Below are 143,849 nucleotides of genomic sequence, written 5' to 3' on the forward strand. Positions count from 1 at the left end.
TTCAGTATGTTATTTTAGGGCAATGCTCATCTAAAAGAATGAGTTTGGAAGTATTCCCTCCTCTTCAACTTTTTGGAAGAGTTTGAGGAGGATTGGTGTTAATTTTTTAAATGTGTGGTAGAATTCACCAGTGAAGCCATCTGGTCCTGAGATTTCCTTTGTTGGGAAGTTTTTTATTATTGACTCATTCTATTTAGTAGTTACAAGTCTGGTCAGATTTTCTATTTCCTCATGATTCAGTCTTTGTAGGTTGTATATTTCTAGGGTCCATTTCATCTAGATTATCCAATTTGTTGATATACAATTGTTCATACTATTCTCTTATAATCCTCTTTATTTTTATAAATTTGATTATAATGTCCTCTCTTTTATTTCCAGTTTTAGTTATTTGTGTCCCCTTTCTACTTTTTCATAGTCAGTCTAGCTAAAGGTTTGTCAATTTTGTCAATCTTTTCTAAGAACCTATTATTTGTTTTGTTGATTATTATTTTCCTATTCTCTATTTTGTTTATCTCTACCCTAATCTTTATTTATTATTTCCTTTCTTCTGCTAGCTTTATGTTTAGTTTGTTCTTCTTTTTCCAGTTCCTTAAAGTATAAATTTAGTTTGTTGATTTGGGATCTTTGTTCTTTTTAATGTAGCATTTCTAGCCATAAATTTTCCACTTAGCACTGTTTTCACTGCATCCCACAAGTTTGGGGATATGGTGTTTTCATTTTTATATGTCTCAATTATTTTCTAATTTTTCATGTGATTTCTTGTTAGCCCACTGGTGTTCAAGAATGCATTATTTAATTTCCACATATTTGTGGATTTTCAAGTTTTCCTTCTGCTATTGATTTCTTGTTTATTTCATTGTGATCAGAAAAGATATTTTGTATGATTTCAATCTTTCTAAATGTATTAAGATTTGCTTTGTGGCCCAACATATGGTCTACCCTGGAGAGAGCTCCATGTGCACTTGGGAAAAATGTGCTTCAGCTGTTGTTCAATGGAATGTTCTTCATATGTCAAGTAGGTCCAACTGGTGCGTAGTGTTGTTCAAGACCTCTATTTCCTTATTAATCTCCTGTCAGTTGTTTATGTAGATTTTTCTATTTGCTCACATATTTACTTTACCAGTACTCTTCATTTCTCTATGTAGATTTGAGTTACTATAAAGTTTCATTCCCTTCAGACTAAAGAAATCTCTTTAATATTTTTTGTAACACAAGCATGATAGCAATACATTTTTTTAATTGTTATTTATTTAGCAATATCTTTATGTCACCTTTTGTTTAAAGAATAGGTTTGCTGAATATAAAATTCTTGATGGACTGTTGTTGTTTTTATCACTTTCGTGGCATCCATGTCATTTCACCACTTTCTGGCCTTCATTGTTTCTGATGGAAAGTTATTCATTGTATTATTGTTCCCTGTATGTGGTAAGTCATTTTTCTCTTGTTCTTTGTGATCAACAATCTTGGCTTTCATTGTTTCTGATGGAAAGTTATTAGTTGTATTATTGTTCCCTGTATGTGATAAGTCATTTTTCTCTTGTTCTTTGTGATCATCAATCTTGGCTATGCTATGGCTGCCAGTTGTTTGGTCAACGGCTAGTCTAGATGTCACTGTGAAGGTATTCTTGGATGCGATTCACATTTCCAATCAACTGACTTTAGGAAGATTACCCTCCATCATGTGGGTGGCCTTTATCCAATCAGTTAATGGTTTTACAAGAAAAAACTAAGGTTCTCCAAAGAATAATGAATTCTGTCTCAAGAATGCAACATAGAAGTTCTGCCTAGGTTTCCAACTTGATGTCCTGCTCTGCAGATCTGGACTTGCCAGCCCTCATAATCACATGACCTAATTCCCTAAAATAAATATTTTACTCTCTGTATACACATGGGTAAGTTTAAGGTTGCACTTAAGTTCTGTCTTGGACAACCAGGCTCAGTAGGCTTTTCACCTCTATTGGGATAGATAGATAAGTTAACATAGATATAGATGTAGATAAAGATGCCAACATGGATATAGATGATATAGATAACCTATTGTTTCTGTTTCTCCAGAAAAGCCTCCATAATACGGATGTTTGGTGCTAAGAGTGGTTCTTGAAGAACAGAATCTTAAGGGTGAGTTATCAGAGTTGGTTCTGAGGTTTCTGGAATCCGTTTTCCAGTAGTAAAAAGAGCATTGATAGTTCATGACATGAGGCGGCAATAAAGACAGGCACAATATAACCATTGGCTCCTCCTAACCAAATACATATAAGCGGCAAGGTTCTGGTAACCTTGTGCAGGCATGCACTGCATAACGACATTCCGGTCAGTGATGGACTGCACATACAATGATGTTCCCATAAAGTTTTTTTCTTTTTTTGAGACAGGGTCTTGCTCTGTCACCCAGGCTAAAGTGCAGCGACACAATTACAACTCTCTGTAGCTTTGACCTTCTGGGCTCAAGCAATCCTCCCACCTCAGCCTGCTGGGTTGCTGAGACCACAGGCACATGCCACATGCCTGGCTAATTTTTGTTGTTGTTGTTGTTGAGGCGAGGTCTTGTATATTGCCCAGGCTTGTCTCAAACTCCTGGGCTTAAGTAATCCTCCTGCCTTGGCCTCCCAAAGTTCTGGGATTATAGGTGTGAACCACTGTGCTTGGCTCCCATAAGATCAAAATACTGTATTTTTACTGTACTTTGTCTATCAGACATGTTTAGATACACAAATACTTACCATTGTGTTACAGTTGCCCACAGTACTCAGCACAGTCACATGCTGTACAAGTTTGTGGCCTAGGAGCAATAGGCTGTACCATATAGCCTAGGTGTGTAATAGGCTATGCCATCTAGGTGTGTGTAAGCATGTTCTGATAATCACACAACGAAACCATCGAATGATGCATTTCTCAGGACATATCCCCATCTTTAAGCAACACATGACTGTATTTGATACAATAGAACATTTTTGTCAAACTAAGGAGTATAATGACTTTGACCAGTATCTCCTAATCACACTGGACAATGTGGGGAGGAAGAAAAGATATGCTCAAGGACTCAGATTTCCAGCTTAAGCACTGCATAAATGACCTGAAGGTTTCTACATCTGTCCTGAAAGAATCTCATATCTCCTCTAACCACAGAGCTGAGATTGCTGAAAACCAAGCCCAGAGTCTCATCCTGTGAATAACTGAACCACAACACAAGTTGAATTCCCAACTCTGTTCATCTGATTGAGCTGCTATAACAAAATACTTTCTATTGGGAAATTTATAAGCAACAGACATGTATTTCTCACAGTTCTGGAGGCTGGCAAGTCCAAGATTAAGACACTTGTAGATTCGGTATCTAGTGAGGACTCACTCTCTGCACCACAGACCGTGCCTTGTTGCTGCATCCTCACACAATGGAAGGGCAAGTCAGCCCCCTTCAACCTCTTTTATAAGGACATGCATTCCATTCATGAGGACAGAACCCTCTTGAATTAATCGCTCCCCAAAGGCCCCACCTCTTATACTATCATAGTGGGGATTAAGTTCCAACATATGAATTTGGGGAAAGGAGACATCAGCATTTAGACCACAGCACCAACCTAGCAAGATTCTGCTGTTAAAGTGAAGGCCTTGACTGGGAAGTAGTGGGATCTGAAAATTGGAATAAGACATATGGAAAGATCCTCATGAAGGTGGGAATGTTGAAACTCAAATTCTTCTGAGTCTTTCTTGCCAGTAGAAGTTCTTCCATCCTCATTGGAGGAGATTAACCCTGCTCTGCCTGAGGAACTTGTAATGGGCCTTCTGAGTCATCTACTGCCAAGTCTCCTTGGAACCCATCCCCACCACCCCTTTTTGCTTCTAGACCGATAAGTACATTCAAGTCCCAGCATTCCCTAAAAGGTGAAGCACAAAGTGTGACCAACAAGGAGGTGAGCTACATTCCAAAAGAATGACATGTTTTTCAAATTTATACAGACAGAAATGTAGGGAATATGTGTGGAAAGAGATACTAAGGATGAGGGAGAATGGTGGAAGGAACATAAAGTTGGGTCGTGACAATTTTATCGATATGGGCCTATGAAGCCAAGGTTCTAGACATAATGCTGTAGCTCAGAGATCATGAATGGGCTCTAACCATGTGTTTTGTTGGTTGACTGCAACATGGAACAAAGTGTAGAGTACGCTAAATGAAGTTGAAATGCCAGAGCTGCTTTTCTGTACTGTAGAACAGGGGTCTTCAACCCCTGGACTGGTCTATGGCCTGTTAGGAACCGGGTTGCACAGCAGGAGGTGAGCAGGGTGGAGGCAAGAAAGTGAGCTTTACTGCCTGAACCCCACCTCCTGTCAGATCAAGTTACATTAGATTCTCATAGGAGCATGAACCTTATTGTGAACTGTGCATGCGAGGGATCTTGGTCGCTTGCTCCTTATGAGAATCTAGTGTCTGATTATCTGAGATGGGACAGTTTCATCCGGAAACCACCCCCCTAACCCCCATCCATTGAAAAATTGTCTACCATGAAACCAGACCCTGGCGCCAAAAAGGTTGGGGACCACTGCTGTAGAGGAAAGGGTCCAAAGGCTCAAGGATATTAGAATGTTAATATGGGCTCATCAAGTAAGACCTGCTCACCCAGCGCTGGGTCCAGAGGACAAACCTGTCACCACACTGTGAGAAATAAATTTGAAAGAGGAACCCCAGCATCTTTGAAGAGCTCTGTAGTCACTCTTCTCTGTAGGTCAGAAATTGCAGAGAGAACTCCTGCCACTAAATTGGGAAACCTAAAGGAAATGAAGACAATTGGATCCTGGGGATGGCAGGGACCAAGTGGTGACATAATCACCAAAGCAAGGTGAGTGTGGTTAGTGGAACACAGAGCAGGGTCAAAGCAGTGATGAAAACAGTCTGGCTCACAGAGACTGTGACATCGGCTGGTTGTTCATGATGTCTCTAGTCTGCTGAACTCGTATTTGATTTGTATAAGTGGAAGAGTTCTAGGCCAAGTAGACAGAAGTCTAACTTGAATCATAAAAACAGAGAGTCACAACCCCTTTGTCAATTCCCAGACTTGAACCAGTGTACAGATCAAGAGCCCCTTGAATGAAGGACAGGCCAGATTCTCCTGAGGAAGGATCCCACTACATAGCCAAAAATGCATACTGTTAATTTTTCTCCCCTGTCAACTATAGCCCTTTACTGGGGTAACGGTGCATTAGGGGAAAGAAAATAGACCTTTCAGGGATTACTGAACACTGGTGCTGAACTGATACTAATTCTAAGAAACTCAGAAAGTCACTGTGGTACACGAGTTAACATAGGGGTTTACAGAGGTCAGGTGGTTAATGGAGTTTTAGCTCAGGTCTATCTCACAACAGATAAGGTGGGTCCCTGAACCCATTCTATGATTGTTTTTCCAGTTCCACTATGTATAATTGGAAGAGACATACTCAGTAACTGGCAGAGTCCCCATATTGGCTTCCTGACCAGTGGAGTGAGGGCTATTATGGTAGGAAACGTCAAGCAGAAGCCCCTAGAACAGCCTCTACCTAGAAAAATAGTAAGCAAAAATCAACACTATTTAATACATTCCTGGAGGGATTGCAGAGATTAGTGCCACCACCAAGATCTTTGAAGAGGAAGGCAAAGGTGGCAATTCCCACCACATCCTCATTCAACTTGCCGGTTTAGCCTATGCAGAAGGAACGTGGGTTTTGGAGACAGTAGATTCTCATAAGCTTAACCAGGTGGCGACTCCAATTACAGCTGCTGCCCCAGATGTGGTTTCATCACTTGAGCAAATTAACACGTTCCCTTGTATCTGATATGGAGAAATTGATCTGGCAAGTAATTTTTTCCTCAAAACCTGTTAGTAAAAACCATCAGAAGCAGTTCCGCCTCATGGGTCATATGATCGAGCAGATTCAATGGCGCTCGAAGTGTCAGTGGCAGATAGGGATGCTGTTTGGAGCCTTTCACAGGCCTCTATGGGGGAATCACAGTGTGAATCATCAGGATTTGGGAGCAAGATTTGCCATTATCTGTAGACAACTTGTCTCCTTTTGAGAAATAGCTTTTGGCTTACTACTGGACCTTATTAAAGACTGAGTGCTTAACCATGAACCAACAATTCACCATGCAACCTATTCTGCCCATCATGACCTGGGTGTTGTCTGGCTTACCACGCCCTTAAATTGGGTGTGCACAGCAGCACTCCATCATCACTGAAAGTGGTATAGTTGAGATCAGTCTCAAACGGGCCTTGAAGGCACAAAAAAGCACATGAGGAAGTGGTTCAAATGCCCATGTTCTCCACTCCAGCTCCACTGCCTTCCCTCTCCCAGTCCACATGTATTGCCTTATGGGGAGTTCCCTGTGATCAGTTGGCAAAGGAAGAGAAAACTCAGGACTGGTTTACAGATCATTCTGTACAATATGCAGGCCTCGCCCAAAAGTGGATGCTGCGGCACCACAGCTCTTTTGTGGCACATCCCTGAAGGACAATGGTGAAGGGAAATCCTTTGAGTGGGCAGAATTTTGACCTGTGTAGCTGGTTTTCCACTTTGCTTGGGAGGAAAAATGGCCAGACATGTGATTATATACCAATCCATGGGCTGTGGCCAATAGTGTGGTTAGATGGTCAGGGTCTTGGAAGAAATATGATTGAAAAACTGGTGACAAGGAGGTCTAGAGAAGAGGTATATAGATAGACCTCTCTGAGTGGGCAAAAGCCGTGAAGATACTTATGTCTCATGTGAATGCTCACTAAACGATGAGCTGAGCAGAGGAAGATTTTAATAATCAAATGGATAGGATAATCCACTGTATGGATTCCAGTTAGTTTGTTTCCCCAGTCACCTCTATTATCATCAAATGAGCTCACGGACAAGTGGCCAGGGTGGTAGGGATTAAGGTTTTTATGCATGGGATCAGCAAAACGGACTTCCATTCACCAAGACCAACCTGGCTACAGACACAGTTGGTGCCCAATCTGCCAGCAGCCGATTGAGTCCTGATGTGGTGCCAACACTGAGTCCTGATGCGGTGCCATTCTCCTGACCACCCACCTATCTGGCAGGTTGATTACAATGGCCTACTTCCACCATGGAATGGGTAGTGTTTTGTTCTTACTGGACTAGACATTTACTCTGGATACAGATTTGCCTTCCCTGCACTCAATGCTTCTGCCAAAACTACCATTCATGGACTCATAAAATGCCTTATCCACCATCATGGTATTCCACATAGCATTGTTTCTGATCAAGTAACTCACTTCATAACAAAAGAAGTGTGGCCCATTCTCATGGTGTTCACTGATATAAGCATGTTCCCCACCATCCTGACACAGCTGCATTTGATAGAAAAGTGGAATGGACTTTTGAAGACTCAGTTACAGTACCAGCCAGATGGAAATACCTTGCAGGCATAAGGCAGTGTTCCTCAGGAAGCTGTATATATTCTAAATCAGCATCCCAAATATGGTGCTATTTCTTTCATAGTCATGGTTCATAGGTCTAGGAATTGAGGCATGGAAATGGGAGTGGCACCATTCACTATCACCCCTAGTGACCTGGCAGAAAAATTTTGCTTCCTAGCCCTATGACATTGTGCTCTGCTGGCACAGAGGCCTCTTAGTTCTGGAGGGAGGAATGCATCCACCAGGAGTCACAACGATTTCGTTCAACAGAAAGTTCATGGCCACCCAACCACTTTGGGCTTCTCGTGCCTCTGCATCAACAGGCAAAGGAGGGAGTTACTAACTGGCTTCAGAGACTGATCTTGATTACCAAGAAAACACTGGATTCTACTCCACAATGGAGGTAAAGAAGAATATTATGGAATATGGGAGTTCTTTAGGATGTCTCTTAGTAGTCCTATGCCCTATGATTAAAGCCCATGGAAAATTACAACAACCCAGTTCAGGCAGGTCTACTAATGGCCCAGACCTTTAGAAATGATGCCCAACTTATCCATTTTTCCTTTATATTATGTTTTTTCTTATGTTGAAAGAAACTCTACCTCAAAGTCATGAAGACATCCTCGTTTTTTCTATAATATTCATTGTTTTAGAAACCTTTACATTTAGATCAATGATCCATGTCAAATTAACTTTGTGCATTGTGTGGTAAGGCATCCAGATTCATTGCTTGTTTTCTTTCAGATATTCATACTGACCCAGCACCATTTATTGAAAAGATCACCTTTATCCTACTGAATTGGAGAGGTACCTTTATCAAAAACAGATGACAATGTATGTATAGTGCCATTTCTGGACTTTCTTTTCTATTCTACTGGTCTATTTTTTGCATCAATGGCAATTTTTCTTAATTTTTTCCTATTACTTGTCTTGATATTTAATAGTCTCGATTCTCCTGCTTTTTTATTATTTTTCATGATTGTCTTGATTATTCTAGATCTTTTGCATTTATATATATGTTTAAAATCAGGTTGTCACAAAATATTTCTGGAATTTTTATTAGTACTTTACTGAATCTATAGCTCAATAAATTAAAGAGAATTGACTTTTTTTAAAAGTAAATTTTCCATCCTAGAACATACTATGTCTCTCCATTTATGTAAGTCTTCAACTTTATCAACAATATTTTAGTTTTCCATATAGATAGTTTGCATATCCTTTATTAAGTTTGTTCCAAAGTATTTGGTATTTTAGTGCTACTTTTAAGTGTGTGTGTGTGTGTGTGTGTGTGTGTGTGTGTGTGTTTGAGAAAGGATCTTGCTCTGTCATCCAGGTTGGAATGCAGTGGCTAAATCATTGCTCACTGCAGCCTTGACCTCCTAGGCTCAAGCAGTCCTCCCATCTCAGCCTCCTGAGTAGCTGGGACTATAGGCACACACCACCAAATCCGGCATTTTATTGTGTAGAGATGGGTTTTACTATGCTGACCAGGCTGGTTTATAACTCCTGGCCTCCAGCAATCCTCTCTCCTCGGCCTTCCAAAGCGTTGGGATTACAGGCATGAGCCACCATGCCCAGTCATATTTATTTCATTCTGTTCTATCTTAGTTGTTTGTTGGTAGTAAATAGAATTTGCTATATTGTCCCTGTGTTCAGCAACCTTATGAATTTCACTTATAGTAATTTTTTATAGATTATTTGGGGTTTTCTACATATACAATCATGTCATGTGTAAATAATGATAATTTTTCTTTCTATTCAATTATTACAGTGTTTCTTTCTTGTTCTTGCCCTATTGCATTGGCTAGTACCATCAGTAAAATGTTGAATAAATATGATGAAAACAAGTTCTGCCTTATTTCAAATCTTAGAGGAAAAGTGTTCATAATTTCACCATTAAATATGATGCCATTAAATATATTTAATTTCACCATTAAATATAGCATTTTGGTAGATTTCCTTCATCGAATTAAATAGGATTCCTTCTATTCTGAGTTTGCTGAGACTTTTTGTCATTAGTGTTAAGATTTATCCATTTTGGGGGGTGGAGCCAAGATGGCCAAATAGCAACAGCTCCGGTCTACAGCTCCCAGCATGGGCGGCACAGAAGACGGGTGATTTCTGCATTTCCGTTTGAGGTACTGGGTTCATCTCACTAGGGAGTGTCAAAGAGTGGGCGCAGGATAGTCGGTGCAGCGCACTGTGTGCAAGCCGAAGCAGGGCGAGGCATTGCCTCACTCAGGAAGCGCAAGGGGTCAGGGAGTTCCCTTTGCTAGTCAAAGAAAGGGGTAACAGACGGCACCTGGAAAATCAGGTCAGTCCCACCCTAATACTGCACTTTTCCAATGGGCTTGGAAAATGGTACACCAGGAGATTGTGTCCCACACCTGGCTCGGAGGGTCCTATGCCCACAGAATCTCACTGATTGCTAGCACAGCAGTCTGAGATCAAACTGCAAGGCAGCAGCTAGGCTGGGGGAGGGGCGCCCACCATTGCCCAGGCTTGCTTAGGTAAACAAAGCAGCCAGGAAGCTTGAACTGGGTGGAGCACACCACAGCTCAAGGAGGCCTGCCTGCCTCTGTAGGCTCCAGCTCTGGGGGGAGGGCACAGACAAACAAAAATTCAGCAGGAACCTCTGCAGACTTAAATGTCCCTGTCTGACAGCTTTGAAGAGAGTAGTGGTTCTCCCAGCACGCAGCTGGAGATCTGAGAACAGACAGACTGCCTCCTAAAGTGGGTCCCTCACCCCTGAGCAGCCTAACTGGGAGGCACCCCCCAGTAGGGACAGACTGACACCTCACTGGGCCAGGTACTCCTCTGAGACAAAACTTCCAGAGGAACTATCAGACAGCTGAATTTGTGGTCTCACGAAAATCCACTGTTCTGCAGCCACTGCTGCTGACACTTAGCCAAACAGGGTCTGGAGTGGACCTCTAGCAAACTCCAACAGACCTGCAGCTGAGGGTCCTGTCTGGTAGAAGGAAAACTAACAAACAGAAAGGATATCCACACCAAAAACCCATCTGTACATCGCCATCATCAAAGACCAAAAGTAGATAAAACCACAAAGATGGGGAAAAAACAGAGCAGAAAAACTGGAAACTCTAAAAAGCAGAGCACCTCTCCTCCTCCAAAGGAACGCAGTTCCTCACCAGCAATGGAACAAAGCTGGATGGAGAATGACTTTGACGAGTTGAGAGAAGAAGGCTTCAGACGATCAAACTACTCCGAGCTACAGGAGGAAATTCAAAACAATAGCAAAGAAGTTAAAAACTTTGAAAAAAAAATTAGATGAATGGATAACTAGAATAACCAAAGGAGGGAAGGGCTTAAAGGAGATGATAGAGCTGAAAGCCAAGTATCGAGAACTACGCGAAGATTGCAGAAGCCTCAGGAGCCGATGTGATCAACTGGAAGAAAGGATATCAGTGATGGAAGATGAAATGAAGCAAGAAGGGAAGTTTAGAGAAAAAAGAATAAAAAGAAATGAACAAAGCCTCCAAGAAATTTGGGACTATGTGAAAAGACCAAACCTACGTCTGATTGGTGTACCTGAAAATGATGGGGAGAATGGAACCAAGTTGGAAAACACTCTGCAAGATATTATCCAGGAGAACTTCCCCAATCTAGCAAGGCAGGCCAACATTCAGATTCAGGAAATACAGAGAATGCCACAAAGATACTCCTCGAGAAGAGCAACTCCAAGACACATAATTGTCAGATTCACCAAAGTTGAAATGAAGGAAAAAATATTAAGAGCGGCCAGAGAGAAAGGTCGGGTTACCCACAAAGGGAAGCCCATCAGACTAACAGCTGATCTCTTGGCAGAAACTCTACAAGCCAGAAGAGAGTGGGGGCCGATACTCAACATTCTTAAAGAAAAGAATTTTCAACCCAGAATTTCATATCCAGCCAAACTAAGCTTCATAAGTGAAGGAGAAACAAAATACTTTACAGACAAGCAAGTGCTGAGTGATTTTGTCACCTCCAGGCCTGCCCTAAAAGAGCTCCTGAAGGAAGCACTAAACATGGAAAGGAACAACCGGTACCAGGCACTGCAAAAACATGCCAAATTGTAAATACCGTTGAGGCTAGGAAGAAACTGCATCAACTAACGAGCAAAATAACCAACTAACATCATAATGACAGGATCAAATTCACACATAACAATATTAACTTTAAATGTAAATGGGCTAAATGCTCCAATTAAAAGACACAGACTGGCAAGCTGGATAAGGAGTCAGGACCCATCAGTGTGCTGTATTCAGGAAACCCATCTCACGTGCAGAGACACACATAGACTCAAAATAAAGGGATGGAGGAAGATCTATCAAGCAAATGGAAAACAAAAAAGGCAGGGGTTGCAATCCTAGTCTCTGATAAAATAGACTTTAAACCAACAAAGATCAAAAGAGACAAAGAAGGCCATTACATAATGGTAAAGGGATCAATTCAACAAGAAGAGCTAACTATCCTAAATATATATGCAACCAACACAGGAGCAGCCAGATTCATAAAGCAAGTCCTGAGTGACCTACAAAGGGACTTAAACTCTCACACAATAATAATGGGAGATTTTAACACCCCACTGTCAACATTAGACAGATCAATGAGACAGAAAGTTAATAAGGATACCCAGGAATTGAACTCAGCTCTGCACAAAGTGGACCTAATAGACATCTACAGAACTCTCCACCCCAAATCAACAGAATATGCATTTTTTTCAGCATCACATCCACCTATTCCAAAATTGACCACATAGTTGGAAGTAAAGCTCTCCTCAGCAAATGTAAAAGAACAGAAATTATAACAAACTGTCTCTCAGACCATAGTGCAATCAAACTAGAACTCAGGATTAAGAAACTCACTCAAAACCACTCAACTACATGGAAACTGAACAACCTGCTCCTGAATGACTACTGGGTACATAATGAAATGAAGGCAGAAATAAAGATGTTCTTTGAAAACAACAAGAACAAAGACACAACATACCAGAATCTCTGGGACACGTTCAAAGCAGTGTGTAGAGGGAAATTTATAGCACTAAATGCCCACAAGAGAAAGCAGGAAAGATCCAAAATTGACACCCTAACATCACAATTAAAAGAACTAGAAAAGCAAGAGCAAACACATTCAAAAGCTAGCAGAAGGCTAGAAGTAACTAAAATCAGAGCAGAACTGAAGGAAATAGAGACACAAAAAACCCTTCAAAAAATTAATGAATCCAGGAGCTGGTTTTTTGAAAAGATCAACAAAATTGATAGACTGCTAGCAAGACTAATAAAGAAGAAAAGAGAGAAGAATCAAATACATGCAATAAAAAATGAAAAAGGGGATATCACCACCGATCCCACAGAAATACAATCTACCATCAGAGAATAGTACAAACACCTCTACGCAAATAAACTGGAAAATCTAGAAGAAATGGATAAATTCCTCGACAAATACACCCTCCCAAGACTAAACCAGGAAGAAGTTGAATCTCTGAATAGACCAATAACAGGCTCTGAAATTGAGGCAATAATCAATAGCTTACCAACCAAAAGGAGTCCAGGACCTGATGGATTCACAGCCGAATTCTACCAGAGGTACAAGGAGGAACTGGTACCATTCCTTCTGAAACTATTCCAATCGATAGAAAAAGAGGGAATCCTCCCTAACACATTTTATGAGGCCAGCATTGTCCTGATACCAAAGCCTGGCAGAGACATAACCAAAAAAGAGAATTTCAGACCAATATCCTTGATGAACATTGATGCAAAAATCCTCAATAAAATACTGGCAAACCAAATCCAGCAGCACATCAAAAAGCTTATACACCATGATCAAGTGGGCTTCATCCCTGGGATGCAAGGCTGGTTCAACATACGCAAATCAATAAATGTAATCCAGCATATAAACAGAACCAAAGACAAAAACCACATGATTATCTCAATAGATGCAGAAAACGCCTTTGACAAAATTCAACAACCTTCATGCTAAAAACTCTCAATAAATTAGGTATTGATGGGACGTATCTCTTAATAATAAGAGCTATTTATGACAAACCCACAGCCAATATCATACTGAATGGGCAAAAACTGGAAGCATTCCCTTTGAAAACGGGCACAAGGCAGAGATGTCCTCTCTCACCACTCCTATTCAACATAGTGCTGGAAGTTCTGGCCAGGGCGATCAGGCAGGAGAAGGAAATAAAGGGTATTCAATTAGGAAAAGAGGAAGTCAAATTGTCCCTGTTTGCAGATGACATGATTGTATATCTAGAAAACCCCATCGTCTCAGCCCAAAATCTCCTTAAGCTGATTAGCAACTTCAGCAAAGTCTCAGGATACAAAATTAATGTACAAAAATCACAAGCATTCTGGTACACCAATCACAGACAAACAGAGAGCCAAATCGTGAGTGAACTCCCATTCACAATTGCTTCAAAGAGAATAAAATACCTAGGAATCCAACTTACAAGGGATGTGAAGGACCTCTTCAAGGAGAACTACAAACCACTGCTCAATGAAATAAAAGAGGATACAAACAAATGGAAGAACATTCCATGCTCATGGGTTGGAAGAATCAATATCGTGAAAATGGCCATACTGCCCAAGGTAATTTATAGATTCAATGCCATCCCCATCAAGCTACCAATGACTTTCTTCACAGAATTGGAAAAAACTACTTTAAAGTTCATATGGAACCAAAAAAGAGCCCGCATCGCCAAGTCAATCCTAAGCGAAAAGAACAAAGCTGGAGGCATCACGCGACCTGACTTCAAACTATACTACAAGGCTACAGTAACCAAAACAGCATGGTACTGGTACCACAACAAAGACATAGATCAATGGAACAGAACAGAACCCTCAGAAATAATGCCGCATATCTACAACTATCTGATCTTTGACAAACCTGACAAAAACAAGCAATGGGGAAAGGATTCCCTATTTAATAAATGGTGCTGGGGAAACTGGCTAGCCATGTGTAGAAAGCTGAAACTGGATCCCTTCCTTACACCTTATACAAAAATTAATTCAAGATGGATTAAAGACTTACATGTTAGACCTAAAACCATAAAAACCCTAGAAGAAAGCCTAGGCAATACCATTCAGGACATAGGCATGGGCAAGGACTTCATGTCTAAAACACCAAAAGCCATGGCAACTAAAGCCAAAATTGACAAATGGGATCTAATTAAACTAAAGAGCTTCTGCACAGCAAAAGAAACTACCATCAGAGTGAACAGGCAACCTATAGAATGGGAGAAAATTTTTGCAACCTGCTCATCTGACAAAGGGCTAATATCCAGAATCTACAATGAACTCAAACAAATTTACAAGAAAAAAACAAACAATCCCATCAAAAAGTGGGCGAAGGACATGAACAGACACTTCTCAAAAGAAGACATTTATGCAGCCAAAAAACACATGAAAAAATGCTCATCATCACTGGCCATCAGAGAAATGCAAATCAAAACCACAATGGATACCATCTCACACCAGTTAAAATGGCGATCATTAAAAAGTCAGGAAACAACAGGTGCTGGAGAGGATGTGGAGAAATAGGAACACTTTTACACTGTTGGTGGGACTGTAAACTAGTTCAACCATTGTGGAAGTCAGTGTGGCAATTCCTCAGGGATCTAGAACTAGAAATACCATTTGACCCAGCAATCCCATTACTGGGTATATACCCAAAGGACTATAAATCATGCTGCTATAAAGACACATGCACACGTATGTTTATTGCAGCACTATTCACAATAGCAAAGACTTGGAACCAACCCAAATGTCCAACAACGATAGACTGGATTAAGAAAATGTGGCACATATACACCATGGAATACTATGCAGCCATGAAAAATGATGAGTTCATGTCCTTTGTAGGGACATGGATGAAACTGGGAAACATCATTCTCAGTAAACTATCACAAGGACAAAAAACCAAACACCGCATGTTCTCACTCATAGGTGGGAATTGAACAATGAGAACTCATGGACACAGGAAGGGGAACATCACACTCCGGGGGACTGTTGTGGGGTGGGTGGAGGGGGGAGGGACAGCATTAGGAGATATACCTAATGCTAAATGACGAGTTAATGGGTGCAGCAAACCAACATGGCACATGGATACATATGTAACAAACCTGCACATTGTGCACATGTACCCTAAAACCTAAAGTATAATAATAAAAGAAAAAAAAAGATTTATCCATTTTTTCTGCATCTGTTGAGATGATCATACAGTTTTTCTTTTGTTCTATTATTATAGTGCATTATATTGATGGATTTTCAAATGCTAAACCAATGTTACATTTCTGTGACAAATCCCAGTTATTCAGGAGATAAATCCAGTCATCCCTCAGTGGAGGATTGGATTCAGGGATGCCTGTGGATACCAAAATCCACAGAAAGAATTCCCTTATATAAATCGTGTACTACTTGCATATAACCTGTGCACGTCCTCCCATATGTTGTGTCATCTCTAGATTACTTATAATACCTAACAAAATGTGAATGCTGTGTAATCGTTGTTATACTCTATTGTTTAGGGAATAATGACAAGAAAGGTCTGTGCATGTTCAGCACAGACGCAACCATCCATTTTTTTCTGAATATATTTGATCTGCAGTTGGTTGACTTCATGAATGCAGAACCCACAGATACAGAAAGTGTGTGTGTGTGTGTGTGTGTGTACACAAAGCTATGTCATAAATGACATTGCAGCTTCTATCTTGCTTTTTCAGATTTCTTGATCTTAGGAAACTTGATGACTTTAATCCAAGTAGTCCTGTGGTGAGGTGCACATGGAGAGTAACTGAGGCCTCCCACCTAGAAAGTCAGTGGTAGCTTGATGAGAATAGCATTGAATCTATAAATTACTTTGTGCATTATGGCCATTTTAATGATATTGATTCTTCCTACCCATGAGCATGGAATGTTCTTCCATTTGTTTATGTCCTCTCTTAGTTCCTTGAGCAGTGATTTGTAGTTCTCCTTGAAGAGGTCCTTCACATCTCTTGTAAGCTGTATTCCTAGGTATTTTTTTCTCTTTGTAGTAATTGTGAATGGGAGTTCACTCATGATTTGGCTCTCTGTTTGTCTTTTATTGGTGTATAGGAATGCTTGTGATTTTTGCACATTGATTTTGTATCCTGAGACTTTGCTGAAGTTGCTTATCAGCTTAAGGAGTTTTGTTGCTGAGACGATGGGGTTTTCTAAATATACAATCATGTCATCTGCAAACAGAGACAATTTGACTTCCTGACTTCCTATTTGAATACCCTTTACTTCTTTCTCTTGCCTGATTGCCCTGGCCAGAACCTCCAATACTTTGTTGAATAGGAGTGGTGATAGAGGGCATCCTTGTCTTGGGCTGGTTTTCAAAGGGAATGCTTCCAGTTTTGCCCATTCAGTATGATATTGGCTGTGGGTTTGTCATAAATAGCTCTTATTATTTTGATATATGTTCCATCCATACCTAGTTTATTAAGTGTTTTTAGCGTGAAGGGATGTTGAATTTTATTGGAGGCCTTTTCTGCATCTATTGAGATAATCATGTGGTTTTGTCATTGGTTCTGTTTATGTGATGGGTTACGTTTATAGATATGCGTATGTTGAACCAGCCTTGCATCCCAGGGATGAATCCGACTTGATCGTGGTGGATAAGCTTTTTGATGTGTTCCTGGATTCGGTTTACCAGTATTTCATTGAGGATTTTTGCATCAATTTTCATCAGGAATATTGGCCTTAAATTTTCTTTTCTTGTTGCGTCTCTGCCAGGTTTTGGTATCAGGACGATGCTGGCCTTGTAAAATTAGTTAGGGAGGAGTCCCTCTTTTTCTATTGCTTGGAGTAGTTTCAGAAGGAATGGTACCAGCTTGTCTTTATACCTCTGGTAGAATTCGTCTGTGAGTCCATCTGGTCCTGGGCTTTTTTTGGTTGATAGGCTATTAATTACTGCTTTGATTTCAGAACTTGTTATTTGTCTATTCAGGGATTCAACTTCTTCCTGGTTTAGTCTTGGGAGGGTGTATGTATCCAGAAATTTATCCATTTTTTCTAGATTTTCTAACTTACTTGCATAGAGGTGTTTATAGTATTCTCTGATGGTAGCTTGTATTTCTATGGGATCAGTGGTGATATCCCCTTTACCATTTTTCGTTGTGTCTCTTTGATTCTTCTCTCTTTTCTTCTTTATTGGTCTAGCTAGACGTCTATTATGTTCATATTTTCAAATAACCAGCTCCTGGATTCATTGATTTTTTAGGGTTTTTTGTGTCTTTATCTCCTTCAGTTCCGCTCTGATCTTAGTTATTCCTTGTCTTCTGCTAGCTTTTGAATTTGTTTGCTCTTGCTTCTCTAGTTCTTTTAATTGAGCTGTTAGGGTGTCGATTTTAGATCTTTCCCACTTTCTGATGTGGGCATTTAGTACTATAAATTTCCCTCTAAACACTGCTTTAGCTGTGTCCCAGAGATTCTGGTACATTCTATCTTTGTTCTCGTTGGTTTCAAAGAACTTATTTATTTCTGCCTTAATTTTGTTATTTACCCAGTAGACATTCAGAAGCATGTTGTTCAGTTTCCATGTAGTTATACAGTTTTGAGTGAGTTTCTTAATCCTGAGTTCTAATTTGATTGCACTGTGGTCTGAGAGATTGTTTGTTATGATTTCTGTTCTTTTGCATTTGCTGAGGAGTGCTTTATTTCCAATTTTGTGGTCAATTTTAGAATAAGTACAATGTGGTGCTGAGAAGAATGTATATTCTGTTGATTTGGGGTGGAGAGTTCTGTAGATGTCTATTAGGTCCACTTGGTCCAGAGCTGAGTTCAAATCCTGAATATCCTTGTTAATTTTCTGTCTCATTGATCTGTCTAATATTGACAGTGGGGTATTAAAGTCTCCAACTATTATTGTGTGGGAGTCTAAATCTCTTTGTAGGTCTCTAAGAACTTGCTTTATGAATCTGCGTGCTCCTGTATTGGGTGCATATATATTTAGGATAGTTAGCTCTTCTTGTTGTATTGATCCCTTTACCATTATATAATGCCCTTGTCTTTTTTTTTTTATCTCTGTTGGTTTAAAGTCTTTTATCAGAGACTAGGGTTGCAACCCCTGCTTTCTTTGCTTTCCATTTGCTTGGTAAATATTCCTCCATCCCTTTATTTTGAGTCTGTGTGTCTTTGCACATGAGATGGGCCTCCTGAATACCACACACCGATGGGTCTTGACTCTTTATCCAATTTGCCAGTCTGTGTCTTTTAATTGGGGCATTTAGCCCATTTACATTTAAAGTTAATATTGTTATGTGTGAATTTGATCCTATCATCATGATGCTAGCTGGTTATTTTGCACATTAGTTGATGCAGTTTCTTCATAGCATTGGTCTTTATATTTTGGTATGTTTTTGCAGTGGCTGGTACCAGTTTTTCCTTTCCATATTTAGTCTTTCCTTCAGGAGCTCTTGTAAGGCAGGCCTGGTGGTGACAAAATCCCTCAGCATTTGTTTGTCAGTAAAGGATTTTATTTCTCCTTCGTTTATGAAGCTTAGTTTGGCTGGATACAAAATTCTGAGTTGAAAATTCTTTTCTTTAAGAATGTGGAATATTGGCCCCCACTGTCTTCTGGCTTGTAAGGTTTCTGCAGAGAGATCCACTGTTAGTCTGATGGGCTTCCCTTTGTAGGTAACCTGATCTTTCCCTCTGGCTGCCCCTAACATTTTTTCCTTCGTTTCAACCTTGGTGAATCTGACAGTTGTGTGGCTTGGGGTTGTTCTTCTCAAGGAGTATCTTAGTGGTGCTCTCTGTATTTACTGAATTTGAATGTTGGCCTGTCTTGCTAGGTTGAGGAAGTTCTCCTGGAAAATATCCTGAAGTGTGTTTTCCAACTTGATTCCATTCTCCCCCTTACTTTCAGGTATACCAATCAATCGTAGGTTTGGTCTTTTCACATAGTTCCATATTTCTTGGAGGCTTTATTCATTCCTTTTCATTCTTTTTTCTCTAATCTTGTCTTCACACTGTATTTCATTAAGTTGATCTTCAATCTCTGATATCTTTTCTTCCACTTGGTTGATTTGGCTATTGATTCTTGTATATGCTTCACAAAGTTCTTATGCTGTGTTTTTCAGCTCCATCAGGTCATTTATGTTCTTCTCTAAACTGGTTATTCTAGTTAGCAGCTCCTGCAACCTTTTATCAAGGTTCTTAGCTTCCTTACATTGGGTTAGAACGTGCTCCTTTAGCTCAGAGGAGTTTGTTATTACTCACCTTCTGAAGCCTACTTCTGTCAATTCCATCAAACTCATTCTCCATCCAGTTTTGTTCCCTTGCTGGCAAGGAGTTGTGATCCTTTGGAGAAGAAGAGGAATTCTGGTTTTGGGGAATTTTCAGCATTTTTGTGCTGGTTTTTCCACATCTTTGTGGATTTATCTACTTTTGGTTTTTGATGTTGGTGACCTCTCGATGGGGTTTTTGCATGGGTGTCGTTTTAGTTGATGCTGATGTTATTGCTTTCTGTTTGTTAGTTATCCTTCTAACAGGCCTCTCTTCTGCAGGTCTGCTGGAGTTTGCTGGAGGTCCACACTTCAGACCCTATTTGCCTAGATATCACCAGCAGAGGCTACAGAACAGCAAAGATTGCTGCCTGCTCCTTCCTCTGGAAGCTTCATCCAGAGAGGCACCCACCAGATACCAGCTGGAGCTCTCCCATATGAGGCATCTGTCGACCCCTGCTGGGAGGTGTCTCCCAGTCAGGAAGCATGGGGAGGCAGTCTGTCCCTTAGCAGAGCTCGAGTGCTGTGCTGGGAGATCTGCTGGTCTGTTCAGAGCTGGCAGGCAGGAATATTTAAGTGTGCTGAAGCTGCACCCACAGCCTCACCTTCCCACAGGTGCTCTGTTCTAGGGAGATAGGAGTTTTATCTATAAGCCCCTGCTGGAGCTGCTGCATTTCTTTCAGAGATGCCCTGCCCAGAGAGGAGGAATCTAGAGAGGCAGGCTGGCTACAGTGGCTTTGTCGCACTGTGGTGGGTTCTACCCGGTTCAAATTTCCCAGTGGCTTCATTTACACTGTGAGGGGAAAACCGCCTACTCACGCCTCAGTAATGGTGGACACTTCTCCCTCCACCAAGCTGGAGCATCCCAGGTCAACTTCAGACTGCTGTGCTGGCAGTGAGAATTTCAAACCAGTGGATCTTAGCTTTCTGGGCTCCATGGGAGTGGGACCCACTGAGCAAGACCACTTGGCTCCTGGCTTCAGCCCCCTTTCCAGGGGAGTGAATGGTTCTGTATCACTGGGGGTTCCAGGCACCACTGCGGTACAAAAAAAAAAAAAAAAAAAAAAAAAATGCCCCTGCAGCTAGCTCAGTGTCTGCCCAAACGGCCACCCAGTTTTGTGCTTGAAACCCAGGGCCCTGGTGGTGTAGGCACCCGAGGGAATCTCCTGGTCTTCAGGTTGCAAAAACCGTGGGAAAAGCATAGTATCTGGGCCAGATACCACTGCCCCTCACTGCACAGTCCCTCATGGCTTCCCTTGGCTAGAGGAGGGAGTTCCCTAGCCCCTTGTGTTTCCCAGGTGAGGCAATGCCCCACCCTGCTTCTGCTCACCCTCTGTGGGCTACAACCACTGTCTAATCAGTCCTAATGAGATGAACCAGGTACCTCAGTTGGAAATGCAGAAATCACCTGCCTTCTGCATTGGTCTCACTGGGAGCTGCAGACCAGAACTGTTCCTATTTGGCCATCTTGCCCCCTCTCAAATTTTCCTGATTTTATGAAATCAAATTTATTAATTTTTTTTACGTTGCATCTGGATTTTAAGTCATAGTGAAAAAAATTTTTCCCCACACCCCAAATTATGTAAGAATTTATTCATGCTTTCTTCTCGTACTTACTTGGGTACAATTTTTATGCTTAAGTCTTCAATCCTTTGAGAATTTAATAAAAATATCAGTTTACCCTGTGCATCAGTTATTGATTGCTTCAATAATGCTGTATTAAAAATTAACTATAAAATGCCAGTGGCATGTAACAATAAGGGTTTATTACTCATAAAAGCTTGATATCATAAACACTTGGAAACATGGGATTCCACATCAGGCATCAGCTGGCTGTCAGCTAGATGTCTCTCCTGATCTTGACTGGGTTCGCCCACATATCTGAGGATCAGCTGATCAACACTGGCTTCTCATATAGGCTGGTTCCAATTGGAGCAATTAGAGCAATGTGGCTCTGCTCTCCCAGCAGGCTACCATGGGCATGTTCTCATGGCAGTGGCACAAGCACAACAGGGCAAGCTCCAAAGCATGGCCTTATTTCAAGCCTTTGCTTGTATAACATCTGCTGACACCCCACTGATCAAGCCTGATCAAGCCCAGAGTAGAGAGGGGGGACACTAGAAAGCTGTATGGCAAGGACTTTGAATACAGGAAGGGGTAAAGAACTGAGGGCATCTTTGCAATACGCTACATCCTGCAGTCTCCTAGATCTAGCTCATCCTAGATTTCTCCCTATCATCTCAGGCTTCTTGAGAGGGTCTTTGTCATTCACTGTCTTCCTTGTGAGTCAGTCCATTGCAATTTGGCTTCCTCTCCTGAATATTCTACTACACTTGTTTTCAGCAAGGTTGCCAGTGGGCTATAAACTGCCAGTCCAACATGCATTTTTTTGGTTCTTATATTATGTGACAGAACATGTTATTTGAGCATCAACCTGTCATACATTCTGTAAGCAGATCATACTTGTGCCAGGTATCCTGTCTCTCAATATCCACTCTCTAGCCCTCTCTCCTTGTTCTCTTCCACTATCTGGACCACATCAATGCACTCCTGTGCCTTCTGGCTGCTGGTTGGCTTCAGCCTGTGGAAATCCTTGGCAGGAGATTGAAGGGCAAAAGGAAAATAAGATCTAAGTATCTGCTTCCTTGGCTCCACACTGGTGAGGTTATCTGGGGCTGTCTGCAGCCCTGGTCACTGCTCTTCTCAAGGTGACCTGCTCCATGTGACTTCTTCTCTTCCCCAATTGTGGCCGCCCCCCTTCCCTTCTTGTCTCCAGGCCTAAGGGGGTTGACAGCCAGCCACTAACTGTTCTGGGTTCTTGCACCACTCACATGGTCTTCCTACACCCTCCCACACCTACGAACACATCCCTTTATAAACACATCTTCCTCCCATCATGTGTCTCCTACTGAAACCCCAATTGATCCAATGTGGTGTCATTCATTGCTCCCCTCTCCCTCCCAGGAACATCCATTTGCATTTAGCACTTGAATGTTATTCCCTCTACTCAGCTAATCAAATCCAAAAAATTATATGGAGGCAGACGGGAAGAAAATGGAGAGAGCCTCCCTACCCTTGAGATTCTAGGAACTGGGTGTCCTGAAAGGAAACAAAAATAAGCACACAGACAAAGCTAGGACTTTACGTAAGCTGGGTTCTCCCCGTGGCCTACAGAGCACACCACTGGCACTTACATCCTTCCACCTCTGGACACGTGGCCTCTACCCACACAGGCACGAGCAGCAGCAGGAGCAGCAGACATCCTGACAAGGTCCACAACCCCAGACCCCTTTGGGCTGAATACAGGCTCTTGAGTTTCCATTCCTACCAGCAAGCAGTGAAGATATCCAGGATCGATTCTGGAATTCATGTAAACACTCCAAGGAGTCTGAGAAATGTAAGAATAAGGAACCCTGGGAAAATTGGCCTTCTTGTTTATTTGGTAAATGAGACAGAGTCGTTGAAATGTATAGTTCCTATGAAAAGTTAACTCAATTTTCATCCCAGCCTGTGAAGACATTTAGGCGATATTTACATGACCTTTCTCTTATACTTGACCCTACTGACCACTTCCTCCTTCTTGGGCCCCCTTTTCTCTGCCTGCCCCTTAAATATTGGTGAACCCAGGATTCTCTTCTCGGCCACTGCCCATTCCCCTGCTCTGTGTCCTCATAGTAATCTCTACTACTTTTATCATTTAACCTGAGGCTCCATTTTTTTTCTCGCAACACATTGGCTTAGGGACACATGTTGGAAAAGTCCCAGGGCCAGACAAGGAACTTGGTGGCTCCTGGAGAAAGTTTAGTGTGCAGAGATAGGAAAACCCCAGGGGAAGACAATAATAGCCCCCCAGACTGTGCCTGTTCTCTCTGACCTCCAGGGAGCTGAAGAAGAGCTGAGCAAGTCAGCTGAGACTCCTCTCACCTTAATGCCTTGAAAGAGGGTAAAAACCACCTGCTGCTGCCATGCTGCTGACACCAGAAGCCAAAAATGATACTTGTAGAAATGCATGGTCCAGAGATTATAGCACCTATGAACCTATCTAACTTTACTCTCAAAAACAATCCAAACACAAATAAAAGATGATGGAGAAAAGGAAGTGGTGAGCAACAAATATACACAAATCCAAATATGTATGTAACTATATGCATTCAGAGATATTTTATATATGCCTGTAAGTACGTATATACTGAAAATCAGCACCTGAAAATAAGTAATCCAAGAAATAAGGATCTCAAATAAAAGAGACCTACGTACTGAAAGATAAATTCTAATAATAGCTTAGAACAAATGTACCAAACTCTCTCAGCAAAACCTGGGTGTTAAGATGGAGAGACATCAGTAAAAATTTTCAAAGGCATCATTCAAGTTGGGGAAGACAAAAGTCAGGAAGTAAAAATGTCCTAACGTTTCACCATACGCAAGGTGGAGAGAACGGTCAGATAACTGCGTGTCTTGATAGAGGAAAAGTTGGCATTTGCTATCATTTAATAGTGATGAAGAAAATATGGATTTGGGTACTTAGAAATGGAACATTATCATTAATGGAATGGAAAATGACAGTTGAACTCCCAAATTTAATAAAGGGGTTAAAAAGCAGTAAATAACAACTGAAAAATAAACAGCAACCAGCAAAAATAAGGAAAAGGATGATTGGGAAACCACAAAATAAAATGAATAAAAAATACAAAATAAGGTAGAATGCTGTATAAAGTATAACAGTCATTACTCAATGTGAATGAACTGAATAATCCTCTGAAAAACAGATACCATCGGATTGAAAAATATTTTTACAAATATGCAATCTAGAAAAGTAAAACAGCACACTTTGAACAGAGACAAAGAAAGGATGGAGGCGTTCGGTGTTGGTAACAAGGCCAACCAGATAGCCTAAAAGGCCTCTGCCCCTAAAATCTAGAATGCTGGGTAGGATGTAGCAAGCATGTCTCTGAAGGCGTAGCTGAGTTTATAACTTCTTTAGCCAAAAGCGAAGAGAGAATCGGAAACCAGAGTCCTAAGTATGGGCTGATGCTCCAGTTGATCTGACAGAGAGAGAGGTAGGCGAGAGGGGAAGGGTCCAACCTCTAAGAAAAGAGCAGGGACTGGCCCCTGCGGAGAGGTATCAAACACACAGGCCCATGTAAGGCAAACTGTCAGTCCTGACAGAAAGGCAGGCCCTTCAAGGGACCACATCCTCGGGGAAAGGACCGACACATGGCGACGGGGATGCTCATTTGTCTTAATCTGAGATCCACATGATTTTAGCCCTTCTCTCGTCTCTCAATGAAATCTTGCCATTTAACTCATAAAGGTCTTGCCCATTGTTTTCTCTTGTTTTGTTGTTGTCGTCACTATTATAAAGATGCCTTTTAAAACACGTTGTTTTGTTGCTGGTATAAAGAACTCCATCCACCTTGGGTTCAGCAATCTTGCATGGTTCTCTTACTGTTTCCAATGGTTTGTCCATAGATTCTCACAGATTTTATGTATAGATATTCATATCACTTGAAAATAATCAATGTTTTATTTTACTTTCTTTTAACCTTTTATTGATTTACTTTTTAATCACATCGGTTGGATTTTCAGCCCAATATTTCATGGTGGCACTGATGCCATTTCTTTTCTTATTCTGGGCTTCGGGAGGACTGCTGCTCATGCTTCCCCACGAATCATGACAGCTTCTGTAGGCTTCAGTAGACACTCAGTTCTGCATCAGCACATTCAAACTCAGCCCTGGCCTCCCAAGGACAGCTGTGCTGAGCTGCTCATCTATGCTGGAACCCTCTCACCAACCCACCCTTTATCTCCCTGGTGAATGGAGAGTCCTCCAGCCCAATCAAAAAGCACAGGCAGCTGGTGGGTCTTCTGGTATTCTAGAGTAGATCCATTCTAGCACGACCATTTCCCCAAGCCTTTGCATCCATTCAGCCATGATCTGCAAGGGAGTTCTGACACATCTATTTCATTTCATGTGGGCCATCATTCTCAGCAAGCCTCTAGGAACCACTCAGCAGCCATAAGAATTGCCTTATGGGGCCCTGGCAAGATTATTAAAACCCATATCACTGGTGGGTGCCCCCATATTAACAGACTCTCCCCTGAAGAGCTTTCTAGTCTGGCCCCCTTGGCCCAGCACCCTCAGGATTCACCCCCAAGCACACTCCCTGGTCTGTGCCCAACACACACTAACCAGATCCTTCAGCTCCTTGAAAAAATCCCTCTCCTCTCTTAGCAGACCCAATGCTTGCCTAGGGGGTTATGCTGAGCCTTGATTCTCTTATTGGTCTAAGTGATAAGAAGGGACAAATGGGGCATCTGTGGATGGGAAAGCTGCTGAGGAAGTCAAGAACTTCTTGTAGAATACCTGCTTCATTTGAAGCATCTGCCTGTTCTTCAAGCAAGGAGGGGTTTCTGTCTTCCAGAAAGGGGGAAAGGCCATTTTGGCAGGACCAGAGGTTTTGGGGAATCTGGAGGCTCAACGTCTTCCAACACATTTCTCTCTGTGTTCCCATCCCAGATGGTGGGTCTCAGTCTTTCCCTATTAGACCCTGACTTTGGCATATGAGACTCGTCTGGCCTGAGATTCAACCTGCTCCAGGTTCTCTAACAATTAAGTCCTGGGTCTGGTCTTCAGCTTGTTCTGCCCTCCTGCTGCATATGGGAGACTCTTTAAGGCCACCAAGGAGGCATGCTGACTCTCCTTTACTTTAAATTGGAGATTGGCTGCCCTGGTGCTGCCTTTCCTCTCTTCAAAGCCTCAAGGGCATTCGGACACTCCATCCCACAGTTCCTATCAGTAGTCTTTCTTCAGAACCTCTCAAATATAAGATGTTCTACGAACCAGTATATCCCTTTTCCCTGTACCTTCCCTCAGTTCTACATGGGTAGCCATCTTAGCAATTGCACTGCTAACACATACCAGCAACTGCTAATATTGTACCTGCCGCTATGATGGGGTCATTTTGCCAGCCAGTGGTGAGTGACCTAATTCCTGAGTTCCAACCTTAGAGTCCCCCGGCATCCCGTCTTAGAATGGGTTCTCTAGGTGCAAAGCCTAAGCCAGGCAATGGGGTGGGGGGTGTTTTATTGTGGAAACATCCAAGAAAAAAGTTAAAGAAGTAAGGACAGCTTGATAGGATTGGGGAAAGAAGTGATGAAGGATGTCATCTCAGGTGAATTCTAGCTGTGGCCTGATCCTGGAGAGCATCATAGAGATACCCTCTCTTTAAGGCAAGCAGGTGGCCTTTTATATCCCTGTGCCAGCCATTAGCTGGGGGCCACTCCTGGCAGAGGAGCTTGGCATTTCTTGAGCAAGGGGGCTCATGTCAGTCAAGGGCACCTCTCCAGTGATGAGCAGGGTGGGAGGCACCTGTGAGCCATGGGCCACCAACATGCAAAGAAGCCAGGGGATGGGCACAGCCATCTACTAGAGGGGAACTGGATAGGACACTTGGGCACCCACAGTGCTTCTGAGCCCTAGAGCTGTGATGTCCTGGGAAACGTCCACTCCGCAATCAGCTGCGCCATCGGAACTTCCCCTCTGCCTCCTCGCCCAAGATTTGTCAACAGTCACTGTCTCCACTTTCTCGTCAACCTACTCCCATGGGGCTTCTGTCCCCACTGTGCCACTGAGGCCGCCTTGTCAACATCATTAATTACCTACCTCTACGCGACACTCAGCGGCTTGTATGCACCCCTTCTCTTCTCTGTCTACCCTCCCCTTCTAGGCTCCGAGGACAATTCCCTAACCTGTATCTACACTGATAGGGTCCCTCTGGAATCCCAGGCCCACACGTCTAGTGGCATCTGACCCGACACCTCCAATGGGAAGTTTAATGACCATTTCAGACCTTACGACTCTTGATGTCTGTCCCCTTTCATACCTCCTCCTCCCTCAGTCCTCTTTCTCAGTTGGTTAGGTCAAAAGCCAGAGTCATTCTTGATTCCTCTCTTTTCTTCACTCTCACGGCAAGCTTTTCAGCAAGCCTGTTGCCCCTCCCACACGATCCAAACTGGCCGCCTCCTCTCCGCCTCTGCTGTGGCTGTGCTGGTCTAAATGCTTCTCTGCTGGGACTGTGGATGGCATTGTCATCTCTCTGTTCCCTCTGCTCTCACCCTCCTATAGTCCGCTCTCCACCAGCAGTCAGAAGGGTATTTCTAATACATAAATCAGATCAAGGCTTTGCCCAGCTTAAAACTCTCTGATGACTTCCCAGCACCCTAAGAATACAATCTAACCCTCCCTCCCCTTTACAGAGCCCTGGTTTGTCACTCATCCTCTTCTGCTGCTCTCTCCTTCCCTTCCCATTCACAGCTCACTCTATTCCTCAAACAGACCAAATCCACTCCTACCTTCAGGTCTGCAGAAACAGCACCTCTGCCTGGCAGGCTCTTCTCTGCTGAACTGTACCTGACTGGCCCCTTCTCAGCAATGTGACGAGGCTTAAATGTGACTTCGAAGCCATCTTCCCTAGCTACCCAACCGAAAGCAACCCGCCCATCACTCCACACCATCCTACTCAGTTCTACAACCCGCCCGTCACTCCACACCATCCTACTTGGTTCTCCACATAATGCCCATGACACTTTCACAGTGACTATGTTGTTGATTGACTAGTGACTGGCTGGATCCCTACATTAGAACGTAGGCTGTGGGAAAGCTAGGCCTGTCTGCTGGTTCCAGGCCATTTCTCCCTCCTCACACTGCTCCTCCGAGACATGTGCCTTTTGGGTTGGCCACCTCCCCTCTCGTTGCTGACATCCCCCATCCTCAAGATGCTCTCATTTGCTGAAAATGTCAGCGCCTGCCCCAGTCTTCCCCTTTCCAAGTCGAGCCATTATTCCCAGGAATGGACCCTCCCCGCAGGGAATCTGCCACTGCCCCGGGCTCTTCATTCTCTGAGCATGTCTTCAGTGAACTTCTCTACCCTACCTGAGCCAACCACTTTCAGTCACACCATGGGCCTGCTCATTACCAGATGCTGTTCCTTTAAATTATGAGCACCAGATCTGCCTGCAAGCCCCCATTCTTCAAGCACAGAGACCCAACACTGCCTGCAACACAAAAGCCAGTCATCAAGTCTCGGATCCATAGGACCCATCACTTTATTTGTATTTATGCGTCTCATCCTGTCTCTTGTACTCACCAACCTCGGATTCCATGGTTTCTTGTGAGTATTATTTCACCCTCTCTCTCGACTACCTTGCCCCACTCTCTCCATCATACTTTCCTAGAAAATCCACATCTCAGGATAAACTACCGCACATTCATAATCACGATCCCCATACTGACTCCGCACAGCCAGTGATCCTCAGCGCTTCCCCATCAGGCTTGCTTCTCTGCAGGCTTCCTCCGCCACCCCCACAGCCCCTCTACCTTCCAGCTGATACCCTGCTTCTCACTTCCTGAGAAACGCAGACCACGGCAGGAGAGCTCCCTCCTGGCCCCTGGCTGCCCAGCTCCTTCCCCTGCAGGCCAGTCCTGCTCCTCCCTGCTCTTTATCAAGGACCTTGTTCCTTTCCTGAGCGCCTTTCCCTCTGGTATCTTTGGTATCTTCTGTTGGATCATTCCAGAAGCATGGAAGCGTGCTTTAATCCCTTCCAGCTAAAACTCAGGCAATGCCCACCAGTGACCCACACCCTGGCAACTGCCGTCCCCTTTCTCTCCCCTGTTGCTATGTGGTATATGAACTCTGTCTTTATTTTCTGTCTTCTGATGCTTTGACATCTGAGGCCTTGCTGACCCCGGAGGGACTGCCCCTTCCAGGATTAGCCAATTCCTAGAGACAGTAACTCACCCCAGAATGCCCTTTTAAATACAAACCCACCCAATCCAGAGCCCACACCCCACAACCTCCTCCGAGGGTCTTAGAGTCCTGCCCTAATCACCCAGGGCCAGGCACTAGACACCTAGGGTACCAGTGTCCCGAAGCCCGCTACGACTATTGAAACTAGACAATCCTGAGCCCGCTCACCCTGCTTCGCCCATTCCTTCCCACGGAAACCACAGTGAAGCCCCCCGCCCATGGCTCCCGGGTCCCCTGCCTCCCGGCCGACTCCAGTGCTTCCCCAAGTGGCCCTGGGGTGTGGCGTGGTGTGCTGCTTCCTCTCAGGAACTGCAACAAACTCTTTTCAGTGACAACTGTCTTCTGACGTGCAGGCCTTGCTATACCTCAGATACCCTGTTAATACACTGCATTTTAAAGCACTTGGAGTCTGAAGTATTGTCTGCATAACAGTCCCCAGTGGCTCTGCCCACACTCAGGGAGCTCCCCGCCGGCCGCTGCTCCCATCACACCACTGAAGCTGCTCTCCCATGGGTACCAACGACCTCCAAATTAAATAATGCCAAATATCATCGGCATTTTTCTGACCAGTCGTTCATTCTGTCCATAAATATCAAATCTCTCTTTTGTGGTAGGCATTGGGGCTCCAACAGCGAACAGGACTGATGGGGGCTCCACTGCCAAGGGGCTTCTACGCCAGTGAGGCGGACACACAGGAAGCTGGTGAAACGAAGCGCAGTGAAAGGCTGTACTTAGGTCAAGGAGCTGCCGCTCCGAAGGCCCATACCCATGAGAGGATGAAGGGGCCTCAGGTGTGAAGGGACACTTCCTGTTGCCATTTGACGATTAAGGCTCCAAACTGAGGACACAGGAGCCAAGCACCCTGACCCATCACGGAGCGCCAGTTACCCCCGGCACAGCTGAACAAGAGGCGGCACAGCTGGCCCTAGCAGCACACCAGGATGGCAGCAGGAAGGAGATGAAACGGAAGGTTGAAGTCCAGTCACTGGCCTTCTGAGGAGTGCCTGGAAGTGCTAAGAGGCGGTTCCCTCCTCCTCCTCATGTGGGTGGAAAGGGCGTGCTTCTCCCTCAAAACCAAGTGAGATAATGTTCCATAATCATCTGCCATAGAGAGGGGGCTTGCCTGCAAGAAGGAGAAAGTGGATTTCTCCTCGGAGGATGCCACTGAGCTGCAGACCCCTGCACTCAGCCTGTGCTGCCAAGGCAGTCCCCGAAGACCTGGACAGGCGCCCTGTGCGTCTGCGCAGACATGTGTCTCCTGCCAAGAAAGGCTGGCTCCCTCCCTGTGGGAAGCTGCCTCAGAAAGGCCAAGGGATTTCCCCAAGGTCCCCCCGCTTTTTTTTTTTTTGAGACGGAGTCTCGCTCCATCATCCAGGCTGGAGTACAGTGGCGCGATCTCGGCTCACTGCAAGCTCTGCCTCCCGGGTTCACGCCATTCTCCTGCTTCAGCCGCCGGAGTAGCTGGGACTACAGGCGCCTGCCACCACGCCCGGCTAATTTTTTGTATTTTCAGTAGAGACGGGGTTTCACCGTGTTAGCCAGGATGGTCTAGATCTCCTGACCTCGTGATCCACCCGCCTCAGCCTCCCGAAGTGCTGGGATTACAGGCGTGAGCCACCGCGCCCGGCCGGTCACCTCTTTCTTAATGGCACAGGCAGGACAAGGACTTTTTCCAGGGGTGGGGGGAGAAGGCAAGCCACCGTGAATGCAGACGATTTCTCCACCAAGGCTGAGGAGCACAGGCGAAAGCAGCTTGGCAAAAGCAGTGATCAATCTAGGACGGGAATTGCAGGGTGCTGCCCACCTCTCTGGACTGATGAACCAAGGCATCATGCAATTCTTCAACACTAGGTCTGTAGACAGATAGCTCCTAGGCCCCAACCACAGAGGAAAGGGTTCCATGGAAATGGGGAAAACAGCCCAAAAAGGGAGGCTGGGGGCACAGGAGACTCTGGCTAGTTTACCTATAGCACACCATCTGCGTGATGATGCAGATTCCTGAGTACCCCAGGACTAGCCCGGCCTCTCCCCAAAACCTCAAAGCAGAGCCTAGGTCCTGAAATCAGCACAATCTCAAGGTGTAGAAAGCCCAGAAAGTTTGCTGTCACCTGGTGTCCCCTAACCCTTTCTCTGGCACCATAATTAACCCAAACTTCCACTAATAAAAGTCCTGGCATTGCTCAGCAGGGTTCACAAGTGCCATTTCCTAGACTCAAGGAGCTGCATGACCTCACTTGGGGAACACGGGTGTCCTGGGACTGTGTCATGTGGACCTGAAAGGAGGCCTAAGGGAAAAAGTACTGGGCCTCATTTTTATTTTCTAGGCAACTTCCTGCTGCCTTAAAGCCTTTGAGCAGCGGTGAGGGGAGGAAAGGACGAAGGGAGAGAGGGAGGCAGAGAGGGGAAGCGAAGGAGAAGTGAAGGGCTCATTCATTGGTTCTGACCAAAAAAGAGAGAAATCAGATCTATTTTACTTAACCTGTGAGGTTATCGTGAGCATCAAATGAAATAAAAATGAAAGGGTTTCTTAGAGTACGGAGCACCTGAATTTAGGCCCAATCTTAAAAAGAGGCAAAAGTCTCTTAAATTTAACAGACACAGTCCTCCTGACCAAAATTATTTTTTTCTCACTACTTTTTTAAAATTCAGCTTTGCCAGAGAGCCTGCGAATGTTACAGGATTGTGAGGTCAGCCAGCTGCTCCTGTAGAATGCCGACGGCATGCTGGGAATGCAGTACTGCACTGCCCACAGCCTCGGGGATGAGCCGAGAGCTGGCTCTCACAGGGTGGGGTTGGCAACTTGGGCCACGTTCACCTATACATAAGAAAGAGACTGCGAGACACTCCACGCATCTGCTTTTACAAATTAAGACCAAATATAGAAGACACATCAAAAAGATTTTCATCATGGCCTGCTAAGAGCAGGGGAGGGCAGAGGAAAGAGCGAATGGAAACTAGGCAGGAAAGAGAATAGTGGCAGATCACTGAGGCAGAGGAAAGCTGTGTGGACAGGAACGGCCCATCTCACAGCGGTTAGGGAATTTCACATGGCAAAGGTTTTTAATGTATACATGGACCTATTTTTCTGTCCGTTGGCTGTTTTCTCCTCTTGGTAGGCAGAAACAGGAATATCTTATTTTGGCATCTGATCTCCACCTAAATCCCAAGTAAAATGAGAAGATAGCCCAGTAGGTGTTGCTAGGGAAACAGGGGAGCATTGCCTACCTCCAGCATGAGAAGGGGACGACGAGGACAGGCCAGGGCAGGAAGTCAAGTCCCCAAACTCTACCCTGGAGGAGACAGAGTGAGATGCCGAAGCCTGACCATCCCTCCCCTTCGGGGAAAAGAAAGGCCGAGACAGAGGGGCCATCACACCTGACTCTTGCATGAGATTTTGCCGAGGGCCAGCAGGACTTGCTGGCTGGGGACTCATTTAGACAGAGTCCAACCAAAAAATTACTGTCATCGCATAATTGAAGAGCCAGTGCAAAAAGCCTACAAAGCAGAAGAGAAGTGTGTGCATTCACCAGACAAGCTACCCCCTTTCTGCCTTTGCTCCAGTGCTGCCTCCCAAGGCCCTCTCTGAGAACCCTAAAATAGTGTCCTAAACCGCAGCCCCTCCTTCCTTCTGTACGTCAGCTGCCCCTTACCCTGCTCCTTTTTTTTGCCCTACGCCATTCGATGTCATTTTCTTAGTGCAATAATGACTCATTCTCTCTCCCCACCACTAGAATAAAAGCCCTCCAGGAGCAGGAGTCTTGTCTGGCCTGTTCACTTGTGCACCCCAAGTGAACGGAACAGTGACTCACACACAGTATAAACTCAGTACGTGTGTGTTCAATGAACGAAAGGCAACCTCTTCATCTCCCAGCTGCAAATCCTTTCAGAATCATGTTGAGTCGTGAGTTTAAAGTGGGTTGGTTAGGGAGACCTAGGGCCAGAGGCAACATCAGGAAGTACTCCCTAGGTACAAAAATAAATTAGAAAATGAACTTTTTTAGCAAATGTTTATTTATATCAAAATACAAAACATTTCTGAAGCAGAGTAATGTTACATGAGGAGCAATTAACTACTAAACGTCTTTTCATCAGTTTAACTTGCAACACTCCCGGGGTACCTTCACTGGCTGCACATCTCGTCATTTGATGTGTGCCTTCTTTTTTCTCATTTGCTTATGCACGTGTTTGCTCATTTTGATTTGTAATTCAGGATATGAACATGCAGTGTTACTGGGGATGAGTTGGTTAGTACTTAGCAAGCCTGGAAATACCAGCGAGTGGAGCCTGGCGTGGTAGCCTGAGCTGAGGCAGGCTGCAGGTTCTCTTCCTAATTGAGTCTGGGGTGTCACTCCATTTTTAACTGGCAAGTCAAAGGCCAAAGGGATCACCATCATCAGTAGCCAGGGCAGGCGTCTATTGCTTAGGGCCGTAGAGCAGGCGTGGCTTTGGGGTCCTCTCCAGTGGGGTCTTCTCAGTGGTTTGGGAAGAAGGGGCAGGGCAGTCTATAGGCCCAGGCCCACAAGCAGGATGCCCAGGGGCCCTGCAGGAAGAACCCTCTTCCCCAGGAAACCAAGGGAGGGTTGGGGAGGAGAAAGTTCCTCCCACTCTTGGAAGTCTGTGATTTGGTGGCTGGGGGTGCCTGCCCATTGGAAGGGCCCCTTATAAATGCTTTGAGTTTGGAGATTTTGAGGGAAAAAAAGCACCTGATTGAGAGTGTAGCTGTTTCCAATACACCTCCCTTCCCTGACGGAGAAGGGAAGGAGGCAGAAAACGGGGGAGAGAGCATCCCCCCATCATTCCCACACCGCCCCGCTCCCAGAGCCAACCTGGGTCTCCCTTCAAGCTCATACTTAGTACATTCACTATGACATTGTACACCTGTGAGCTCTCTCTCGCTCTCACTCTCTTGCGTGTGCACGCACACACACACACAGGTACGCACACACATATATGCAGGTGCGCACACACACACAGGTACGCACACATATATATGCAGGTGCGCACACACACACAGGTACGCACACATATATATGCAGGTGCACACACACATGCACACACACACAGGTACGCACACATATATATGCAGGTGCGCGCACACACACACACACAGGTACGCACACATATATATGCAGGTGCGCACACACACACACAGGTACGCACACATATATGCAGGTGCGCACACACAGGTACGCACACATATATATGCAGGTGCGCGCACACACACACACAGGTACGCACACATATATGCAGGTGCACACACACGCACACACACAGGTACGCACACATATATATGCAGGTGCGCACACACACACACACAGGTACGCACACATATATATGCAGGTGCACACACACACGCACACACACACAGGTACGCACACATATATATGCAGGTGCGCACACACACACACAGGTACGCACATATATGCAGGTGCACACACACACAGGTACGCACACATATATATGCAGGTGCACACACACGCACACACACACACAGGTACGCACACATATATATACAGGTGCGCACACACACACACAGGTACGCACACATATATATGCAGGTGCGCACACACACAGGTACGCACATATATATATGCAGGTGCGCACACACACACAGGTATGCACACATATATATGCAGGTGCACACACACACGCACACACACACACAGGTACGCACACATATATATGCAGGTGCGCACACACACACAGGTACGCACACATATATGCAGGTGCACACACACATGCACACACACACAGGTACGCACACATATACGCAGGTGCGTGCACACACACGCACACACAGGTACGCACACATATATATGCAGGTGCACACACACACACACCTGGTTTCCTTGCAGTCTGCTCAGGCAGCAGAAGGGTGTCCCATCCTCACTGTCATCTTTTGCTTCCCAGGGTGCCCTTGGCCCCAGGTCCCCAAGACCCAGCCCCAGGCTTGGCACGCGCTGGCATTCCCAGGCTTTTGAGAAGAGGGTGATAGAGCAGGGAGCTCCTCACAGACAGGTTATACAGAGTGTAGAATATGTTCATATAAGGCTTTGGTACAGCACCGATTTCATGTTCTTATAGTTTGATTTCTAAGTCATCTTTTAGAAGAAAAAAAAGCTTACTGAAAAAATAGTGTTTTTATTTACTTTTGAGTTACATACCTGAAGTTCAAAAAGTAAGCCTCTAGTTGTCATTCAAGTTCACACTCGAAGGTGTTCTGTGTGCAGCTGTACAATTTGTTGGTTTGTCTTTAATGTTGAACAAAAGTCAGTCAACCCATACCATAAAATCAGCTGCCCAGACTCACTTTAACCAGTCCATACATACATACAGAAAAGAAAGTGAGAGAGAGGGAGAACACAAAAGCCGCCCCTAAGTCACCCACCCCAAATCCCTAGGGAAAAATCAGAAAGAAGACAAAATACAGCAAGATATTAGGAGCCAGTGGGAGGAAGGAGATTCAGCCCCACTGGCCTCTTCGAGGACAGCACCATGAAGCACCCTAGCGCAGTGATGTTGTAATACTCAACATTCAAGAAATGGAAACGAGGTTGGAACGGTCTTCACAGGAAGACCTGGCATGGAGCGGGGGTCACCCCCAAAGAAAGTGGAAGAAAGAAAGAGTTCGAAATGAGAGCAAGAAATCTCATGACGAAACTGACAGTCGTATCCAGAAAAGAAGAACTACAGCAAGAGGCTGCCGCACACCGGGAGGTACAGAGTTTGTAAGGGGTCTGGGGGAGGCAGCATCAGGAGCCCCTCCCCACCCACACTGCCTGCTCACTCCCACCCTCTGTGTGTCCGCAGACCACCAGGTGAAATGGAGGGAAGAAGCTCAGCTAAAACTTGCCCCCAGGTGTGCGATGGGAGAATTCTATCCTGCATGATCAAAGTCCCTCCTGGGGAAGAGGAAAAAACTGAAGACCAAGGGGCAGGAGTCGCTGACATGAAGCAGGGTGTGGTCCCTTCACGTCAGTGACTGCAGAAAAGCAGCAGCAACTGGTGACAGCGCCCCCTTCTGGGCCCTCTATCCCCAGCCCCACAAATGACAGTTAGGAAATTAAATCTGAATGGGAGGTCAAGACCTTTTGACACTGATACAACTTAGCAAGTGGAGCGTTAAACTGCTGTTCTCCCCTAGCCAACAATTCCCCTTTCTAACACCTCGGTCTAAAGTTCCAGAATCAAGACTATCCCATCAAGTGCCTTCCTCTGAGTCCCTGGACTCTGAGACCCCACCCTCCAATGCCACAGTCAACCCCCTACGGACAGGAAGTGTGCTGTGCAGGCTTGCCTCTTCCCCCACCTCCTACTTTCAGACTGTCCAAACTGGGTCGACATGAACATCTACCGCAAAGAGGAGTGGAAGCGCGCGGCAAAAATCCGAGACAAAGCCTTTTCCCCAAGCTGTTGGTTGGTGACAGTGGGGAAGAGGGACAGGGCCCACACTGATCCATGGGAGAGCGATTCTCACAGATCTCCCTATTCCCGACTCTTGCTCTATACAGCAGACAGAGGTAGCAAGACAGAAACAATTCCTCAGATACCTCCACCTTCTACCAAAAGGGAAAAGCACCAAATTCAATGTCCATTCTGCTGTGGGGACCAAGGAACGTGTCCCAAGCATGGGGAAGAGCTCAGGCTCCTGGCAGTGGCTGTGGGCCGTAAAAGCTCCATCAGAGCACACTCATCCACCTGTCGCCCCAACTGATGCCACAAGCGGTTCCCAGGCCTCCTCTTTACTCCACATAAAGCTGATCTCAATGTCCTTTGCTCCAAGTGCCTTAAGAGCTGGCTCTTCAGAGAAGCTGGAGGTCCCCTCTGACACCCACCCTTACCTCATCTTGCTGAGCAGTGGAGCAGAAAGGTCACAGGTATGCACTAACATCCCCTCCACACTGTACAATTTCAAGGTAGGGGCTATGGCCCCATCTTCCCTTTCCCTCCCCAAAATGCAGAGTCCAGTTGGAGGCTGAGGAATAGAATGGTGACATGTGGGCCAGTGGCGCTCCCAGACCTTGATGCTGCTGAGGACCTAACCCTGGGCTGGCCCTGGGGGAGCGCAAGCCCTAGGCCGTGCCCATGGTGCTGCAGCGGTTTACTCTGCCGGTTGCATGTGGCCCAGAAGTCGGGCAGAGTCCACGGAAAGAGAGGGGATGGTGGGTCTAGGAGCCAACAGGACGGTAATGGAAGCCTCCCTCGTGCAGAGACCGTGGTGGCCTGGGAAGGCTTCAAGGTGGGAAGGGAACAGAATTTGCAGCTCTTCTTCTTGCCCAATCCCCCTGAAAAATCTTACAAGAAACACTCAGCTGCAGGAGCCTGCAAGAAAGATCATTCAAGGCAAGGATGGACACACTGCCAGTGGCGCCGGCACTGGGCCCTTCCAGCTGCGTGGACAGAGCCCACTTCCCTTCAGCGTCCTCGGAAAGCGGGAAGTGTTCTCAGCAGTTAACTTGAGGACCCAAGGACAGTGCCTGACTGAATGGCAGGGCCTCATAGGTCCATGTGAGGATCAAGAGTTAGACTCAAGCTTTACCCCAACCTACTCTCCCCATAAAACCTCCAAACTGTCAACCAAGCCCTTCTCACACTGAAGGCATCTGCCTTCCTCTAAGGACCAAACTCTAGAGAAGAGCTCTTAGGGAGTGCCACATCTTGGTTAGGAAAGGGGTTAGTACTGCCCTTTTCTGAGTGATGAGCAGGAATAAGGAGCCGAAAGGCTGCAGTCCTGAGTCTCTCCTCACTGCCTGCACCATCTGGCCCAGCACCGGCTTCAAATACATCACTCTGAGCTCCAGGCAAGTCAGGAAGGAGCTAGCACCAGGAGACGCTTGCTGAGGCTGCAAGGCAGAGCCCTTGCGTATGTGTGAGGTCTGGAATTTGCTCAGAGAGGTATTCTTCAGGGCGCACTGCTTCCTGCTCAGATACAAGTGAACTCCTGCTCCCCAGAATCTCCCGTTGTGGGTCCAGCTCTGCCAATACACTGTTCAGTTTTGTAAGTCCCCGGCTGGAGGCCAGAAGGAAGGTTCCACTGAGACCCATTCTCCCAGTCCGGCCCAGAGTTAATCTCTCACTCCTGACCCTCCACTCAGTGTCCCGGGATTGGACCATCCTATTTGCAATGGCACTTTACTTTCCAATTAAAAATAACTGAAAAAAAACACAGATGACATATTTATACTACATACCACACTCACACTGGCTCTAAGAATCTGCAGCAACACTAAACAGGCCATGTGTTCTCCAAGACCAAGCCCAACCAGCCAGCCTCACAAACTCGCCCACTGCCACACCCTCTAGCAGCTGTCTGAGCTGTCTGAGCTACAGTGCTACAAACCAAGACAGGTGTCACCGTAGGTCCCTAGGTAGTCTCAACCACCCCCTTTCTAATGCTGTGAAGCCAGGTTTTCTCTGAGGAACTGGGTACCTTCCCACAGCCACATGGGGATGGAGTCACAGTTTTCATCTCCTCAGCCTTGTCCTGTTAAGCACCTCTGCAAAGAAGTTCAAGTCAACGTCCCTCCCAAGTGGCGAGAGACACACAGGTCCTGGTTCTTTAGGGCTATCAGATCCTGCAGCTCCACACAACCTTCAGCTCACCTGTCCTTCCTGCAGGTGGGTTATTTGTTTTGTTATTTTACAAACTTTTCATATATACACATTTCCATCAGAAAGACCCAAGCAACTCTGAATAGAGAGAATATCAAAGGAACAGCAGGGAAGGAGGTGGCATCAAGGCATGAGCTAGTATTGCAGACTGCCTGGGAAGGTAGCACTGCTCAAAACATCTCTAAGCACAGGTACAAAAATAAAGCAAACTATGCCTTCATACAGATATAGAGATATATAGACTTTATCTAGGTTTTCTTTATATTTATATATGTGTGCAGAGGGCACGTGCCCCTGCCCATCTTGCCCGGCACTCATCAACTGCCCTCCCGCTCCCCACGCCCCACGAGGGCCGCTCGCCCAAAGCTCCCAGTCTCCAGGATTGCATATGATCCTTGCCTCCCACATGCATTCCCTTCTCTCCTTAAAATACAACCAATTCTGTAGATTTATATAATTTTGTGTACAGTCTCCATAAAAAATACATTAAAGATGGTGCATTACTAATTTGACCCTCCTACCCAAACAGAAGTTGTCTAGCAAAAGAGCCAACCAAAGGAGGGTCTCCTGGGCCTGAAGCTACGCAGGCAAATCAGCATCTGTACAAATCTCTCTCACACACACCACACACAACAGACACACCACACCACACACACACAACACACCACACACAACACACACACCACACACCACACACAAACCACACACACCACACACAAACCACACACACAACACACCACACACAAACCAGACACCACACACACACCACACACACACAACACACAAACCACAGACACCACACACACACAACACACACACACAACACACCACACACAACAGACACACCACACCACACACACACAACACACCACACACAACACACACACCACACACACAACACACACACAAACACACACACCACACACAAACCACACACCACACACACACCACACACAACACACACACCACACACAAACCACACACACAACACACCACACACAAACCAGACACCACACACACACCACACACACACAACACACAAACCACAGACACCACACACGACAGACACACCACACCACACACACACCACACACACACAACACACCACACACACCACACACACCACACACAACACACACACACCACACACACAACACACACACCACAAACACACCGCACACACACCACACACAACACACACACCAAACCACACAACACACACACACCACACACATACCGCATCACACACACGCACACCAGACACATCACACATACACGCACACCACAGATACACACACACCATACCACACACCACACACCACACTCCACACACATACACAACCACACCCGATAGACACACCACACACAACACACCACACAATACACACAACACACACCACACAATACACACAACACCTACCACACACAATACACACACCAAACACACACACCACAGACACACCACACACACACCACACACAGATACACACACCACACACACACGCCAGACATGCACACCACACACATACCACACACACCACATACACACACACACACACACACAGACACACACACCCCACTTACTTCCTGAATCCAGAAAAGAAACACTGGACTAGACAGCTGGCTGGGGGTTAGAGACCAGGGGGACAACCTGGTGCCTGCAGAGGGACACATGAGACAATCCCCTTTCTCCAGCCCCGCCAGGACACCGTCGGCCATGGCACACCTCTCGTTGTTCATGGGAGGCCATATAAATCCTCATTGATAGAGTGGCTGACAACTACCCTTTCAAGAACTGCAAGATGACCGTGAGGAGGTCCATCCCTTCACCAGAAATACAGCTTCACAGGCCCCTATGCCAAAAGGAGGCCAAAGCCCTGGGTTCTACCACCAGCGTGAGGAGGGCTGAAAATGCAAGTCCCCTCCCCGGCCCAACCCCCTGCCCTCCGAGATTCCCTGCCCCTCCCACCACCTCCCCATCGTAAACCACGCACATGTTCACGATCCCCGGAGCCATACAGAAGCGGGGAGAGGAAAAGGGAAGGGAAGCTGACTGGTGTGTATACGGGGTGGCGAGGGAGAATCTGCCCTAGTTCCCAAAATAAATCCAGGAAATCCAGTGCCACGGAGAGGTAGGATTGGTGGAGCACACTTCTTCAAGACCCGAAAGAAAGGCAGGCCCAGGCCGCCATTCACGTCCCCATCTAGTGCGATGGGAATGGTGACAACCAAGGACCAGGGACAGGAGCTGAGCATTTGAGCCACGGGGCTAAAACTGTCCAATCTAGCTCTCCCAGCCAGGGCTCCAAAGCCGGTAGCTTTTCACCAGCTCTGGTCCAAAACCCTAACTACTACTACTGTCTTCTATGCCGCAGAAGACAACACCCACGTGATTTTAATGACTGGCCACTGTTCCACCAGAGTACATGGCAACCAAGATACCCGGACTCCTCCTTCTCTAAGATGTGAGCGGCCATTAATGACCCCTGTATGGATGCTTCCATTGTCCTTATCCTACGTGGGATCCCTCAGGGGATGGTGGTGTCTTTGGACCAAATTCAATCTGAGTGTTTTTCTAACAGCTTAAAATGAGGTTGAAAAAAACTTCCACCTTCTCGGCAACCCAACACACAGAACATCTGGTGGGGTTATTATACTTGCTCCTGAAAGAAGGTTTTGAGAGTACAGACAGGAACCCAGAAATAAGGCTCTGGACCAGTGTGGATTCACTCGCAGTCAGAGGGAAGGGTGGTGATGGGTACCCCTAGCCAAACAGCAAGCTGGCAGGAGTGCGGAAGTCCAATCTGGGCTTTGATCCTGGGTTTACTGGCTTCTTCTAAAGAAGAGATTTTTCATTCTGCCTCTTAATCTAAAAAGAAGCAGAGCTGGAAACATTGAAGAGAGAAGAATGGCTGGTCAAGCCAAGAGTTTCAGGTGAAACTCTTTTGCCCTCCCACCTCCACCACAGACTAGTGACTTTCGCCTATCAAAAGAAGAGAAAGTAAAGAGAAGACCTCAGGAAGCCACTGTGCAACTTCATGGCCTGAAGGAAGCCTCTCTACCTCAAGGGGAAAGGGAGATGAAGGCACGTCAGGCTCCAGTTCCTCCTCTCATCACCATCACCATCACCAAGGCCCATGAACATTTTCCGATTGTGGACAGAGAGGCAACCCACCACTGCAGCTTAGGAAAACGAGAATGGCACTTCCTTCTCCACTGATGAAGAGCTGGTGATAGGATGGGCATCTCAAGACAAGTTTCTCAGCTTTGGGTCTGAGGAGCCCCACAAAACAAATAAAGTTGAAATACAATATAAAGAAGATGTCCATGTTTGGTTTGGGCACTTAGTGTTAGAGGCTAATTCTAGAAGAAGCAAGGAAGATCTAGCTAAGAAGCAAGACCTCTCCCAAGATCCAGTCTGCGTTCACATGCAGGACCCCACCCCACAATCTGTCCCTGATGCCCAGATCCCCCTCCCACACGCCCTGCACGGCCATCACTCCCCAGCCAGACACCCACAGGCAATCATTCTTCGTCATCTTGGGATAATCCCCCAGTGTGTACCCTGCACCCTTACAAGTAACTAAGTTATCACATGACTCAAAGAGATGCTGAGGCTTGGTGTCCCCTGGGGTGGTCTCACCATCCTAACCCATGCCTGACCACACCCTCTGTGCCCCTTCCAGCCTCACCAACACCTGGCAAAGCACACAGGCCTCCCCTCAACCCTCCAGTTCTCCAACTCCCCCTCCTGAAACACCACTGCCCCACCCATTACCCTAGTCAATCTAGATCTGGCCAATAAGACACCTCCTTGGCCCTCTCCCTAAAGCAACACACACAGCCACATGGGGCTCTACACACCACCCACTAGATCCACTTTATCTCAAGATACCCAGGCAGGGCTGGGTTAGAAGCCCCGGTGGGAATGTACACAGCTCCTAGAGTGCCACAGAGGCTGGGCTCACAGGGCCTTCCATGACCCGCTCGGCTCCACCCTCTGCCCCTTCCTGCAGCTCCCCAACCATCCCTGCAGTGCCCCCAAAGCTCCTTTACATGCAAGCAAAGCAAGCCCAAGATTAACCATTAGCTTTTCTTTTCCTAGGTTTCTCTACATATTAATAAAATGTACTTTATGTACAATTCTTCCCCCACCCCACCCCCAAGCCTGGAAAAGGCTTTTGCTAACAAAATAGGAAGAAACAGATTCCAGCCACGCAGTCTTCAGCCCTGGAGATTCAGATCGTGGGCAGTGCCAAAGATGCTGGAGGCTCCGTGAAATCTGTTTCTCCCCAGAAGCTACTGTTTTGTCAACCTTGTCCCCCACCCCAAATAAAATCAGAACATTTCACATTTGAAACTTACCCCAGTTTCCTCGGCACAAAAAGGGCAGAGGAATAAATTAAATCAGTTCAACCCCAAATATTTTAGATCACAAATCAAAAATAAAGACAGAGAGCATGGAAAAATAACAAGAAATACTCGGCTCAATCCATCCGGCTCCAGTCTCCCCCAAGCGCACGGTTGTGGGACTAGGCCACCTCAAAGGACGGCACAGACCCCACCAGCCTGCTGGGAAAAAGGTGTCCTCCCTGTTAAGACAGTAGAATCTCAAAAGGCCTGTCCTACCCCCAGTCTCTCGAGGGAAGCTGCTCAGAGGCAGACTGGCCGCAGGCAGGGCCACTCCCAGACGCTGGGCCCAGAGCCACCCCAACAAGCCAGCACAGGACCCCGCTGAGCACCAGGGAGCCCACGGCAGCCCACCAGCAGATCGAGACAGGCTTCGCCTCTCTGCCTCGTCGTACATCTTCTCTCCCCATGCAAATGCAGTTGTCCAGGCCCCACTAAGAACCGTTTCACCCTCTTCCTGGTCTGGGGGTCACCTGACACTACAACAGCCACAGCTCTCAGCCACGATGCTGAAGAGGCAGACAGACATCTGAGACACAGGAGCAGGTTTACATCTGAGCCGTGTCTACTGCAAGGCCTCCAGACCATAAAAGGGGAAGTTTGGAAGGTGTGATCTCCCACAGAGTGAGCGCAGAAGTCCTAAGAAGCTGATCAGTAGTCACTGCCATTGCTCAAAGGCAGACTATGAAGGACATTGGTCCCCAGAGGTGGTTACACCCCCATCACGCACATGCTCACAACCACGCTGTCACACACGCCCACACCCAGCACCTAAACTCGTGCCTGTGACATCTTCACCCTCTGTCCCACGGAGAGAGGGGACTGTGTTCCACCAATTTCCATCGCCGTCCACGGGGTGCAGGAGGGCTGCTGGCCTCCGAGGACACTGTCACAGGAGGAAGCCCTCATGGGAGCTGAATGAGTGGCAGGCCACTGAGAGACGGGTAGACCTGACGTCCTTGCCCTAGCCAGGGAAGCCACAGCACAGCGGCCACTCAGTGACCAGCGAAAAGCACGACTCCCCGCGTGGGGTCTATGTGCTGAGGTCCTGGGCGCTGCCAGAGGAAAGCGGAGGAGTCAGCACCTTGGTTAGCACGGGAGTGCCCTGGAAGGCACGGCCACAGCCTGAGCATCTCAGCCTCTCATGACATCCGAAAGAAGCAAAGCTTTCTACCTCATCATCTCCTCTTCTCTTCTAACCTGAGGGCTGGAATTCCCAGGATGGTACTCAGAAAAGTAGGCCAAATTCATCCTGAAGGCTGACAGCCTGATGCCCACATCCCAGTGCATCCCAGGGCCTGGCTGAGCCCCCTGAGCTCCTCTGGGGGAGAAACCCCACACTGCCAATGCACAAAGGCTGCACGTCAGCTTGCGGTAAGCCCCCAAATCCCACCCCAACACCTCAGGTAAGCCGGCTCCCATCATCCCCCAGGAGAGACGCCCAAGTGAGTAGCACATCACAGCACGGGGGCAGAGGGTGTGCTACCTGGAAAAAAGAACACAAAGAGTTGTGTGCTCTTCCATCTCGCAGAGCTGGTGCTCAGTGGTCAGGTGGATTCCAATGCCCCAGAGAAGCACATCGACCGGAAGGCCCAGGTTCCACCCCAAGGGTGCACGGCCCAGTCTCAGAAGCCCCTGTGTGCCTCTCTCACCACGACCCCTTCAGATGTGCTCAGAAAGGAACTGCGGTGGTGTGACTTGCACGGTAAACCTCAAGGGTGGAGCTGGTCCTCAGCTCCCTGGGGAAAGGAAGGATCAGGGCCTGTGTGGCAGAGAAGTCCATCCCCTAAGATGGAAACGCCAAGAAGAGACAGCAGCCATCCAAGGCCTCATCCTGCGAGGTCACTGGGCCAAGCCCACGGCAGCTGCATGAGACCAGCAGAAGCCGCCCAGTGCTGCCGGGGCTCACGTCCAAGCAGGGAACGCGGGAGAGGTGGGTGCCCCCAAACCCACCAGGACAGCAGCACCAAGAAGGAAATACTTCAAGGAACCTTCATTCTAAGCCAAGCCAGAAGGGGGGCTCCTACACAAGAGTGGGGGAGGGGCAGATCTGCCCTCCACCCCACCCTCGGGGCCTTCTGCCCTGTCCTTGGGCAGCACCACATCTTACCGGCAGAGACATCTTAGTGGGAAGATGATCTCAGCAAGCTTCTGGATGCTAAGAGTTTGAACCAGGACGAGACTTTGGCAGACGAAGAGTCAGTGCCCAGACCCTACTCACCACCCCTCCCACCTTCATTCCTACGCCTCAGCCACAGAATAGAACTGGGCAAAGAGGGCAGGATCCAGAGCGTCCCAGGCCCCAGCAGCAGCAGGCGCCCTAGCTTCACCTGAGCCCATCCCCCTGGAGCTCAGGTCCACGGAGGAGGAAGGCCCCAGGGCAGAGAGGAGTCGGCAGGCAGCACGTGGCGAGTGCGGGAAGGCCACAGGCGGCTCCACACAAGTGGTAATTAATCAATCTGGAGAATTAGCTCCCACAAAAGGAAAGGAGGATCCAATCAGCCGCTGTGGAACAGCGCTACAGAGAGTGCTGAGCCGGAGACGGTATAAATAGAGCCGGCAGCTTGGCGCTAGCACAGGTGGCTCCGCAGTGGGGAGCCTTTGGCCACAGAGCTCACGGCCTGGCTGGGCGGAAGGGTGCCGATGGATGAGCTGGATTTGTGCACCAGGGGCTTGCTTTAGCCCCACGGCTGAGTAGCCTCTACTTGTGCAGCGTGAGCCACGCTGGAAGGAAGAAAGATGCAGGTCTGGGTGCCTGGCCACCCCTTCTTCACCCAGGAATCAAGAAATAAAGGCTCGAATTTAGTTCTGCAGTAACTCATTGCTGAACCCCCATAGAAGGCAGCCGGGAATCACAGCAAGGCCCCATTTCTGCACACGGAGAATTCAGCTGAGAGACATGGATCTTGTTTTGGGGGAAAGAATCCCCCAAGACAGACGTCAGGCACCTGGCCAACGTGCAGCCAGCCCTGCTCATAAACCCCAACTGGCCACTGCCCTCCTCCTCCTGCCTCCACTGACCACAGAGAGCAACAGCACTTTGCCTCAATGTACATATATATATATATATATATATATACACACACACAGAGAGAAACCCACACTACAGACATATGCATCTGTATCTATATCTATATATATGTGGGGTGTGGAAGATGGACATTAAGTCCAGCCTTCTTCCAGGACTTGAAAAACTGAAACAGAAGCAGAAAGCAGTAAAAGCCATTGCTTTCCTCTTCACTTCCAAAGACATTGGAAGAGATGAGAAAAATCAACCTAGTGAAGCAGGGGGGCGGAGGGGAGGAGACAGGTGTTGCCCAGTCTCCAATCCACTTCCTGACCTCGACCCACAGGTGGAAGGTCTGCCCACCCTCCGTCCTGAAGACAGGTGGCCAGGATCTGAAGGGAGACACCCGCTCTGGCAAAAGAGGGGGCATGCAGGACAGAGGTCTGGGCCCCCCTTGGCAGGCGGAGGAGGACACACCCCCACACAGCGGCCCTCCCTGCCTGAGCCCAGCAACCTCTCCCCGGGGACACCTAGAGTGGGGTGGAGTCACAGCAAAGTGGCATGGCCTGGGTCATCGTGGTCCACACTGTTGAGAATCGCTGTCTGGTCTTCCGGAAGCTGGCGGTGGCACAAGTCTGAGAGCCGGGCAAAGGGGTCAGGACGAGAATGTCTCTTCTTCTTTCGGAGGCAGACAGCTTCATCGGGCCACAGAACCTGAGAGTTGGGAAGCTGCTGAGTCTGGGAGGCAGAACCGTCTAGGGAGAAAGGAAGAGGGACGCAAAAGAGAGGAGAAGCAAGCGGATGAAAAGGAAGCACGCAGCCCGCTCACCTTTTCCACCTGCATTTGTTCCGGGTTTCTAATGTTGAAACAAAGGAATCACCTGAGTTTACAGAGACCAGACTGAATTGCTGCAGAGAAACCACCTTCTTTTCCGCTAAGACAACCAGCAACCTGACCCTGCTCCTTTCACTGGAATAAGAGTTAAGAAAGTGGAATGGAGAGGATTTTCTTTCTCATTCATTTCTTTCTCAATCAGTCTACAAATATTTCTTTTAGTGCCTCTTGAGTACTAGGCATCATTCTAGGGACTGGGGATCAGGAAGGAACAGGCTGGGACTCAGGGCATCTTTCCCATCTGCCCCAAGCAATGACCGACTTTATACAAGATTTTAATCGCATGCAACAGTCAGGCCTTGACCCTTCCTGGACTGCCCGGGCCTCTCCTCTGCCTCATGGCCCTTCTGGAGATTAATCAGGAATGCCTTTGCTAGCTTCAAAGACTATGCATCCATGTGAGGGTGCAGAGGAAGAGAAAAACTGTCAAGACGTTAAAAATACAGAAATAAAATTCGCAGTTACCGAAAATACTACAAAGATAAAATAGGGTCAACTGAGGCACTACTCCACTCCTTAAAGGGTTAACACTTGAATTGCATCTTAAATTATGAGCCTCCCACAGATCTGAAGAAAAATTATTCCCAACAGAAGAAATGGCATGTGTGCAAGCCCCAAGTTAAGGGTAAATGTGGTGTGTCCCCGATACAGGAGGGAGGTCATCTCAGTTGGAAAAGAGTGAGGCAAGAAAGACAGGCAGGGCATCTAGAATCTGGAAATCTGTTCTGGTTACGATGGGAATCTGGTTACGATGGGAAGGTTTTAACCTGAAGTGTGTGTTTGTGTATGTGTGCACACGCCTGCACGTGTGTGTTCGTGACTGAAAGAGAGGATGCTGCTACGTGTCCTACAGTTCGCTGTGGTGGCTGTGTGTGGAGTCCACAGTGCGAGGTACGAGGATGGGGCTGGAACACCAGCCACGAGGTAGTGCAATAGTCAAGGTGGGACAGACAGTGACTCAGAACACAGAGTTGGCAATAGAGACAACAGAAAGTGGCCAGATTCAGGATATGTTGCAAAGGCTGAGGTAACAGGCATTACCTAGTGGGCTCGACATAAGATGTGAAGGCAAGGGAAGAATCTGGAGTCAAGGGGCCTGACACCCCAGTGGGTACGAGTGCTAGTGATTAAACTGAGGAAGAGCTGAGGAGAAGCAGACCTGGAGAGGCTGATCAATAAGTCTGCTTTAGACATCGTAAAGGTGTATGAAACACCCAAGTGCACATTCAGCTGCCAACTGGAAAAATGAGCCATGACCTCAGGGAAGGGACCTGGGCTAAAGACAGACATTTGGAGGATGCCACACAGAACTGGTAACAGGACCACTGCCATCAAAACAAGAGAGAATGCGGGTCTCTGATGTGACTTTTTTTGCAATAAAGAAATATATGTTATACATATATAAAAAATATATATTGATGGGTCTTAAATGGGTTAAGAATAGGCTTAAATTGGTTGAAAATGCAGCTTTGAGCTCCAGTTTCTAACCCAAGCCCTAAAAACATCATTTTCTTTTTCTCTGCCTCAGTATTTCCATCTGTAAACAGAAAGTGTACTAGTACCAGCCAAAGGCTAAGTGATCATAAGTGATCACCGTCTCCCAGAGATTCGTGGGGCTTTGAATTTCTGTATAACACTCTCCCATAATCCTGTCTATAAACAGAGTTACTCTACAACAGTTATCAAAGCTCTGCAAAGCAACTGTTCAGCACTCTTCCTTGACAGCCTGCCACAACACTCCTAAAACCATTCACGAAAAGAGGGTTTTTAACAAATATTAAAGAATTTTCTAGTCTTAAAGAGGGCTAAATTCGTTTTGCACTCAGAAGCTACCTATCCCTGCTAGATACACATCGGACAGACTTCGATAGAGACGCCCTCTCTGTGGGGTAAGGAGGCTTCACTCCATCTCACTGAGAAGGGTGTAGCCAACCTGCAGAGGCTGGGCCCAGGCTGCAATGTACCCTGACCTCCACATGGGGTCCCGTCATGCCTGTGTTCACTAGAAGGCCTGAAATGATAGAGGGGAAGTAAGTAAAGAGATAGAGTTATGTGCAAGGTGAAATGCAGAGTGGAAAAATATATCTGTACTATTTGTGTTGTTTGAAAACACACTAAAACAATAGGATACATTTTCTGAAGCTGTAGGCACAGAAAAGTTTCCGAAGGCACACATGCTGAAAACGACAGTTCTCCGGGTGAGTGGAAACAAATTGCGAGGGCAATCAGATAGATTCCCCTTATCTTTCTCATTTTGTATATGAAAATTATGTTTGCGTATTGTTTGAAAAATAGCGTTAAAAAAGAAACAAAGGACAAGACAAGCTTGTGGATTCCATTCTAGAGGAAGCCCAAGGCTGGGACCCTGAGCTCAATAACCCTCCTGACAACAGCAACGCAAGGTGGGAGGAGCGGGGTGGGCGGTGCCCATCATTTACCGGATCGTTTTTTTGACTTCGAAGAGCCCTTGGATGACTTTTTGGGCTTCTTTATCCGTTGGTATTTCAGAGCCTCCAGCCTCTCAGGTGCAGCAGCATTCCCGGGTGCAGTTGCAAGTGTTCTGGAAAGGACAACCAGAGAGCCACAGGTCAGCTCCCGGATGTGTGAGGCCTTGGAAGAGGGGCTGGAAGAAAGCCAAGTAGCTGACCCGTAGCAGGACAGAGTTCAGTCCTACACAGCCCAAGGTGCCCACGATGGCTCCATGACACCTGCCTTTCTATTGCTCCTGGAAAGAAGAAAACCCAGCAGAAAGCTCCAGGAGCGTGGCCCACCTCGGATGGAGACCACCCTGCAGAGCAGTCAGGAGACCCTAGCAAAGGGAGAGAGACTTTAACAGGAAGCCCTTCCCGTGTAACTCAGGCTGGGGTGCGTTTAGTGTCAGCGCCAGAAGCAGGCTCAACGTCTGGAGTTCCTAGAAATCACCACAATCAAGACCTTTGAATGGAAAGTAAAAGGGCACATTAGGGCAGGGGGCAAGCAGCTCCCATCCCCGTGAACCATCCTCCATCTCCAGAAAAGGGGGTGCTAAGTGAGAAACCCGACCTCCAGTGAGACAGGCTGCACAAAACCCAGCCTCGCCAGCTTCTTCTCCTGCAGCTGCAAGATTCCCACAGAACAGCAGCAGCTAACAGCAACGAATACCTGTCATACACCAGCATTTTCAGGGCAGTGTCCCCTCGACCCTGCAGACTAGGCTCAGCTCTCCTCGGCCATGTAAGAGAACAGGAGAAGGTGGCAGGAGATGACGGCAGAACAACCAAATCTGGTAGCCTCCCAGAGCCCTTGTTGTCTGTAACAAGAATGTGGTGAACCTCTGTATTTTAGGATTCGACAGAGAAACGAGGCTGTTGGAACAGAAGAACACGTGTACTGGCCTCTCTTCCTGCATCCCGATTGTCACTTGCCTGGTGGATCAACTGCACGGTTAGGACACGGTCCACAGTCTGGCCACACCTGTGCAGCAGCCCAGGTACACAAGGGAGCCAAGAGGGCTGAGAGGAGGGGCAGTCTGTGACACTCAGTGCATATTGGAGAGAATCTTTCAAGAGTCATAAAAGAGGAAAACCTAGAAGACACGTTCTCAATGCCATTTCTTCTCAAAGTAACCCAACTTGGAGCCTGAGGAATGAAGGGGAAAGAGAAAGAGACAGGTCACTCTGTCTTCCCACCAGCGTTGGCATTAGCACATGATCAGAGAAGCAAGGATGCTCTGGGGCCACGGCGGACGGGCGTGCCTTGCTCTTCTTCTCCTGGAGCCCCCAACTCCCTCCCCTATCTCCATCGCAAACAGTTTTTGGAAAGTCCTGATTAAAAGAGGTAGGACAGACAAGGCTGTGAGGGCAAAAGAAGACCCCAAAGGTCAGCAAGCAGTCTGAGGTTAAAAAAAAAAGTGTTAAGAGGGATACGAAGCCTGCAGCCTCTTCTCCCCAACATCAAATATCTTGGCAGCGAGGCGGGAAGAGGAGACTTACACACTAATTGCAGACAAGCCTCTGGTCTCTGGGGTTTCCTGCATGCACTGGCAATGCAGTGACCTCCATCTTCCCAGGCGATGTCATCATCCTCTAGTCCTTTAGTCCATAAAGTTTCAAAAGGCTCCCTCAAAGTTCAGGTCAGGGTCAACCTCTTGACTTTCCATAGCCCCTGACAGCAGAGCTAAGAAGGCCACACAGGGTCCCTTAGGTGCACACACAGGCACACACAGCCCTCTCGTGAAGAAGTGGCCAAACATGCCAGTCTACCCAGAGATATCCCGTAGTGCAGCAGCAGCTGGGAAGGAAGTGGGAAGGCAGACAAAGGGTGCCGGTGCCCGGGCGGGAGGGAGCACACCTTTCCAGTGTAGATGGCACATCCTCACCCCTTCTCATCCTCGACTGAGGCTTCTTCATGCTGCCTAGAAGGAAAGTTAATGTGAATCCACCTGTTCAGTCGATCTCTGTCTCCTGGCCGGCCTCTTCAGGAGGACCACACAGGGTGAGCGACGTGTGGTCAGGGGGGCGCATGACCAGCAAGAACAGTGCTCTCCAACGTCATCCAGGGCGACCGCTAAGGCACAAGAGAAACTGGTGCAGGGTGCCCTGAAAACTGTTAGGGATTCTTCAAGCCAGATGAAACTTCCAGGGGTGATATGATGGTTAGAATCAACATCTTACCACTGTTGTCATTTTTATCATCTAGCATTGATTTACCACTTACCACAGCAGGCACTGCTGTACAGTAACTGCCTGTAATCTCTACAGCAAACCTGAGAGGTAGCTACTATAATGCCCCCATTTTTCAGATGGAGACACTGACGTTTAGAGGTAAGCAACCTGTCGAATAATCCAGTCATCGTGGGACAGAGCCAAGACTCTTAACATTAGGCTCACCTCTCAACTGCCCTTCCAGCGTCTTCCCAATCAACACAGGTATAGCAGCTACAAAGAAGAAAAGCATGGCATCCCCGCCACACCTGAGAAATAGATCTGCCTTGCAACGTACTTGAGGCTAGCACTGACATTCTGTGCTTTGGTGGAACAGCCCCAGTAAGACAGACCAGGGCTGGAGAGGAGCCTGCTTAAGTTGTATCTTCAAGCAAAAATTCCCAAACAGTAATGATCCAGTGACCAGAAGCACTTGAGAAACAGCCAAGCTCCAGCCCTTCCAGGATACCTGCTGTCCACCTGTTTAGCTCTGGGCTCAGCACCAAAGCATAGCCACAGGACAAAAGAAGGCTCTGGACACACCAAGACCCTCACCCAATGCAGGAGGAAAAAACAAAAGCTGGTGTCTGGCAGAACAAGAGGGAGGAAGCGGGGCAGGCAAAATGAGTCTATTTTTGGCACATGGTACAGAAAAGACGCATAGAATGTGACCTAACAGACTTTACCAACAGCATGGAAAGCCCTGTGCAATCGAATTGCCTCCCTGTTTTAGGAAGGTGACCACGTTTGTTGCCAACGCCCGCCCCACCTGGGGCCCTTCGGTCATGGAGCTCTTGGTACCAATGTCTCATGGGAAGCTTCAGTGAAACACTCCATCCTATCCCCGGAATTCAGCTGTCAGGTAAATCTAAGTTTGATCCATAGATGATGCCATTACACCAGAAGCCAGTCCTGGGCTCTCCAAGAATTTAAGGTCACAGCTCTCTTCCCAACCAGCCTATACTGTTCTAAAGCATGCAGGAATGCTACGAACCCTGGGGCTCCCTTCTTCCAGGAAGTCAGGGGGTTGCTGTAAGATGAGGGCCTCAAAGCCTTCGCACAGAGGTGTTTTTTGCAGTACAGAACTACCAACAATTGCCTGGAACTTACTTCTCTCTCTCTCTTTTTTTTTTTTTTTTTTGAGACAGGGCCTCTGTCGCCCAGGCTGGAGTGAAGTGCCGCAATCTCGGCTCACTGCTGCCTCGACCTCCCCAGCTCAGATGATCTTCCCACCTCAGCCCCGCAAGGAGCTGGGACTATAGGCATGTGCCACCATGCCCAGCTATTTTTTGTATTTTTTTGTACAGACAGGGCTTCACTATGTTGCCCAAGCTGCCCTCCTTGGCTTCCCAAAGTGCTAGAATAACAGGCATGGGCCACCGCACCCAGCCAACACTATTTCTCTCTTTTCAAAAAATCCATACAAAACCCAAATCATGACCAGGTAGCCCAGGAGGTCTTATTTGCTTAGCTCTCAGCTTATCCAGAAGCGCTGGGAAAAGATGCAGCCAGGTCAAAGTGGAGGCCTCAGGACAGGGAAAGTCAAAACCCGCTGCATATTTCCTTAGCTCAGCGCGCCCAGGAGCTGACCATTATGACCCTGTTCAGGTGTTCCCTGGCCAACAGGCTGAAGCAGTGGCTTGATGGGCATTTTCCTTCTCTTCTAATCACCTGAGAGCAAACACCACCTGCCTGATTATACACTGATGGAGGCAGGGGAAAGCCACTCACAGACGGGCCATAGCAAGGGAAAGGGTGGGCCCCCTGCAGGAGTCTGCAGGTCTGAGCCCACCCCGCTGACCACAAGATGGAACCCTTCTGTAGGGCCAGGCTCAGACCAGTGCTCTGCCTCAGAACCTGGCAGAGGCTTGTTTCCAAAGGGGCCCCTTCCTACAGCTGACCCAGGACAGGGGCCACTCCGTGCTCCGGACCCACCTGCCTCCCTGCGGTGACAGTCAGCCTGAACGGGAAAGGGAGTGGAAGGAGAGGTGAGGACAGGGCATCACTAGGCTCAGACGGGAGCTAAGAATTGGCTCGGCCTCCCCAAAGTCCTCAGAACGGACAGGTCCACGCAATACAACTCCCCATGTTGAGAAGAGAGTTGGGAAGAGGAGAAAAAAAGGGAGAGAGAAAAGAGGAGAGGCAAGGGCAACAACTACATATGGACAAAAGGAACAGGAGAGGAACTGAAGGGAAAAGAAACAGTGAGAACGCACGTGGACAAGAGCTGTCACAACTTCTCCAAGCAAGACCAAGAGGGCACACATGCAAAGGTGCAGCATGGAGACAGCATCTGAACAGAGCCTGCATCTCCCCAGGGCCCAGCAGCCATACCGGGGAGGCTCCCAGCAGGCAGGAGAGGCCAGCACCGAGGGGCTGACTCAGGATGGGAGGGTCTCCTTCTCCTAGGCTGGGGATGCTGGCCAGGCCCGGGAGAGAAACGATGGTCCCTCACCGCTGCCCCTGGTTTCTGGGTTTGCCACAGCAGTGAAAGGAGAGCGGGCTTCTCATGGATCTGGCATAGTGGGAACACTGGGAAACGGGAGGGTCAACGGAGTTGAGTGAAGGGGCGAGGAGTAACACATGACAGCGGAGTCTAGGAATTTCCAGGAGCTGGGGTGAGAGCTAGTCTAGGGTTCCCACACCTCCGGGGGCTGTGGAGGAGTCAGCTGGGACAGGGAGGGAGCTGGGGAAGGTGGAAGTCCAGTGGGTCTCTGGCCGCAGGAGGGCCCCGGAGCAGGTGAGCTCATAAACGCTGCCTGACAGCCCTCACACTCACCCTATGCCAGACAGCCTCACCCACAATTCCAGGGCCTCTGGGCTGCTGACAGTTTTATAGCCACAGATGGTAAAGAAATGTCAGGGCAGTCCTCTTTATGGAGGCCACTCTTAGGACTGAATGAGAATTATAACCCTGGTTAGGAAAATGAATCTCCCTTGATATCTCTAGGTGGGGAAGGCACCTGTCTCCTTCTCGCCTGGAAAGCCAGAAGCACCTGGACGGGAGGCTCGCTGTCTCCCATGCAGGTGCCCGATGCCTGTGTGTGCCCAGGCACAGGGCAGAGGGTCCGCGGCGAGAGGCAGCACCTTGTCAGGCTACTGTGAGAGGGAGCGAGCTTTGGGTGGCCCTGAGTCTCTGTGAGGGACTCAAAGGCTCCCTGAATGCCCAAGTTCCTTTAGCTTCCACCTGGAAGGACACTCAGGGAGAGGCTGACTGCGGGGGCAGGGGGAGGGACACAGTGCTGGTCCCTGGGGGTTTCACTTCTTTCCAGCTCAATGCCTGTCTGCCCAGGGGAAGCCTGCCCCCTCCCCTAAGAGGTCTTCCTAAGACCCTTTCCCTACAGTGTGACCCAGGGAGGTCGACAAGGCTACAACAGGGATCTTGAAAGCAATGTGGACCCAAGGGCTAGGTCACATTTCAGTCCTGTGACTACCAAGGTCAGGCTGCAGAAGTCAAGGAGCACAGGGGAGTGATGACATTTTCCTACAAAGCCCCACAGGACTGCAGGGACCTGACCCTGCAGAGGACCCCACTGTCAGGGAAGAAGTGGGGCTCATCCCAACCTTGTGCTCCTCGAGAGAGCCTAATACCACGAAGATCTCAAGAAGCTGGTGAGGGGCCAGCCACCCCAGGAGAAGGGATGCTATGCCTGGGGCTGCTGGGAGAATAGGGTGCGGGGGGTGGGGGGCTCTTCCTGGATGTCAGAGGGGCCCCAGAGAGGTCCCCAAGGGTACAGAGATGCAAAGCAGATCTCAGGCGTTCTGGGCCCCTTCGGGGTGCATGCAGGGCCCCAGGGCTTCTGTGGGAGGCCCTGGGTGTACTGGCAGCAGGCTGGCGAGGCGTCGGAGTGAGAAGAGCCGCAGGGGGCTCTAGAGGGGCCGGACATGGGGGGGGTGGGGGGCAGAAGCGGCAGCTAGGCGGTGCCGAGCGTGGCTCGATGTGGGGAACCCAGAAGCCATGGGGATCGAGGAGCGGCAGCGGCCACCCCACGGGGCGGTGAGGGGACATGGTTTGGATCCCCTGTCCAGGAAGCAATGGCCCGGCCGAAGCCCCGTCCGCCTGCCCGCCCCCGCCCGCCCAGCCGAGGAGCTCCCTTACCTATTGAGCTGAGGAGAGGCTTGTCTCGACAACACTGCCCAGATAGCTGAGATCAATCAGAAACAAAGCAGTTATCAACACCGGCCGGGGGGCACCGCCCACGCACACCCAGAGGGAAGCAGGGAGGGGCACAGCGAGCACCGGAGAGGCGAGGCCGGAGCGTGGGGGAGGGAGGAGGAGAGAGACGGAGACCCAGACACGATGGAAGGAAGCAGATGAGCTGAGCGCGCACAAAGCACAGACAGGGCACCTCCCGCGCACAGGCGGCGGCTGCGGCTCCTGCACCTCCCTGCGCCCTAAGCCCCCACCCCCTTCATCGGCCCCGGAGCAGCCCGCGGTGGGGCTGGGGGTGGGAGGTGACCTTGTACTTCCAGGTACCAGGGAGGGTGGGGGACGGGGCAGGGGGAGGGCGCTGGGCTCCCTCCTCCTCGACCACCTCCCATCCTGCCTTCCACCAGGCCAGCCTCCTCTGGAACTCTCTGCTCCCTCCACAGGCGGCTACATCAAGAAGAGAGACCAAAGGACGGAGCCAGAGAGAGAAAGAGAGAGAGAAGAGGGCGGGGGGACGGGGTATCCAGGGGCACTACAGAGGCGTGGCCGGCTCTTCCGAGCAAGTCGGGTCAACCCAAAGACGAAGGTGAGGAAGGAAGGCAGGAGAGAGAAAGACTGACTGGAGAAGGAAGGAGGGGCAGGGGGAGGAGGAGGGGGGACGGCAGGGGAGAAGGATGAGAGAAGAAGAGGCACAGACAGGTGTCCAGGCTCTGGTACCTGGAATACCAGCTGCTAGTTTAGAGAGTGCTCTCCCAGGCGGGCTGGTCGCGGGAGCTTGTCTGTCTCTCTGCAGCTTCCTGCGAGGTATACAGGTGGGGGTGGGGGATGTGTCCTGCACATGGTCACAAGGCCTGACACTTTTCTCTGGGCCTCCAGGAGAGGCTGAGGAGGGGGCTGGAGTCCGGCGCTCACTAGGGCTGCTAAGGGCCAGGAGTTTGGGAACAGGAGGCCCCTGGCCTGGTGGCCTAGAGAAGTCAGGCTCCGGGGTCCTGCTTAGCAAGGAGGAGGGGCCGGGGAAGAAAAGGAGGCCAGACACGAGGTGTGTGGGCAACCCCAGGACCACTGCCCGATGCCAGGACCACAGGGACTCGGAGAGCCATCAACTCCAAGAGGGACGGGGTCCACCCCCGTGAGGGCACTCGCTGTGATCCGCCGCTCCCTGGTAGGTGGCGCGCCCGCTGACAGCTCAGGGCTTGCTGGAGAAGACGCCTCATGCTCCCGGCAGGGCACCTGGGCAGGTAGGCCCGCTCCACCCCAGCGACTGCACCCTGCCAATGCCGCGGCGGCCAGAACTCCTCTCCCGAGGGTTGCTGGTGCAGCATGTCCACACAAGCCCTGTCGCCGGGCGGATGGACGGGGTGGAGGGCAGGGCGAGGCGGGTGGGGAAGGAAGTTGACCAGGTGCGGGTGGCGGAAGAGGCGGCGCACTCACCCTGAAGTAGGTAACGTGGGTGGTGGGGGCTCTGGTCGGAGCAATTCCTCCCCCGTCCTTCGAGGGGAGGGCGTCTGTCCAAACACGTCCAAGCTGTCCCCAGGCCCAGCAGGGGCGGGGCCGGGTGGAGGGGAAGGGTAGCCTGTGGCCAGTGTGGTGAAGCCCATGGCGGGCCGGTAGCTGGGACTCCCACTGCGGCTGCTCTGGGAGGGGGAGCCTGTGGACGGCGTAGACTTTCGAGAGAAGCTGACGGCGGCCGGCGGCTGCAGGGTGATCTCTGACATCTCCGCCTGCTGCAGGAGGCCCGGGCGAGGCCGGGCACGGGCGGCGAGCTCAGGGGAGCCAGTGCGGGAGCTGAGGGGGCTTTGGGTCAGAGGTGAGAGCCGGGAAGGCTGTAGCACCACTTGATGTAAACTGGGCTCGGCGCGCCTGGCCTGCCGGGGGCTAGGCCGGGGCCGGGGCTGGGGCTCATACCACCGGGTGTCCAGGCCAAATGTGCTGGGGCCGCCGTGCGCCCCCGGCTCAGCCGGCTCGGGGTAAGGCAGCACAGGTATGCCCATGCCTTGGCTTGTATGTCGCAGCTGCCCTTGGCTTACCAGAGGTTGCATAGGTCTGTCCTGCCACTTGGCGGCGGGGGGCGCTGGGGCAGGGCCCCTGCCGGGCGACTTGCCTGCCCAACCCTTCGGTGCCTCCAGAGACAGGATGCCCGGGTAGGCCGCGGGCACCTGCAGGGAGGTGGGGGGCAGTCCTCGGGGGAGGCCGGCCTTGGGCTGCAGACTCTCGGGCACATCACAGGGTGGCAGCTGGTGGGGGAACATCATTGCTGGAGTCTCCAGCCCCCCGAAGGGGAATTCTGGCCGGCCCCAGGGCTCAGGGGAGCGCCCTCCTGTAGGTGTCTGAGTCAAGGGCAGCGTGCTGTTGGAGGCATTCTCTCCATTCTCCTCGGGGATGGGGGGGTGGCCAAAGGGCCCCTCGGTGGGCAGGGGCGGGGATGACATGACGGAGCTCAGGGGGCTGCCCACTTCTGGCACGTAGAACGGGGGCGGCTCCACCTCCCCAGGGCTGCTGCTGCTGAGGTACCCATAATACTGGCCATGGTGGAAGGGCCGGGGGGCAGGGGGCCGGGCCTGGCCTGTGGCCTGAAGCCGACCTTCCAGGCCACCGGGGCCCTCCAGCCCGCGGGGCTGGAACCGAGGGCTGTATGCTGGTGGTGGCAGGTAGGACTCCTGGCTGGATGACAGAGGGGTGAGCTGGGACTTCAGGGCGGCCACAGATGTGGGCACCAGTGGATCCTCGTTCTCCTCGTCCGACTGGCGGAACTCGGGGTACATGTCCGTCTCCTCGGCGAAGGGGAAGCCCTCGATGCGCCTGCTCTTCAGCGAGGGCTCCATCTCGGCAGGGTCCATCACGAAGCGGCCGTCGGGGCCTCTGCTGATGAGCTCGATGGGCGTGGTGGCCTCCGCCTCGGCCTCCGCCTTGGCCACGCTGTACTTCTTGCTGCTGATGGCCCGCTTGGTCTTCTTGTACAGCGACAGCTCCTTCTCGCGGGTAGGGCTCAGCATCCTCTTGGCCGCGGGCTGGCCCTGGTCGTCTGAGGATTCTGACGGTGCCCGGAGCGTGCGGATGCTCTCGGGGCTCACCTTGCCAGAGGACAAGCTGCAAGGAGGAGCGAGAGCCGGAAGGGGATGAGGTGGGGCAGTGTGCTGGCCAGGCCTTCCTTTCCCTCTCTCGGCAACCACCCAGCACCCAGGATCCTCATGCTCAAGAAAACTGGCTGCATATCGTGGTGTGAAATGCTTTGACCAACTCTCCACTGTCTGGACGTGCATGCTCCTTTTTTTTTTTTTTTTTTTTTTTAAAGACAGGGTCTTGCTGTGTTGCCCAGACTGGTCTTGAACTCCTGGCCTCAAGCAATCCTCCTGCCTCAGCCTCCCAAAGCGCCAGGATTACAGGTGTTAGCCGCCGTGCCCGGCCCCCCGCCATCATCCATCTTTCCAGTGAACACCCCCCTCTTCACTTTTGTACTGACCTGCCCCCTCTCTGCTGTGCTCTAAGCACACCTCCAGCTTCATTCCCCTCTTTTCAAGACAAGCAAGCTCACTTTAGTATCAACTTAAGCAACACATATTAAGGAGGCAAATCTGCTAGGGTGGGAAAACACTAAAGAAATACATTCCAAGGCTGAAGAGAAACTGATTACTGGCTAATTTGGATCATCTGCACTGCCACTCCCTCTACCAGTGTGGACAACTTACAATTAACACACAGGTCAATCAAGAAGAAATGGTTTAGCAACACTGAGATGGGGCTGGGTAAAGCGAGCGGTCTACCTACGCGCCCCCTGCCATGAACAGCACAGTTCTCCCGGGATCAGAGACACTTACGGAGACTCCAGGCTCTTCCTGCAGTGGGTGATGGAGAGTGGAGGGTCTGGAAGGAAAGAGAAGGGGAGAGGCTGCTGAGGCCAAGCCAGCAAGCACGCAGCACGCTCATCTGCAGGGGCTGACGGGGCTGGAGCACCACCGCACAGGGAAGGAGCTGCTCACAGTGGGCATCTTTGGCCCCTGCCTTCATGCTAGCTTGGGCCCCAGCAGCCTCTCCCCACCACTCCTGCTTCTTACCCCCACTTTCAATCAAGTCTCACTGGCAGCTCTACCCACAAGATCTCAATGTCCCTATTTCCAAGGGGGGCCGTGCTAAAAATGGTCCATCTCTCTTGATGGGGAGCATTTGAAACCGGGCCAGGGAGAGCAAGGGAAGGGGACAGACACCCACCTTTTTTGCGCTTGAGCTTACGCTTGCGCTGCTTGTTGACAAAGCAGGCAGCCAGGGTGCTGAACAGGATGGCAGCTGCCAAGAAGCAGATGGTAGCTACGATTCCCGCCAGCACAGGCCGCGCCAGCCCGTCCTCGGTCAGGTCCGGCTGCGGGAAGATCTCTGCAGGGAGGGTGGGGAGCACTCATGAGCCCATCCTTCCCCGGGACCTCACCTGCTCCGACCTTCAGCCCCCAAGTGTTTCATCCTGTCTTTGTAGAACAGACAGTATCAAGGCTCAGGCTCCAAGCTGAACTCTAGTACTGAAGAGGTTTGGATGGCGTCACGAAGAGGAAGAAGAGAGGAGAGTCTACAGAAGTCAATCTCTCCAGAGGGTGTAAAGAAGAAAACATCTATGCCTGTCCCCATGGGGATAATGACTTCAAGAGTAATCTATACTTATCTAGGGTTTTGCCTTCTGCAAAGCACCTTCATGCATGTTATCAGCTCTTCTCATGTTAACCCCATGAGCTACACAGAGCACACATACTGTTCTCATTCTCTAAATGAGAGAGCTCTGATCCACTGAGTTGGAGAGACCTGCTTATGTGGATATTGCCATCAGTGCCCAAACCAGAACGCAGCTGCCTGCCCCCAGTCTGGGATTTCCTGCCTCACACCATGGTGTCTCTACAAAAGGAGAGCCCAGGTGTGAAGGCAACTCGGGGATAAAATACTACTGCAGGAAGAGGGATTATTACTACAAAATTCAGATCTTCTCCCCTTCTAGCAAGGCATGCAACGTCCTGGAGATTCGCACACCCTGGTCATCTCAGGTACGGAAGTACCCTAGAGCCGGCAGGGACAGCAGAGATGAAGCCAAATCTCTCGTTTCACCATAAGGAGGTGAACGTCCTCCTTTCCTGCCCAAGTCTACAGAGCTCGTTATGACCGAGCCAAGACTAGACCCCAGCCTACCATCTTATACTCATAGGAAAGTTATGTCGCTAAGTGCCACTGCTTAGGTTCAGCAAAGGCAGAATCCGTAGATTGTAATGTATTTGGCCAGAATTCATTGCAGCATCGATAATAATAATGGATAAAAATAATCCAGATGATGCTGATTGTCTGAGGGGAAATGAAAGCTGCAGCCTTTGGAAATGGAGGACCTAATACAGGGAATGCTGAGGCTGCTGCCTCCTCCTTCCCCCGTGTGGAAGCGTCTGACGAGGCACATTTCCTGCCAGGAGCTGGCATAGAGCTACTGAGCACAGAACGGTCAGGGGTGGGCCCACACGACACCCCTTCTTCAGCTATAGCCTTGGATGCAAGTTCTTATCCCTGTTCCTCCAACTCTGAGTCTATTCCCCAGAGAGAAGTCAAGAAGGACTGTGGGTTCTGCTACCTGTAGGTCACAACTGTTTTTTTAAAGCCCGTTGGTGCCTAATGTATAAAGCAGAAATCGCACTCCACACCTGCCCCTGCTCTCGTGCTCCCTGCAGTGTGCCCACACCAGCACTTCCCCAACTCTACAAGTCCTGCTGCTTGAGCTCCTCAGACGAGGTCGCTGCCACCTGGTCCCAGGGGTCTCTGGGTAAGCGGTGCCCAAGGAAATGATGCCATCACTTGCTTATAAGCAAAAGCCTTTTCCCATACCAAGGAAACCCCTTCACTGGCGGAGGAACCTGCTATGTCTCAGGAACTATAGCTGGAGAGAAGATGTGTAGAAATGGGACCAAGGCCAAGAGAAAGAAAGATAAATGGAGAAAATGCTAGGGATTGGCTTTATTTAGCCTTAAAAATCTAGAGAGAGGAAGGAAGGAGGAAAACACCAAACAACAATTTTCCAAATAAAACCCACATAATTATAAAGAAGTCTATCACAAGCATTTGATAAACATGGTTGACCTGTTGTTTCCTCCGATTCACGGCCCCTCCCCCACAAGAGGAAACTGAAAATGTACAGCAAATAGCACTTCAATCAAGTCCTTTTTGACTACTATAATGAGAAGATTAGCTGAATTTCTTTCTGTGGCTGTCTTATACAAGTGTCAGAAACTCAGCTTCTGAGCTTCACGAAATAGCATGCATCATGGAAATAGGGGTCTGGTGGGCTTAAGAAAGGCTACGACTCGCGCAGCTGCAACCAGGCACCTCCTTAGTTTCCAATCCAGCCTCTCCTCGTGGAGTAGCCATTTCACAAAACGACCCCCATGCAGCTCTGGGACTTATGTCCCTATAGTTGCAAGAGCACCCTCAACCCAAAATACCTGTGCTGGAGACGCCGGCGATGTTGCTGGGCTCGCTGATCAGATCCTGCATGACGGCCAGAACCCGGAACTCGTACCACGTGTCCTACAGCCCCAGGGACAATACCCAGTCAGCCGAGGGACCTGAGATGACCACTGTCCCCACAAACACTCATCCTGCACACAGCCTTGCAAAGGGCAGGGCGCCCAAAGCACGGGAGGACTGCTAAGTGTCTAATGCTAAGTGATGGTAGCACTGGCCAATTGCTGTGGTGTAAACACTCTTACGATGGCTGACTTCAAGCTACGAACGTGAGGTCACCAAAAGCACTGGGAAGAGATATGTGCAACAGGCTCTCCAGGGCCACTGGGAGCTGACTCCAGCAACCACTATTAATAAATAAGTGTCCAGGAAGGAAGACAGAAAGATAGATGAGATTGTATCTTATGAAACCAGCTGCTTCCTCTCCCCAGCTAGATATCCAAGTTTAACGGGGCTACTGGAAAAACGGATAATGCACTTTCCTCCAGGGACTCTAAATTACTGGAGGAGGGTCCTTCCCTGGACAAACCTGGAAGAGAATTCTTCTTGGAATTTCTCTGCCTACCCCAGGTTAGGCTCAGCAAGGGGCCCCTTGCTCTGATTACACCTGCTTGGCTTCTCAGCCTGCCCTGCCCAGCTTGGGGTGGCACTGGGACCCTCAGTAGAACACAGGTCCCTGCTGCCCCAGAGCTGGCCCCGAGCCTGTGGACCATGATCTGAGGAGTCCAGGCCTTGGTATCGAGTCTGGGAGAATCCAGGACCAGTGGTGAGGTGGTACAGTATGTGGCTGGCCTCACACACCCAAAGTTGGTCACTCAAAGCTTCCAGTGCCTCTGGAGTCTTGTCGCTTCCAGGATTTGGGAAGCAGCAGCAAGGAAGAGCAACGCCCTCACCTGTGACAGACCCTTGGCAAGGAACTCTAAATCGGTGCCGGGGATGCCATCGTCGAGCATCTCCCAGCGCTCCGCGACGCGGAACTCCATGATGTAGCGGTCGATTGGAAAGCTGTGGTTGGCAGGCGGAAGCCAGGACAGGAGCACACCCTGCTGAGTCCGATTGGCTATGAGGCACCTCGGTGGGGTGACCAGCACCAGGGGTTCTGGAGTTGTAATAGGGAATGCTGCGGCGGGGGAAGGAGAAGAACCACAGCGCATCAGCAAGGCCCAGGGCGGCCACCGCGCTCCCACGCTCCTGTGCACATGTCAGGGCCCAGAGGGAAGCAGAGTCAGGGCCCGGGGGCCCAGGGCTTCAGGGTTCTGCCTTCAAAGTACGTCTAAAGAACATACATGAGGGAACCGTGTACTGCAAAAGGGAAGAGAAATGAGCACTATGGGGAAGGAGGAATAATTAAATGTCATCAAAGTATCTCCTGTGCTCTTCCAGGGAGCTAGGGATATCTTCCTTCTGACAGCACAGCCGTCGCTCTTTCCATTCCCTTCTTGGCCGGGGTTTGGGGGTCAACAGGAAGCCCCACAGAGGTGCCAAGGACTGGGGGTGAGCATCCCAGACTGCTGTCCACCTTGGCGGCCGCTCAGGAGCGGATTCTGGGAAAGGGGCTGGAGTCGCGCCACCCACACCACCTAGGAAAAGCCTGTTCACAGCGGCCCTTCCTCTGGCTCCAGAGCAAACACAACTGTGGCCAGGCAGGGAGGAGTATGAGGCTGCCTCCAGGAAGGTGGCCTGGAAGACTCCACGGCGGGAGGCACCCACATGCCTACCGCCCAGTGAGGCTGGGGCCAAAGGCAAGAACGGGCAGGCGCTGCCAAGGAGGGAGGATGCCCAATCTCCCCTGAAAGCCGCAGAAGCGGCAAACATGTGGCCTGACGAGGAAAGAAAAAATTCTAAGTGTCTTTCTTCCACCTGAAAAAGCAACAGGAATTCGGCCAACAGCACTCTGATGCGGGAACAGCAAACCCCACAGAGACCACAACACATCCTCACGGGGATGTCAGACGACACAGCTCTGCGGCGCACTCAGCAAGGTTCCCGGCCGGCAGGAGACCAACTGCTAGCTGCCTGGGCCGCCGCCCCTACCACCTCTCCAACCCCCGCTCCCAACATCCCACCCGGGCCCTCACCTAAAGTGTTCACAGTGACCACCTCACTGAAGGCGCTGGTTCCCAGCTTGTTCTGGGCCAGGACGCTGAACTGGTACGCTGTCTCAGGCTCCAGGGTGTCCACCAGCAGCCAGCTGGGTCCTGGCGGCACTGGCAAGGACAGCCAGTCATGGGGCCCAAACTGTGCCCGCTTCATCCTGGCCAAAAGAGAGAGACAGGATAGGGGACGAGGGGTGGGGTGGGTCACACTGGAGAGAAGAAGGTGCATGCAGGGTGCTCAGGGAGAAGGCACGGGTGGGCCTGGCATTCCCAGGTTCAAGGGCAAGAAGAGGGCATGGCCCAGAGTGGATGACCTGCCCAGCTTTGGCTGTGCCAATCCTCCTGATGCCGGGTCACCAACCACAGCTGGCACCTTTTCTACCAAAGGGGCCTTGAGGTGCAAGTGCAAGTCATGTTCAGGACACTGGTCAGATGGATTACCAGCTGCATTGTGGGAGAATCCCACCCTGGTCACAACCCTAAGAACAAGCTCTGCCTTGGGAGAGTAGGGACACTGGGGTGTGGGGATAAGCGGCTCAACAGCGGCAGGACAAGGGAAGGAGCCCGGGACCTGGCTGCACACACCCCCAGGGACAGCTGAAGTAGGGCCTCGGGTAACCCACAGGGCTCATTCATCCAATCAGACTGGAGTCACCTGAGATGTCCAGGGTATAAGACCATAATGACCAGGGGTTTCCCCACAGTGGGGCCGGGATCCCTAAGGCCATAACAGTTAGAAGGTCACACTATGCATGGAGAGTAGGAAAACAGGGCCGAGGGTGTTCCCTTGTTCCACAGGCTCCCAACTCCCAGCAAAGCCGGCGGGCTATGGGTGCAGTGCTGCCACGTCACCACAGGGAGGAGACATGGTCCTGTGGGACTGGCCCTCTCCTTGCAGCCCTGAGATGTAACCTGGTGAGTGCCCTCCAGGATCCACTCCCGGGCTCCCGGCTCACTACCGTCCACGCCCAGGAGGGTGAGCTGAGGCAGCGGAAAGCAGAACAAAAAGAAGCCGGCGCCAAACGTCGGAGTCAGTACGCGGAGTTAGAGGCAGGCAGAAAGGGGACCTCCCCAACCTCGGCCCCGCCCTTCCCTGCCCCAGGCAACAAAGCAGCGAGGAGCCATGTGTGGAAAAGCAGTGCAGATGGGCAGCAGCGTGGAGCAGCGCCGCAAGCAGCAGGGGAGCCCCAATCTACGCCTGAGCCCCCCATTGTATGCCCAGACCTGCCACCCAGGCATCTCCAAAGACAATTTGGCCACACCAAATGTCCCACCCTGGACACCTAGGCGCTGAGCAGCACCAGTCTCACAGCAGCCACCAGGTTAGGGCCCCCACGCTGCTGTGGGAGGAACAGAGTAAGGGGATGGAAGGTGAGCTGCTGCAACTCCCATCATCTAGGTGCAGTTCTCCCATCAGAATCAAGACACCCAGGACACTCCGCCTGGGAAGCAGCCACCGAACCACCGTGATGGGAGACAGAGCGGTTCCCCTCTCAACTGCCCTCGCTGCTGAGAAGTGGATAAAGGGGTCTCCCTGAACCCCCTGAGCTGCCCCCGGCGCCTGCCTTTTCCTCCTCCCCAGGCTCGAGTTGAGCCTAGCTGGAGAGACACGTCTAAAAGAAGGCACTGAGGGGCTCGCCCTCCCAGCTCAAGGTTGTCATCCCCGGGGCAGAGCAGGTGGCTGCCACTCTTGACTCAAACAGGAGTGTAGGGAGGGGCAGCCCTGGGGGGATGGGAGGAGTCAGCTAGGCTTCCTTCTCCTCCTGCCCTCACCCCGCTTGGCACATTTTTGAGATCTGTATCTACCCTAAGGTTTGCGCAAAGATCTCAAATCACTGCATCTGGCTAAACTGACAACAGAGGAATGAAAAGAATCGAGAAACAGATAGTCCTAGAGAGAAAATGCAGGGGCTGACCCCAAGGCTAGGAAGTGAGCATCACCTCTCCACACCAGTTTCTGTGGCCACTGGGGAAGAGACAGAATAAAAACTAGACTACAGGAGGTGGGGAGGGTGAACACGTACAAATCATAGTGAGAAAGAACCAGTAAGACCTGGTATTTGCCAGTACAACAGGGGATTACAAGCAACAATAATGTATCCTACATTCTTAAATCACTAAGAGTATAATTGGATTGTTGGAACACAAAGGACAAATGTTTGAGGGGTGGATACCCCTTTACCCTGATGCAATTATTACACACTGCATGCCCGTATCAAAATATCTCATGTACCCCATACCTACAAATACATGTACCATGTACCCAGAAAAATTACAAATACAAAAATACAAAAAAAATTTAAAGTTCTAAAAACTAGACTCTACACTTAAGGCTGGGCAATTTCACAAAGCCCTTGAAGGGCAGGAGTCTCTTCCAGGCTCCAGAGGATGAAGCAGGATGCAAAACGAGGCAGCACGTGAGCAGGGAGAGGGCACAGAGAGGCCCAGACCCCTCAGGCCACAGGGACACAGCCATGCCCAGAGTCCCTTCAGACCCCTCCCGTCACCCACAAGGACCTCGTCACTGTCTCAACCCACCTCACTCTGTGCAGGGCTGGCAGGCCAGGAACTGCAGCCTCCTCCTACCTCCCCCCACCCAGGGTGGCCTGCAGGTAGACGGGGGAGGGGAGAAGCAGAGAGCAAAGCATGCCGGGGTGACTCACAGAGGTCCGTACCAAACTGAGAATGTCTGCTCGTAGCCTCCATCATAGCCTGGTTCCCAGGACACGTTGGCAGTTGTCATGGAGACCTGGACCCGGACACTGCCCGGGGCATGGGGGCTGGTGCCTGGAGATCGAGTGGAGACCTCTCAGACTGAAAAGAACTCAGCCACGTGGCTGGGTGCCCACCGTCTGGCTGTGGGGAACCTGAGAGGCTGAAGCGCATGGCAGTGGAGCACAATACTGCAAGTGAAGGGATGGGGGCGACGGGGATGCTCTCAGGTGCTGAATCCCCTGACCCTACTGGTTAGTGGGGTTGGAGCAGGAAGCCTGTCCCACTGTGCAGTCTAGTTCAACTAGGAGATCACAGCATCAGGAATGGGTCCAACAGAAACCAGAGCCCTCCTCGTCCTGACCCAAATCCTGTGCTTCTCTGGTGAGCACAGAAACACTCTCTCCTAAGGTGGCAGGCACAGCCACAGAGCCCCCTCCTGTAAGGTTCTCTGGCCTCATGAGACAACTCCGTTCCACCCCAATGCCGGCATGCGGGCAGCACAGCACAGCAGTCAGGAGGCTCATCCTGGCTTCGATTCCCGGACCCACTACTTCTTAGTGACGTGACGCCGGAGAAAGCATTCGGGCCACGCCAACCTCTGCTTCGAGGAACGTACGCTAGAGAAACCCCAGCTCGCACCTCCCGAGTTGTGAAGGACGAGCTGTGCAGACCGCTTGGAACAGAACCTAAAACTGGCGGTAAAGCCTCAAAAAGCATTGGCTGTGACTGTGATTATAGCCGTCAGGACCCAGAAGAACAGGCTGAGAGGGTCCAGGTGAAGGTCCTGGGACACGAGCCTCGGGCAGTCGGAAACGGGAACGCCCAGACACAGAACACCAGAAACCTCCTTCTGCCCAGCCTCTGCACGCCAGGCCTGGCCTGCAGGTCTCAGCTCTGCCCTCATCTGAGATGCTGCACAGTCCCCGTCTCCCTCATTCCAGCCCTCCAGCTTTCCCTGAGGCCCTTAAACTCAAGGTTCTGCAGTCCCTGCCAGCCACACAGCTGCCTCTTTCCCTCAGGTGGGCTGCTGTGGATATCAGGCCTGTGCCCAAAAAGACCTCCCTGAGGACAGGAGCCACGCTGCCCTTCCCTGACAGAGCCCACAGGGGCAAAGGCTGCAAGTGCTGGACTTGGGGCTCAGGGCTGGACTGACTTAGGAAGGATGCCTGCAGAGTGCAGCAGCCACCAGGGGACGCTCCCAGCGTCCAGTACCCCACCCCCAGCCAGCTTGCTCTGGCCCCGCCGCCCGGCCCAGCCCTGCTGGCCACGTACCGATGACGGTGAGGTGGGTGCTGGCAGTGATGCTCGTGACCACGTTGGTGGCGACACATTCCCACTCCCCGTGGTCCTCCTTACTCAGGGCACGGAACTGCAGGCTCCCAGTGGGCAGGACACTGTGCTTGCTTCTACTGGGCTTCCCTACCTTGGTGAACAAGGGGCAGGGAAGAGGGTGGGAACAGAAATGGGGGTGAGGAGAGAAGCCCGAAGCAGATGGGGAGGACACGCCTGAGACCTCAGCCCACCCATGCTGCCCCTCCTCCCAAGTGCCTGCTGCTCTTCAGGGTCAGCTCACTGCTCAGCATCTAGCCTGGTCAGGGCAGGTCCAGAATGGAACTGCTCGCTGGGCCCTCACACCTCCCCGCAGCCCCAGGGCTCGCTGGGTCCTCACACCTCCCCGCAGCCCCAGGGGCTCCAGGGCCCAGGTACCTTTCTCCACGTGATGACAGGAAAGGGGTCCCCCGCGGCCGCACAGGGGATAAGCAGCTCCCGGCCGGCCTCCTGCCTATACTCCCAGCCTGGTAGCACCGTGAAATAGGGGGGGTCCTGGGGAGGAAAGCACAGGCACCCGCGTGAGGCCGGGGATCCAGGTGCCCAGCTCATGGAGGCCGTCACAGCCCCGGGACCTCACCTTCAGGACAAGCCTCGCAGGGGCAGACTGGCCCATGGTCCCCAGGGTGTTGTAAGGCACACAGGTGTAAGTGCCAAGAGCCTCCTCTGTGGCCTCCTCAATTCGAATGGAGCCATCCTCCATCAGGGTCCAACCCAGGTTCTGCCAGACACAGGTGATAGGGCAGGGAACGCTGGTCAGAGACTCCGCGCTCCATCCCAGGCTGGGTCCCAGCTGGGCCAGGCAGCACGCAGGATGGCACAGCAGCTCCAGCCTGGGGCGGGCGGCACCCACAGACCCCTATGGAAGCAGCTCTCTGTTTGCCCAGGGCTTTTGGAAGGGGCCGGGAGTCCTGGCAGAAATCCAGAGCCCAGAGGTGGCATCACAGTACTGGGGGGAGCCCTCACTCCAACCCTCAACATGCATCTCTCTAGCACCTTCTCGACCTGCAGGGGGCGGCCGTCCTTGTTCCACTTGACCATGGTGGCTGGTGGTTCTGCGTCCACAGGGCAGCGGATGTAGCCATGGATCCCCACGGGCACGTAAATTACAGGGGGCATGTTGAGGACACGGGCTGGGTCTGCACAGAGGAAGCGCAGGTGGGAGAGCAGACAGACAGACACAGGAAAGCCAGGTGAGAATGCAGGCTGGAGGCAGCCCATGCACCAGCCCAGGTGCTGTGCTCAGAACTTCTGTTCTGAATGTCTGGAGGCACTCAAAGGCACGTCCGAGCCTGCTCCAATCCTCAGTGCCCGTCATGCTTCTACCATGGGCCTCACCCGTTGAACGAGGTCTCTCGGTGTCCATTTCTCTCAGTTCCTAGACTCCAAGCCTCAAAGCCAGCATTTGCCCACACCCTTCCCCAACAGCTCCTTATCCCAAAGTCTCCTGAGCAACAAGCAGTCCCCACCTCTACATCCGAAGCCGAAAGAAGACTATCTAGGCTTAACCACCAAGGGGGTATTTTTCCTCCCCATTCTGCTGGTTGTCCAGCCTTCCTGGGATTCATTTCCCCATCTGATTCTGCGGCTGAAATGCAGAATCAGGCCAGGTGCAGTGACTCACACCTGTCATCTCAACACTTTGGGAGGCTGGGGTGGGAGGACTGCTTGAGGCTAGGAGTTTAAGACCAGCCTGGGCAATTTATCGAGACTCCAACCCTACCAAAAACTTTTTTGAATTATCTGGGCATGGTGGCACACACCTGTAGTCCCAGCTACTCTGGAAGTTGAAGCAGGAGGATCACTTGAGCCCAAGAGCTTGAGTCTGCAGTAAGCCATGATGGCACCACTGCACTCCAACTTTGATGACAGAGCAGGACCTGGCTCTTGGAGGAGCAATAAGAACCCCACACCTCTTGTGATGCCGGCTGAGTCACCTCCTCTCAGTACTCCCCTATTTCCCCTGAGGGCTAAGGAGAAGGATCCAGAACTAGGAAGGCAATGAGGATGAATGAGCTGGTATCTTTTAAGCATTTTGAGCTCTTCGGAGAACAGTGTTACATAAATACCAGGCCGAGTTATATATTTAGACATAGCTTCCTACTTTTGTATGGTAGAGTTTTGTTTTTTTCCTCCAAGGTTTTCAAAGGGTTTATGAATGGGAAATACTCTGAACACTGCTTTTTAGCAGAAATAAAAATCCTTGTCTCACCCACCTGTAAATCTCAACCCCCTGGAATTTCTTTGAAGACAGGAAGGAGGTAAAAAAGGACAAGGGGGAGTGGGTGGTGACGCTGGCGCTGAGGAGAGACAAGGAAAACCAAAACATGTCTCCAGAAAGACAGATGGCCTATGGCTTCGAGGAGGGGCCTTCGTCCTGGCCAGCTCGTCGTCCAAAGGCCACCTCCTGTTGGCTCCTCCTGCCCCACCATGGCCACCTCCATGCCAGGTGGCACAGCCTGCATCCAGCACAGAGGGACGGGGCACACCTTTGTGGTGGACAGGTCTCTCCTTACTGCAGTTCTTCCCCACCCCAGCACAGCTTGGGCACATCCTAAGTCACGTATGAATAACTTCTCAACTCGCTTTTTCCCGCTGCAGGTCTGGGGAGCGAGATCTGTTGTCCTGGGCCTCACGGCTCTCTAAAGCTTGGGCCTGGGAATACAGCACACCAAAAGTCCTTTAAGTGGCTGACGGCAGAAGCAGACAGGCGATGCACTCCATAGAGAGGAAAGAGAGAGACTGCGAGGTTAGGGGTCTGATGGCGCTCAGCAGGCGCAGCGTGCTCCACCACCGCGACCAATGGTGGAATGTCCACACCCAGCTCTGCGCAGCCGTCGGACCAGCTCCACCTCCAGGGCCACTAGCCGTCCTCCACTTGTCCTCAGCTCGTACACTGACCCCGGTCTTGTCTCCAGACTCTTCCACTTCTCACCCCTGCCATTCCCTGTCGCTGGGTGTGAGCAATCCGCCCACACCAGCCGGCAAATGAGGGAGAGTCTGTCGTCTACAGCAACAATGCCAGCCTTTGTTGCCTGAGTGACAGGGCCATCCACAAATCAAAAGGAAGATATTACTCCTCCTTACTCATCGTTCTCTGTCTCAGGGCTCAGCTTGCCAGGGGGCGGGAAAGCAACTGGCTGCTCAGTATTAAAGACCAGCAAGCTGAATGGTGGTGCTTGCACAAAAGCCCTCGAATGTCTGGGTGAGGAGCAGCTCATTCATCTGGATCTCCAGCCACCCAAGGGGAGAGGCCGCAGAAGCCAGAGGGAGTGGGCGCAGGAGCTGGAGCACATCACCCCCGACACAGACGCGGTGTGGAAAGGCAGGGAGTGAGGCTGGGAGAAACCTAACCCTGCATGGGCCTGGGCTATGCTCCATAAGACCCCCGAGAAAAGAGCACCAGAGAGCAACTGGTTCTAGGCACGGAGGTGCAGGCCAGCCTTCAGCCCAAGGACCGCTGTTCGGAAGGAACTGCTCGAAGGTGCCTTCCTGAGTGCAGCCTGCACTGAGCTGATGAGATGCACTGGCTGAACAGCGACGCCTGGCCAATGAAGTAGGAGCTGGTACACCCCGACTGGTCAGGGCCTCGGCCTCCTCTCCAGCCATCCCTCCTTCTTCCCTCATTCGTTCCTCCACCCACATGCCCCCAAATGATGCTTGGTCTTTGCTACCCTCCAGCCTACAGTCTGGCTAACACCAGAACCTTCTGGGAGCCCCACCACCCAGGCTCCCCCACACCCATACTCACACTGCACTGTTAGGTACGCCGAGGCGGAGGGGGAGCGCCCCAGGCTGTTGCTGGGCACACAGGTGTACTTCCCCGAGTCCTCCGGCTTCACTCGGAAGATGATCAGGGTCCCATCGATTAGGATGCGCACCCTCAGCTTCAGGTCACTGCAAAGCGGCATGGGGACAGGGGGCTGGGCGAGCAGAAGGGGGTCTTGCCACAGACACCCAGTCACCGTCACTGCCCCAGATGTGTCATGGAGACCTCGTGCCCCTGGCATCCCCAGGTACCCTCCATGCAGCCCCTGGCCCTGGCATGTGAGACACACATACCAGACTGCCCGCCTCCCCCAGCTCCAGGAGCCACGGGCAGCCTGCCTGTGCAATTTCTGCTCAGGGGCCCTGCCCGTGGGGGCTGGGGTGGCAACCCCACTGAAAAGTCAGAGCAGGGTGCTCACTTCTGAAAGTAGACGTTCTCGTCCTGCCAGTACCAGGTGTAGGTGAGGTTGCCCGGATACGCCTCTGCCCGGCAGGTGAGCAGAGCATCCTGGGAGATGTTGACGGTGATGTTCTCAGGAGGGGAGACGATGAAAGGGGGCCCTGGGGAGAGCAGGGAAGAAACCCCACCTCGCCTGATCAGGGACGGCAGCAGCACCCAGGCCTCCTGGGAGCCCTCAGTGCCTCAGGAAGGGGTGCCCTCAACACTGCGATGGGGGCAGCTATCATGGAGACGCTTCCAGATGCTGTCTGTGCTCAGGCATCCTGTCCACCACCCCTGCCCTCACACCAGGCTCCCCAGACCAGCCGCCACACACACACCCCTTTCCTGCCTGCCTTCTCCCAGCAAAGCCCGAGCCAGAGATGCAGCAGGGAGAAAGGCAACTCTTTTCAAATCTAGAGCGAGGAATACTCCCATCTCAAGGAGTCAGGGCCATGTGCTGCTCCCCAGCCAGAAATCAAGAGGGCAGCTGGGGGTGCAGGGGCCGAGGAGTCAGCAGAGGGTGAAGGCCAGCAGTCCTGGTGCTGGCTGCGCAGACAAAGCGGGCAGCTGCGGCCAAGTCTCCCCCGAGAGGGAACAGCTTCCACCCAGGCTGCTGAGGGACCTCTGGCCCTGGCTGCTGCTCCGCACTCAGAGGCAGGAGGGGCATGCAGCCGCCACCAACCCCCGGAGCCCCCGAGTTCCTCCAGGAGGCAGGGCTGGGGAGGCTAAGCCGGGGGCCGAGTTCAGCACAGGGTAGAGACCCCCCGACTTGGACACTGCCCCATCCTGCACAGTTCCTGGCCCCTCTTTGGGGACTCTGGGGCTCCAGGCAGGGCAGACTGGCATCTCCCTGTGCTGATGATACAGACCCCAGCTCTGCCAAATGCCCACTGTGTTATTTAAATGTCTGGGGCTTGGATTGAGTTTCTATCTTTATTTATTGATGCCAGATGACCCGAGGGAGGTCTCCTCTCCCAGGGAGGCGGAGACATGGTAGAGAAGCTATCTGAACAGAAGGAGAAACCAGAAACCCACACAGCGGGGGCCTCTCTGCCACGGCCTGTGGGCCTGGCCCTCTCCCAGGCAGCCAGTGCGGGAGCTCTGACCAGGGGAGCAGGAGGCACACAGGACCCCCGCACAGGTCCTCGTGGCCGCCTGCACCTCCACTAGCCCCAGCTGAGCCCTGGGAAAATGCCCTCCGTAGCTCAGCCGGGCTGGACGTCCCCGCAGGAGCCTGGGGGTAAAGAGGCTGAGGAAATGGCTCCTACCTTGGACAAGCAGGTGGGTCGTGTGGACAGCCTCCCCCTGAATGCTGTACGCTCGACAGGTGTAGGCACCTCTGTCCTCCCGACTGACCGATGTCACTGTCAGGCTGCCGTCACTCACCTGGGAGCCCAAAACAGATGGAGCTCAGCACCCACGCTCACACCCACCGCTGCTACCCTCAAACAGGGAGATGCAGTCGGAGACGCTAAGGTGGAGATGACCACAGGGACAGATGCATCTGGAGGACAGGAAGGGCAGATGCCCCCTTGCCCATCTCCTGCCAGCGACACAGAGACGCCTGCGGCTGAGCCAGGCCATGGCTTTCCAGCCTCCTCTGTGCTTGTGCATGTAGCATCAGGGGTCGGCTGCAGTGGGAGGCTGCCCTGGGGAAACGGGAAGAGACTGCAGCGGCCCCAACCTAGAACCACACTCACCTGGTATTTCCCACTAGCACCGAGAAGCGTCCCCTCCTTGAGCCAGGTGACAATGGGCTTGGGGTTCCCAAAAGCTGTGCAGGTCATGGTGATACTACTGCCCTCCTTGGCCTCGATGTACTGGGGAGGTGTTTCTGTAAAGGTGGGAGGGGCTGCAAAGGAGACCACAAAGGTGAAGGACACGCATCAGCCACGTCGCTGCCCTGCAACAACAGTGCCTGCCCCGCACATCACCCTCACTGCGGCTCTGCGGAACACAAGGACAAAGGAAGGAAGGTGGGGATGGGAAAAACTTTCTGCCTACCAACATCACTGGCAGGGAGACCTGCATCCAAATGCAGTGTGGCTGGGTCCAAATTCTGTACCGTAGCTTATTCCCAGGTCACCGATGTTAACTGAGCATCTACTCTAGGGTGGCCCTTACAAACACTGCCTGCTCCCAGCTCCTCAGGCTTTGCTACCATCCTTCAGTGTTTCCATTTATGATGATCCATGACACACACGAGCTCCTACTTCTCGAACCCCAGCTCAGCCGGGCCCCCGCATTTCCAGGACACTTGCTGTCTAAGCCCTACCAAGACCGAACACAGATGCAGGCCAAGGCTACACGGAGCCTCATTTTCCCAGATTCTGCTGAGAAAATCATCCAGCTTCCTCCCTCTCTGGCTTCCATGGATGCAGGTGGACAGCCCCCCTGAAGGCCACTCCCTTCTTCATCTTCCTCTGATTATGTCAGGTCATCTTCCCCCCTGCATTGGAGATTTGATTAAAACTCCATCCTGTTTGGATAATCGGCTTTTAACAGACTCAGTCCCATTTGCCTGAGCTGCTTGTAGAAGCAATCCGGTCAATCTTAACCCCTTCTAGAGTCTTCTGAAATGGCAAGGAGGCCCCCAGTTCCGAACTCCAGCCCTGAGGCCCACAGTACTAGGCTGGCGCAGGTCAAGCTGAGCTCATCTCAAGGTACCCGAAGCTCAGAACCCAAGTTCAAGCACTAGCCTGCCACTTCTGGGAGGCTTGACAAGTTACCCAGCCTCTCTGGGTCTTACCTAAATACCGAACTCCCCTACCCTCCAGAAATGATGTGAGGAATAACCATGTAAAAAGGAGCTTGTAAAATGCACAAGTTGCCAGTACCACCGCCATCACTATCATCTCTTCAGGAGCCGCTGAGGCATTCAAGGGAAGCTTTGGGCAGGGCCCTCCTCCCCACACAGCCCTGCCCCAAGAACTACTCAGAGCGCTATAGGATCTGGTCCTGTCTGTGGCACCAGCCTCCTCTCCCTCCCAGCGCACTCTAACCACACTGGCTGTCTTTGTCTTCCTCAAATGCGCCAAGAACTTCTGACCTCAGGCCCTTTCCATGTGCGGCTCTACCTGCTTAGAACGACATACCTGGATCTCACTCCTTTGGTTCATGCAAGTCTTTGCTAAAATGCTGCCTTACCTGGGCAGCCCATCCCATCTCAGATGGCACTTCCAGCATTCTCTACTCCCTGGCGCTGTTTCATTTTCTTCAAAGCACGTGTCACTTACAAGTCTCTGTCTCTCTCTCTGTGTGTTTACCTGTTTCTTACCTGTCCCCTTTATTAGGATGGTGGCTCCTTAAGAGCAGCCCCCTTTTGTGTAGGTCACCACATGCCCCGCTTTTAGCATAGTTCCTGGATATAGTAGCCAAGGGCTCAGCAAACGTTTGTCGAATGAACAAAAGAATGAAACAAACAAATGAGTGGTGTTCACACACACACAGACTTACAAGCCAATACCAATGCAAAAGCAAAACACTTCTTAAGAGTGAGACCATAGCTAGACCACTTTCATCTCTCATCCCCAAAGCCTGCAGCTCAGTGCGAGTGCAGCAGGGACACACGGAGGGTGGCCACTGAATGAATGCAGGAGCACGCGTCATCACACGCAAAAACATACACCTCACACGTCCTCGCACGCGTCATCACACGCAAAAACATACACCTCACACGTCCTCGCACGCGTCATCACACGCAAAAACATACACCTCACTCGTCCTCGCACGCGTCATCACACGCAAAAACATACACATCACTCGTCCTCGCACGCGTCATCACACGCAAAAACACACCTCACTCGTCCTCGCACGCGTCATCACATGCGTCATCACATGCAAAAACATACAACTCACACGTCCTCGCACGCGTCATCACACGCAAAAACACACCTCACACGTCCTCGCACGCGTCATCACACGCAAAAACACACCTCACACGTCCTCGCACGCGTCATCACATGCAAAAACACACCTCACACGTCCTCGCACGCGTCATCACATGCAAAAACATACATCTCACTCGTCCTCGCACGCGTCATCACATGCAAAAACACACCTCACACATCCTCGCACGCGTCATCACATGCAAAAACATACAACTCACTCGTCCTCGCACGCGTCATCACATGCAAAAACACACCTCACACGTCCTCGCACGCGTCATCACATGCAAAAACATACACCTCACTCGTCCTCGCACGCGTCATCACATGCAAAAACACACCTCACACGTCCTCGCACGCGTCATCACATGCAAAAACATACACCTCACTCGTCCTCGCACGCGTCATCACATGCAAAAACACACCTCACTCGTCCTCGCACGCGTCATCACATGCAAAAACATACACCTCACTCGTCCTCGCACGCGTCATCACATGCAAAAACACACCTCACTCGTCCTCGCACGCGTCATCACATGCAAAAACATACATCTCACTCGTCCTCGCACGCGTCATCACATGCAAAAACACACCTCACTCGTCCTCGCACGCGTCATCACATGCAAAAACACACCTCACACATCCTCGCACGTGTCATCAGGCAAAAACATACACCTCACACGTCCTCGCAGGCGTCATCACATGCAAAAACATACATCTCACTCGTCCTCGCACGCGTCATCACATGCAAAAACATACAACTCACGTCCTCGCACGCGTCATCACATGCGTCATCACATGCAAAAACATACAACTCACACGTCCTCGCACGCGTCATCACACGCAAAAACACACCTCACACGTCCTCGCACGCGTCATCACATGCAAAAACATACACCTCACTCGTCCTCGCACGCATCATCACATGCAAAAACACACCTCACACGTCCTCGCACACGTCATCACACGCAAAAACATACACCTCACACGTCCTCGCACGCGTCATCACACGCAAAAACATACACCTCACTCGTCCTCGCACGCGTCATCACACGCAAAAACACACCTCACACGTCCTCGCACGCGTCATCACACGCAAAAACATACACCTCACATGTCCTCGCACGTGTCATCACATGCAAAAACATACACCTCACACGTCCTCGCACGCGTCATCACACGCAAAAACATACACCTTGCACGTCCTTGAAAAAATCAATTCTTATCCAGTGTCTAAGAATATACTAAAAATAATGGCAAAAAGTTATTTGAAATCCTTGTAAAGGGGTCCTGGGATCCTAACTTGCAGGCCTCTTCTCACTGAGAGTGTGTGCTCATCTCCGACACAGCCCCTGCCTGCCCGGCCTGCCCCTTGAAATACAGTTAACACAGATACTGACTCTATTACCTCTGGTGCCAAGCTTAAAAGAAAAGATAATAAATTAAATTTATATCCTGAAGTGACAAATTACTTACTAATTACATAATTACTTTATTATTTAGGTGCTAATCAGGAAAGTACGTTGAACAATTTCTAGTTTTCAGGAAAATAATGGTTTGACTCTCAATTATTTACTGAATTAGATGTTAGCTTGCCAGCTGCATTTCCAGGCTTAATTCTTTTTTACAAGTGCCCTGTAATTAATAGTGCAGGTTAGAAATAGGCTGCCCTCTCCTCCATGTAATTCACCAACCTAAAGGAAGGCTTGGCTCAGGCTTTTGGGGTATTTTTATATGTGATAAAGAAATAATTGTGTCTGTTTCCACCCAACTGGTCTTCAAAGAAAACACAGAAGGAAAATGAGACAATTTGTAATTCTAATTGTTCACTGGCCTTTCATTTTCCAAAGGTGATCCCCGTCAGAAAACGCCTGACATTAAACATTCTAGTTTGAAAGCAACGGTATGCTGGTGCCTGGATTCCTTCCTTCAATAACGGAAATATTTATGCTGGAAGGAGACTCGAACTTGGGAAGAAGAGAAAGGCAGAAGAGGAGAAAGCAGATCTCTCACCTCGGAAGGGCTGGTTCTGTTCTGCCCGTGCGCAGGTAGGTGCCTTGATTATGGAAAAGCATCTTTTATCACCAGCCCTGGTTCTCAAGCCTGGAGCAGATGGTGCACCGTCCCCAGCTTTCCCGCCCAGCATTTCCCTACGAACAGCCTGCCCATGTTCCTTCAATGCGCCACTCTCCTCGCTCTGGGCTTCCGAGCACGCTTGTCCACTGTGCCTGAAGGACCCCACCCCACTTCCCACCTGCACGTGACGAACTCCCCTCCCTAGGCAGGTCTCTGAAGAGAGGCCATTTCTTCAGAGAAGCTCTCCCTCCTTTGTGCTCCCAAAGCCATACTGCAGTAATCTCTGGATGTGACAGTCTCTTGAAGTCTCCTTAAGACCCAGGACAGAGTCATGCCTCCTGCTGTATTCCCACAGCCTGCCACAGAGTGGACGTCCGAAACTAGGTTTCCAATGGATAACTGTTGGTAGATTCACAAAACTACCAAAGTCCTCTACACCTTCCGGCCTGATATCCCTGCTACTAGATTTTCACCTGACTTTGTTTTTTTCCTCTCGAGAAGGAGGATGGCCAGCATCTCACACACAATTACCCACATGGAATTAACACTCCAGACACTGTGCAAGATCCAGCATTTCACCTGGTCCTCACGACAACCCCGCAAATCACAGTCCCTGCTTTTTGTAACTGAGGAACCGGAGTCTGACAAGTCTGACAGGTAAGTAACCTTGCTCAGAGCCACACAGCTGGTACACAGTGGCTTTATGAAATGAACCTCATCTTTTAAAGGTCTTGCTCCATGCTTATCCCACTCAAAGCAATTAGGAATTCCCAAAGAACCAACTCCCACTCATGCAAACTAACACAGATACGCTCTAGAACATAAAATTGAAGTGAGATTCTACTTTCCAGTCATACACACGTCCACTGAATGCCTGGTGTCTCAGATTCCTGAAATGAACACTGCCAATCAGAGTGATGCAAAAGAACGGAGGCAGTGCCCCAAGATGGTTTCACCCTCCCATTCAGAACAGAGCACAGTCGAGAAGGGAAGCAATGCAGGGACCCTCAGCCTGGTGTTCATCGAGGCGAGGTTTTAGCGGCAGATTTACCTTCCTAATTACACTTTGCTTGGGCTCCTATTCCCTGCTCACGCAACAGCTGGCACCAAAAGGCGGTGACTCAAAAGCTTACCAGGTGGTAGGAACAATCCCCCCAAGATTTCAAATATGCTTCAATCAGTCTCTTGGGACTGATTGACAGGGGCCAGCCACCTCCCACAGGGAGGGACCCACACCAGCCGAGGGCCACCAGCTTTAAGGCTTCTTTTCTCAAAGCCAGTGATCTTGCTAAAACATAACATACTCTGTTCTTCCAGGGCCCCAGACAAGTTCTCAGACCCAAAAAGAACACAGGTCTGGCCCAGCCCCCCTAGGCAGGGCAGACAGAGCCATCCTTCAGGGCAGATCAATACTGAGAGAAGCTTCCAAGCCAGGAACATCAATTTCTCTATTCTAACCACAGCATCTACGGTCTCAAGGACTGTAAGCTGTATGTGGCACACCCAAGCACCCACGCTGTTGAAGCCTCAATAGCTAGCACAGTATCTGCAACACAGCGGCGGCTAGATACAAATTTTTTCATCAATGGAATAATGAAGGACACATTGTTAATTTTTTGGCCAAAAAACAAAACGAAATGTTTTTTAAAACCCGCTCTCCTCCCACTACCGGGACCACTTCTCCTTCATATTTTCTCCATGGTTCCAGCCTTCTAGCACCTCCAGAGTACCTCCTTCCAGGGACACAAAGAGGAGACTCTCCCTCCAGGGAGACCCCGAGGACCCAGCCCCTAGTGCTGTCACCGCCGGGGACTCAGGCCCCCAGCCCAGCCCAACTCCTGGAGCTCAGCAAGCTCTTGGGGCTTCCTTGCCCTTACCCAGACCGTTGAAAAGCATGTTCTCTAGCACAAGGCATTTAACCTGAGCTGTAATAACTGACGCCCATTAAAACTGTGACTCTTCCCAGGATGCCTGCATTTTATGACCTGGTAAACCCCGCACAGGCAGGGGCTGGGTGCGGTCTGCTTGCCAGTGTTTATCCATCATCAGCTGCAGAGCCGGACACACACTACACCCTTGGTACATACTAATCAAATGAATACAGTTGAAGAGAACCTAAACATCAATCTAAAAAGAAAGACTAACTCTGGGACCCCAGGAATTCCACCAGAATTGGGGTAGCAGGGTCTTCCCAAGGCTGGGAAATCATCCCAGCAGTGACCCATTTTGCCACCTTAAAGCCTCAGCCCTCCTGGTTTGAAGCAGCAGCTTCCCATGTCCCTCTAGAGACTCTGACAGCACCACGCATGCAGGGAGCTGCCGCTCCTGGGCACCTGCACTGCCTGCACAGGCTTCGGGAAGACAGCAGCGGGGACACTGCAGGAGTGAGCTGATGTCTCATGGGACCACAGCAACAAGGAGGGGGGCAAGGGGTGGGATGCACTTGGGAGAAGGACTTCCCCTGGGGCAGGCCCGCGGGGCAGTCCTCCAGGCCCACCCCGGAAACAGCCCTCAGGCACCATTGATGGTGAGGTGGACCCACCCCGGAAGGAACCCTCACTCACCGATGATGGTGAGGTGGACCCAGCTGCCATTGTGGAAGGTGTCATACTGCTGGTCCAGCATGAGCACTTTGCACTCGTACCAGCCCTGGTCCTCAGAGCGAACTTGTTCCAGCCGCAGAGATGCCTTATCATGAAGACTGGCCCGGCCTGGGGGAATAGAGCAGACAAAAGCCCCACAGGCCATCAGGGAAGGCCAGCAGCTCCCTGCCCCCTGCCCCAGCTAAAGACAGGAGACTCATCATAATCTTCATACCATTCCCTATGGCAGGGCTGCAGAATAACAGCTGGCACCCACCTCCAGCAGCAGGTGGCAAAGGAAAGGGCATAGCACCTTGGCCACAGAGCCACTCTCCCGCCCCATCTGGCCCTGCCCCAGCCTGCAAGGCAACTCAATGACTTGGCATTGAGAGCAGCCTCAGTTTCTTAGAATACTCTCATTCTTTTGGAGGTCTCCTGAGACAAAAGTAAGGCATGACGGATACAGAGCTGAGAAGAGATGAAAGAGAGGGAAAGAGAGAATGAAAAAGTGCCAACAGAAGAGGATGGATGGGGGGTCTCCAGCACACCTGGGAGCACCTCCATTCAGGCTGAGCAATATCCCTATCCCAGCAGCGTTCCCAGGACTACTGGCTCACCCAGCTTCCCTCTCTAGGGCAGAGGGAAGGCAGGCTGGGGACCGGGATGCTAGGGTCCCCTCCCGGTCCTGCTGTCAGTGCCAGAGAGACTATGTATCCTACCAAAGCCCAGTGACCCCAGGAGATGAGGGCAGCAGGGCCCAGAAGCCTGAGAACAAGGAATGGGTTGGCCATCAGAGCAAACATCCTGGAGGCACCCTTCCTCAGCTCTAACCCCTGCCCCAGTGGGATGCCATCTGTGTCTCACATGTGGCAATGAGGAGGCCAGAGGTGCAGAAGCCTCTTCCATGACGCCAGCAGGGTGGAGCAGCCCCCGAGGTCAGCCCACCTCACCCGCTCTTAGCTCAGCCCCCACTACAGCCAATATCACAGCACCTCTGCTCTCCTCCTTGTCCTGACGCTGGCAATCTGCCTAAAAACTAGACTCTCAAAGCCAACCCTGGCCAAAAAGAGAGCATGAGACATAGGCACAGGAGCAAAAGAGGGACAGAGACGGAAGCATTCTGAGAAAGGCAGGGCAGACCTCAGAAGCCACCAGCAAAGATGAAAGTGAAGGCAGTGCCCTGCCTGCTTCCTCCCTTCCTTTCAACCCCAACACACGCTCGCTTAATGACACGCACACGCACGCACACACACACCCACGCCCTCCTCTCCTGCGGGCTGGGGGACAGGCAGCGGCAGTGAGTCACGAGGCCTTTGCTGGCAGGAGTAACTGCCAAGCAGGACACAGACGGGGCCAGGAGAAGGAGAGGACAGCATGACAAGGAGGCAAAGACCAGGCACCTGCAAACGGTGGGAGGCCAAAGATTCATCCATACGCTCAGGACGGGAAGGCGCCCCGACTTCAGAGCCAAGAGGAAAGGAGTGGGTGCAGCCAAGCAGGGAAAGCCATGCTGGCCTAGGGCTGCCTGACTCAGCCTGCGGTCCTCTCCAACCCACTCTCCCACCCAGGCCTCTCCAGCTTCCCCTGTGGCTCCCAGCCCTCTCTCTCCACACCCCAGGCGGTGCTGTTTAGAAGGCTTTACCTTGCATCACCTCCACTTCCCTCTCCTCCCACCACTTAATTAGAACCTACCAGAGGACAAAGGATGGGAGGAACCAGGCAGAACCAGACACTGGGAAACAGAGATAAAGAGTGGTCAGGAGTTAATGGGTGCAGCACACCAACATGGCACATGTCGGCACATGTCTACACATGTAACAAACCTGCACATTGTGCACATGTACCCTAAAACTTAAAGTATGATAATAATAATAATAAAAAAGAAAAAAATGAAAATAAGATTGGTCAGGAAAAGGTAGGGGCCAGAGGGGAAGCACAGAGGAGCCGACTCCAGATGGGGAAGGTGCAGGAAACTGGGTGCCCAGACCTCACCTGCATACTCAGGGTCCACGTGTGGGGGGTAGTAGCCAAACTTGATGAAGATAGGGATGGGGACCCCGAACTTGAACCACTCTACGACATAGGGTGGGGGCTGTCCCGTCACTGGGTGGATCACGTCGCATCGTAGGACCACGCTCTCCCCAGCTCTTGCTGTCACAAACTCGGGCTCCTCTCGCAGGCCGTGGGCGCCTGATGGGGACAGCCAGGTTGGACACAGAAAGGAGGTGACAAAGAGATCCTGCCCCAGCAGCCCCATGCCTGTGTCACAGGGTCGCCCCGCCCCCCACCAGCTGCCCTCCATGGGCCACCGTGCCCTCCCAGGAGGGTCCCACGCGCACCCTCCATCCCTCTCCCCCTCGCTGCTCATACCTCCCTCTGTCCTGGGGCCCCCAAGCATCCACAACTTGGGGGAAAGGAAGGGAGAGGAAAGGAGAGGGAAGCCATTCTCTTCAGCCCTACACGCCAGCTCTTCCCTCCCCAGTCTCAAAGAGCCGCAGGCGTCATCCGGCCCCACCCCCTGCTGGCATCCCGCCCCAAGAATTACAAGGAGTCCAGGACATGGAGGTGAGGGGCCCGGACCCCTCTGGAGGCCCACAGCACTGCCCAGTTGTGGCCGCCCGTGCACAGGGCACATTCTTTCTGCACCAGGACGCCTGCCACTACAGCCTGGTGGGAATGACAGAGCCAGCCTTCCTCCTCCACCCCACCCCCAGCTCAGCCCGATGTGCACGGCACAAAACAAGGGTACTCCATGCAGGAGCAGGGAAATCCCTAACAAGCTCAGCCGAGTGCTCGTGGCAACACCAGAGGGAAACCCCGCAGGCTGAGCCGGTCTCTCCAGCCCCTCCTCCCAGCACAGTTCTGCCAGCCCTGCCGCAGAGGGGGGAGTGGGAGGGGCCCAAGCCCCAGACATCACCATTAGGAGAGCAGGATGCTGGCGACGGAGGAGGGAGATCCTAGGGCTGTCCCCACGTTGGGCAGAGGAAAACGAAATCAGACGGTGGGATAAGGGACACCCACCCTGGCTGGCAGCAGAGAGGGTGAGCAAGGCAGCAGGCGGGAGGACCACCCCTGCCTCCATCCCACCGCAAGCTAGAGGACGCTGCAGAGAGGAAGAGCCACGCACCACAAGCGCCGCAGCACCAGTCCTGGGCCCAAAGAAGGCATGCAGCCCTCCTCCCACGCCAGGCTCCACTGCCAGGCAGGGCCAGGGAAGCCACAAGGTCACCTTGTCCAGTAACGTCCCAGGGAAAAGGATGGCTGAGGGGAAGCCTCACCCCCTTCATTCCCTGGTACTACCCCCTACTGCCAATTGACCACAGCTTTCCCCAGCCCCAGACCCTTCTGGTCCCAGGCCGGGCGCCTGACTCTCCAGGGCAGCACCTAGGACAGCAGCTGCAGTACCGAAGCGGCAGCTTAAAGACAGAGCCAGCTGGGGACTCCTGCAGGGGAGGGTGCCCAGAGGAGGGCAGCACCAGCCCCTGCCATTCCCCATTCCGGTGCCTCGGTCTAACTCTCTCTGCATCTCGGACCCCTGTGTGCACCTCGCTGTCTCTTATCCCTTCATGTCTGTGTCTGGCCACCTCTCTGTGTCTGTGCACGCACACACACATGCCGGGCTCCTCTGTTTTCTCTCTCTCTCTCTCTCTCTCTCTCTCACTCGCATCTCTGGATCTCTGTTTGTCTGTCTTACTGGCTCCTCTGTGTGTCTGTCTCTCTCTGGCTCCTTCTCTGGATCTCTGTCTGTCTGCCTTGCTGGCTCCTCTGTGTGTCTGTCTGTCTGCCTATCTGTCTTGCTGGCTCCATCTCTGCCTATGTGTCTATCTGTCCATCTCTCTCTGGCTCCTGCTCCTTCTCCATGTCTTTCTGTGTCTCCCTCTGTCTCTTTCTCTCTAGCTCTTGCTCTGTGTGGGTGACTGTGTCTACCTGCCTATCTCTCTCCCTGTTTCTGTCTACCAGCGTGTGTGTGTGTGTGTGTGTGTGTGTGTGTGTGTGTGTGTGTCTGTTTCGGTTGGCTCATGCAAGGGGAGGCGTTCTGCCTGCTTCTCTGTATGCAAGGGCTCCGTCTCTGCATGTGTGTACTTCTGTGTCTGTGGCTCTCCGTGTCTGTCTGTATGTCATCTCTGTGTGTCTTGTTCTCCCCCTCCCCCTCCCCCTCCCCTGCAAGTTGCGGAAGGGGGAGGAGGCAAGCCCTTCCAGAAGCTGATTGGCTCCCAGTGACATCACTGTTTTCTAGAGAAAGAGCTAAGATCACAGAGTATTTTTGGAGCAGAGCAGAGCATTGCACTCACCTGCCTGAGGCCCCAGCAGGTTTCCCAATTCCGCCACCCCCAACCTTGCTTCAGGCTAAGTTTGCATCCCAGCACCTCAGGGAAAGCAGGGAGAGTGCCCAGCTGCAGCCTCGCCTCCCCCACAGGGGCCCTCAGGGGCCCTCAGCAGGAGAGCCTGCCTCCCAGCAGCCAGGACCACAAAGGCAGATGCTGGACCAAGAGGAATGGGTGAATAATGGGCGCCATGAGCTTGCAGAGAAGGTGTGTGTGTGTGTGTGTGTGTGTGTGTGTGTGTGTGTCTACAGCACAGACCTGTGAGGAGATAAGAAACTACAGGAGCCTATGGGAAGAGGAGGGAGTTATTCCCAGGTGCCAGGTTACCTGGAGGAGGGCAGAGAGGGCAACAGAAGGTGGTTCCTTCCCAGGGCTTTGGCCCTAGGGCCGACAGGAGGAACAGAGGCCTAGGGGGACAGCAGTCACCTCCAACAGTGAAGTTTTGCTCTGGTGAGCTGGCTTCCAGGTGGAGGGCTCTAGGAGACAACGCCAGGAGGTGGCTTGGCTTTGACGTGGGTTCCCGCTGTAAGGCTGCTCATTTGCACAGAGCCGGCCTCATTTTCACTGCACAGCAATGAGGCAGGCTCTTCAAACCTTCCCCAGCGCTGGGATTCCACCCCAGCCCCAGCCAGCCCCTGGGTTAAGTGCTGAGCACCCAATCCAAGGCCTACCTCCAAGGCTGGCAGTCCCCTCCCAGCATCTCTTCCCAAAGACCCTTTCAACCAGGGAGAGGCGGCCGCAGAGAGGACACATCCCAAAGAGGATAAGCAAGACAAAATGACAGGGAGCTTCCCTAGAATAAAGCCGTGGTGTGGGCGCCCATGTCCTGGCCTCCACCCTCGCTCCAAGCCCTCTTGCTTTTCTGGATCCTAGAATATGTATTGGTTTTCTGTCATCTCCTTCACACACACATGCGCGCACACACACACATGCGCACACACACACACGGCATGTTCTCTCACTCCATCACCCACAAGCACTTCTCCCTAAGCCTGATCGTTTCTGAGCCAAAGTATGTCTAATAACACACTCTCTCCAGAAAAGCTCAATGTGAAAAAAAGTAATCAGCCTGGCAGTAAAGAGGGAAGATGGAGGATAGATAGAGAAACCCAAATACAGGGGGAAACCAAACCCACATCCAGGAGCAAAAGAGGTGCAAAGCGGAGAGCAAAGAGGAGAGCGGAGGAGGGGTCAGGTGCGGAGCCCAGCCCTGGGAGGGTCAGTTCAGGCCAGCTGGACACAGACACAGACGGTCAGAACACCCCAGAGCCTGGGTGGGGGCAGATCGGAGACTGGAAGGGGGAGGGGCTGGCTCCTGAAGGGAGTGGGGAGGAAGGGGAGGAACAGGAGGAAGAGGAAGGGGAGGGTGGAGTGTGCTGAGCCCCTCTCCCATCACAGCAGCCCAGAGGGGCCAGGCTCCTCCCTCAAAGGGGGAAAACTGGCATTGTCAGGAGTGGGCACAGTGAAAGGCACCCACGTGGTGCCATAGGTCTCACTCTGTTTAGAGAAGGCCACAAATAGCGGTGCCCAGAACCTAGTAAATCTGTATCTTGGGGGTGTGCCCAGCTCCCTTTGGAGCAGTTACGGTGGGGAAGAGAAAGTAGGAGGGCAAGGAAAGATAAGGTAGCCCCCAGAGGTCTGGCTGACCTTTTGGGAAGCCCACAGGGTACAAATCTCCCGCTCTCTGGGCCAGGTGGTACCCAGTGGGTGGCTGAGTCCAGGGCTGCCATTGGACCCCTGTGCAGAACCATGAGGCGTCCAGGGCCTGGCACAGCCCATGTCTAGCACTCACAACCTGGAGCTCCTCCGCCAGAGAAGGGCTGGGGGAGGAGGGTACCTGAAAGCAGGACTGCTCTAAATACAGAGGGAGGTGTGCAGGGCAAGGTGCGAGGAGCAGGGCCGGGCGAGCATCAGCTGGCACGCAAGCCTTGCATGCTGTGAATGCCTGCTGCACAATAGGCTCTGTGCTGGGAACACAGGGAATCTCAGTCCCTGCCCACAATGGCCTCCTGACACACGTACCGCTGTCTCCCATTGAAAAATGAGCAAACAGGGAGTTGCGCCGCTCACCCAAAGTTACTCGGTTCCAGCTGTGCCTGGTGCACGGGTGGTGTCCCTGTCCTTCTCAGAAAGCAGGTGGGGCAGAGGTCATCCTGGCCCAACCCAGGCCCCAGGATCAAGGCCTTTCACCCACTGTCCCTCACTTTTCCCTTTCTTAGCACCTGAGCCAGCGGTCGGCAACTCCCACCCCACACTTGGGACAGGTTTTGCCAGTCCAGACTCTGAAGCCTAGGACCATAGGGTGGGCCTGTCTCAGAAGGCGGCCGGGTGGGCTCTGACCAGCTCTGAGGAGCCTGGCCTTCTGCCTGAGGCTCTGAGACCCCTAGCTGGGTCTGGCTGGTGGCTGGGGAAGCGGGGAAGGGAGTGAGCACCAGCATCCGTGGCTCATTAGTACAAGTCCTTATTGCAGCCTCCTCCTCCTCCGGGCACCAGACTTCCAAACCACAGGCCTGTTGTCTAATAATACCAGCGACAGCCACCGCCACCTCCATCTGCCAGCCTAAAAATAATCCCTGCTGAGTCCAAAAAAGGCACAGCCCCCAATAGTCCCCCAACCCCTCCTCCCTGACAAGCCAGGAGGCTCCAGGAGATTCCAGGAAGCCGGCAGACCCGGGGCTCTCACAAAGTGGGAGGCACACGCCCAGAGGAAGGCAGGAGGAAGGCGGGACCCAAAGCACAGCAAACACCCAGAAAGGACGAGGCGGCGGGGGAGAGACCTGGCCCAAAACGCCGATGGTGTCCTGTTCTCCCTACAGGAAGGCAGGCAGGTACAGGCTGCTCTGGACACCCTTCTGCCTGCAGGAAAGCCCCCACACCCAACCCGACAGCACTTCAGAGCATTTCCACCCTTCAGTGATCTCCCCTTCATGCCCTCACAGCCCTCCCGGCCCCCACTCGCCACCAAACCTCCCAGGTTTGGAAGCCAGGGGTCAGGCAGCCCCAGCCGCTCCTTAAGGAGAGGGAGGCACTGGGGAGGTGCAAGCTCGGCAGGCTCCTTCCTTCTGTGGTGGCCGCTCTGCCCTGACCCTTCTCGGCTGGGCTCCCCCAGCAGCTGTGAGGCCGGGATGCTATTAGCAACCTTAATTTGCTCTCGGCTAGATTGTATTTCCAAGAGTCCTTTCCCCAGGAGCAACTGGCAGGAAGGAAGTCAGTAATTCAATCTCTGCTCCACTCCTTTAATGGTTCTTCAGCAGAGGCAAAGCCACACCCCCACTGCCCCTCTCCCCACCTGGGCAGAGGCCTGCCCGGCACTCGCAGGGCCCAGGTGCACACACCCCTGCAGCCGGCAGGCAGCCTGGCCAACTGAGGGCACCGTGGGCTCGGCCCCCAGGAGGCTGGGCTCCGTGGTAAGGTGCCAGATAGAGGCAGTAAGTCCGTGGGAAGCCGAAGTCCCGTGTTTACTCCCTGGGCAACATCAACATTCCTACTCCAAAGCCAGAAAATGAAGACAGTGACTCACCTCGTACAGTCTGTGCCTGTGTGCAAGTCACAGGCCCCCGCTCCATCTCGGGGACACACACGATCAGGAGGGAGGCAAGGGGCCACAGGGGACAGAAAGCCAGGCTGAGAGGGACCTTCTCAGAAAGGACAGTCAGGCCGGCTGAGACTCCTCCCAGCCCTGGCGCACTCCGACTCTTTCTCCAGAGCCCTCTTGGAGGCCCCATCTCCTGCTTATTCACGCAAGAGAGAACAGAAAAGCAGGAAGATTCCCAAGAAAAATAGGTCAGCTGCCTCCAGCAGACTGGGCTCACACCCATGGGCAGCGCCTTTTGGGGAAGGGGCATAAGCTGCCTATCCAACCCCAGAGTCCTCTGGAGTGAGCAACTGAGACCACAGCCACACCCTCAGGGAGACACAGAGGCCCAGGGCTGCGACCTGCCACTCTGGTAACCTCTGTGCTGCCTAGACTGCAGCACCAAGGGCACCGTGGCACAGCGGGAGGGGACACGAAGGCAAGAAGTTGGCTCCAAGGGTCTCTCTGCTCTCAGGGCTGCACCACGGAGAGGAGTGGCCCCCACCTCGTGTCTGCACACTAACTTCCCCACCCTGCCACTCCACGCACGTGCACACAAACACACAGGCACTCAAGCACTCGTGGGCGTGCACACATACAGGTTTCACATGTATGTGCACACAGGCATACATGCGTGTGCATGCACACGTATGGGCACACGTGCACACACATACAGGTGTGCACACATATGCAATGCATATACATGCCGGCATGCATACACACACAGGGGCACATATATGCACACATGCAGGGGCACACACATAGGTATACACATATAGGAACACGTGTGTATGCGCACACACGTGCACATGTATGCATGTGCGCACACACACACTTCTGGACAGCTAGAAGCTCTCAGCAGTTGCAGCTCTTTGACCATTCAGATCCACTCTTCACACAAGCTGCTTAACCTCTTCTAGGAAGCAGGTGGAAGGGGACCGCTCCCTAAGTACCCTGCACCCCAACCTGAAAAGGCCACAGGATGTGGAGGAGAGAGCTACCTTAAATCTCAGGCCCAGCCCTCTTTGGAGCTTATCTCCCACCCCCACATCTTGAAGCACCTGGCAGGGCTGAGGAAGAGAGGGCCAAGGAAGAAGACACAGCCAGCACCCTGGCTGGGGAGAGGGCAAAGGCACAGGAGGTTGGAGTGAGGGCCAGAGTGATGCTGGGGCTCAGAATCTTCCAGCGAGGCAGCCTCTGCTCCTCTGTAACCAGATCCCAGCCTTCTGTCTCAGAGCCATAAACACGAAACCACTCAAGGTCTAGGACCCTGCAACTCCAGGACCAGCACATGCATGGCCACAGGCCCGCAGCTGAAAGCTGATTTCCCACTGCCCCTCGGCCAAGCCCTTCCCACATCCCCGTCTCCCCAGCTTCCCACAGGGCACAGGCTGCCAGACACACTCCTGTCCCCAGTGTGTGTGTGCTGAGGATACACACACACATCCATCCAGCCGCTGACCACTTCCTGAGTTAAGTCCTTCTCAGCGGATAGGCTCACCACGGGGTCTTGACAGCAACCTCTGAGTCCAAACCCCCACCCTCCCATCTTCATCACCAAAAGGAAGAAGGATAGGTCAAGGCCAGGTAGAAAGTAGAGGGCAATGGCCCAACTACCAGCAGGATCTGAGTCAGAACCTCACTGTATTTGGGGACACTGTAGTCAGGGATAATGCAACCACAGAATCTGTGGCAGACAGAGGCGGCAGCCGTGGGAGTAAAGTCTGGGACTTTCCTCCCCTATCCAAGGTCCACAGTCAGCTAAGCACGGCCCAGGGCCCTCCCACAGAGTAAGAACTCCTCCGGGCTGGCTCAGCAGCCGTCTGAGTCTATACCAATCACTGTCTTCCAGGTTCTGGGTACCACTCCAGCCCCTCTCTTCTCCACACTCCCCCAACCTGTCCACTGACCTTACTCACCTCCCAGGCACACACACTCAAAGTCAAAAGGAGGAGCCCATTCCAACCTCTGTCCCGCACCTGAGGGCTGATGGAGTCGGGTCCCAACACAACATCATCCCTTTCCCCCCTCTGCCAGAGCAGCCCCTGCTATGGCCAAATCCTAAGGGTGGCATCTCAAAGTCCCTCCTGCTGAGGGGCTGCCCCAGAAGTCACCTCTGCCAGTCAGGGAACAGCTGAGCTCTCACAGGGAGCCTCACCAGCATGTGAACACTGGCTGGTGCTGCTCACACAAGCGGGCGCCCACCCTCTCCTTCCAGAGGCTGTGTGCTGTAAGCCCTCACTTCCCAGGCTGTGTCCTTCCATAAACCTCTGGCCACTGACAACACTCCAGCTTTGGAGACCTTGCAAAGGACTTCCGAGCAGCTTTGAGGCCTGTACACCCTGCACACGTGTCCCTGGGATGCCAGGGACAAGAGGTTCTGCCCAGACAAGGTCAGCCCAGAAAGGGGTCTTACTTCCTGACACAGGCAGCCTTCCGAACTTCCCCGCAACACATTCTCAGCTCCTAGTGCCCTGAATGGCCCAAGGGAAAGAAATTGAAGAGGATCCTGGAATCCCAGGGACACTGAGAAAATAATGTTAATGTTTACTGAGCACGTACTATATAACAGGTAGTTGTTTTGTTTCCTTATAACACTCATGTCCACCTAAAAACCCTAAAAGTACATGCTATTAGCACATTTTCTATTGAGGCAAGTGACATTTAGAGAGGTTGAGAATTTGTCCAAGGTCACAGGGTCGGCAGGTGGCACAGCCAGAATCTGCATCCCAGTCATATGGCTCTAGACCTAGGTCCTTAACTACCACACACAGAGCAACTGAGGCTAAAAAAGACCCCAAGACCAGTAAGGTCACCCTCTGCTTCCAGACAGGGGTATGTGTCCAGCCATTCCGGACAGAAGGACCCCTCTGCACCCTGAAAGAGGGCATAACCTTCATGCCGGGCAGCCTTCAATTTTGGGAAGCCCTTCCATCTTGCGATTCTGTGTGTTGCTGCAGTATAAACTCATATTCCTTTATTCTGGCCTTAAACTTGCAAAGAAGTCCATTGCCCACCCTGACTTCGGTTTGGAGGCTATTTCAGAGCCTTCCTTCAGCGTCTCTTTTCTATTCAAAGATCCCAGCTCATCCTTTTGTGCTTTCAGGGACAGTCCCATAGCAGGAACATACCAAAAATGGGAGGGGAGGAGGATGCGGGCATTGGAAGACGGCAAGGAAATGGGGGAGAAGATGAGGCTACAGGCAGACTGTCAAGCGCAGCCCGACCCACCTCACATCCACCCCCCCGTTCCGTAAGCTTCCGCCATCACCCTTGCCTCAGTGTTCCCACCTGACAAATGAAGAGTTTTAAAACCGCCCGGGCCAACACGTCAGTTAACAAAATCACCCTTCCCTTCGCCCTCTGCTCGTTCTGTTTTCAGACACCACCACCCCCCCTCAGAAGCAGAGGCGACATATTCATTCCATTCCGGAAAGTTTCTTGAAGCACACCCCCCTGCACAGAAGGGTGACGAGGGGACCCCGTGAGAGGCGCCTCCAGCCCACCCGGTGCCCCACGCCGCTGGGAGAGGGTTCTCTGTCGGCGAGTCCTGCCTGCTGACTCCCACCCACAGCGGGTTCTCTCCCGCCGCCATCTCCTCCGGCTTGGTGAACTTGCCCGCAGCCGGGTCGTGTCTGCGCGCTGACAGCCCTGAGCTCACAGTCCTGGCACCCTCCAGGCTCCGCTCCCACTTCCATACAAGGGCCGACAGCCGGGGGTGCCACCCAGAGGCTTGTAGGTCGCTCTGCCCATCTCCAAAGCAAAAGCCCGCGCGCTCACGCACGCATCGCCCAACTCGGTGGCTCCCCCCCTTGCGTCTCCCCCGGCTCAGACCCAGGAAAGCGGAAAGAGAAAATCCCCCCTCCGCTCGGATTCACAGCGTGGGGACCCCCCTCCCCCCGCCCCCAGCCAGCTCTGCCTCGCAGCCTGGGGAGGGCGGCGTGGGGCCCGCGCGGCTGCGGCGCGCTCCCGGGGAACTTTTGCCTGGCCGGGGCCCAGGTGCGGCTGAGAGGCGCGGGGGCCGGCCGGGTCCAGCCAAAAGCGGACACACCTCAAAGCCGGCCTCATCAATCCTCCTCTCACCGGGCGCCCCTGCTAGGAGACTCCGACCTCCAGCTGCCAAGACGTGTGGGCAGGAGGGGCGCGAGCAGAGCGATGGACGCCCGCAGGGCCGCGCGAACCCGGGGCCTTAGACGCGGGTGCCGCGAGTCCCAGGGATCCTCCGGGTCGCGCCTCCCTGCAGGCGCTCCTCGCGGCGCGGGGCTCGAGCGTGCTGCAGCCTGCCCGGAGACCGCAAACTCCCGCAGCCAGAGTTTCCCGCAGCTCTGGGAGGCGGCCGCCGGGCAGGAGGCGACGGGCTCGGCGCGCCGGTGTGCACCGTGGGGCCCGTCGTAGGCGAAGTCGACCTGGGTTCCACTGCGTCCTTTCCCCGAGTGCCCGGCAGCCCGTGGGCTCTGGCCCCTTCCCGCCCGCCCCTCCAGCCCACGGCCCCCAGGCCCTCCCCGGCAGTGCTCCCGGACGCGCCTGGCCCGCGTCGGAGCCCAAGCCTCGCCCGCGGGAAGGCGCGCTGGGGAGCTGGGGAACCGGGGGGCCGAGGAACCGGGAAACCGAGGGGCCGGGCGCGAGGGGCCGAGGGCGCCGGGAGGGGCAGGGGAGGGACGCCGCACTTCAACTCACCTTGAGCCGCAAGCCCTCGGGTGCCGATCACACTTGCTATGAAAGTGGCCACATACCAAATCATAGTACTACCGCGCCAGCCCGGAGCCTCATCCTATCGCAAAGTGCTCCCGCGCCCGCACGCGCCTCGCGCCCGAGCGCCCGCCTCGCGCCCGCCTCGCGCCGCCTACGCCCCGCGCCGGTGTTCCTGCAGCCCGGGTGGCCAGCTCTCCATCCCTCCTAGGCTCCGCTCGGCTCGGCGCGCGCCTCCCCGGCCCCGGCGCAGCGGCACCTGCACTACTCGCCCGGGCGGAGCGCAGCCAGGTCCACGGTGAAGCCTAGCCGGGCCGGGCCTCCGGAACCGCCCCCGCCGCCCGCCTATTGGGCGCCGCCCGCAAGCCCGGAGTCCGATTGGCTCAGCCTTCCGCCCGTCGCGGCGCGAAGGAGGCGAGCCCATTTCAAGGTGCGTTGAAGTGTGGCGAGCACAGAGCCGCAGAATCATGCGCATTGCCGGGGAGAAGGCGGTATAGCGTCTCTGCTCGCTTCTCTCTCGGCTCACACTGCATGGCAAGTTTCTGGTGAAGGAAACGGTAGCTTCTCACGGGACCCTGACGGGTCTCAATGACCCCGGACAGGTCTGAGGGAAGTGGAGCCCCCGCCCACTCATGGAACCCAACATCCGGTTTCCATCCGGCAAAAAGCAGTTCCCGAGAGGACCAGGCTGATTCTATGATGGGGAAACCCAGGGGCCGGCGGTCCGGGAGAGCTGGGGAACGTCCTTCGCCGGAGATCTTTTCAAAGAGGTCACGCGCCGCCTCCCCACCCCCACTCCCTCCGCACCCAGACACGTCCCCAGAGCAGCGCACCACCCCCTCCAAACGTGATGCAGACCGGGGGATGACTAAAATGACCTCTCAAAGTCGCTAAGATTTAGAGTGAGTCATTGGCTCAGCTGCGAAGTGCCACAGACCCCTCAGGAACACTCGTGCACACACACTCCACCCCAGTGCTGGTCACTGCTGCTCATCATTACTGAATCCCGGCTCCGAGCAGTCAAAGTTGGGTCTTTTTCCCACTTCTCCTGATAGAGGCTGCTTCCTCACGCACATGGTTCCTCCCCTCCCCACCTTACTCGGAGCCCAGCCCCGTCTCGGCCGCATGAAACCAAGATGGGTTTGGGGGAAGCTTTAGGAGTCTGGGATGGAGGAGACCCAGGGAAAGGGAAGGAGCTTCTCATCCTACAGAGGAATGTAAATAGGAAACTGGAAGGTCTTCTCATGTTCCAGTCTCCCTACCCTAGCCTGTCTCCGTCCCCTCCCCCAATACAGTTGTATTTGCAGAAGAAATAAATGAGTGTCATGGAAACATCTACTACAAACAATCACCTCACACCAGCGCTCAGAGGCTGCAGTGAAGATGGTTGTTCTTTCAAGGAGTGAAGGCAGTGGTAAGAATCACACCGCTCCCTGGGATGGGCTGTTGACCAAGGAAGGAAGGCAGAGGGTCAGCGAGCGAGAGCTCAGGAATTTCATCCTCTCAGAGCACTCATTAGCCACAAAGCCCTGGCTCCAGGACACGAAGCTCCCAGAACAACAAGAAGGAGACTTGCTTCTGGGAAAGCGTGCACACAGGTGCACACACATGCACGGAAAGTGGCCTTGAACACCGGAGGTGGAGCCTTCCCTGACACCTGAAGCCTCTTAGCTCACCGCCAGCCGGGAGGCGGAAAGAGGCCCCCAACAGACCAGTCAGTGCGCACATGGATAAAGGTCGAGGGCCTGGATAGATCTGGAGAACCAGGACTGTTGAATAACCTTCTACCCTACCCACCCCTCCACCCGTGCAAACACACTCAAGATGCATAACTTGGGGCCATCTCTCCCTGAGCCATGATTTTGGTTCTCTTCTTGGGCAAAGATGCCTTTCTGGGGACAATGAAGTGAGCTGCTCCAGGCCTCACTGATGCAGTGATTTCCAGGTGGCATGACCCGGAATAACTCCACCCCCAACACACACACACACACACACACACACACACACACACTTACACACTTTCCCAGGGACCCAGGACTGTAAAGATATATTGGAATCCATTTGCAGAATTGGTCATAACAGGATCCTTCTCCTCCCACAACCTCTAAGCAGCTAACTGTGGCCTAGAGAAAAGTGCTGGATCCACAAAGGCTGGCCCCAGTTCCTCACCATTGTTAGGTATGGAGTGGGAAACATCAGGTCTCAGAGAAACCCTCTTCTAGGGGCCTGCAGGGCAAGGAAAAAGATGGAGCCACTCTCACCACCCATCTTGACTGCTTTGTCTGGCTGTCCATTTGTCCTACTCAGGGTTGTGGCTCCTGCTAGAAAAGTAGAGCTGTCTATCAGAACAGATGGCAGGCATGGAGGCTCTTGCCGGTAGTCTCAGCTACTCAGGAGCCTGAAGCAGGAGTATTGCCTGAGCCCAGGAGTTCTAGGCTCAGTGATCATGCCACTGCACTGCAGCCTGGGTGACAGAATGAGACCCTGTTAAAAAACAACAACAAAAGTGTCTGTCACATTGGAAAGAAAAAAACACATAACAAGCTTTAGAACATGAGTTGGGTTGGGAAGGGGTTCAAAGGATCTATCTAAAGAGGAGAATAAATTTCTTCTGGATAATTCTGCTGGAAACCGAGTGGAACAAGGGATGAAGGCAGAGAGGCAAGGGAAGAAAATTAAGACACAAAGGGAAAAGTTCGTCATCATCATCATAATTAGACATGTCTCAGCTGGGTTTCAGATCAGCTAAAGAGAGATATACTGTATCAGCTTACAGTGAGGAGTAAGTCTGATCAAATCTTTTCCTCTTGGCATATGGCTGAGCTTTGGACCCAGAAAGGATGGCTGCCCCTTCCTAGCATAGACATATCCAGTTGAGTGTTCAAGGGGAGCATGGACCTCAGATGACCAAAAGGGACATGAGGGAGGAACATGAGCCACTTCCCTGAGCAGCTCCTAGGTGTACCTGAATGTCATCGATGTCACTAATAAATGCAGTAATATATCCAGGGATGCTACGTATATCAGATATGGGAGTGTCTGCCATCTTCTTTTAAGAGGCATTGACTTTTTGGAAATACAAAACAATAGTCTTATCAGTGTGTCTATGAAAAAAAAACACATGTAGCCACCTACCTGCATATCCCCAGAGGCCTTTGGAGGACATGTCAGAAAGGGGGCTGACAGGAGCTTCAAGTGTAGGAGAAGAGGAAATTACCCTCATTCCCTCCTCATAGTCATCAAACAAGGAGGACTCAAAAACAATAGTCCACTTGCCTGTCACTTCTCACCTTCCCCAGTGGTTCCAGACCTCATTGCAGAATCTAGGGTAGAACAATTGTTGGGACAGCTGCTTGTGAAAAGGAGAGGCAGCTCTAAATAAAAGCAATTTACTCAACACAAACACCAAAGAGCGTGTTTAGTGTTTACATAAATAGGGAACTATATCAGTTGTCTTGCCGTGTAAAAAAACCCAGCCCAGGATATCATGGCTTAAAGCAAGAAGGCTCATTCATTTGCTCATGAATCCACAATTTGGACACTGGTTGGTGAGGACAGCTCTTCTCTACTTCACGTGGCATCAGCTCCACTGGGGTGTGGACCTTTCTCCTTTCAGGACGGCTTACTCACATGGCTAGCAGGTCGACGCTGGCTGTCAGCCTGGGCTGCCAGCAAAGGGCTGTGATTCTTCCTCAGGTGGGCCTCTCTGCAGGCTGCCTGGGCTTCCTCAAAGCATGGTGGCTAGGTTCCAAAAGCTGGCGTCCCAGTAGAACCAGGTGAAAGGCATATTACCCTTCATATCCTAGCCTTGGAAGACACATAACATCAACTCTATCAGGGTCAAAAACCTGCCCCAATTCAAAGGGAGAGGACACAGTTCCCCACCTCTCAATAGAACAGTGTCCCTGTCACTTTATTTTTTTTTTTTTTTGAGATGGAATCTCACTCCGTCACCCAGGCTGGAGTGCCCTGGCGCAATCTCAGCTCACTGCAACCTCCGCCTCCCAGGTTCAAGTGATTCTTCTGCCTCAGCCTCCCAAGTAGCTGGGCCTACAGGCACATGCCACCACACCCGGCTAATTTTTATATTTTTAGTAGAGACAGAGTTTCGCCATATTGGCTAGGCTGGTCTCAAACTCCTGACCTCGTGATCCACCCACCTCAGCCTCCCAAAGTGCTAGGATTACAGGCGTGAGCCACCGCACCCATCCCCCCTCACATTTTAAGAAGAACTTATGGGATGGGAGAGAGTGTTGCAGCCATTTCTGGATGATACAATTTGCAATGAAAACAGTCTGCAAAATTGAAGGAAAAAAATGACTGCTAGAAGAAATATCTAGAAAGAAAGATATATATTAGAATTCTCCAGAAAAAATAGAACTAATAGGATTGATATAGACATCAATATTGATATCAATATACATATAGAGATATAACGGGATATATTATAGGAATTGGCACATGCAATTATGGAGGCTGAGAAGTCCAATGATATGCCATCTGAATGCTGGAGAACCAGAGAAGCTGGTGGTGTAATTCAGTCTGTGTCCAAAGACCTGAGAACCTAGAGTTCTGATATCCAAGGGACAGGAGAAGCTACCCCAGCTCCAAAAGAGAGCAATTTGCCCACCCTCAGCCTTTGTTGCTCTATATGGGGCTTTGATGGAGGGTAGGATGATGGCTGCCCGCACTAGTGAGGGCAGACCATCCTCACTCAGCCTCCCAATTCTGTCGCCAACCTCTTCCAGAAGCACCCTCACAGACACACCCAGAAAGAAACTTTTATGAGGTATCTGGGCAGCCCTTACCCTAGTCGACGTCTAAAATTGACGAACACAAAAGGGCTTGGCATATCGTATCCGACCTCAGAGTTTTCTCCCTTTGATTCAAGCTACCACCTACCAGTCCCAGGTGTCAGGGATGTGCCCTTGATCCTTACAGAAGACTAGCCTGTTTGTGAAGCAAATCCCTTCACCTTGCTTTCTCTTAATACACCAGAGACCAGTCAGCATATTTTAAAAGAACTTGGAGGAGAGAAGAAAATAAATAAAATTGCACTTCTGAAATATAAATAGATAATCTTAAGATCTGATGCAGAAGTGGAGAAAAGCTTTGCAAGGGTCTCGAGCCTGCTCCTCACAAGAATTTTTCATCTAGGCTCAGAATCCTCCCACAGTGTTGCAAGCACCTCACATGGCGTTCGTCTCTCCTGGTTCCCCACTTGTCTCTTGGGTGGCTGGCCTCTGGTCTTAAGTTGTTTTTCTGGACCCAAGTAGATATTCTAACCATCCGTCTTGCCCTCTCCAAATATAAATTCCTGAATACTTTGTTTTATTCCAACGCAAACTTCATTATGAGTCAAATTTACCAGGTTGGTCACAGTGACTCACCCCTATAATCCCAGCACTTTGGGTGGCTGAGGCAAGAGGACTGCTTGAAGTCAGGAAATCGAGACCAGCCTGGGTAACAAAGCAAGACCCCATCTCTACAAAAAAAAAAAAAAAAAAAATTTAAAAATCAGCAGCACGGGGGCATGCTCCTGTCGTCCCAGCTACTTGGGAGGCTGAGGTGTGAGGATCCCTTGAGCCCAGGAGTTCTGGGCTGCAGTGAGCTATGATTGCACTACTGTACTCCAGGCCAGGTGATAGAACAAGACCCCATTTAAAAAAAAATTGCTGCCATGTCCAGAGTTCTATTGAGGTGCAGTCTCCTCTGAAGGCCACAGCTTGGTTAGGTGGCAGTAACTGACCCAGAGACTGATCCAGCCCTTCCTAGCTTAAGATACCCGTTCCGACCACCATAGGATCATTTTATATTTCATCCAGGTGAGTCCACAGCCCAGGAAGAGGGTCTACCCAAATCCCATCCATTGCAGGGTGCAGCCTAATGTTGCTTCCCTGTGCTCTCACCATCTCGCGCATATGGCAGAGGTAGCATGTATGCCAACTGCTGCCCACATATGCAAGTGGGCAGCAGATGACACTCTCTCAGAACCTGTCCTGGTCATTTGTGTGTGCACAGGTATAAACATGCATCTCTACAGAGCAGAATTCTCTCATGCTGAGCCTAAAGTCCAAGTTCTTAAAGATTTGTTTGTGGCAATGTAGTAGAAGTTAATGATAAAGAAACTAGAATTTTAGCTGAACTGTATTCATTTCTTGCCTGGCTGAGAAGGGAGGAGTCCTTGCCCAAGGTAGAAAGTAGACCTATAATTTAGGATAAGTTTATTTGAAAACTAGGTGGACAGCACCCTCAGCCTTGTTAATCCCTCTCCTCTTTCTTCTTGGTGTTCCAGGCCAGCTCTGAACAATCTCAGAGAAGACATATTTCATTGTTGTGTGACTTAAGGTAGGACTACAGAAAGGAAGTTCATTACTCTGCATGAAATTTGTCCCATAGAACTCAGGAGACCTATATAGATAGCCCTGCTTGTGAACTGCCCCCCAGGAACATGTCACCCGCACTGTTCAGCAACTCCTCACCTTGCCAATGGCTGCATCATTAAAAATGTTGTTCTCAGGCCTCCTGGGGCTACCCTGGCCTACCTGAGTATGCCCTTGTCTGCCCATGGCCACGGGCCCCAGCTGCCAGGCCCAGTGACAGACGAGCAGCAGCGAACCTCACTCAAACTCCTGGCATCCAGAAGTCTGGAAGACAGCTAGAATCAGGGCTCCACTGCACCATCCAGCTCTGGCCCCAGCATCCCGAAGGCATGGGTCATTCTCTTTGTCTGAGTTCTACTTCCTCCATCTGGAAAAGGGAACGTAGAAGGTAGTGGGAACTAAGGCCCAGGACAGAAGGATCTGAAGACTCTGATGGGCAGTTTCTGTGTCACAGACTCTCCAGCAGCCCAATGTCATGCCCCTGCGATATCATACAGGAAGAAAATGAAACCTGGCTTTCTCCCCAAGGCTTGAATAGCCAGAGATTCTAGTACAGCACAGATGCTTCCACAGAGGCACATGGAGTCCTGGACTCAGGCAAATGGCAACCTTGAAACTGCCAAAAGGTGGACTCGAGCGGTGGCTCAAGAAGCTACGAGGAGTCAGCCAAGGAGCAAGCCATGCTAGAATGCCAGAAACAGACAGGCCCAGGGCCTATGCTCAAGAAGCGCCAGCAGAAGGGATTCCACAATGAATGAGTAGTGCCTGGACACCAGCCTGCAGTTAGCACTGTGCTAGGCCCTACGGAGAACACCAGAGTGACCAGCCACAGTCTCAGTTGCTCAGGACCTTGGCACCTGGACGGAAAAACAAGGCTGACCACATGAACAGCACTTACTAAACTCTGTCTACACCATCTCAAGAGTGATGATGGCCCAGACTTGAATTGCAGTAGAACAGGACAATGGTGCAGTGGCTCATGCCTGTAATCCCAGCACTTTGGGAGGCCGAGGCAGGTGGATCACCTGAGGTCAGGAGTTCGAGACCACCCTGGCCAACATGGTGAAACCTCGTCTCTACAAAAAATACAAAAAATTAGCCTGGCATGGTGGCAGGCGCCTGTAATCCCAGCTACTCGGGAAGTTGAGGCAGGAGAATCACTTGAACCCGGGAGGTGGAGGTGGCAGTGAGCCGAGATTTTACCATTGTACTCCAGCCTGGGCAACAAGATGGAAACTCCATCTCAAAAAAAAAAAAAAAGAAAGAAAGAAAATGGAGATGGTGCAGATGGTGAGGGCTGAGTGAAGCAAGTGAGGTCTGAGCTCAGTCTTCAAGAAAGGAGAGGGAGAGACGGGATGGAAGAATAAGAGACTGCCAGCCAGGAAAGCTGCTGCTCTGAAACTTGCTGAGGTCAAGGGGCTGGCCTGTGTGGCACCTAGCCCCAAGTGGGCATTCCCTAAAGATGCGTGGCAACCGAACGTGCAGAAGTGGCAAGGAGGTAGCCCGGCTGGTCAGTGTGTGGCACGAGGAACAGGCTTCCATGTTTAGAACAGAACTGTGATGGGGAGAATGAGGGAATAGGTCCACTCAGAAAGGTAGAAAGGAGGCATAGGCAAATAGGGCGAGTTTTAGGTTAATTTGGAGGGAGGCGGTGAGAAACAGGTCTGGGTGGAAGGAAAGGCTGAGAAGGAGAAAGCACCTCTCTTGGCCGAAACAAAACTGAAGCCGAGGGCACAGAAGTGGGGGCTGGGGAGAGGAAAGAGGCCCTCACAGGGGTGTGGGGGGCTGCGCTTCTGCTTTGGGCCTGCAGATGGATAGGCTGGGGGTGGGGGAGGAGACTGGGCCCTGGAGCCACAGCTGGAGGGCTCTAGGGGGTCTATTCTTGTACCCATTCGACCCCCAGACCTCTCATTCCCGGACCTCTCCACACTGAGCTCTCAACACCCACACAAAAGGGCCTTGTATGGTATTACTGGAGATGCCCAATGCAGCTTTATCTCACTGCCCCCACCCTTCCCGGGAGCCTTGGCATGCACATTGCCCCAGCAGGTGCAGGGGACAGGAAGAGAGGGGCTGGGGACCAGACGGGGGCCAGAGATCAGATGGAAACATCAGCCTGCCTCCCTCCCCTGCTACCCGTCTGCCCGGCCTCTTTCGCAGCCTTCTATCCTAACCCCTCCCTTCTCTGTTTCTCTCCTCTCCTCCTCTCTGTCCCTCCCCTCGCTGGGCTTCAGAGTGGTATGGACAGCCTAGAGACAGATCTGGATTTATTCTTGGAAAACACGTCCATGGCAGAGGGTACCACAGCAACAAGTTTCCATGGTACTTGGACACAAGGCAAATATGGCACAGAGGAGAGATTCCTGGACTCCGAGTCAGAAGACCTGGGTCCTGTCCCTGCCTCTCCTCACCACCAGGGCATCCTTAAGCAAGTTGCGTAACCTCCCCAAGCCTCATTTTTTTGCAAATGTCCAACCATTCACTCAGCTGTCTGAATAAACCAACATGTGCCAAGCACCTGCTGGGAGCTGAGCACTTTACTAGGTGCAAGACAAGTAACACAAACACGGTTCTTGCCCTCACAGAACGTACAGCTGAGAGACAACAGCGTTGCTCAGAAGAATTTGTGAGCTAAGAGGTTAGTATGGCAGCCAGTCCACAGCAAGTGCTCAAGAGGTGCTGTGCACAGGAGGTCTACCAGAAGCCCAGTGAGGAGAGCACAGCCAGACCTCCATCTACCCTGTGGGATGTGGTTGCAATGGCCCTGGCTAGAATTGGAGGGTGGTGCTTAACCTCTGACCTTGTCTGCAGCCCAGTGTCTGTTCTACGTGGTTAAAGACAAGGGGAAAACATGAGATAGAGGATAGAGAGGACTGCCCAACCCGGGGAGGCCTGGCTGTCAAGGATATTCGGGTGTGTATGAATGAGAAGGGTGTGTTCCTGGGGGCAGGGTGAGAGGAATAAACATAATAATGGAACCTGTTTGGGAAGGAGAGTTGATCCAGAGCCCTGACTGGGGAGGGCTCAGAAGCTGGACTCCCTCCCCACTCCCTTTCTAGGAAAGCAACTTGGAAAAGCAGAGCCTGGGCCTTGGTGGTGGGCACAGCTGCCAGGCGAGCCTGGGGCAGTGGTGGGGCGGGGGGGCGCGTGTGGGAGGAGGCCAGTGGAGGCATTGAAAAGAGAGTCTCATGGGGAATCCGGGACAATGAGCTGATGGAAGGGGGAATATGGGGAGAAAGGGACAGAGGGGCTGGCTCTGCGAGGGCTGCTCTCCTGGCAGCTTCCCAAGGTTAATTGAGGGGCACTGAGCAGCCTCTGCAACATTCCAACAAGAGGGAGGCTGGTTTGAAAAGAGCATTTGCTGTGGGGAGAAGGGGCCTTTCTCTGCCCTGGGCTGCCGTCCCTTTGTGGAGGTTCTTTGAGGCATGAGCCCTGTGAGAAAGCAGGGACTGAGGAGGGGCCAGGGTGGATGGTTCACCATTCATCATCCAGGCCAACGGGCTGCTCTTGGCAGAGAAGAAGGGGTCGGTGGCTGGTTCAGCCACCCTCAGCCTTGTGATGATGGTAGCTGGGAAATCTCTGTACACAGAATTCCACCGAGTCTGACTCTAACATGAATTATGGGCATTTAGAGAAGGGCATGAAGGAAGAGAAGGGGAGGAGGCTGAGTATCAGCTGAAGGACAGGCAGTGCCCTTGGGGGGATCAGGAGTTGGCAGTGCAGAAGAAAATGTTGACAATTTTTCAGAGACCTGTGTCTGGGTTGAAGGGTTTGGCATAATCAGAAATGCCCAGGCTTTTACCATATGGTGTGTTAACATAACTAAAACCCACGTGTTTCCACAAGCACACACACAAGCAACATGCTGCACACACAGCCATTGTAGGAACACACACACGTATGCAAAATCACACGTACAGAGGTCCACACACCAATGTGGACCCTCCTGTGCACACACTCACACGCAGAATCTCTTCAGATGAGCACACATATGTTATCTACAGCATCTGCTCCCTCTGGAGCTGCTCGTATGTGCAAGTGTGTGCCACATCCTCACGCATCACGAGGCTAACGTGGGCTGTGTGCAGTAGGACACGTGAACACATGTGTTCATGTGCAGGTGGGCCTCATGCTCTCCCACACCAGAACTCCTGGCATAGACGTCCCCAGAACACCCTTCTCGTCTTGCCTAAATCGGGTCCCAAGGAGACTTGTCCGCCTGATACCCACCTTCTCCACCCCTGCTCTGGGCCCAGCGTCCAGGCTGCCGATGCTTCACGCAGTCCTGGCCTCCGGGGCACCCGGCTCCCACCTGCCCGGGCTACAGGCGCTAGGGAACGACCGCCAGCAGGTGGCGCCGGCGGGAGCCTCGCGGAACCAAGACCGGCAGGAGGAGGACAAATCCGCGTTTCCGCGCGGAAATGCAGCCATGCCGGCGAGTGCCTAACCCTCCTTACTGTGCTGAGACCGAGCCCCGCAATGATCTACCAAGACCACCAGGCCAAAGAAAGCCACTCCCAAGAGAGAAGAGACAAAGGACAAGATCCTGCCCCTGGGAGGAGACAGGAGGCGGAAGATCAGGGACAGGAAAGTGGAGGGGAGCAACCAGCCTCTTCTGCGGGGTCAGCCGGGGGCCCGGGTGTGTGTGCTCGTGTTCCGTGTGCACCTGGCTCAGTGTCTGCATGCACATGTGAGCGCTGCGCTCTAATGCAGGGCGCTACCCGTGTGTCAGTGGATATGGAAGAAGGAGGTGTGAAAAGCTTTGAGGACACAGGTGTGTGTGCGTGCGCACGCGTGTGTGAGTGTGTGCATATGTCCCTGCGTGTCTGCACATACTGCTGCGTACAGGGCGACTCCCGGAAAAGGTAAAGATGAAGCCAAGAAAACTAGACCTCACAACTGCAGTACGGCCAGCACCCCACAGAGCACAGTTGTTAGCCTCCTCCACACACTCCCCACACCACGCACACTCCAGGGACACACACTCGCACACCACCCACACAGACAGGTGCCGTGCCACCCCATAGAGACCTGCCACCCACACACTTTCTCACACACACGCAGGCCGGTAGAGAACCTAGAGATGCATATAGATACAGCAACGGCACACCGGCTGTGTGTGTGCACATGCACGCGGGTGCACTCACACACATGCTGCGCTGTGCCTATAGATCCTGAGTGGCCCACACGCCCAAGAATGGGAGAGAGGTTCAGGACGGAGAGATGTCTCTCATCCTGTAATGCACCCTGGTTTCTGAGCCTCTGGAGATCAGAGAGACATGTGGCATCAGAAAGCCCCTTGTCTGAGGATAGGGGTGCAGGGGAGTGAACAGAGAGCCTTCTACACACACACCCGTGTGCCCCAGGCTGGGGGCAGTGGTGGTCCAGCCGAGTCCTTCAGCACTGTGGACAGCGCCTCCATAAAAGGGCTGCAAAGCCTGGAGCAGTTCTCGGAGGTGCAGGACACCAGAGGCCGCTTATCCGCATCCAGAAGACCAGCTAAATCAGATACATTCAAGTCCAACCCTGTTGACCCAGGAGTCTTATAAACAGGGGTTGAAAATACCTACCTCTTAGGGCTGTCGGGAGGATCAAATGACTGGAGACCATACAGCACCCAGCACTGTGCCTGACGTGTACTAGAGAACACTGTCAATATCGCTAACAACCACTCTGGCTCCCAGCCCCAGGCACTTCCAGGCCAGGAGATGAATAGTCTGTGCAAAGCATATTGATTTCCTTGGTGACACAGCATTGCCATGTTGCGGGACCATGAGCCAGGAGATCTGGGTTCATGGCCCAGTCTTGCCAAATTTCTGAGACGTAGGCAGGTTGTTCACCCCATCTGAGTCTCAGTTTCCTGTCTACTAACCTGGAATAATCTCAATAATAATACTAACACAAACTGAGCTTCCTGAACGCCAAGCCCTGTTATAAGCACTTTACAAAGATTAAATCCTTGAATCCTCATGACATTAAATGGAATGATCTGTTACTATCCTCACTGTATAGAGGAATAAACGAAAGCACTTACTTAAGATCACACCAATGGTAGGAGTAGAAACTGGATTGGAACCCAGGCAGCCCGCCTCCAGAATCTGTATTCTCAGCCATGACACTGTGTGACCTCCTTCGTGGCATGCCGTGTGCATCCAATGACGTCATGGGTCTAAAAGGAGCTTGAGGACTGCACAGCATTATACGAATGTTAGGGTATATTGTTATGCATCCCAGCCTGGCTCATGTATGAGTAATTGTGCAAGGAATGAGAACCGAAATGAATACAGGAAACCGGGTGGGGACGGGTGCCATCTGGGACTGGCACATCACACCAAGAAGGGAGAAATGGGTAGAAGATGGGCCAAGAGGGGTGGGCAGCCATATGCACCCTCGCATGGCTTTTGACTCTCTCCTTAGTCAGTCCGTGACTAGCTAAGAGGTCAAAATAGTTTCTAGAAAATTAGGAAGATAATTTCAAGTCACCCTGAAATCCTTCTAATCCTTCTCTTAATTATAACTTTTGTCTCACCTGACATTTCTGTTCTCCTTCCAACCCCTAAAGCTGTATGCAGTCTGTTTATCCCTCTGCTCCTCCCATCACCACCCCTCAACCACCTTCCCTCATGTGAAACCCGTCACCAGGTCTGTGACCTGAGAATCACTATGCTAGGAGAACCGGTGTTAAGCCGAGTCATCCTAGGACAGGTCCCAGAAGGACAGTCAGGAGGGTTCTGTGGATTCAAGAAGGTACTTCTGATGTTTCAAAGTAGTTCTCGGATGTGGAGACCGAGAACTACTTTGCAGATTACTTTAGGCAAAGGAGACCTCTAGACACTGCTAGGTCCCCGAACAGCCTCATCCTATGACCTGCTGCTTTCTGTAGAAGGTTCTCTGATGCTCAGAATGGAATCATTTCACTTACATAAGCACAAACCCCATCTTTTTGGAAGCCCCATACCTCTCATGCTTGGTTGGCTGCTGTGCAGGGCAGAACAGTCACTGGCCAGGGACGGAGGGGCTTTCAGACCCTCACATTGCCCATCTCCTATGCTGTCCCAATCTTCCTTTTCTTCCCAGAATCCCAGGCAGTCTTCCCAGCCCTGAGCTGGTCTCCCTTCCTTCCCCTCCTTGCTGATGAATCTGTTAGGACAGAATTCTTTCCTTGTGCTCCTCACGCTGGCAAATGATCTCAGGCGTTTAACAGCAATGGCTGTGAATCTGTCACCATCAGCAGTCAGTGAAGGCACCCAAGCACTGTGCTCTGTTTTGTTCTTACTCCTTTTCTGTATCCTATCATGTTCCCCTCCTGTTTCCTGAACCCCTGCCACACTCCCACCCCCTGACCCTCCACTGCCTAAGAAAGATGCAGCTGCTTCTCTTCCAAAGCCCACAGAACAAGAGTCTTAAGGAGCCGCAGAACAGCCCGGGTTTTCAAGAACGGTCATTCGGTTCTTCCATCTTCACTCTTCACTCACAGCAGGGACGGGCCCACTTCTCTCCTCACCTACCACAGGCAGGCAGGATGCCAGGCACTCAGGCTTCCCTGTAGCAGCCCCTGCCCTGAGCTGGTACCACCTGCTTCCTGACATCTCTCTTGGTTTCCACCCCCCAAAGCTCTGTTTCTGTTCCCCCAAACCAGGCTCATGGACCACCGGTGTCAGGATCACCTGGAGCACATGATAAGAACTCAGCTTCTGGACTTCACCTCAGATGCCCCCAGACCTACTGGATCACAGCCTGGAAGCAGGGCCCAAGAGTAGTGCCTCTGCAAAGCCCCTGAGGCTCGGGCACAGCTTGGGCAGCCACTGCCCTTGTAGGAGCAGGGACCATCCTCCAAACCACCAACCTTCTCTCCAGATGACCAGGTGTCCTCAGACACACACAAGCTCTGTGACCTGTTGCTAGAGGAACCCCTGTGCTGGCTGCGCCGGGCCTGGACTGTGAACCAGGCTCTGCCAATCACTCATTATGGGAATCCTAGCAAGTTACCTTGCACGTGTGCCTCCATTTCTGTAGCCACAAAATGGGACTTGATACTTGTTATCTCATCTCATGATTATGATATAAGGTTCAAAGGAGAAAAGAAAAGTAGAAATTTGTTGAAAGGCAAGTTGAATAAATGAAGTGTGATTCTATTATCATGTAAGAGATGCCTGGTGGTGAAAGACACGGTGTCTGTCAGGAGATGCTGTTCCCACCACGCTGTAGACCAGCCAACAAGCGGCGTGGCCTCCACCCCAATACGCCCTGTGGGCTGTTCTCGGAGCTTGTCCTGAGCCCAGGAAAGGAAAGGAGGCTGTGCTGGGTGTCAAGCACTCACATGAAGAATCCCGGAACCTGCTGAACGAGGCTTTGCTCCGCCCAGGCTGCCCCCATCTGCCCACAGGCCTGCAGCCCCTACCAAGAGCAGTGGGCCCAGCCCTGTGCATCGGCTCCTCTCCCTCTAATTACTCTTCACACACTCTGGCGCCAGGCCCTCCAACCAAATTACAATTGATTCTTCACTCCTCTTGGATCAATGCCATCGACCCTGAAGCATGGAGGACAAACCCAAACTCACCCTCTAGGAATCAACGGCCCAAGGCAAAGCCCGGCGAGAGACCTGCCCGTGCAAACTTGGAATGTGCACGCACACATGTGCGCACATGCACACACACACATGCATGCATCGCCTTGCCCAAGATGCATATGGATCAGTATGCACACAAAATGCACCAGGCCACACATGGGTATCCACATATAGATACATACATAGCTTGATATAGATAGACACTTTCATGCATGTCTACATGCATGTACACAAAAAGCACACAGGCCCACTCATACGCAGGGGTACAGACACATGCCATTCATTGGCTAGAGAAGAGGACACTCTGAGGCCCACAGGAAGCATGCTCTGGCCAAGTGAGGAGCTGGATTCTAGCCCATCCCAGCCCCCCCCCCGCTGCCCTCCTAGCTCCACGTGTGAGCACACCCACCATCAGTTACAGTGGGAGGGGCCCGGCATGCCTGCGACATACACCTCCGAGCCGAAACTCCTCTGCCGTTGCAGAGGCCTGTGGCGTGCCCTCCCCTGCAACGGACCCTGCTTCCTCATCCCTTTGGGGTGTTGGAGAAATGCCCAGCTGCTTCTCCACCAAACAAAGCCCATTTTAACTCAGCTGGGCTCTGTCTACACCTCAGTCCTCAGAGGAGCTTGGAGTGCGCCTGCACCTGAGGCCCCAAACCATTGGAAAGGAGGTGCCAATGCCTACAGATGCCAACACAGAGTGACAGCCACCAGCTGACTCCCCTCCCACACAGAATGGGAACATGAATGGCAAGTATAGAGGAGAAAGAAGACAGAGCAGGACCGGCTGTCCCATACGGCCCGAGCAGACCCCCAAGGCGTCAGACTCCCCTGCCCCTTTCCTTATGGCCAAGTTCTCCACTCCCGGCTGATGGCCAATGGCCTCCTGCCAGGCACATCTCCAGGTTAAGTCATAGAAACACAGAACATCAGAAGGAGAAAAGCTCTGGGAGATCCTCGCGTCCCTCCAGCCCACATTCTCTCGGTGCCCAACTCTCCTTAATGACATTCCCAGCAAGGGACTGTCCCTCACACCGAACATACCGCGCCCAAGGACACTGGAGGAGCAGAGGCCTCATCACACAGCCGGTTCTCTGCCCAACAGCTCTAAAAGTCCCTCTAAATACAGTAAAATCTCCCTCCCCAGAATGTTCACCAGTTGGCATGAAGTGGAAGGAAAGCCATTTCAATATTAAATGGCTGGTCTGCAGCTTCTCTGAAGGAAGAGCCACTATTTGGCGTTTCTACAGACAGTTCTCAGTGTGAGGTTCTGCCGAGGCTGAGGGCAAGACCTGGGGATGATCTGACCCTCAGAAGAAGGTGAAGGGCACCGTGGCCTACCCTGTGCAAAAGGAAGATCTTGAAAAAGTCAGATATCTGTCAATCTATGGAAGAAGACTTATTTGAGTTTTGTCTCTAATTTTGTCTACTAATTTCCCTTTACTATACTAATACATTACTAATATTCCTAGTGAGTTCTTGGCCTCCGCCTCCCCCCAGATAAGCTGCATTTGCAGGCTGACAGCAGCTGAAGATAGACGTGTATGATCTGGGGAGGACGTCTTCAGTGCTGTACGTGCCCCATCAACACCTCAGGCCTTGGCCCCAGCACTGGAATCAGAAGCCTGGCACGTAAAGCCGAAGTCTCTGTCCTCATGATCTCCACGTCCGTGGTCTGAACCTCCTCTGTGTAACCTATTTCCTGTCCTCTATCCCACAGAGCTTTTCCATCCATCCTGGAGGGCTTAAGGACCATCAACTCTGCCCTGCCAACCGCCCGGGCCCCCACGCCCCACCAGTAACAGCTGCGTGGACTGAGAGGGATTTGCCCTTCGGCGGTCTCTTGCAGGCCAGAGCAGTGGAGAGAAGTCTGTGGAAGACCCCCGTGGCCGGCTCTCTCATCCACCATTTTACTCCCACCATTCCACCATCGACACCACAAGGTTGGAAAGCATTTCCCAAAACACCTTGCATTATGTTTCTGGGTGTGGATTAGATGCCACCCATTGCGCACACTTGCACGAGATTTGGCAGACAAATGGGAGGGGGTGCTCTTCCTGCAGCCCTAGCTGTTGGTGGCTATCAAGGCCATAACAGGCTTGCAGGAGCTTCCAGTGTTCATGCTTCATTTTCCAAGATTTGAAATGTTAGCCTGCACAGCCTCTCCATCTGACTGCCTGCTCCCTGAATTCCACTGTCTCTTCTCCCATCTGCAGGTCTCCAGAGGCTTCTCTGGGGCCAGTGGCAGCTCCGACGTCCAAGAGCATGCCCTCGATGGTGCCTCTGAGCCATGGCTTCAGGAATTCTGTGTTGTTCTGGGAGTCGCTGTAGTAGCCTCCATCCTGAATCTGCTCCTTCTGCCCTTCCGATGATTGCTTGAGCCCCCAAATTCCTGTACGCAATCCCTTTTGGTTTGAACTACGCAGAGTGGAAACTTTTTCCTTTACTGAACCTTGACATACAAGATGCAAGCTGGGTTAATAGCAGTTATGGTGTCAACTTCGTTCAACAGACATTTAATGAGTGCAAACCATTTCACCCAGTGCTGTGCCAGGCACAGCGACATCCTGCAAGCAGGTGCACCGTGTCCTGACATGGTGGCAATAGGCAGGGCGAGGGGTCCATACCCAGTCTTCACCCAGTCAGCCCAGCTTAAGGGAGTGAGGCGAGTGGGGGTAGGGCAGCCCTGGCTTCAGAAAGGCCAGGTCGAGCCCCGCCCAGTTCCAGTGCTCACCCCAGACACAGGCGGGTTGCCAACCCTCTCTCCAGGGCTCAGTTGCTTCGCTTCACTCCCACTGCTCCTCTTCCCCTTTGCACTTTTATTCCTCATCCTCCAGACTCAGGGGATGTGCTCTCCCCTGCAGGTCTTCCTGGCCCTCCTCCCCCAGCGCCTCTGTTCCATGCTTCATAGAAAATGTTTGACGAATTGAATTCATCTGATTCCCAGCCCAGAATTTCTTCTTTCCTGAACACACACATGCACACTCTCACACACTCAAGCACACACACATTCACACACACAGTCACCACTAGAGTAAGGTATTTGTCTTGGGTGGGGCTCCCCAGATGCTAAGTCTGAGATGGGGGATTCTGTGCCAGGGAGTTATGGAGGGAGGGCTCCCAGGAGGAGCCTTAAGGAAGAGAGGAAAGTAGAATGGCAGGGGAAGAAGCCAAGAAAAGAACATGGTTTTACCTGAAGTCTCTCTTCCAACTGCCCACCTCCAGAATCCCGGGGCAGGAATGGCACCACAGACTTCTCCCACGTTGGGGAAAGTGCTGGCCTTTTGTAACCTGCACCAATCCCTCATGGCTGCAGGTCACCTGGTGTGGGGCGTGGCCTCCTCAGCATCTCCCTGAAAGAAAGGGTGCAGCTCTGAGCAACAGCAGCCCACACTCAGAGAGAGGCAGAGGGAGGGACTGTGGAAGCCCAGGAAGGAGACCTGGGAGGTGCACCAACTACAAAAAGTATAACATAGCGAATGCACTGCAGGATTCCTAGAGAATAAGAACTGGACAGAATGGGGTCAAGGGAAAGGTAGCGGGTTCCTAATCCAGTTGCCTTTCTCCCCGCCAGCCAAGCCAGAGGTGGGCCAGGCTGATTCCCAGCAAGCCGGCACATGGTCACAACAAAGAACTGTTTGTGCTTGCGGTGTTTGGGGATTCATAATGAGCTTATTAAAAGAGTGACACAAAGCTGCAGGGCGTGTTTTTTACCCTACCACAAACAGAGCTGTTGTTTAAATGCCAAGTGAATTCTGCCCTGTGTGGTGGGACCTGTGCACTGCCAATGGGCACCAGGGCATGGCACAGGGAAGACGCCCCACTCTGCCTGAAAGCTCTGCATATCTTCTGAGTACCTCCTCAGAAGGTGACAGCCTCTGGCACCCCCTCTTATGACCAGCCTGTAGGGAGATCGCCTTCCCTCTAGCTGGAAGGTGGTGCTGTTCCACCCAGAAGCCAGGACTGGCAGGAAGAGCTATGTCAGGGGAGTATTGCAGCTCTGCAAAGACACAGTGAGCAGAGAACATGTCATGTCACCTGAGCCCAGAAAGAAAGAGCAGAGTCCTTTGTTCTTTCCTGTCTCCAGGTCTCAACCCACTTGACCAGAGAGAGGAGGGGAGCCACTTCAAAGCAGTATTGAAAGCACAAGCACTTCCTCCTTGTGCAAGTGTAGGGCCCCAGCCAGGCATGCATAGGTCAGGACGGCCCACCAGTAGGAGGAAGGACAGTTCTAGGCACAGAATCCCCAGGGAGAGGGATCAGACCTGCAAGGTGGCCCCAAACCACCTTGGCCCCAAACCACCCTTGCCCTCAGTCCATGGAAATCCAGCTTCTTTCCACTTGGGCATGAGCTGAGGGAGGGAATAATGGGCAGGGAAGCCCCGAAGCTTCCCCCAGGAGCAGGCGTCCCAGACCGGGTGTGGTCCCTCGGCTGAGTTAGGAAGCTGCCCGTGTTTCCAGGGCCCTCGGGGGCCCTGGCTCTCACCTGAGCTAACACAGAATGAGAGGCCAAACTGCGATGCTGTGGGAGGCTTCAGACGGTGTTTCCTGCGGGTGTTATTTCCAGCCTAATGCTGTGTTCACATGGCTCTGCCTGGTGATTACTGTATTATGATGTATTAATCATAGGCTAACGAGGCACTCCGCCCCACTCCTCTCTCCAGGCTGTACAGGATCCCACCTGATCCCACAGCACCACCAGCTCTCCTGTGTCTGTACCCCCAACCCACCCTCAGGGCCAGCCCTGGGTTTGGCCCCCTTGCCTACAGATAAATTCAGAGGCAGTCATTTCTTGTGTCCACATCCAAGCTAACAATGTCTAAAGCCAGGGTTTGGCACCCACAGATCTTTGTGATGCATTAGCCCCTCTTCCTCACTCTCTGATGACAAAGGTCTAGGAGGCAAAACAAAGCCCAGAAGAGAGGAAAGTCATTCTGATGTTTTTCTTGGGTCCGGGAGAATGAGACAGGCTATGGCTCTCTGGGACCTGTGAACTCTCCCAAGTGCTGAGTGAACTTGACTTGGTCCTAGGGAACTGGTTCATTCAACAGCATTTAAGTCTTTATGTGGCAAGTGCTGTTTTCAGCAAAGTCAACAGGAAGTTCCTAACTCCCGCGACTTCACTCCTGACAGAGGTACGCTGTCAGGCCTTGGGCTGCTGCAGTGAAAAGTCTTGGTCTTGACGGTCTGGCAAGGACAGTTCAAACCAGTCACTTCAGGGTATGGTCTGAGTCCTCAGTGGCGCACTGGCTTTAGAAGAAAAGAGACAGAGGACCCAGAGAGAGAAGACTCACTCCCTGACCCCAGGAACAGAGTCCAGCAGGAAAGAAGTACAGATGAACGCAGTGTCTCGCATCAGGACCAAGGAACCAGGGAACGTGCCACTGAGCTGACAGAGCTTCAGGAACGATGTCACTCCGTGTATCTGTGTCTGTTTTAGGAGTCAAACCCCTCACCTGTGATTTATACTTTGCCTTTATAGGCCTGTTCATTTCTTTAGGAGTCCTTCAATGGCATGAGGTCATTTGTATATGCTCACCCACAATATGAGCAGGGCATAGAATATGCCCAGACTTGGGGTATTAAGTCCTGGACTTAATAATATTAGTGGGTACCATGATGAGAAAACAGAGGCTGGTATGGTGATGATACTGAGGAACAAGAGGGCTTCCTAGGCAGGAGAACTGGTCACCTGGAGATGATGTGGGCATATGCTAAGCCCAAGCCACAACAATTTATTTGCAAGATATGAGCACTACAAATAATTCAAGCATCCTGTGGCTCCCAGTGCTCCAGGCCTCCTGATGTCCACATGTTTTTATACAGTCGCCTTCCCTAGGGCTGACTTATGGTACTCACCAATAGAATCACATGGAAGTGATGATATGTAACTTCCATTGCTTTATCACAGAGGCATTGTGCCTTGGTCTTCTGGATGACTCACTTGGAGACAAGTCATTGCTATGCCATGAGGACACATCGGCAGCCCTGGGGAGGGTCCTCACTGAGGACTCCTGCCAAGTGCCAGCATCAACTGCCAGCCACATGAGTGAACCTCCTTGGAAGCAGGTCCTTCCTCTCTTCTGGGCTTTAGTTTTGCCTCCTAGACCTTTGTCATCGGAGAGTGAGGAAGAGGGGCCTCCAGCCTCAGTCAAGCCTTCAGATGAAGATAGCCCAGGCTGGACATCCAATTACAGTCTCATGAGAGACCCCAGGCCGGGACCACCCAGCCAAGCCACTCCTGAATTCCTGACCCATACACGCTATGAGAGGTAAGAAATAGATATGGTTGCTTTAAACTGCTAAGTTTTGAGACAATACGCATTGCAGCAGAAATAACTAACACATATCCCTAGCAATAATGTAGTTCCTAGAACACAGCAGATGCTCAGGAAATGTTTAATGGATGAATGAATGAAGCTTCTAGTAGAGGGGCTATAAGTCAAACATTATGAATACTGATGAGAAGAGGGAACGGGTGGCCGTGGCCAAGAGAACTCATGTTCCAAACTTGGAAAGATAAAACTTAGCTCATAAACTCAAGAATTCAAGAAATGTCATAATACTTTATTTTCTTCAAATCTGAATAAATTGACCCTAAGTCATTATTGCTACCCAAGACCCCTCTGTACCCCACCTCAACTCACCCGAGGATCTGGGAAAAAATTCACTGTGGGAAAAGAGCCTCTACTCCCCAAATCTATGATGACCATTTATAACACCTTCCAGCCTCACACGGCATGACTCCGGAAACCAGGTTATGCTACAGCTATCAGGACTGTCTTGGGAGTCCCTGTGTCTACAATACAGTCTCTTAGACACCCAGGAAAGCCATTCTCTTCTGAGGTCTCACACCTCATTCAGACCTTCAACAAATATTTATTGGGTGCTCTACTAGTTAGGGTTCTCTAGATAAACAGAACAAGTACGAGAGGCTGGGGAGAGAGAGAGACTGATTTTAAGGAATTGGCTCATGTGTTTAGAGCTGGCAAGCCCAGAGTCCACAGCATATGCCAACAGGCTGGAGACCCAGTAAGGGCTGATGTTGCAGCTCAAGTCCGAAGGCCATCTGCCAGCAGAATTTTCTTTCCTTCAGGAGAGGTCAAGTCTTTTTCGTCTTAAAGCCTTTAACTGATTGAATGAGACCCATCTGCATTACTGAGGGCTTTACTCAAAGTTGACTGATTTATTTTAATCTCATCTAAAAGGTACCTTCACGGTAACATCCAGATTGATGTTTGACCAAATATCTGGGCACCATGGCCTAGCCAAGCTGACACATAAAATTCTTCACCATAAGATGCCATTAAGTGATGTAGGCACTGGGGATAGAGCAGTGAATCAACATGGGCAAAAATCTGGGACTTTTACATTCTAGGAGTGGGAAAAATAATAATAAACCATAATCAAATACATATATCATATGTTAGGTAGTTCTCACACTAAGAAGAAGCACCAATCAGGTGACGTGAAGGAAACTAATGAAAGTTGCCATTTAGATAGACTGGTCAGGAAGATCTCAAGAAATAACCCTTTGCTTAAGTGAAGAAGTCATACAAATACCTGGGGAAAGAACCTTCAGGCAGAGCAAACAGCGCTACAAAGACCCTCTCGCCAGAGGGTAAGGACCCTCCCCTGCACCCAGGCCCAAGACCCTCCACCCCACTCCCCACCACGGCCATCACTCCCCTTGGACGTTCCCCTTCCACCTCCCCCAGTGCAATTCCTCTAAGGAGCCCAGCCTCAGAAAACAAAAGCCAGGAAGGAAGCGCGTCTATGAGGAACATATCTCGTCTGCGTAAGCAAGAGAACATAGAAGACCTGGCTGCTTTCTTGGAAAAGTGTGCTGGCGGCGGTGGGGGGGAATATAAATAGACCAAAAATTAATTTCTCAAAAAATCAAACAGCCACAGAAACAGCAGCTGCTCTCCACATCCCACTCCCAGCCAGGCTCTTGAGGTAGGATTGGGGGTGAGGAGAGGGGATGAAGGGAGAAGCAGGAGGAAATCTCTAATTCTTAGAACTCTCTGATTCAGGAGAATTCACTAATTTCCTGACAAAAACAAGAGAAATTCTCCCCACAAGCTGTCAGACTTCTCCTTCCCAATACATCCAACTTGGATGTGAAAGTCTGTGGGAAAGGCGAAAGGATGCCTCTCCACTCACACCAGCCCAGAGGCAGGAGCCCAGCACTCCCTGGAGAGGAAGCTACCAGGAGTCGTGTGGCAGCCCAGCACCAATCTGCAGCCAGGCCCTCAGAGCCCCCCTCAGAGAGATCAGAGGCCATGGTGACCACGCCCCAGGAGAGGGGGAGGCAGGAAGGAGCACTGGCCTCCTGTGCCTGAGCTGCTGTGGACTTGAAGTAGGAAAGCTGGAGGGGGAAGAAGTAAGCCCACACCCAGTCGCCTCCCTAAGGACAGGGAGCTTAAACCAGACCTGCTGCAGGGGAGGACGGGGGTGGCTCCAGGCCAGAGAGCCATGAAGAGACCTCGTTTCTGCCCCTGGCCTTTCCTTCCCTCCCCCTCTCACACTGCACACATACAACACCCTCAGAGAACACGGTGTCTGAGAAATTGAAATCAATTCAGCGCAACAAACCACGTGCATTAAATGTTCTTCTCTGTGCTAGATGCTCTGACAGGTGCTGGAAATGCCAAGATAAATAAAACGCGGCCCTGCCCTCTGTAAGCTTACCCGTGGTTACAGCATGATCACTGGTATACCACTCGTACAAATAAAGTACAACAAGGGCACAGAAGAGGAAAAGCTTAATTCTGCCCAGGGGCTGGTGGGGAAGGCAGCTTTGTCAGAGAAGGTGGCATGTGACCCCTGGGAGTGAGCTGGGGATGGTACAAGGGCCAGTGGCACAGCAGGTCGCATGGTACATGTTTCCAGGGTGGTCCTGGGTACTGGCCAGAAGGCAGGCTGTGGTGAGGGAGGGGTCTTAAACGAGGCTAGGAACAGACACAGGCTTCAAAACTCATCCCATAGGCAGTTTTTAAACTTCAGTGTTCTTAAACAGGGACACGTGCCTGTGAACTCTGAGAAAGGAAACCCAGGTATCAGCAGGGGATGGGGTGGGGTGAGTTAGAGACAGATTGCGAAGCGGGAACGTGGGCCACTGCAGGAGTCCAGGTCAGGAGTCCAGGTCAGGAAGGCGTTGCCAGCCCCTTCGAAGGCCAGGCAATGAGGACAAGGAAGAAGATGGCAGATCAGAGGGAGGTTTCCTGGGGATACCAAGGCCTCGGGGATGGCTGGACGGGGTGGATGGTGGATTCAGGGACAGATCGCCCCCAGGTTTCTGACTTGGAGGAGAAAGGGCCCAGATGCAAGCCCAGGGTAGGCAGGGCAGGCTCTGGCTCATTCTAGCCTGAGCGCAGTGACTAACGCTTAGAAGGTACTGGATCACACGTGTAGGCTGAATGGGCAGAAGAATAAACGCATAGCGATGGAAGGGGAAACGTATGGTAAGCTCTCCCGGTGCCTGTGCCCCCAAGAACAGCTGCATTTCACCAAAGGGCACGTCACACACAGCATTCAGGAGGGAGAGGTTTCTCACCGAGGGGACCTGCCACTTGCTCCTGCTCTGTCTGGCTTCGAGGCTAAATAGAAAGCTTGGGCCCAATGGTGAGTGAGAACTGCAAATCCTAGAGTGGAATGGGAGCCATTGGGAGGCAGAGGGCACAGCGAGAGCAGTAGAACTGGCAAGAAGAAGACGGTGAAAGGACAGAATTCTATTAACAGCAAGAAATCCATCACTGGGTCTGAGGCCAGGAAAAGGGATTTGCAAAGAAAATTCTATTCAGGGTGTAGTTCCCTCTTATCGCAGTAAATGGGCTTCTAAAATGTACTGCTCTGTATTAAAAATATGCTGTCCTTTTAAAATGGCACAGACACCGGTGCATTCTATCTGCTGTGTGTATATAAAGAGAGAAACCGATCCACGGCTCCCATTCATAAACGCAGGGCCTCCCGTGTTCGATCAAGGTGGCGGGGGAGTGGTTTCCGCAGCACAGACACCTCTCCCAGAAGCAGGGCTGATGCTCCACTTAGGACCATCCTGGAGCCTGTGCACCTGCATAAACTCCACCCCTTCCTTTTTAAAATAGTTGTGTTTATTTTTAAATTACTGTATGGCAAAATTAACGCTTTTTTCTGTTAGTCTACAGCCCTATAGATAACGTGAATTTCTCCCGTGTCTACAGTCATGTGGCCACTACCCAATCAGGACGCACAGCAGCTCCATCACCCAAAACACTCCCTTGAGCTGCCCCCTTACCCTCCAACCCTCACTCAATCCATAACCCCTACAATCACTGATTTGTTTTCTATCACTATAATTTCGTCTCTTCTACTATAGCAAACAAATGGAACCTTAAAGTACACAACCTTGTGAGACCGGCTTCTTTCACTCAGCACAGTGTCTGAGATTCACTCAAGCCATTGCCTACCCAAGCTGTTACCTCTCTCCATAGCGCGTACATTTTTCTCTGGAGCTGTGCCCCGGGGCATGGGTGGGCCACAGTTTGCCCCCTGCCCTCTGGGTCTACTTCATAAAAGCTTAGCACCTTCCTCACAGAGGGGGCCAAGAAAAAAAGAAGGGAAGACACGGTGACCGTCCCTCTTCCTTCACTATGTGAGAATGGATTGAGTGTCCTCCGTGTTTTCACTTTGCAGGACTGGGATGCACGTGTGAACAAAGCAGGCTGCAGTTCTTGTCCTCCTGGCGCTTCCGTTCTCCGGGAGGAGAGGGGTGGTGAAGGATGCACATACTAAAAAGTGTTGTGGGGTGTCAACGGGGGAGTGCTACGGGGAAAATAGAGAAGTGGGAGAGGCGTCAGAAGTGTGGGCAGGAGGCCGTGGTTAGGAACGGCGAGGGGGAGCCAGAGAGGCCTCCTTGAAAATGGGACCTTCGTGCAAGACTTGAAGGGTGTTAGCCTCCTGGCACGCCTCGGAAGGGAAGCCTGCCCGGCAGGGGAAGCACTGGACGGGAAAGGCTGGGCAGACTTGGCCGGAGCAAAGCCAACTAAGTAAGGTGCAGCTGGGGGCAGAATGTGCATCTCCAAGCCTGGGCGCTCGGCCGCCCAGTGCTGCCCCAGTGCCTTTGGCTGCGACATCTCAGAGCACCCAGGACTGCTGCCTCCGACTCGGCTCTCAGTAGCCATGCCCGGGAGAGGTCCTTGAAGCTGGCTCAGGCAGATGCGCCGTGGAGAGCCCGCCACAGACTTCCCCAGTCCTACGGGAACTGTGGTGCCCTTGCAGCCTCACAGCCGAGGACTCCAGACCCTGACTCGATGACTTCATTCTCCACCCAGGTAATTGGCATTCTGGCCAAACTCTGCCAGCAGCAGCTTGAGCTGCTGAGGAGGCCATGGAGGAGATACCAGGGCTCAGGCACAGCCTCAAGGGGCTAAGGGGATAGGGATGCGAGTTCCCCACAAGGGTCCCATCAAGCCCTTCTCCCAGAAGCAGCAGAAGGGCACTAATCCACGCTCCTTCCACTGGCTGGGGTTCCAAATCTCATTAGCATTTACAAACGTGGAATTAATCTTCCCTTGGTAATCTGGTCGTTATTGATTTTTATTTTTAACTCTTGTCTTATGAAGACAAATAAAGTGCCTTCGGCAGCACAGATGTTCCCAGGGGTGCAAAGGAAGCAGGGGCCGGAGAAACGGGTATTCAGACAGGCTCAAAGAATCTCTCGTGGCTCAGTCAGCAGGTTCTGGGAGCGAGATAGGGAGGCAGATGTGTCCCAGCCTTCCAACTATCATAAACAGGGAGGACCCCCAAAGAGGACAGAGGCCCGAACCTCCAACGCCCCAATTAGGCCCATCTGCAGCTGACAGAGACAGCTCTGATTCATCTTAATCACATGCAAGTTAAAAATAAACATCAATAACCAGCGGCATGAAGAAAAGAGGTGACATTTTGAGATGCAAATGAGGTGGGAAGTCCGAAAGCAGGCAAGGAGAGTCCCAACGCCCTGAGTGCCTGAGCACAGGTGGCCTGCAGACAATGTGGAGACCCCCCCAACCACAGCCACCCCCACCTCCACACCTCTCAGGACCAGGTACAGAATGTCAGCTGCTAGTTTGTCAGTGCCAAAACTGATGGCTTCACATGCGTGACACCTTCGTAGCAGCAGTGGTGTGACAGACAGACCTGGGCCTTGGCGGTAGAAGAGGTGGGCTCACATCCCAGCTCACTGGCTCACCTCTGCAGCACCTCAGTTCAAGGAGGTGATATGGCGGCACACCTGAGAGGCCTGGTGTGTGTAGGCCCTCAAAGAGGAGGGATCTAGTCCTGCATTTTCTGCTTCCCTCTGAAGCAAAATCCAATGGTTAGAGAAATTGCTTTAAATTGCAAAAATAAAAATCTTGATTAAACACCAAGCATGAGAACGTTCTCATGCTAAATCAGGTACCAAGGATTCTACAGGAATATGCAGAAATATGTGAGGCCCTCGCGATATATATGAAATAATAAATTCCCAACTCCCACCCACACAGAGCTTAAAAATCTCGCAAGGGCGTTTATAAACAGTCCATGGAGTATGACGGGCGTAAGAAGCTGCCGGAGAGACTGTGTCGTCTACCTCCACGTACATCTCACCGTCTGGCTTCCAGCCCTTCCTGCCCAGAATCCAGGGCAAGATGGCGGGGTCACCTGCTGCTCTTATGGTATCGTGTTTAATTCCCACCGCTGCCCTATGAGGATCAATATTCTCAGATGAAGCAATGGGGCTTAGTGAGCTGGGTGATTTGCCCAAGACAGGGAGCTGTCGGGGATTCTGACTGGCATCTGTCAGCCCAGAGCCCGTTCTTGCTCTTCCTTCCCAGGCTTGCTATCAGGAGGAGCCTCAGCCCGAGCACAGGGGCCTCTCAGCCCAAGAGTCCGGGATTCCCTAACTCACTGCACCTCCCAGCACACGGCCTCTCCTGACTGTGCCCTTGCCGTAGCTTCTCTCAGGTCCCACAGCTCACCCTCGTTAGCACAAGCTCCTGCACCTCTTTCCGCACGCACACCCTCAGCTTGCAGCTTGCTCTTCTCCGCTCAGCTCTTGAGCCTAAGGGCCTGACTGGCCCCCTGGTGCTGTCATTGCAGCCAGCGCAGGGCAGGGTAGCCGGGCTGGGCTGGGCTCAGCCTACTGTCCCACTGCCCACCTCTGTGGTGGGCCAGGTCACCCCAACACAAGGGAGACAAGGCCAGAAACATTTACCTACTGAAAGATTATCCTCCCCTCATTCCTGGTGTGGGGGGATCGGCTGCAGCATCGGCTGATGAGGAAGGCCACATTCACATCCAGTCAAAACAGCTCTGTAAAACAGGCTTTGACAAAATTGTCACATTAGATGTATCTGAATAAAGTCAGCCGGGCGGCTGGCAGAGCACAATTCTACATCATTTTGACAGCCTGCATTACGAAGCTGCAGGCACCACCAGGAAATGACCTCCAAGCTAAGCCCAAATTATAGCCAGTGCAACATAGTCAACCCTTGGTAGGGTGAGAGGAGGCCAGGAAAAAGGCTTGGAGGGCAAAGAATGAACATTTTCCTCTCCTCCCCTCCCTCAATCACGAGTGGAGAGAGGGAAGCAAAATGGGTGTTGGTGCAGTCAGCGGGGATCTTCCCCTTCCCTCTGGCTGGGAGCCCGGGGCTCGCATTTCTGTCTGGCCTCCTCATTTAGTGGCCTGGGAAATGCCCCAGGTGGGGAGGCTTCTGCTTCTAATGAGCTTTTCCATCTTGGGCGATTCACCTCCCCTCCTTGGCCCTTCATTTTCTTTCCTGGGAGGGGGGGAAGGACTAGCATCAGTGATTTTAAAACTGTGTTCCTTAGGTTTGCAGAAGGTGTCCCAGAGGTGACCTGATGGGAGGGTGGGGTAGAGAAGCAGAGTGTTTTACACCCTCAATTGCAGAGGAGCTAGAACTGTGCTGTTTCCATCTGTTATAGCTACTGGGGCTCCAGGGAAGATGCCTTTGAAGGAAGGGTTCTGTTGCTAATTTCTTTTTTCAAAAAGGAAAAAGAGGAAAAAAGGAAGAGAGGAAGGCAGGAAGGAAGAAGGGAGGGAGGAAACTACAAGACTTCTAATTGCTCCCATAGTCTGTGGAAAGAGTTCCACATTCTAGTGCTCTAGGGTGGGCCTTTCCAGAAGCAATCATCCCCATAGCCTTCGCAGCAAGTGCAGAAAATCCGCTGTGCATCTGTGCATCCTGCATCTCAGACAAGACGATCTGACCGCCAAGCCCTCTGGCCCCTGGATAGGGAGGGGCAGTAGTGAGAAGTGTGGCCTCAGGCCTAAGTCCATCCCAGCCTCCAAGGAGGCCAGGAAAGATGAGAGGACTCTGAGCTCCATGGGTCTCCACTCCCACCCCAAAGGGTGTCACCAATGCATTGACAGAGCAGCCTCGTTGGGAGAGGCTGGGGGGGTGGCATTCAAAAGGGCATGAGGACACTGAATATTCATGATGCTAATTAAGCAACAGCTAATTGGAAAATGTTGGATTTTATTAAGACCCCAGATTTATATCATTGCAACAGGCACCAACATAATAACAATCATCTAATGGCCACTTTGGGTTCTTTCCAGAGTTTCTTTCCTCTCTTGCTGGCTGTTAATGGTGCAGGGCAGAGCAAGCCAGTGAGTAGATGAGACCAAGGGGAGCTTGCTCTGTGGTTGGTCTGTGCAGCCCAGAAGCAGGAGATTGGACTGGGTGGTCTGTCCCGGCTCTTTCTGCATCACCAGGAGTGGAGATGCTGAAGAGAGGGCTGAGATTGGGGAGGCAGGGAGCAAAATAGAATGAGGATGTTTGCCAGCCACAGAGGTGGAAGGAGGCTTCACACCTAGCCTAATGCCTTGCCCTCGGCAGACAGTAGAATATTGGTGGTAACCGCAGGGACCAAATGACCTTTAGCAGGGGGCACCGCGGGTGCTCTACAACCTCCTGGTGTGTTCTCCGTGGAGCTTGGAACCAGCTCTTCTCCATCCCGGGAAGGCACTTCACAAGGTCTACATCAACCTGAAGCACGGAACAAAGCTCGGAAGTTGGGGGAAACTCCAGGCTACTGGTTTAATTTCCCTGCCCTGCGGAGAGAGAGAAACATCACCTTTAAAGGAAAGAGTATAGTAAAAGATGACTTGGATCCTTTGAAAAATGTCTGCTATGTCATGGATGTTACCTTAGAAGACAGAGTACAATCACACCTGTTCCACTTTGAGATTTGCTAAAATGGCACCAGGTGTGAAATGAGCAGAGCGGGGCAGTCTGTGAGCCCCTTCAAGTGACTATCTCTGTTATTTACGAGCTTATCTGAGCTCAAACAGACTTCAAGTTAACAGTCCCACTTTTACATAGAAATAACAGAGAGAGAAGAGTCGTAAATATCTATTTATAAAATAAAAACTGAGCATTAGAATCCGGAAAAACGCCGGTAAGGACCCCCTGATGAATGGTGTGTTTGATTAACCCTCCTGCTTTGCACAATGGCCGTGCTCACAAGCAACAGGCAGCTAAGACCTCTCTCCTCACACCTAAGACCCAGCAAGTGAGCCGAGGGCCGGGGTGACCATCCTTGCTCTGCAACCCTGGCCAGGCAGACCTGCCGCCACCGCATTGCTCTACCCAGCCCAGCCGCAAGTCCTTTTGAGTGGGCCGGCAGCTGCGTCCTCTCAAGGCTGGGAGGTTTCCTTTGGGGAGCAAGGCAGGATTGAAGCCCCACTCCCAGCACAGGTGAGGGAGGGCTGTGTCCACACTCAACATTATTTCCGGGGGTGCCTATGAGGGTATTTCTGGATGGGATTCGCATGTGAATCAGTGGACTCAGTAGACTGCCCTCCAGTGTGCGGGGCCTCATCCAGTCCACTGAGGGCCTGGGTTGAATGTGAAGTCAGCAGAGGGGGGTTCTTCCTTCCTGCCTGCCTGCTTGGGACGTTTCCTTGCATCTTCCCTGGCTCCCCCTGGTCCACAACCCTCCGCATTCAAACTGGGATTACACCACAGGTCTTTCTCGTCCCCACCTTGCAGACAGCACACTGTGGGGCTTCTCAGCCTGCATAGTAACGTGAGGCTCATAACAAATGTGAGATCATAATAAATCTCCATATATATGTAAATAAACGTACGCATACACATAGCCTGTTGGTTTATTTCTCTGAAGAGCTCTGACTGACACACTCACACACCCCCAATATTCAAAACCCCACGAATACTCTGGGGACGAAGTCTCCGCTGAACTGACCCAACCGGTCTCCCCTCGGTCTGAGCCTCCATTTCCCTGTCTATGGGAGGAAAAGTGGGTAGTCACTGGGGCCGTGAGGAAGCGTCTGGACACCTTTGTGTGTAGTGTCTTGGTCAAAACTCTCCAAAGGGAAGGATGGTGATGCATACGTTCCTCAGCTCGACTGTGGCGATCATTGTACAGTGCACACATTGTCAAAGCGTCATGTCGTGCAGCTTAAATAGATAGAATTTTTGTTTGCCAATTATACTTCAATAAAGCTGGGTGGGGGAAGAACACGCTACTCTAAAACAATCTGTGTGTCTCCTTTGTCCTCTTCCCATTCCTAACTTCCTCTTTCAAAAAAAAGACTTTGTTTCTTGCTGAAAGTTACTTGAAATATTTGATGTTGAAGTTCATGTAGAACCCTATAATATATATGAGTGTGTATATGTATATATAAAAATATAAATATACATGCATGCACACACATATGTAAAGGAAACATATATTTATTTGTGTGTATATAGATGTGTATAGGTTACATATTTTTTCCTTTCTGTTCTTTCTTTCAAAGATTTGGTAGGCCTTCCAATTTCTAAGCATGACTTCCACAGAATGAAATGTCATCATGAGTCAGTTATTATATACTCTTGAGATTTCCTGCAGGCTTGTCCTTCTAGGTATTTAAAAGGAAAGCATTTCTCCAGCAGTGAAAAAAATAAAAACCTCCCCCAAGGGCCAGGGGTCAGTTGTGAGCCAATACGGGCACTGAGGCACGGCGAAGGAGGAAAACCGCCAGTTTCTTGCCCAAAGGTCTCAGGTAAGCCAGAACAGCTAGTAGAGTGACAGCCCCAGGGAGGGGGCCCCAAGCAGCTGGTGTCAGCAAAACTGGCAAGGAGACGAGGGTGCCCACGTGTGAGCAGAGGATCAGGAAGATTTGAGGGCCAGCAAAGAGGACTGGAGGGCAGGAGTAAGGGAGCTTCAGGGTCTGGGGCACAGGACACCATGGAGGGAGGAGCCCTCTCGCCAGCACCTGGGCCCTGGGCACCTGTGGGTTCAGCACCATGAGACATAGGTCCAGTGGAGCCCTGTCCCCACTCCAGGTCAGACACTGGAGCCTCCACATAAGGCAGGGGAAAGGCCCATTGTTCCCACCGTGTCCGAATCCCTTATTCTCCACGTGACTGTTTCACTGGGCGGAACTTCCCCAGCCGCTCAGGACTCCAGCACTCACCTTTCCCCTTCGCCCGTTCCGTGGCTCTCGCCTCATCTCCCATCCCTTACCCAGCCCCGAGACCAGGTTCATGCTGCCCAGCTCTGCTGCCGAGCGAGGCCAGGTTCATGCTGCCCAGCTCTCCTGCCGAGCAAGCCCCTCCACTCTCCCTCTTTTCCCTCTGGCCCTTCTTCTCTATTTACCGGAGTCTCCCCGGGCCTGCTGTCCCCTCCCCACTCCTCGGGGGTCCTCGTGGGCCCTCGGTCCACAGTGCTGTCTGCCTCTGGCCCTGCTCACCCACCCCCAAGGTGGCAACTGGTGTCTGTCCGGTATCTTCTCCCTCCCATACTCTCCACCGGGCACCAGGCACATGCCCGCCTGTAGGGTTTTCTGGTCTCTTCCCTCCACAAACCTGCATCGAGGGTCTCCCATGCACTGGGCACAGTGCTAGGAAGGAGGACTTCCCATATGCAACCACTCAGACCCTGGCCGACGGACGGCCAAAGGATGCATCGCCAAAGAAGCAGTCCTGAGCTCACCCGCCTTCTCTGCCCCTTCACCGTCAGTAAGGAGAGGCCCAGGAGCGGCGTCCCCCGGGGAAGGCACTCAGCACAGGCCTCTAGGACAGGGCCAGGGCTGCCACCAGCTAGCCTCTCTGGCCTCCTCCCCAAGGCATCAGGCCTGCCCTTGACTTAGTGACAGATTTGGCTGCTCCTCACCCACCGTCTGGCTGCATCCCTGCTAGCCCTGGGTTTCTGACCTCAGCTGCCACTACCAGCAGGCTCCATCGGCCACAGCCGTCTCCGTGCCTAAGTGACAGCCCTGCTTGTCACTGTGGCCAGGCGGCAGCACACTGTGTCCTTGGCTCTCTCCGGCCTGTGGTACACAGCAGGCTGTCCCCTTGCCCGCCGCAGCTCTGCCCACACTCTGCAGCCGTACTGTACCTCCCACCCAGGCTCGCCAGCACCTGGGAAAGCTGACTGTGTCTGGCTTCGCAGGTAACCTTGGCGAAACTCTTACCCGTTTCACACCTGCCCTCTCTTCTGTAGAATAGCAGTAATAAGGCACAGGACTGCTGGGAAGGGAAAACCAGGTCATGGGTGTGGAAGTGCTTCGCAAATCCCAAGCACTATAAGGTTCCAAGATAGAGTTCTTATTATTCCGATTCCTATATTACGACCTGCCCCAAAGCTGATCACCTTACAGCTGGGCTGTGCAAACACTTCAAACCTAGGGACACCTCCTCCGCCCCCAGCTAGATTCTGCAGGAGTCACTCATAGCTCAGCCCAGCAAGCTGAGGCCACAGGAAGCACGTGAAGACCCCTCACAGTTGTGGTGGGTAATTTTACCTGTCAACTTGTGTGGGCCACACGTGCCCAGATATTTGGCCAAGCACCGTTCTGTTTGCCTGTAACGTGTCTCTGGATGAGATGAGCAATTGAATCTGCAGACTGACTAAAGCAGATGGCCCTTCCCAGCGTGGTGGGCCTCATCCAACCCACTGAGGACCTAAATAGAACAAGAAGCTTGACCCTCCCTCGAGGAAGAGAGAATTCCTCCTGCCTGGCTGCCTTCAAACTGGGACGGCAGCTTGTCTCTGCCTTCAGACTCGAACAGAAACGCTAGCTCTCCTGGGTCTCAACCTGCTGGCCTTCGGATGGGAACGACACCGTCAGCTCTTCTGGGTCTGCAGCTTGCTGACTGCAGATCTTGAGACTTGTCAGCCTCCGTAATTGCATGAGCCAATAACACACAGACACACACACACTCACCCGTGCTGTTGCTTCTGTTTCTCTGGAAAACCCAATGCAGCGATCTTCCAGTGGTCTTCATCGGGCTGTGTGTCAAATGGAAATGTGTTGGGGGATTTGGGGGCTGTCAGATGATTTAGGAGAGTAGGCACTGCTAACATTTGGGGTTGAGGGTACGAGACACCAAAGGTCAGCTAAAACCCATGCTTGTCCTTTCGGACATTCTGGATTGAGGCCCTGCCAACCTTTCCAAGCCCCTGTCCTCTACTCTGGCCACCATGAGAGCCACACGAGCAGCCCTGGCTTCCTTTTCTGTTTCTTAAACATACCAAGCTGGTTGCTGCCTGAGTATTTCACACTGGCAGTCTTCTCTCTTGGAGCAGTCTCCCCTGCCCACTGCCAAGGGTTAAATGGCTGGTTCCTTCTTGTCCACCCGGTCTCAGCTGCGACAGCGTCACCTGAGAGAGGTCTTTCTTGATCACTCGATCCAAGGTGGTCCCCCCACCCCGAGACACTCTTCGCTCCACCTGCCTTTCCTTCTGCAGAGCGCGTGTTTCCCTGTGGAAGGGCAGTGTGCTCTGCTTCCACTCCCTGTTGTGTCTCTACCCCCACCAGAGTGTGCACCCCACAAGGACAGGGGCTCTAGGCTGCTCGCCCCCGTATTCCCAGAACACGGTAGGAGTTCAGTCCATGTTTATTAGACCTATGTTTGGAGCCTGCAATGTGCCAGATGCTGTGCTGGGCGCTGAGAGACGCGAGGTAGAACAAGCTCTTCCCACTACGGGGAGAGGCGTTTCTGGAATTTGTTTGGCAACAGCCCCCTTGGCCTTCGGCATTCCTAGGGGAAAGCGCTGGGCACCAACACAGTCACCAAGACATTATTCCTATGACCAGGCTGCTGCCTCAGTCCACAAGGGTGCTGGGCCCCTCTCAACCTTCAGCCTGCTTAATCAGAGACACATCCCACCGCCCTTGCCCTGTCAGCTCCCAACCCTCCCCTGACCCCACCCCACCCACCACGTCCTGTCTCCAGATTCTAGAAGTCTGACCATGTGCAGCCCCCCAGCAGGGCTCTGCAGCTAGCCCCACACTGGGCCCCCCTGCCCAACCCCTGCCACCGTGAGTACGTCATCAGATGTGGCTGACAGCATAGGAAGCAGCCATTGCACGTGGGAACGTTCCTCACAGCTCCCACCCTCTCCAGACCACCTGCGATTTAGGCTTCCAGAATCCTACCTCGTCTCACGCACAAACCCACTCAGATTCAGAAGGACGGACCCACCCTGACCAGGACTTGGACTTAAGGAGAGTGTTTCAAAAACTGCCTGACCTTCAACTTGATCCCAAATATCTCCTTGCTGACTCCGTGGGACTTCAGGTCGGTCAAGCCTCTGGGGCTTCTTGGCAAATCTCGAATTTGATGGCACATCTGGAAACCAGCTTCAAGGGCTGTCTGCAGAGAGCAGTGGGCTTGAGCAAGACAACCAATGCTGTGGGGAGAGAATGCACTCGGAGAACGCATGGACTCATGGGGGCCAACACACACTGGGGCCTGTGTGGGCCGTGGGGTTGGGGGAGGGAGCATATCAGGAAGAATAGCCAATGCGTGCTGGGCTTCATCCCTGGGTGATTCGATGATCTCTGCTGCAAACCTCCATGGCACACCTTTACCTGCGTAACAAATCTGCACATCCTGCACATGTACCCCTGAACTTAAAATAAAAATTAGAAATTTGAAAAAAGAAAGAAAAGAAAATGCATTCAGAAATGGCAGTGGGCTGGCCCGGCTGGCACGCAGGTAAATACCCACTTGCTGAGACTCGAGATACCTGTTCCTGCCTTTGATTCTGGCACTGTCTCCAGAGCTTTGTGTTAAAAATGTAAATGTTATTATTCATATGCAACCTGGGAGGAGTAAAACATTACTATTTCCACACTACCATTTTATCTCCCTAGTAGATCAGATACCTGAGGAGAAAAAGCTGGAATAGGGTATCTAGGAAGAAGGAGGGGAAGGAAGTCCTGGAGACAAATATTTTTGTTTCACAATTTTGCCTGAGGCCACACCTTCGTGATGCTCTCTGGAAGGGAACACCCCAGGCAGGAAAGGATCACCAAGTGTCAATCCCAGCTGGCATCACAGTCTGCCTCGGCCTTGCCCTAGCTCCTTCGGAGTCGGAAGAACCACTATCACCCTCTCCCCCCTTTAGAGATGTTAATCTGATCACTAAACTGTCTCTGCAAAGTGTGAACATTTGTTTTTCTTAGATCAGTTGGTACAAGGTTGAAATTATTCAAAGGGAATTCTTAAAATATGAGACAGAAATGCAAGAAAGCAGAAAATGCAGACAACTGTTTTCTCTTAACACAGTGCATCTCTTTCTGCGGGTGCAAATGGCCCTGCTGGCTGCTGGAATTTCCAAGTGTCCTCAGAATCTAAGATTTCTGTTCAGTAAAATTGTATCAAATCCTAGGGACATGGATGAAACTGGAAACCATCATTCTCAGCAAACTATCGCAAGGACAAAAAACCAAACACCACATGTTCTCACTCATAGGTGGGAATTGAACAATGAGAACACATGGACACAGGAAGGGGAACATCACACACTGGGGCCTGTTGTGGGGTGGGGAAAGGGGGGAGGGATAGCATTAGGAGATATATCTAATGCAAATGGCGAGTTAATGGGTGCAGCACACCAATATGGCACATGTATGCATATGTGCATGTTGTGCACATGTACCCTAGAACTTAAAGTATAATAATAATAAAATTTTTAAAAAGTATCAAATCCATAAGTGTTTCATTTTTTCTTCAAGTTAAGCAAGCTTTATAATGTTATAACTTATTTGCACAGAAGCAATAGACTACAATAATATAAACTGCAGTGTAGATTGTAGTCAAACTTTCTAATATCATGTATTTTCATTTGATCTACACATTTTGATCAAGCATATCTAATATATTTTCTGAAACCACTTGGAAGCTTGGACCAGGGCCTCGCCTGAACCTCAGACTGAAGTCGTAGCTTCAGTGTGGTGTTGCCACTGTGCCTTCCTGGGGTGGGGCTCTGGGAGTGTGTGGGCAGAGCCGTGGCCTGGGTGACACCTCCCAGTCGAGGTGGGGGCTACTCTCTCTGGCCCCCAGGCTTTGTAGAGACAATCACCATGAACCACGAGGACCCTTCCTTTGTCCTTCTGGAAGGGTCTGTGGCTTTCAGCCTCCTCTCACCCCAGACTTCTCTGTCACAGTCCTCTCTCTGTCACTAACCAGCTGTTACCAAGGGCTTTGGGATTCATACTTGGGCCTGGTCTGTCTACTTCAGTGCTTTGCAGTTTGACTTTCTGCAGTAATGGAGACATTCAATATGGTCTAGCAGTAGGTCACTAGCCTAGCAGAGGTGGCTTCTCAGCACTTACAATATGGCTAATGTGCCTGAGGAACTGAGGTTCGAATTCTATTTCATCATCATTAATTTAAATGTAAAAGGCCAGGCATGGTGGCTCATGCCTGTAATCCCAGCACTTTGAGAGGCTGAGGTGGGTGAATCACCTGAGGTCACAAGTTCAAGACCAGCCTGGCCAACATAGTGAAAGCCCGTCTCTACTAAAAATACAAAAAGGCGTGGTGTCATGTGCCTGCAATCCCAGCTACTTGGGAGGCTGAGGCAGGAGAATTGCTTGAACCAACGAGGTGGAGATTGCAGCCAAGATCACGCCACTATGCTTACAGTCTGGGTGACAGAGCAAGACTCCATCTTAAAAAAAAAAAAATTATAAAATACCAGATATGCTTATGGCTACCATACCAGACAGTGCAGCCCTGGTGAGTGGCCACATGGGCACCGCCGTCACCAGAGGCACCTGGCACCTGTCAGGAACCTACGCAGCAGTCCCTCCAGGCTGCAGGACCATGCACCTTGGAGCTTACATTTAAAGCCCTACCTAGTCTAAGAGATGCTTTGTTTTCATCATATCTGTACAGCAGATTTATACCTTTAACCTTTAATTATAGCGTCAGCCTACGGAATGATCTCTTTCTCTCCAGGTTGGATAATGGACTCTGCCACCAGTAGGAGATCTTTACTTCTCCCTTGTGGATGCCAGAGGGGGGTGCCGCTGAGGAGAAATGCCTGAATGGAGAGGAGGAAACGCAGCCATACTGTGCAGCACCTAAATGCCAAGGACAGGAGTTCAGGTGTGATGCCTTAAGCAGTGAAACGTCCTTGAAGATTATAGAGCAGACAGGTAGCAAAGGTAGCAGACAGTGAAGGAAAGCCTGCGAGGTTGAAAGTCTAGAAGCATTGGATTTGGTTCTCTTCATTAGCTATGAAGAAGTCTTATTCATAGCTCACATTTCTGAGCCTCAATTTAATCTTTGTCTGTAAAATGGGGATAGTACCTACCTGTATTAGTTAGGATTCTGCAGACAGAGTCAGTAAAATATGGATAGATAGATATAGATATATAGTTACATAGATACAGATATATATATACATATATATATGTATGTATGTAGAGAGAGAGAGAGAGAGAGAAACCAGGATTTAAGGAACACAGTTATGAAGGCTGACAAGTCCAAAATGTGTAGAGTGAGCCAGCAGGCTGGAGACCCAGGGAAGAACGCACGTCGTGGTTCAAGTCCATAGGCTGGCAGAATTCCTTCTTGCTCTGGGGAGGTCAGCCTTTTACTGCATTTAGGCCTTCAGCTGATTGGATGAAGCCCACCCATATTCTAGAGGACAATCTCCTTTACTCCAAGTCCACCAGCTTAAACGTTAATCTCATCCAATACGTCCTCACACAAACACCCACAATATTGTTTGACCAAACAGCTGGACACCCTGAGGCCCGGCCAAGTTGACACATAAAATTAACCATCTGAACACCCCGTAGTGAGGGCCACATTCATTCACATGTTTGAGAGAATGTATATGACCATGTTTTGAAACTGTCACGTGCTATAAGAATACAAGGCCAACAGCCACATGAAAACATGCTCCATTACTAATCACCAGGGAAATGCAAATCAAAGCCACAAGGAGGAGACACCAGTCGCACCTGTCAGAATGGCTGTTATCAAAGAGGAAAGGTACGTGCTGGTAAGGATGTGGAGGAGAGGCAGGCCTTGCATACTGCTGGCGGGAATATGAATTAGTGCGGTCATTATGGAAAACTGTACGGAAATTCTCAAAAAATTAAGAATGAAACTACCATACGATCCAGCAATCTCACTGCTGGGTATCTACCCAAAGGAAATGAAATCAGTGTGTCAAAGAGACATCTTCACCCACCCCCCACATGCACTGTAGCACTGTTCACAATAGCCAAGACATGAAACAACCTAAGTGTCCATCAGCGGGTAAGTAGATACAGAAAATGTGGCATATAACATAACTGAATAGTATTCAGACTTAAAAAGAAGAAAACCCTTCCTTTGCATGGCCTGGATGAACGTGGAGGACATTATGCTAAGTGAAATAAGCCAGGCACAGGGAGAAAATCCCGCAGGATCCCACTTCTATGTGGAATCTAAGAAGGCTGAACTGGCTGGGTGCGATGGCTCATGCCTGTAATCCCAGCACTTTGGGAGGCCGAGCGGGGAGGATTGCTGGAGCTCAGGAGCTCAAGACCAGCCTGGCCAACATAGTGAGAAGCCATCTCTACAAAAATTAGCTGGGCGTGGTGGCGCACACCTGTAGTCTCAGGTACTTGGGAGGCTGAGGTGGGAGGATCACTTGAGCCCAGGAGGCAAAGGTTGCAGTGAGCTGAGATTGCACCACCGCACTCCAGCCTGTGTAACAGAGTGAGACCCTGTCCGGAAAAAAAAAAAAAAAACTTTGGAAAAGAGGAGTCCTTGCCTCCCAAATGTGCCGAAACACGAGACCCACAGGCGAGCGACACGCCAGTCTGGGTGTTTAAGAAGGGAAAACAACAGGATTTAGAGTCAGGGGCCCTCAGCAGATGCCCAAACACGGAAATGGATGAATATTCATTAGAGTTGTTATCAGCCAGGATCCTGGCAGAAAAAAAAATCATCTTGGCTGGTCCAAATGAAGAGACTGTAATGAAGGGCCACTTACAGAGGTGAAGGCTGGGTGAAGGCAGGGTGGGTACAGCACAAAGCAACCCACTCCCTCGATGGTTATTAAAGGTCGCCGCCTGGCATGCAGCACCTCACACCGTCAAAGCAATTTCACCCCCGTCATCCTGCCTGACCCCCGCAACAGGCTCGTCGTGGGGTACGTTACAATCCCTATTTTACAAGTTGGGCGACTGGATTGAAAAATGAAGCAACTTGCCCAGGGTTACAGGACTGTTCCCCTGTCTTCACGTGCCCTCGTCATTCCACCAGACCACACAGCTGTCCCCAGAGAGGGGACACAATAATGCACCTTGTAAAGCATTCGAGAATTTAAGAAGGATGTTCCCGGCACTATCTCCTAGCGGTGCTCACCCTGTAGCTGCTGCCCCCAAGGGAGGAGAGTCACACGTGGCAGCTAGGTGATTCCCATAAGCACACACTGGATGATGCCACATGCTGCTCCCCATCCCTCCAATGGCTCGCTGTCACCCGGCCAAGACAGTAAAGAGCCCTCCGTCATCTGGCCCTGGCAGGTGATCTCTCAGACCTAACTTCTTTGCCCAGGCTGGTATCGAACTCCTGGGCTCAAGCAATCTTTCCACCTCAGCCTCCCAAAGTACTGGGATTACAGGTGTGAGCCACCCACTGCACCTGGCTCAGACCTAACTTTCCTGTTCTCTTGTTTCCTTAGGACACCCAAGTTAACCAGCTTCTCTGCCCCCCCTTAAACTTGTCAAGCACAGGCCCATCTCAGCTCCCACCCCCACTGGCTGCTCATTTCACTTGGAATTCTCTTCCCCCAGGTTCCATATGGTGTACTTCCTCCCTTTATCCAGGTCTCTGCTAAAATATAAAAAAAACTTTCCCAAGGAAGCCTTCCCTAGTTACCCTGCATGTAATCACGCGCACACCACACACACACACACACACACACACACACATACACACACTTCCCTTATCATTACTTGGCACTTTATCTATCTGTCTATCACCTGCGGTCCCCACTAGCAAATAAGCTCCATGAAGGTAGGAAGTTTCTTCTCCTCATTGTCTCCAGTGCTTAGAGCAGTTCCCAGCATGTATAAAGGGCACAGAGTTGTAGCTGACTGAATGAAAGAGCAAATGCCGTGTGAAGAGGTGAGAGGGCCGGAAGGTGCACAGGGTTGCACGCTGCACACTGCAACCCGACGTCTCCCTCTTCTTCCTCCCCATTCCACACTGGCTGCAGCTGTGATCTTCCAAATGTTGACTCAAGTGCCTCCTTGCAGAGCTTGGGTCTATTAAATATTGCAGAGCCTCCTGGGCTGAACAGATGCTGAATGTCAGGAGAAGGTTTGTCTCCAGGAACAAAAGCAGGAAACACTCTCCTCACTCCCAGCCTCCAGATGTCAGAGGTCCCTAAGGCAGAGGGTGGAAGAGCTGCCAGGACGACGTCCTGCCCTTGTGTGTAGAGATGGATGCCCACCTCGTCCACCTCATCTCGTTTCCCAGTTCCTTTTGGACTTCCTTCAGGGACATACACTGTCCCTTCTGCCCCCAGTGCCTTCTCCCCACTTGCCTTCCTCATTAGCCCCACAGAAGCAAGACACCGAGGTGGGAAGAGTGACAAGGAGGACTGGGCCCTATTTCTCCCATCTGTGTACAGGGAGGGATACCAGGGAAGTCTCTGTCTGCGTACTCAAGTTTGGGATGCTGGACGTGTTTGGAACAGCAGGAAAGGACCCCAGAAATACATTATCCAAAGGAAAGTGGCTAACTAGGAGGCATGATTTAAAAAAAAAAAAAACACAGCATCTGCAGCTTCCTGAGGAACACTTCCAAACAAGAACTGCCTGGCCCATAGCAGGGGCTGCTGCGTCTGAAAGGGGGAGCCGGGCAAGACTGCCATCCGTGGGTCTGGATGGGTGGGAGGGGACCACCTCTGGAAGGCAGGACGCTGGTGCAAAGAGAGAGCCGGCTCTGTCGTGCGCACTGGGACCACCGTCTGGAGTCCCAGGCTTGGCCTCTGATGGCGCACCGTGTTCTCTCCCTCCTCATCCCTCAGCCCTCCAGCCCTCCGGCCTGCCTGCAAGGACACTTGATACAAGGCTTGACACAGGGAACCTTAAACAGTGAGGGAGGTAAAGCTGCCCCTGGAGTTCCAAGAAGGTATAATTACAGATTTTTCACACCATTCACCACTGACAGTGATCTTGAAACCCTGGAGGAAAGACTCTTTTTTTTTTTTTTTTGAGACAGAGTTTTGCTCTTGTCACCCAGGCTGAAGTGCAGTGGTGTGATCCTCCCCCTCCCACGTTCAAGCCATTCTCCTGCCTCAGCCTCCCAAGTAGCTGGGATTACAGATGCCCGCCACCACGCCCAGCTAATTTTTGCATTTTTACTAGAGACGGGGTTTTGCCATGTTGGCCAGGCTGGCCCTGAACTCCTGACCTCAGGTGATCCGCCCACCTCAGCCTTCCAAAGTGCTGGGATTACAGGTGTGAGCCGCCACCTGGCCTGAGCCACCAGGCCCGGCCAACTCTCTTTCAAAGCAGAGGGCCTGCCATGGTGTTTGTGGCACCTGGAGAAGGGGCAGCGAAGGACGGCAGTGGCAGGCCATGGACACGAAGCCGGTGATGGGGACCTTATAGCTCCTCCTGCATGACAGCAACCCTCAGAACGCAGGGCAGGAAGAGAGGAAGCAGGGCCCGGGCAACAAGGATGGGGGGCCCAGGCAAGCCACTCCCGTCTCTCTGGACAAAACACCGGCCAACCATGGTCCCCCTCCAGGCTCTGCAACAGTGGAGACGTCACCAACAGATGAAAGTGCATCCTGGTCTTTGGGTAGAGGGAGGTCCCAGAGGCCCACAGGAAAGCTGAGGCGCAGGCTGGGAATTGGGAGACCTGCTTCTGTTTCAGGTCTGCCGCTAGCTCCCTGTGTGTCTGGAGCAAACCACTTAACCCCTGAGGACCCCATGTTTCATCTGTGAAGTGGAATAACACATCCTGGGAGACTTTAGAGGGTCACGAGAGATGCTGTGCACACAGGCTGGGTCCCACCTCCAACCCTGACAACAATGACCTCTGCTTACCACGCATCCCCCGCCATGCAGAGCCGCGCCTCCAGTGATGTGATGGGGGGGCAGTCCAGCCTCCATGGCCAGGACGGCGATGAGTGCCCACCCCCGACTCTGCCCCTGCATCCGGGCTGTGGTTTCCATCATGAACACTTGATCCAGCCTTGCAGACAGCAGAGACGGAGCCCAGGGGACAGAACTAGCTCTGGTGCAGAGGTGCCTGTCCTTCCTCCCAGGAGTCGGAGAGGGAGCTGCAGAGGGAGCCACAGAGTCCCTGGGGCAGCAGATGGTCGCTGCACACTTCCCTCAGCCACCTGCCCACAGCCGGGCAGTGGCCCCTGCTGTCCATGCCCAGGACCAACCCCTGTGAAGCTAGAGGGCCCTTGGCAGGGGTCTTCAAGGCTAGAGGTTCCTGGATTTATTTTCAGGACCATGTATGTGTGTATTTGCTTGGTGAGAAGCGGCGCTAAGTGTAAATTGCAGAGGGGCTGAGGTGCTGCAAGGAACACAGATGAGGTCCCACGACACCCACCTGTGCACTTCTGCTCCTCCCGTTCCAAAGCCCCGAAGAGCATAGAGGGCTATCCTACGTCTACCAGAAAAGGCTTTGCGACAAGGCCGATCTGCTGGTGGGAGGCCTGCGACAGGCATCATGAGGGTCCTCCTAAGGTAACCATCCATCCTGGCGTCCTGAGACAGAAGGGTTCCCAGGGTGTGGGACTTCCAGCACTAAAACCAAGACAGTCCTCGGCACACCAGGATGAGTTGGTCTTTGGAGTCCTGCGAGCAGGCGCTCAGCACCAGCACAGGTGACCTTGTTATTCTAAACCAGCCTCCTCTCTCAAATTTCCCACCCTCCACGAAACTCTCCAGCCCTCTTCTGGCGGTGCCTCCACCAGCCCCAAAAGAACGGAAAAGGCAACCGTTGAGGGCAACCTGGAGAGTGTGTCCCTGGAACTCAATCCTCATTTGCCAAGCCCCATCCTTCCCCCTCTTACCAGGTGGCTTGCCTTGGCACGCAACTTCGTGCCTCAGCTCTCTGCATCTGTAAAGTGGGAATCCTAATAACACCTCTTTGTAGTAGCAGAATCGTCCTGAGGAACAGACGAGTGAAAACAGGTCAACCTCTTAACAAAGTGCTGGCTCACAGCAAATGTCACATAAATCTTGGCTATTGCTATTACTATGCACAGAGAACATGAGAGAGGTTCTCATAGGGACTTACATGTGTCACCTTGTCTAATTAAAAATAAATTTTTTAAAGCCTCGAGACAGATGGTATTCATCCCTGTTTGACAGATCAGGAAATAGGCTTAGAGAAGTAATGGGGAGATTGGGGGTCAGGGCAGGGCAGGGCCAGAAGGGCAAAGATGGATATTCAGAGCCACGGTGACTGCTCGTAAGAATCCCAATCCTGTGTGCAGCCTTCCCCAGCTGCTCAATGTGCCAAGACTGAAGTTCCAGTGTCCAGTGGCCTATGAGCCCTGCTCCAAGCCATCCCATGCCTTCCCTGGCCTCTTCAGGCCTCATGTGTTCAGGATCTCTCCTTTCTCTGTGTCTTCACGCTTCCTGCCCCCTGACCTCGAGAGCTCCTCACCCTGCCATGCACCTGTAGCTGGCTGGCCCTTTCTCATGGGCCAGGAGCCCGTCAGGCAACCATGCCAACTGAGTGAGCCCTTAGAGCAGGGCACAGTCTCACAACAGTGCCCAGCAGGTCCCAGGTCCAGATGCCCCTGAGAGGCTCCCTGAGCTGCCTCTGCTCACTGGGGCTTTCCCATGGCTCCCACTCTGTCCTGCCTCGCACTGGCTGCAGTCGTGACTGGATGTTTCTGTGTTCATTTGTCAACGTCTGCCACCCCCTCTAGCCTCCATGAGGGCAGGAACTGTACCTGATTTATTACCATCTGTGGCACATACTAGGGGCTAATTAAATAAGAATTGCATGACTATCAAGTGGATGAGTGAATGAGAAATAGCATGAGTATGCCTGGGTTACCTAGGCCACCTATTTGGATTGTCAGAGCACCACCGAATGGGGTAAAAGAATATTTCTGATGACACCTACATGACAGCCCCAACCAAAGGACCTGGATCTGCTTAGAGGGTTCAACATCACGTTCGGAGTTTCCAGCATAGCTTCTGCCACCACAGTGTCAACGACAGAGACCTGCCCTGTGGCTCACTATGACATCCCCAGGGATGACCACAGTCCCGGCACACAGCAGGGACTTCGTGCACTTTTGTTAAATGAATAAATGTCGCCAGCAGGTGTGGCTTCAGTGCAATCATATTTCTGTATTTAAGCTGGAATCCTATTTCATTGATCGAATATTAACTGGAAAACCATATTCTCTGGAAATTACCCAGAAGCTCCCTGAAAAATGTGATACTTACCTAGGTCAGGGCCTGAGCATTCGAACATCAGGATATCAAAGTGGCAGATCTCGCTGCCATTGTCCCTCTGCAAAGAGCAGTGATATAATCCACACAATAAACACAAACAATTTCCATTCAAGTCCAGTATCCGCACTTGGGTCACAGTTCTTTGGAAAAGCGTCTTTCCTGAACCTCAGTTTATTCATCTATAAATGTAGACGATAAAAATACCGACCACACAGGGGAACTGAAGGATTAAACTCAATGTTATCTGACACACAACAAGCAGCTATTATTACAATTGTTTAAACCGAAGGTATCGTTTCAAAAGGAAGCTGTTTGAAGCTCTGAAGAGATTTTGTAGAATTTTCCTGACGTCATTCTACAGACAGAAAAAAGTCAGGAAATTCCTTGAAAAGTGCTGTCTTAATGAGAGTGTTCCTTCCAAACCCCACTTCCACCACAGTCAACTATCCAGTTTGAGGTGGATTCTGATTGAAATTATAAAAAAAAAAAATTTGGCAAGATGAATGTATATTGCAAAACAAAATGTGTTGCTTTTAAAGTGATTTTGGAGCCTCAGTAATTAGTCTAGCAAGTTCCAAAGACACATTCTGTAGTCATCATTCCGTATTTGTTTCCTTTGGTAATCTGCCTTTCTTCAAAAAAAAAAAAATCAACTGGGGAAAAACATCTGTTCGGAAGCTGCCTGGGACTGAAGGCCCCCACCCTCCCCGGCTTTGCTGGGCTCTGTATTATAAGGAAACTCCCTTGGATCCCACATTTTTTCTTCCTGCCAGGCTGCTCTTGGGTCACTTCTCAGCTCTGGTGGCTGCTGAAACGAGACAGATGCTGCTATACAAAATAACTCAAGAACATACCAAAGCCTGTTGCTTCCAGCACTTGGAAAATCTGACATTCAAATATGCAAATATTTTATGGCACGAAGAGAGAAAAAAAGACAGAAGGAGCTGCAAAGTCACATTTGAAACGAAACATACTAGAGATGAAAGCAAACTGGAATTTACACTTCTGGATTATAATTAAACTGGTGCTATTATCAGAGAAAAGCACAGAATTCGCCATGATTTGCTGCAGGGGTCTCTCGTTACTGCTGAAGTCACCAGACGTGTCACCCAGTCTCCGGCACCTGCACGATGACAGAGCTGGATTCGCAGCCCTGGATGCGAGCCTCGTTGTCAGCCTCACAGAAATGCCCTTGGCAGAGAGGACAGGGAGGGGACGAGGCAGGAAAGCCAGACCACTGTCTTCACCCCATTTTCCACAGTGCAGGGTTTATGTTCCTCTAAATATCTGGATTAAAATTCTGTTAAACAATCACCAGCCTTCACACAAACTTTGAGTTCGTTTTCTTGGAGCTATGAAGGAATAAGCCTTACTGTCAGCCTTACCGTTGTGGAAGGTGAAGTGAAAAGAAAAGCAAACCAGAAGGCCTAAGTCAATCGGGGTCAGACCATTAATAGCGGAGTTATTCTGATCCGGGACTTAACCTCTTAGAGACGCTCTCGCCCCATACGCGTGAGGGGAGTTAGTCCGGAGGATTCCAAAGCCATCTTCCAGATCTCGGAGTGTATGAAAGACTGTAGTAGAAACAGAAGAATCCAACGAACCTGCGTTTAAATCATAGTTTTGTTATGGACTCGCTTTCTGAACTTGGACATCTTGCTTGGAATCGTGCAGCCGGGGCTTCTCGTTTAGAACAAGGACAATGGCACCTGGCTCATAAGGTTGCTGAAAAGTTTAGCTGCAATCACGCTGGTAAAACATTTGACATAGGGTGAATTCTGCTTTTACTCCCTGTTTCTTGTTTGTTTGTTTGTTTGTTTGTTTGTTTGCTTGCTTATTTGTCTGTCTGTTTTACAACAGAGTCTCACTCTGTCGCCCAGGCTGGAGTACGGTACCACAATCCTGGCTCACTGCAACCTCCACCTCCCAAGTTGAAGCGATTCTCCTGCCTCAGCCTCCCGAGTAGCTGGGATTACAGGTGCGCACCACCACACTCGGCTAATTTTTGTATTTTTTAGTTGAGATGGGGTTTCACCATGTTGGCCAGGCTGGTCTCAAACTCCTGACCTCAAGTGATCAGCCCACCTCGGCCTCCCAAAGCACTGGGATTACAGGTGCGAGCCACTGTTCCTGGCCCATTTATTTGCTTTTGATAGGATGAGGGAACTCTCCTTTATCAGCAGGTTTGGCTACATTAAAAGACGTTATTGGAGAGAACATAATGAAAGAAGCCTGCCTCCTAGAGAAACAGAAGACCACGTTGTATTAGTTATCTATTGCTATTTAACAAACCATTCCAAAACTTAGCAGCTTAAAACAATAAACATGTATTATTTCACACAGTTTCTAGACTCCAGGAGGAATCAGCTCAGCTCGATGGTTCTGGCTCAGGGAACCTCTGAAGGCTGCAGGTGAGATGGACGTCATCTGAAGGTTTGACTGGGGCTGGAGGATCTACGTCCAAGGTGGCCACGCACACACCTGGAAGGGCAGCTCTGGCTGCTGGCAGGAGGCCTCATTCCTCTCCTGGTGGTGCTGTCTCATGGGGATGTTAAAGTGGCCTCATGACATGGTAGCTGGCTTCCCTTAGTGATCCAGGAGAAAGCCAGCATGAGCCACAGTGGCTTTTATGACCCAGTCTTTGGAATTCACATTTTGCTACTTCTGCAATTTCCTACTGGTCACACAGGCCAAGTCCACTCAGTATGGGCGGCGGTTACAAAGAATGTGGATGCCAGGAGGTGAGGATCGTCAGGGGCCATACAGGGGGTTGGCCACCACACATAATTGGACAGAAAGGCTGAGCGTGGTGGCTCATGCCTGTAATCCTAGCACTTTGGGAAGCTGAGGCAGGCAGATCGCTGGCACTCAGGAGTTTGAGAACAGCATGGTCAACATGGCAAAACACCGTCTCTACAAAAAAATGTAAAACTCAGCTGTGCTTGGTGGTACATGCCTGTGGTCCCAGCTACTCTGGGAGGCTGAGGTGAGAGGATCGCTTGAGCTCAGGGATTCCTGGTTGCAGTGAGCTATGATCGCACCACTGCACTCCAGCCTGGGTGACAGAGCAAGATCCTGTCTCTTAAAACAAAAATTAAATTAATTAATAATAATAACAGAGAATGAACCTCAGTTACATTGACAAGTGTTACTCTATAAGGCACCATTGCAAGGCTCCTGGTTTTGCACTAGGCAGATAACTGTGGCTTCCTAAGGCTCCATTGCACTGCCTGAGACACGTCCTTGAGGGAGTGCCTCCTGGGTATTTGCTAGTGCTGAGCACCCACGGCCTCTGCCTCCAAGTAAATGCGGCTCCATTTAGCCCCTTGAGCACAGATGATCTCTCCCTGCTGCCCTTTGAGAGGCTGACTAGTGATGAAGCCGAAGCCCACCTCTCCTCTCCCTGCTCTGTTAGGCTCTGAAGACACAAAGTGGAAGGAAGGTGAAGAAGGCATCAAAAATCTGCCCATCGGTGAGTTGCTCGGCTTCAAGGCTGCGCTGACGGCACAGGGCTGATGTGATGCTCCTGGGCCCGCAGCCCTCTGGGAATCAAGCCTGATCTTAGAGGTTGGCAGGTTCTGCTGACACTGTTTAACTTGGTGAGTAAGAAAACTGGGCCGATCTGCTCAGAACCACCCAGCTGGGGCCATCTAGGGAGAACACAGGGCAGACACATGCTGGCCCTCAGCAGGAAGGCAGCTGGGACCTGGTAGCCTGTGAGAACGACGTCATCTGACAAGAGAAACCTGCAAAGTGAAGGAGAGCTACTCCACCGGCCTCCACACACTGCAGGACTCAAGGTAGGAGTCAGGACCTCTGCGAGGAGAAAGCAGATCTGTCCCAAGGCCCATTATGCAAACAGCAGAGCTGCCAAGGGTGAGTTGAGATGCAAATACTGAGGACAGAGATAACAGCATTTCCCTGAGCCCTTGGCTCAGCAGAAAGACAGTTCACCTTCCACAGCAGTCGGGAGCTTCTGAGCTGCCTGGAGAAGC

At 51.4% G+C, this 143,849-nt stretch overlaps 1 protein-coding gene across 12 annotated transcripts; it reads right to left on the bottom strand.

Moving 5' to 3' along the window:
• Nucleotides 1-47,008: 47,008 nt before the first annotated feature.
• IGSF9B (immunoglobulin superfamily member 9B) lies at nt 47,009-94,456 on the bottom strand. 12 transcript variants are annotated; one of them, XM_055273822.2, is made up of 22 exons: nt 94,164-94,456; nt 83,580-83,777; nt 81,570-81,716; nt 74,743-74,894; nt 74,311-74,428; nt 73,020-73,161; nt 72,584-72,729; nt 69,829-69,971; nt 69,413-69,553; nt 69,211-69,327; nt 68,776-68,926; nt 67,452-67,575; nt 64,771-64,946; nt 63,586-63,812; nt 62,671-62,755; nt 60,422-60,583; nt 60,031-60,076; nt 57,647-59,302; nt 56,933-57,012; nt 56,165-56,210; nt 49,822-49,943; nt 47,009-47,243 (listed from the first exon to the last, which is right to left on the bottom strand). In XM_055273822.2, the coding sequence occupies exons 1-22, from the start codon at nt 94,225-94,227 to the stop codon at nt 47,035-47,037; spliced, it is 4,452 nt and encodes a 1,483-aa protein (XP_055129797.1). In that variant the 5' UTR covers nt 94,228-94,456; the 3' UTR covers nt 47,009-47,034. The 12 variants fall into 12 exon arrangements, 10 of the variants coding, with proteins under 10 accessions (XP_055129797.1, XP_055129796.1, XP_055129790.1 ...); XM_055273821.2 differs by lacking the exons at nt 83,580-83,777; nt 94,164-94,456 and adding an exon at nt 89,433-89,938; XM_055273815.2 differs by lacking the exon at nt 94,164-94,456 and having other exon boundaries at nt 67,464-67,575; nt 83,580-88,554.
• Nucleotides 94,457-143,849: the final 49,393 nt, after the last annotated feature.

Source organism: Symphalangus syndactylus, chromosome 3 (assembly GCF_028878055.3).
Source record: "Symphalangus syndactylus isolate Jambi chromosome 3, NHGRI_mSymSyn1-v2.1_pri, whole genome shotgun sequence".
NCBI classification, from domain to species: Eukaryota; Metazoa; Chordata; class Mammalia; order Primates; family Hylobatidae; genus Symphalangus; species Symphalangus syndactylus.

What these genes read in the sequence shown, in the direction of transcription:
- IGSF9B (XM_055273814.2), bottom strand. Translation starts at nt 84,669, where the DNA reads ATGGAGGCAGGGGTGGTCCTCCCGCCTGCTGCCTTGCTCACCCTCTCT. An exon ending in CTGCGAGGCTTGTCCTGAAG is followed by an intron (nt 69,328 to 69,412) that starts GTGAGGTCCCGG and finishes TTTCCTCCCCAG; the next exon opens with GACCCCCCCTATTTCACGGT. An exon ending in TAAGCTCAAGCGCAAAAAAG is followed by an intron (nt 60,077 to 60,421) that starts GTGGGTGTCTGT and finishes CTTTCCTTCCAG; the next exon opens with ACCCTCCACTCTCCATCACC.